At 52.0% G+C, this 117,026-nt stretch overlaps 8 protein-coding genes and 1 non-coding gene across 19 annotated transcripts; 4 read left to right on the top strand and 5 right to left on the bottom strand.

Moving 5' to 3' along the window:
* Positions 1 to 7,628: 7,628 nt before the first annotated feature.
* PRODH2 (proline dehydrogenase 2) lies at positions 7,629 to 18,526 on the bottom strand. Of its 3 annotated transcripts, XM_021700868.1 has the most exons (11): positions 18,466 to 18,526; positions 17,946 to 18,210; positions 17,674 to 17,870; positions 17,447 to 17,585; positions 17,277 to 17,363; positions 14,594 to 14,674; positions 14,361 to 14,516; positions 14,117 to 14,283; positions 10,178 to 10,288; positions 9,654 to 9,739; positions 7,629 to 8,725 (listed from the first exon to the last, which is right to left on the bottom strand). In XM_021700868.1, the coding sequence occupies exons 2-11, from the start codon at positions 18,120 to 18,122 to the stop codon at positions 8,556 to 8,558; spliced, it is 1,371 nt and encodes a 456-aa protein (XP_021556543.1). In that variant the 5' UTR covers positions 18,123 to 18,210; positions 18,466 to 18,526; the 3' UTR covers positions 7,629 to 8,555. The 3 variants fall into 3 exon arrangements, with proteins under 3 accessions (XP_021556543.1, XP_044778152.1, XP_044778153.1); XM_044922217.1 differs by lacking the exons at positions 9,654 to 9,739; positions 18,466 to 18,526 and having other exon boundaries at positions 8,701 to 8,725; positions 17,946 to 18,119; XM_044922218.1 differs by lacking the exons at positions 9,654 to 9,739; positions 14,361 to 14,516; positions 18,466 to 18,526 and having other exon boundaries at positions 8,701 to 8,725; positions 17,946 to 18,119.
* Positions 18,527 to 27,988: 9,462 nt separating this feature from the next.
* LOC123323343 lies at positions 27,989 to 28,092 on the bottom strand. Its single transcript, XR_006539345.1, has one exon. It is a non-coding gene; the product is annotated as a U6 spliceosomal RNA (small nuclear RNA).
* A 4,899-nt stretch (positions 28,093 to 32,991) lies between these two features.
* On the bottom strand, positions 32,992 to 51,017 carry NPHS1 (NPHS1 adhesion molecule, nephrin). The gene is made up of 29 exons (XM_021700794.1): positions 50,960 to 51,017; positions 50,635 to 50,850; positions 50,429 to 50,551; positions 50,114 to 50,242; positions 49,532 to 49,613; positions 49,055 to 49,158; positions 48,739 to 48,866; positions 48,469 to 48,640; positions 48,128 to 48,285; positions 47,768 to 47,912; positions 47,534 to 47,658; positions 46,142 to 46,328; positions 45,838 to 45,967; positions 45,496 to 45,668; positions 44,953 to 45,093; positions 44,731 to 44,871; positions 43,848 to 43,969; positions 42,691 to 42,862; positions 42,436 to 42,592; positions 42,189 to 42,340; positions 40,703 to 40,814; positions 40,438 to 40,619; positions 38,852 to 38,908; positions 36,363 to 36,482; positions 36,194 to 36,218; positions 36,012 to 36,087; positions 35,743 to 35,836; positions 35,531 to 35,646; positions 32,992 to 33,123 (listed from the first exon to the last, which is right to left on the bottom strand). The coding sequence occupies exons 1-29, from the start codon at positions 51,015 to 51,017 to the stop codon at positions 32,992 to 32,994; spliced, it is 3,729 nt and encodes a 1,242-aa protein (XP_021556469.1).
* Positions 51,018 to 54,623: 3,606 nt separating this feature from the next.
* Positions 54,624 to 61,981, top strand: KIRREL2 (kirre like nephrin family adhesion molecule 2). The gene is made up of 16 exons (XM_021700855.1): positions 54,624 to 54,675; positions 54,884 to 55,033; positions 55,598 to 55,747; positions 56,104 to 56,264; positions 56,642 to 56,792; positions 57,049 to 57,154; positions 57,276 to 57,424; positions 57,754 to 57,881; positions 57,973 to 58,105; positions 58,425 to 58,525; positions 58,674 to 58,893; positions 59,379 to 59,481; positions 59,770 to 59,878; positions 60,223 to 60,288; positions 61,406 to 61,444; positions 61,714 to 61,981. The coding sequence occupies exons 1-16, from the start codon at positions 54,624 to 54,626 to the stop codon at positions 61,783 to 61,785; spliced, it is 1,890 nt and encodes a 629-aa protein (XP_021556530.1). The 3' UTR covers positions 61,786 to 61,981.
* Positions 61,982 to 63,403: 1,422 nt separating this feature from the next.
* On the top strand, positions 63,404 to 71,912 carry APLP1 (amyloid beta precursor like protein 1). 6 transcript variants are annotated; one of them, XM_021700811.1, is made up of 18 exons: positions 63,404 to 63,647; positions 64,550 to 64,693; positions 65,450 to 65,582; positions 65,793 to 65,905; positions 66,134 to 66,267; positions 66,378 to 66,562; positions 67,025 to 67,155; positions 67,536 to 67,610; positions 68,428 to 68,586; positions 68,664 to 68,792; positions 69,640 to 69,739; positions 70,143 to 70,250; positions 70,514 to 70,537; positions 70,726 to 70,796; positions 71,009 to 71,071; positions 71,205 to 71,216; positions 71,311 to 71,348; positions 71,464 to 71,566. In XM_021700811.1, the coding sequence occupies exons 1-18, from the start codon at positions 63,501 to 63,503 to the stop codon at positions 71,477 to 71,479; spliced, it is 1,782 nt and encodes a 593-aa protein (XP_021556486.1). In that variant the 5' UTR covers positions 63,404 to 63,500; the 3' UTR covers positions 71,480 to 71,566. The 6 variants fall into 6 exon arrangements, with proteins under 6 accessions (XP_021556486.1, XP_021556481.1, XP_044777937.1 ...); XM_021700806.1 differs by having other exon boundaries at positions 71,205 to 71,348; positions 71,464 to 71,912; XM_044922002.1 differs by having other exon boundaries at positions 70,511 to 70,537; positions 71,205 to 71,348; positions 71,464 to 71,912.
* Positions 71,913 to 76,142: 4,230 nt separating this feature from the next.
* NFKBID (NFKB inhibitor delta) lies at positions 76,143 to 83,055 on the bottom strand. The gene is made up of 12 exons (XM_044911382.1): positions 82,767 to 83,055; positions 81,248 to 81,348; positions 80,992 to 81,052; positions 80,322 to 80,539; positions 79,893 to 80,038; positions 79,705 to 79,810; positions 79,441 to 79,587; positions 79,275 to 79,326; positions 79,032 to 79,180; positions 77,456 to 77,572; positions 76,952 to 77,116; positions 76,143 to 76,322 (listed from the first exon to the last, which is right to left on the bottom strand). The coding sequence occupies exons 1-12, from the start codon at positions 83,053 to 83,055 to the stop codon at positions 76,269 to 76,271; spliced, it is 1,605 nt and encodes a 534-aa protein (XP_044767317.1). The 3' UTR covers positions 76,143 to 76,268.
* A 1,156-nt stretch (positions 83,056 to 84,211) lies between these two features.
* On the top strand, positions 84,212 to 85,644 carry HCST (hematopoietic cell signal transducer). Its single transcript, XM_021700908.1, has 4 exons — positions 84,212 to 84,305; positions 84,641 to 84,664; positions 85,139 to 85,270; positions 85,499 to 85,644. Exons 1-4 carry the CDS (start codon positions 84,263 to 84,265, stop codon positions 85,537 to 85,539), a joined length of 240 nt encoding a protein of 79 aa, XP_021556583.1. The 5' UTR covers positions 84,212 to 84,262; the 3' UTR covers positions 85,540 to 85,644.
* Positions 85,645 to 85,784: 140 nt separating this feature from the next.
* Positions 85,785 to 88,719, bottom strand: LOC110590156 (transmembrane immune signaling adaptor TYROBP). 4 transcript variants are annotated; one of them, XM_021700896.1, is made up of 5 exons: positions 88,582 to 88,719; positions 88,168 to 88,194; positions 87,881 to 88,015; positions 87,664 to 87,710; positions 85,785 to 86,015 (listed from the first exon to the last, which is right to left on the bottom strand). In XM_021700896.1, exons 1-5 carry the CDS (start codon positions 88,640 to 88,642, stop codon positions 85,950 to 85,952), a joined length of 336 nt encoding a protein of 111 aa, XP_021556571.1. In that variant the 5' UTR covers positions 88,643 to 88,719; the 3' UTR covers positions 85,785 to 85,949. The 4 variants fall into 4 exon arrangements, with proteins under 4 accessions (XP_021556571.1, XP_021556572.1, XP_044767389.1 ...); XM_021700897.2 differs by having other exon boundaries at positions 87,664 to 87,707; positions 88,582 to 88,709; XM_044911454.1 differs by lacking the exon at positions 88,168 to 88,194 and having other exon boundaries at positions 88,582 to 88,709.
* Positions 88,720 to 110,116: 21,397 nt separating this feature from the next.
* Positions 110,117 to 115,504, top strand: LRFN3 (leucine rich repeat and fibronectin type III domain containing 3). Its single transcript, XM_021700816.1, has 3 exons — positions 110,117 to 110,187; positions 111,477 to 112,919; positions 114,963 to 115,504. The coding sequence occupies exons 2-3, from the start codon at positions 111,493 to 111,495 to the stop codon at positions 115,426 to 115,428; spliced, it is 1,893 nt and encodes a 630-aa protein (XP_021556491.1). The 5' UTR covers positions 110,117 to 110,187; positions 111,477 to 111,492; the 3' UTR covers positions 115,429 to 115,504.
* The last annotated feature ends 1,522 nt before the right edge of the window (positions 115,505 to 117,026 follow it).

Raw genomic sequence — 117,026 nt, 5'->3', positions numbered from 1 at the left:
GCAGGAGATAGGCTCGGGGTCCTCTGTTTCACCCACCCTCGTGGCCTTCCCTGCCAGCAGCCTCCAGGGTGTGAGAGGCCTCGCTGTGGGTCAGCAGGCAGGGGGTGGGCTCAGAGGGTGGGGGGTCCAGCAGGGCGGCCCTGTGTGTGCTGCTGCAGCCCCTGCAGGGCTGGCATCTTGGCTGAGTTCCTCTCCAACTGCTCCACAGAACCCTGGATCCCCAGCAGGGAGGCTGAGTCCTGAAGCCTGTTGTGCAGGGCAGGGCCCTGGGGGAAGTCGGGTTGGCCAGGGGGCACGGGTCAGTGAGAGGACAGTCGGGGGGGGTCCCTGGTCAAAGGAGAGGCAGCCAGGGAAACTGGGGTTGGTGACAACTGGGGTGAGGGGTCACAGTTTAACGAACGGACGGTCCGGTCGCGCAGGGCCCTGGGGGGATCCATACTGTCGAGCTGGGCTCCAGGCAGCGGTGCAGGCCGACCTGGTCTGCGGGGCTGGAGCCTGGGTAGAGGCTGGGGCCGGGACTCGGTCTGCTGCCTAGAGTCAAGCTGCTGCCGGAGTCCCAGGCTGTGGCCCTCTGGACTCTGCTGCGGCCTGTGACCTCGAGAGTCTTCAGGGCCTGCAGACACAATGGCAGGAGGTGGCATGGGCTCCCTTGGTCCTCCAGATCCCTGCTCTGGCTCCTGCCATCCCCACTCCTGTCCCTCCAGTGGCCCGCAGCTCCCTTGGTCCTCCATGTCCCTGCTCTGGCTCCTACCTGGCATGGGGAGGGGCCTAGGGACATCACAGGGGGCACAGGCCTGGGTGCAGACTTGGCTCTGGGAGCCACCTCACAGTACAGTGTCTCTGGGGGGACAGACCAGTTGGTTGGAATGGGGGGAGGAGAGCTGCGCTTAGCATTGGCTACGACCCCCTCCGTGCCCTCTAACCTGGTAGGAAACCCTGAGACACGGGGCACTGTGCACTCCAGTGCATCGGGGAGCTCACCTCAGGAGCTGGGTCCTGTGGAAAGGAGGCTGAGTGTGTGACATGGGTCCTGCCTAAGGCTCCATGGCTACCACCACCCGGCCAACCCGTCCCATACCTGGGCCATGGCCTCCCGCAGCAGGTATCGAGTGTTCTGCAGGCTGCCCCAGCGGTCGGCGGGCCCTAGGCCCAGCCCAGCCTGAACCAGGGCCTGGTAGGGGGCAGGCACCAGGGGATCCAGGGCCGGGCTCTCACCTGCCTCCAATTTAGCCTTCACCTCAGGCCCCTTTCTCCCAGCCCAGGGCAGCTCTCCTGTAAGGAAGCATGATTGGCGGACCCAACCCGAAGGGCGACCTCAGTGGGGCAGGGTGTAGGATCACTCACTGACCGGTGAACACCTCCTGGGCCAGGATGCAAAAGCTGTAGAGATCTGAGGTGGCAGCAGGCATGTCCCCGCAGATGAGCTCAAGTGGCAGCCATGGGTACAGTTCAGGAGGCGGGGGCAGCCCCGGGCCTGAGCCTCCCCAGGAGCAGCCCTGCTGTGGCCTATGGAGGCCGGGGAAGGGGGCGCTGGTGAGCCAGCGGCCACTGGGCAGGGATACAGGGGCAGCAGGGGAGGCGGGCACTCACCTGGGCTGCAGCCAGCGTCGGTGCAGGGGGCGGCCGTGCTCCAGGCTGCCCACCTTGGCCAGGCCTGGCCGCACCAGCTGCACCGCATGAGAGCTAAGGCCGCCATGAGCGCACCAGCGGGCCTGCAGGAACAGCAGGGCCTCCAGCACCTGCAGCAGCAGGTGGCCGGGCAGCAGGCCCGGCACAGTGCAGGGCCCTGCCGGCCTCGGCCCGCGTGGGTGCAGCACCACATGCAGGGAGCCCAGCCACACGGGTTCGAAGAGAAGGCACAGCCCCGACAGGTCGGCCGAGGGGCTCAGTGCCATCAGCAGCAACAGGTTGGGGTGGTGCAGGGTGCTGGGCAGGAGGAGAGCAGGCCACTCACAAGGAGGCCCCTACCTGCTTGGTGGGGGCTGCTCCTGGGCACAGATCAGCACGTGCCAGGGGTTGACGATCTGCACCAGCCGCCAGACAGAGGAGAAACTGAGACCTGGCTCACAGGGCCAGCATCCAATTCGTACCCCACCTGGGGTACCCCTCTCTACGCCAGCCACCCCTCTGTGGCCTGTAATACACAGCACACAGCCCTGGGACCCACTTTACAGCAGGGGGGGAGGGGTGGTCACTCCAGTAAGAGGGCTCCATGCCAGGTGCTGGCCCAGAGGTGAAGACCGTAACCGTGGCCACCGCCAAACTCCCTGGCCTCCTGTTTATGAGACACTTGAGTCCAGAGGGCAAGCGGGAGACTGGTCTGTGGGACTGGGCCAGCCTGGGGGCCAGGCTGGGGGTGGTGTACCTGCAGTGCTGAAGGTCAGCCAACAGCACATCTGGCTGAGTTCCGGGTGCCTTCAGCTGCCGAGCTGTCACGGGGTGGCCCCTCCACAGGAGGCTAGAGAACGGGGAGGGGGAAAGAGCACAGGTCTGAAATGGGGGGGGTCTTCCTATGAGGGAAGGAGGAGAGCTGGACACCTCCCAGACTCTGCTGGACAGCTAGGCAGGGGGTGTGGGAGGGGCTCTCTCTCACTTGGCCATGAGGGTGTGGGAGCTGCTCTCGTAGGTGCGGTCGGGCTCGCCCTGGGCTGGCAGCAGCTCCTTGGGGTCCGCGAGGGGTATGCCTGTTACCAGCCCCAGTGGCCACAGGCTGCTCAGCTGGGGATGGGGAGTGGGACTATGAGGCACAAAGCGGACAGGGGTGTTCCCTGCTCCCCCAACCTCTCCCGCTTACCTGGCCAAACCCCAAGGCTGGGATTTGGGAGGGTCTTCTGATGTGCTCCGGCCTCGGCACCCTGGATCAAAGGGAAGGCCAGGGGTAAGTCTAGGGCAGCTGGGGGTGGTGGGTGACTGGGCTTCAGGATGTGGGTAGTTACCTGTCCGCATGCACCAGCCGCGGCAAGGACAGAGAGCCACACGGGCTGTGTCTAGAGCTGGCCTGCAACTGGCCCAGGGATGCACTGGCTGCCAACTCACCGCCATGCACTAGTACTGATATGTGGGCTCGGCATAGCTCTAACAGCTCCAGCACCTGGACGGGGGACGTGTGCAGTGAGGCAGGTGGGGGTGCCGGCTCTATATGCCCCCACCCCACCTGGGCCACCGCTCACCTCCCAGCTCTGCTTGGCACCACCCTGCTCTGCCCAGTCCCGAGGCGTGCGACCCTGCTGGTCATGCAAACGCAGGTCACCCCCCGCCTGTAGGAGGTGCAGCATCACCAGGCTGCGGCCCGAGAAGGCGCCTGCATGCACAGGTGTGCTGCCATCGAGGCAGCGGCTGCATCGGAACAATGAGGACAGAAATGTATTAGGAAAGGGGCGGAATAGGGACAAGGGGTGGCAGGATGGGAGCACTGAGGGATGAGAGGAGTCACGGTGAACATGGGAGGTGGACATCGGGACAGGAGGGGTCACTTGGGGACACAGTGGGGTCTTTGAGAGGTGAGAGTCTCATTGTGAGCATGACAGTAACCAGGAGAATGGGAATAGTTCCTGGAGGACAAGGAGGGGTTAATGCAGAGAACAAGGCGGAAGCTCACTGGGCACGGAAGGGTCATCAGGATGGAAAGGTGTCATGAGGGAGTGGTCTCTGGGGAGGAAAGCCCTGGCTCTCAGGCTCTCTGGGGTTCTGACCCATACCCCTGGGAACGTGGGGGCACCGCCATCGGTCCACTCACTGGTTGGGGTTGGCGCCAAAGGTCAGCAAGAGCTGCACGGCAGAGCTGTGGCCCAGCAGGGCCGAGAGGAAGAGCCCCGTCTGCCCAGCAGAGTTCTCACCATCCACCTGGACAACTGAGGGGCAGCAAGGCTTAGGACTATCCCTGCCCTTTACTCCAGAGGCAGAGGTCCCGGGGGCTGCTATGCAACGCCTCAGCCAATTCCCAGTCCCCGCAGTCCCTCCTTGCCTGGGTGACCCTCAACTCCAGATTCTATCTGTATGTCCTGGAACCCCCACCCTCCAACCACTGGGGACTCTGCTCAGAATCTGTCTCAACACAGTGCTCACCATTAATAAGTCTACAGAGTTGCAACAAGGGGTGACGTCCACCTGCTATGCTGCCACCCATCTGCCACCCCAGAAGTGTCAAAATCACACAAAGGTACCCAGGGGCTGGGGGGAAGTGGACTTCTCAGGGACCTCAGCTGACAGGAGCCTTGTGCACTGTCCAAGGCAGGCAGCCTCCACCCAGCTCTACTTCAGTGTGTCTATACAGATCCCACGTGGCCAGCATCCAATTCTTCAAGAAAAGCAAACTCTTTGGATTTTATCAGGAAATCTCTCAGGTTTATTTTTGCATACTGCTTCTAAGAGCCGAATCCAAGTAGCAATCTCCTCTGCACCTCCACTTATGCCAATCTCTTCCCCCCTCCTCATTCTGCTCAGATCCCCTTCCTAACCCCTCCTCTCCATACCCATTATCCTGAATTCTTCTTCCTCTAGGCCCTGGCCTATCTCCCTACTGAGGGCAAATGCATGGTGTCTTTGTCCTTGCACTCCTATGTCTTAGGCAGACATGGCTAAAATCAATCATGTGCTTGGCCCAACCCAGCTTGGTCTCTGTCACAAAATCTCTCCAAATGTGGTCCTTTAGGAACATCTGAATATCACAATTACTGCATCCTATTTTATCCAGTGGCCCACTGTCTTTTGCAATGGCATCCTAAATGATTTTCTGCATTTGTCTTGCCCTGCAGAAGGATCTTCTTAAAACACAAATCACTGCATGATATAATCATTACAATGGTAATCATTTCATCTCATGTATAAATAATCTTATACAAGTTGTTCCAAAAGCAAAAAAAAAAAAAAAAAGAGAGAGAGAGAGAGAGGGCAAGGCTCTTTTTATGAGGCTAGTATGACCTTAATTCCAAAGCCTGGTAAGTTTCCAGAACCAAAAATGAAATATTCCAATTCCATTAATGATCATATATGCTAACCTCCTAAATAGACTAAAAGGGATTATCCAATTGATTTATTCCCAGAAATCAAGGACGATTCAACATAAGAAAATCAATCAACGTAGGAAAACACATTCATGGATTAAAGAACAAAAATCACATTTGGCTGAGTAGATACAGAAAAAGAACCTGATAAAATTCAAAACTTCCATAAGAGACTCTTAACAACAGAGAACAGAGGGTTGATGGAGGGAGGTGGGTGGGGGATGGGCTAAATGGGAGATGGGTATTAAGGAGGGCACTTGTTATGATGAGCACTGGGTGGTATATGTAAGTGATGAAAGACGAAATTAAATAAAAATAAAATTCAATACTTACTTATGACTGAGGGAGGCAAATACCTCAAAAAACTAAGAATAAACAGGAACTTCCTCACTTTATAAAAATTATATACCAAAACCCGAGAGCACCCACAATACTTAATGCAGAAATACAGATTAATTCCCTTTAATATCAAGAACAAGTTAAGAGATGTCCATTGACAACAAGGTTTGGGGGCTTGGGGGTTCTGGCCAACACCATACACGAGAAAAAAAAGAATTAAGAGTTGAAAGGGCTGAAACCAAACTGTCACCATCAGTGGGTAACAAAATGTAAAAGAATCAAAAACTACAACTATTAAATTCAGAAAGTGGCCAGAAACACAATCGACTTAGAAAAATCGATGAAAAATGGAAATTGTAAATTAGATGTTAATTTCCTGCCTACAACTCCAATGGCTTGAACAAAATGTAACAGAATTCACCCACTACTTCAGAGGCCCTTTCCGGTCTGGACCGAGCTGGTGCCTCTTAAGCTTCAGCCCGCTCCCTGAGTCCCCCTCCCCCACTGCTGCTACTTAACAGTTTGACTTCAAGGCCTTTGCAGTGGCTCTGTCACCCTGGGGTGGGGGTGTGGTTTGCATGACCGGCTCTTATAAAGCCACGCTTCTTGGTGTAGCTATTCATCTTCACCACTCTCTTAAATTCTCATGATAGATTTCATTCACAATGACCCAGAAGGTCGTCCCTAAATCCCCACCATAGACGACAGAGGCTGGCACACCATAGGCGCCTGGTACACAACTGTTGAGCGTGTAGAAGTCCCACCTTCTACACGGCCTCTTGAGCTGGTCCCCACAGGAAGCTGCAGGAGCTGAACCCTCACCTCTCCGCAGGAGCCGGGTGAGGCCCCAGCCTGGGCCCCCGGCCACAGCCAGGCGATGCAGTCGTCCCACCTGGGCTTCTGGATCCCTAACAGAGCCCAGCTCCACGGGGAAGCGAGAGCGCAGGGAGGGCATCTGTGGGCTCCGGCCTCGCTCAGATCCTGGGCAGGGATCACCTAGGGGTGTCTCATGAGGGAGGAGGAAGTAAACAGAGGACCTCTGGGGGTAATAAAAACAGCTGGCTGGGAGTCCTGGAGAGCCGAGTGAGAAAGGGAGGGGACTCAGGAGGAATCCTCTCTGGTGTTAGGTGTTTGAATGAGAAAAAGGGTGGGATCTGGGAGAGCTACAGCCCGGCAGGTCTGGGGTCTACGGGAGTCTGAGGGCAGGGCATTCTCTCTGGGGGAGGGGGTGTAAGGGCTCCAGGGATAGGATCTGAGCTGAGGAAAGGAGGCTAGTGGTTTAGGAAAAGGGTCTGGTGGAAGAGGGGCCTGAGGGTTGGCCTGAGAAGGGGTAGAGTCTCCAGGTTGGGCGACGGGGTGGAAGGGAGGAGGACAGTCAGGGCAGGGGCTGAGACAGGGTGTGAGGGTTGGGGACACGGACTGAGGTTCAGGGAAGCCTCTGGGTGCTGGGGTGGGGTCTGTGGGCTACTGGAGGAGACTGAGGAAGGAGGGGGTCTGAGGGCAGTGTCTGTGGGCTGGGAGCCGGAGTCCGATAAGGCGTAGGGTCTGCGGGCCACCAGGGGTGGGAAGGAGGGAGGAGTATGAGGGAAGGGGGCGGTCTGGGGGCGGGGTCTAGCCTGAGGGTCCAGTAAGCTCTAGGAAGATTCTGGGGCCTAGGCCCCAGCCCAGGGGGTCCTTGCACCTACCGTTGCGCTCCCACAGTGATCACCACGTGACTGCCACGTGACCCAGGCACGCACTCCGGCGTCTGAGCGGGAATCAGGGGCGCATGCGCATCAGTGGCTTGCGCTTGCGCAGTAGCTTCCCTCCTCTGAGAGGCGCTCTTACAGCCCTGAGGTGATGCAAAAGAAGAGCAAGCCATATCCACCCTAGAGGTACGTGTTATCCCCCTGTTACGCCTGCCCCAGGACTTGTTTGAGGTGGTGGGCCCTTCCTGATCCCTGTCCTTGGCTGTCTTCTTCCCACGCTTCTTACCACCACCACGGGCTGTCTCTTTTTCCTAACCCCAACCTCATCTCTTTGCCCCAAACCTGGGGCCCCACAGTGTCCTGGACACCTCGCCCTGGAAATCCTCTGAGACCCTCCCATCCACTGGGTCCCGTACTTGTAGTATCTCCCCAAAATTGCATTTCCTCCCAATCACCATCTCAGGGTACCCCCTCTTCAAGCCAGAGCCCTGGGCCTCGCCCTTCAGTGTCTCCCTCCCATCCAGCCTCTCAGCCCGAGGGCCCATCCACTCAGCCTCTAGATTGTCCTTCCCACCAGCCTCCTCCTCCATTTGTTATAGCCCTGCCATGCTCCAGCTACCTGCAGGGATTTCTTACTTCACCTTCCCTTGGGCTCCCAGCCTGTCTCCCCACTCTGGTACACTCACTGCATGGTAGCCAGGGGAGTCTTTACTAAAGCCAAACCTGACTCTGTTCCTCCCTTGCTTGATACTCTCCTGGCTCCCCAGGGCCCTTGGGACAGAGTCCAGGCCCTTAAATCTGGCATCAAAGATGGCATTGTCTGGCCTGCCTACCCTTCATCCCTGTCTTCCCACTCCCTAGTCTGTTGCAAACTTTTCTGTCTATGCGCACGCCCTTGCCTTTGAATGCCCTTCTCAGTATTCCTTTGGTTATCCTTATGAATTCCCTGGAAAGCCCTCTTGATCACCAGGTGTCTTGCCTTGATCCACCAGGCTGTCACTGTCTGAAGATAGGTCTGTCTACCCCTACTGGACTAAGCCCTGTGAGACAGGGCCTGCAGTTGTCTTTGTCACTGTTGAGTCCCCAGCATTGTTCATCTCAGAGGAGCCCAGAAGGAGCCTCAGTAAATGCTTATTAAATGAAAAAGTGATTTGCCTCTTCCCTCTGTCCCTCCCAGCCTCTTGGTTTCAGTGCCTCAGTGTCTGCTGTTCATCTGGGCATCCCCTGGAGTGAAGAAAGCTCCCACATGAGTCATTGACTGGCTGAGTAGAGCTGATCCCAGGCCCATTGCAGGATAGTCTGCCTCAGGGTTAGGGGGAGGCATCATTAGTCTTTGATCAATGCCCTTGCTGTGCTCTAGGGTCAGCTAGTGGTCTCTCTTGAGCTGCAGAGCCCCTAGCTTGGGCTCGCTGAGGTGGAGACTAGCCCTTCCCCAAGGAGGAGCTTCAGTGCAGGACAGCAGCCTGGGCCATAGCTCAGGATCTTTATTAACCACATGACCCCTGGGGATGCTAATGGGGTACCCTCAGGCCCCGCCCAGCACTCTCCGTCGAAGTTCTTGGCTGAGCAGCTTCTGTTCCCTGCGGGCACCCTGCAGCACGCTCCGGTTCTCCTGGGCCCTCCGGATCAGGTAGGGGATCACCTCCTCCAGGGAACCATAAGGGATGGACTTATACACAGCATAGCTGGCCTGCCCTGTGGGGAGAGTGTTGGCAGGGTGTGAACTCATGTTTGGGGAGAGGCCCCATCTGGAACAGAGACTTTCATGTCTGAGGACATGACAGACTAGGTGAGTTGGACAAAATTTCCCACTGAAAAAACATAAAATCCTGCAGTAAACATTTAGAAAAATCTTCCTAAAGTTATTAAAATACGGCCAAAAGAGTAAGGAATTTAGTAATCCAAGCATTAAGAGAAAGTGAGAACCCAAAGAGGGAAGGATGCAAGGAAGCACTTCCACCCTGAAGGCAAAATTTGATGACCTCACAGAGTTGAGGGGGTGCAGAATCGAGGCCCAGAGCCTGGCCAGGGTGAGTTGTAATGGAGCACTTCCTCAAATTAAGCTGCACCCTCAGTGTCAGAGTTAACCAGAAGTCCACCCACCCACCTTCCCCAACTCACAGGGAATGGTGGCCTTGACCATAAGTGGAGCAGAGAAGAAAACAGAAACCCATCTCTGAGAGATCGAGGCCATGGATTAGCCTCATATATTTGTAGCTCAGATTTGCATCATGGAGATGCCTCAGGAAACCTCAAGCTCTGAATTTAGCATAAAGTAATTCTGTACCCCTTAGTCCCTGGAAGAAGAAAACATAAATCTTCTGGTCTCGGACCCCGGGAAGCAACACAGTCAAGATGACAAAGCATGAAACAAGACACCATGATCAAGAACCAGCAAAAGCAACAAACAGCAGGCTCAAAGACAGGTGTGCAAGGCCTTCAGATACGGGAGCAACGGATCTATCTGGAAGAGTCTGGTGGCTGGGCCAGCTGCAGACTCTGGAGGGGAGCCTGGGCAGGAACTGGTTGGGAGTGGAAGGAGGGATTTGGCTGGGAGGGGATGAGGCCAAGGGCTGGGTGGGTCATGGTGGTGGAGTATGGGGAGAATGAGCCATTCACATACCCAGTGCCAAGGAGACGTGGTCGCACATCCCTAGAAGTTGTCCAAAACAGACAGGTCCGTCCAGAGGAATGCCCAGCTCCCACATGCTATAGAAAAGGCCACATCATCAGTCCAGACAGTGGCTGGACCCAGAGCTGACCATCAGCCATTATGCACTCATATGGCTGTTCCAGTTATTTAAAATTTTGAAGTACTTCCAAACTCAGCAATAAATAAACACTGCTCTCAGGTCCCTGAAAACTCCCCGGTGAGTCCCAGCTCCTTCCCTGGAACCCTCAGACCTCCCTGTGCCCCAGCAAGTAAGGAGCAATGTCTTGTTTAGCTGGGACCTACAGGGCCTACAGGTTTAGCGGGGGTTAAATATTTTGGATAGGCCCCCCTGAATCCCTGTGCACCTACTGGCCCCTCACCATCTCTCCCCCTGTTCCATATCCACCACCCTCTGCCTATCCCTGGCCTGTGAGCAAGGGAGAGGAAGGGAGGGGGCCTTCTTGTGGGTACCCATTTCTCATCCCTCTACGTACCGCTTGGTCGCCTGGTGAACAGATTCCTCATTGTGGGAAGCCACCATGAGATGGCACATGGGGCCACGGTGGGACACCTGGGTCAGCATCAGCTCCAGACAGCGGCTGTAACTTAAGGGAGATGTTCTGTTCAGCTTATGGCACCTGGTGATTAAGGTCAGGCCCCAGGGACTCGGGATTCCTGTCCTTGGGAGGTGGGGTGCTTAAGGGCGAGTACTCTGGAGTCAGACAGTACCCCCATTTCACCTGCACCAGGCACAAGGGATAGCCCTTCTCTGAGCCTGTTTCCTCTCTTTTAACGATGCAAGTTCACCTAACAGCACTGTTGAGGATGGAGTGAGATGAGGGTGTCATAAAGCCCCTGGCTCAATGGCCGTCTCACAGCAAAGGGCCACATTCCGTGCATGAGATGACATTTACCAAGGTCATTCACTGCAGCATTGGCCACGGAACATGAGGAGCAGTAATGCAGTTGTCTGTCGGTGGGGCCTGGCTCAAATGAATGACAGCACACATAGGATGGTGGGGCGCCAGGCACTAAAGAAGGGTGAGGACACTCTGGGGCACTGATGTGGAAAGGTAAACTGACTGGCAAATGCTTTCCCAGCTTGCTGCCGGCCAAGTGCCATCCTAAGGACGTCACTGGTTATTCTCCATTGCCCCCCAGATCTGTTCTCTGACCTTCTCTGCCCCTCAGGAAGCTGACTTTTATGTCCTATATCACCCATGGAGGAATGAGCAGGAGATCAGAAGAGGGAAGGAGAGGGAGCTTGGGGTATTTCGCCCCCAGCCCCCTCTCTGGCCCGTGTTGACTGTCTTGTGCATGGTGACACCTTCTTTAGGGTGGCCCCCCTTCCTCAGCTCTGGAACAGTGGTCGTAAGAGCTTCATGCTCTCAGGGGTTCCCCTAACCTTGCCCACACTCTATAGAGAGAGCATTTTACTGCATTTCCTTTAGTTAAACCCCTTTGCTTGGAATTCTCTTTCTTCCAGGGTTCTGCCTGACCCACATACATTCACTCAAGTCAGCTCCATGAGGTAGATGTCCTGGTTATCCCCGTTTTACAGAGGGGAAGACTGAAGCTTGTCCCCAGGTCACACAGCTAAAAGTGGCTGGGCTGGGATTTGAACCTAGGCTGTCTGATGCTCCAGAGCCTGGGTTTATTATCATTAGACTATTCTGCCTTTAAAATATGCAACTGAGTGGAAAAGCAAGGAGCAGTGTGTAAGCATGATGCCTTTTGCACATATACACACACAAATCTCTGTGTTCGCCTGTTTTTGGATAAAGGAGCTTAGGAAATGTGTAAGAAACTAACAAAAGTAGTCACCTGTGGAGAGCAAGGAGACTCCAAAATGAGAGGGGGATCTGGGTGGAAGTGAGATATGTCAGTGTATTCATTTCATATCATTTTTATTTTTTATTTTTTTAGAGAGAGTGAGCAAGTGGGGGAGAGAGGCAGAGGGAGAGAGAGAATCCCAAGCAGGCTCTACACCCAGCACAGAGCTCTACGCAGAGCTCGATCTCATGACCCTGAGTTCATGACCTGAGCTGAAAGTAAGAGTTGGACACTTAACCAACAGCCATCCAGGTACTGCATATCATTTTGATTTTCTTTTAAAGATTTATTTATTCATTTTTAGAAAGAGAGAGCATGCCCACAAGCAGGGGGAGGGGCAGAGGGAGAGAGAGAATCCCAAGCAGACTCTGCTCTGAGCACAGAGCCCAACTCAGGGATCGATCCCATGACCCTGAGGTCAGGACCTGAGCTGAAACCAAGAGTCAGATGCTCAACTGACTGAGCCACCCACATGCCCCTCATTTTGATTTTTAATCACATAAACTTAGTATTTATTCAGAATGTGTAATGTATGAATGCAAAATGGTGTAGCAGCTTTGGAAAATCATCTGACAATTCCTCAAAAAGTTAAACGAAGTTACTATATAACCCAGCATTTCCACTCGTAGAGAGTTGAGCTTTCAAGAGAATTGAAAATGCATATTTACAGAAGAATATGCACACGAATGTTCATAGCAGCCCTAGTCATAATAGCCAAAAGTGGAAGTGATCCAAATATCCATCAGCTGATGAGTGGTACATCCATACAGTGGAATATTATTTAGACGTAAGGGACTGAAGTACTGATTCATCTGACAACGTGGTTGAACCCTGAGAACATTATGCTAAGTGAAACAGGCCAGACACAAAAGGCCATACATTATATGACTCCGTTGATATGAAATGTCCAGAAGAGGCAAATCCATAGGACAGAAAATAGATTAGAGCCTGCTATAGGGCCTGAGGGGAGGCAAATGGGGAATGACTGCTAATGGACATGGTTTCTTTTGGGGGGTGATGGAATGTTCTGGAATTAGTGGTGATGGTTGCACAGCCTTGTGAATATACTAAAATCCACTGAATTGTACACTTTGAAATGGTGAATTTTATGGTATGTGAATTATATTGTAATAAAAAATAACGGTGCCAGTGATTAAGCCTGTGGGGCACAAACATATGTAGGAGCCCTCATGGGCCTTGGATGCAAGCCTAGCTTCTGGCTATGGTGTGGCCCATTGCCCTGTGAGCTTGGGTCAGTCCCTGTGGTTCTACAAACCTCTCCTGGATCCAGTGTGAAATGGAGGTAGATTTTTTTTTTAAAGATTTTATTTATTTATTTGACAGAGAGTGAGAGCAGGAACACAAGCAGGGGGAGTGGGAGAGGGAGAAGCAGGCTTCCCGCTGAGCAGGGAGCCGGATGCGGGGCTCAATCCCAGGAGCCTGGGATCATGACCTGAGCCAAAGGCAGATGTTTAATGACTGAGCCACCTAGGTGCCCCTGGAGGTAGATTTTTAAGCTCTATGGGGACAGGGCCTGGTTACCACCTTCTGTTGGGAGTGGGACCAGGGTCCAGCCCAGGTCCTGATCTAAATCAGGTGATCAGAAAATATGTGGTAAAGGAACAGTTTCCTTCTTCCCAGGGTCATGGGATGGGGGCCCAAGGAGCTCACCCATATTTTGCTCCCAGCACAGGGTGATTTGAGGTGGGTAAGAATGCAGGTTCTAGAGTCAGTCTGCTGGGTTCAGAACTTGGCTGTGCCACTTACTAACTATGTGACCTTGGGTAAGTGGTTCTACCTCTCTGTGCCTGGGTTCCTTCCTCTGTGAAATTGGGCAGGGGGTGATGATGATAGTACCTACTGCTTGGGGGTTGTTTATGTGTTCAGCAGATCTGTACTGAGCACCTACCTCATAGCAGGCACAATTCTAAGCACTGGATGCTCAACAATGAACAAATCAGAAACCCCTGCCCTCCTGGGCCCACGCTCTAGAGCGGGAGACAGACAGTGTGCAATTGAATACGAAAGTGTATAGAACCTCAGATGCTGTGTAAGTGCTGAAGAGGAAAAGTAAATTTAGGAAAAGAGTAGTGTGGGTGTTCTAGTTTTTGATAGGAAGGGCAAGGAAGGTCCCCTGAGGAGGTACCAACAAGGAGGTGAGGGATTGAGCCAAGCAGCTGTCTGGAGGGAGAACGTTCTAAGCAGTGGGAACAGGAAGTGCAAAGGCCCTGGGGATCATCAAGGAGGACTGTGTGGAGGAACAGAGTGGACGGAAGACCAGATTATGTGGAGATGGGGGGCTGCTGTAAGGATTTTGGGCTTATTAAGGGGCAGTGGGAGCGAAGGAAGGGTTTTGAAGAGGGACAGGATTTGACTTAGATATTAACAGGCTCCCTCTGGCTGCCTGTGGAGTACAGATTGGGGTGGTGGACAAAGGAGGGAGCAGGGAGCCCAAAGAGGAGGCAGGAAGTGATGATGTCCTGGACCAGGGAGAGGAAATGATATGTGGACATACACAGGATGCTTAGCATCATGGCCAGTGTGCCAGGATGAAAGGTTAGATGTTATTTATCTCCGAGGCCTGTCTGGCCCAGTCCTACCTCTGACTGGTAGCCTCATAGTCCGGCTGAGTGGGGTCTTCTGTCCCATGGTGCCGAGCCACCTCTCTCTCCTTGTCTAGATATGCCCCTCGTACCAACTTGACTCCGAAGGCCAGGCCAGCCCTGTCAGCGGCCTCCGCGGCCCGCCTCAGCCGCTCGTGTGTGTCCTGGCGGGGCACCCCGGCAGCTTCGGGTCAGGGCCCCCGGGACCCCAGCCCGCGGTCCCCCACAGTTCACCACACACCTTCAGATAGGCCTGGTAAGTGTTCCACACCCAGGGCCCGCCTTCCCCGGGGCCGTTCCAGCGCATGGCCAGGGCATCCACCAGCAGAGAGAGAGCCGGGTTCAGGAAGGTGTACTCAGCGTCCACCAGGAGCCTCACGTGCTGGGCTCGGGCATGCTGAGGGTGAGAGGGGCCGCGGTCAGGCCTCAGGGTTCCCAGCACGCGTGGTGGAGCCAGGCCACGGCAGGTGTTACCTTGACTACCCGGTGCAAGCGGCTCAGAGAGGCCCGGAGATGCTGGTTTTGCTCGGCATTGAGGTGGGAGACCTGGAGATCCTAGAGGAGCAGCGGGGGAGGCGAGAATGGCTCAGGTGACCGGATCCTTCCGGGGCCTGTGTCTCCTCTCCCCCACCACCCAGAAGGGAGAAAAGTTTAGAAATTTTTAGAAATAGGAAACGTAGCTGTATCACATAGATACTATTTTTTGAGGTGAATAAAATGGTTAAGAGCCCAGAATTTGGGTTTGAATCCAGACTCCACCACTTACTGTGTGGCCTTGGACAAGTCATATAACCTCTCTGGGCCTCAATTTTTGTCTTTTTTTTCAACGATTAGAGGATAATGGCATCTCCTTCATGGAGTTGCGGTGTGGACCTGTAAGACGTGCCTGGACATAAGAATGGGATGGAGCCAGCACATGATAAGCACTCAATATATGTTGTTATTATTTTTTTTTAATTTTTTAAAAGGTTTTATTTATTTATTTGACAGAGAGAGACACGGCGAGAGAGGGAACACAAGCAGGGGGAGTGGGAGAGGGAGAGGCAGGCCTTCTGCAGAGCAGGGAGCCCAATGTGGGGCTTGATCCCAGGACCCTGGGATCATGACCTGAGCCAAAGGCAGACGCTTCACGACTGAGCCACCCAGGTGCCCTGATATATGTTGTTGTTATAATAATAAGTGACTTCATATGCTATCTTATTTATATAATCTTCACAATGATCACGGTAGACAGTTACTCCGAGCTTCCTTGTCCAGTGAGGAGACTGAAGCTCAGTGAGTGAGGAGACTAGGAATTAATACATAGGAAGTGCATAGAAGAGTAGCCAGCTCATAGGAGGTGCCAGAATTGTCATCTGGTATTAGGTCTCTTAGGACCTCCATATCCTCATGTAAGGCCAGAGCGTCATTGCAACCCACGAGGCTCCACCCATCTGGCCCCTCTGCTCTCATCTCCTCAGCTCTCCCGAGCTCGAGCTCGCAGTCCTCCAGCCATGCTGGCCTCCCTGCTAGTCTTTCAGTATGCCTGGTACCTTTGTGCCTCCGGGCCTTTGCTCTGGCTGTTCCTTCTGCCTGGAACACTCTTCCCCTCGATGTCCACTTACTTCACTCTTACCTCTTCTCCAGGTGTTTTTCTCAATGTCACCTTCTCAATGAGGTTTTCCCTGGTTCACATTTGCAACTCACTTTTTGGGGCTTTCCCTTCTCCTTCGTCAGCCTTATTTGTCTCTACAATGCTTATTTATACTTGTTACTTAGTGGCTTTGGTTTTAGTCATTGAGTGTCTCTTGCCCCTCCCTGACTAGCAAGTGAGTGCCTCAAGGACTGGGAGTTTGTCTTGGTCATCATTTCGTACATCCCTGGGGGAGCACGGTGGAAATAATAATTGCCCCTAACTTATGTTCTTGTTATGGACATTCCAAAGGTGAATATGAGGGCCTGGCGACTCAAGGAGTCCAGCTGGGTTCAAAGAAGTTGGGGGGTTCAAGAAGGAGGAACAGGTGGGACTTAGTTCTACCAGATCCAACAGAGTCCAGATGGAGACACAGACCTAGGTCTGCTAGTGGAACGCCCCAGGATCAGGCTGTGGCAAACCCCCTCGGCTTAGTGGATAAAACTCTCCAGCAGGAGGGAAGAGCTGGGGTACCTGCCCAGTTATCTTGTCCTCAGTCAGAGAATTGTCTCCCTCTGGCTGGGGGCAGAGTCTTGGGAGAGTTCTGAGGAGTTAGTAGCTGGTGATACTCCCTACGTATGATGGCCACCCTCAGAGAGGGCCTACTTGGTGCCTGGTGCTATTTTGGGTACCTCACCAAATACCTAACTCACTCGATCTTCACTTCCCTGTGGGGTAGGGACTGAGACAGGGGATGGGAGGGCTGTCTCTGAGATGGGGACAGGAAGGGGGGCATGTTTGGGGAGACACTGAAGCCTGGTAGGTGTGAGGGGTCTGGAGGATGTCGAGGGGCTCAGGCGAAAGGCTGGGGATGGAGACAAACATGGGCCCCATGAGTACCCAGTGGGGAAACTGAGGCTGCAGGGTGGATAAGAAGCCCCCATTGAGGGGAGTAAGGAGTGAGGAGGTGGGAGCCAGGACCTAGACTTGGGGAAGCACCATATTGAAGAGACAGGCAGAGAAGAACCTAACAAGGATTGAGAATGAGCTGGCAGAGATGGAAAAGGAAAACCAGGTGTTTGTATTAGGGATGCCAACGGCAGGGAGGGTAGCAATAGTTTATGGAAATAAACAGAAATGAATGAGTGAATGAATGAATGACCAAACCAAAACCCCACTGGCCTAATCATAACTTCCAGTCAGCACACAACAGAGCTGAGTCGATTGACCAAATACTGATTACTCTTTTTGAGTTGGTAAAGAGCTACTGTCTCACTACGTCTTCTGAGAACTCCCAGCCCCCAGGCCCTCGCCTAGGACCCCCAGATGACCCATATATTCCATCCATTCCAGCCACACCCCAGGGCTAGAGCCACATTTATTTCTGGTTGTTCCAAGCCTGGGGAGTAGCAGTAGTTACATAGTTCGAACATCCTGCTTACAGGCAGGTGCCAGGCAGGTGCCTGCTACATCCAAGTACAGAGAGCTCTGCTCCCTCCCACTTCCTCACCGACCACCCATTGTCTACCAGCCTGAGACCCTTACCCGCCCAGAGTCCATGGCTTCAGCCAGCCTCTCGGGGCTCAGCTCCAAGGAAGCCCCTGGTTTTCTGATCCATGAGGTTAGCTCCTTCTGGAATGGGGTGGTGGGTGGAGTGGTGAGGGGGACCTGGTAGGCAGCCATACCCTCCCTCCCCCATCTTGCCCGTCCCTTACACAGAGCCGAGCACTGGTCAGCGCCGTCACCTTCAGCTGCATAAGGATGTTCCCAGTCGGGCCAGGGGTCTCCAGCAGGCCTCGTGACAGGTCCACACACCGAAGCATAGCACTGAAGTTCCCCTCATACCAGGCCTCACTGCCCAGCCAGCGGGCATTAGCTTCTGGAGCCCACCAGTCCCCTTCCTGCCAACCTCCCAGCCTCCCTGGGCCTGGCCCCTACTCACCCAGTCTTGACAGCTGAGTCTGGCTCCTCCTCAGTGGGTACTGCCAGCAGGGGCCGAAGGCCTAGGGTCTGGAGCTGTTGGACACAGCCCTTCACCTCCTCTGCTGTCTCACCAGCCACAAACTGCCCATAGATAGATGCTCGGAGAAGTGCGCCTGAGAGCCGGGAGCCCAGGAGTCGCTGAGACCAGGCCTGGAGCTGGAGTGACAGAGAGCAAGGGCTCAGAGCCCAGTCCGGGGATGCCCAAGGCCAGTCCCCAGGGTCCCTGCTCACCGCCAGGCCATGTGTGACCAGAGGGGGCCAGGCACACAGCCGCAGCACCAACAAAGCTCGTGTCAGTTCTCCTGTGCCTTTGAGGTGAAAAGCCCCACCATCAAAGCTCAAGGGCTGCCAGCCCCCAGCGGAGGGTCCAGCTTGGGAACAGAGCACACGACAGGTCCGCAGCATCATGAATCCCTAGACGCTTCTAGAGCAAGTTTAAAGGGGCTTTGGAGGCAGGAGGTCTACCAAATGCCCCTTGCCCGGCCAGGGGCAGTGACTGATTAACCAGGCAGTAGCCAGGGCAAGGCAAATCTTTTAGGATCATAGGCTCCTTGGGGGGCAGTTAATTATTAACTGATGGGGACAGAGTTCATAATAATGGGGACAGGAATGGAAACCCCCAAAAATAGCCCCCAACAACCCCCAGCAGAAGAGCTCACAATTGTTGTGTTAAGGGAAAGCATGGGCTCTGGAACAAGGATCTCCAGGTTCAAGGCCATTCGATTTTGTGATCTTGGGAAAGTTACTTAACCTCGCTTATTGCAATTACTACATTTTCAAATGGGAAAGATGGCAGTGTTACTGAATCAATTTGAAAATGCACATAACCTGTAACCCAGCTGTTCCAGGCTGAGCATACATCTTAGAGAACTGGGACGTGACCGTCGGGAAACATGTAGAGGGAGGAACATTCACAGCTGCACTGTTTGTCATGGCCACAAAGCACCCAAATTTCCATCAACCGCAGAACGGGTAGAGATATACTGTGGTCTACAATGGCATACTATATGGAATACTATATGGCAATGAAAACGGAACAGACTACTTATGTGTCCAACCCCATGGTTAAATCTCACGTGCATAGTAGTGAGTGAAAGAAGCAGACACTGAACAGGACACGCTGCATTATTCCATTCAATACACTTGAAAGCAGGGAAAATGAAACAGTAGTGTTAGGAATATGTACACGGTGGCTGACCCATACAGAAAAGACAAAAAAGGAAATGATTATCTCAAAAGTCAGAGGTGGTTACCTCGGGCGATGGGAGGGGCTGTAGCTGGGTAGGGGCTCCTGGGGGCATCCCTGTCCTTATTTCTTAACCTGATGATACAGTTGTTCACATTCTAAGTATTTTTTTTAAAGATTTTATTTATTTATTTGAGACAGAGAGAGAGAGAGCACAAGTGGGGGAGGCGCAGAGGGAGAAGCAGGCTCCCCACTGAGCAGGGAACCTGATGCAGGGGCTCGATCCCAGGACCCTGGGATTGTGACCTGAGCCGAAGGCAGACGCTTAACGACTGAGCCACCCAGGCGCCCCCTGCAGTCTTTTATCAGTACCCAATTCACAGAACATGTGACTAGAGTCAGACTGTAAATCCAGCAAAGCTTGAGCTAAAGTTTTAAGCTGTTTTTTTTTTTAATTCCATGCACAGTTCATATTTAAAAATTAAAACAATACAGAAGGGGGCAGAGTGAAAAATCAGTCTTTCTCCCACTCCTGAATTTCAGCCCCTCAATTTGGTCCCTGTAAGGCAGTGGGCTATCCTTGCAAAGACAGAAAATGCACCTATATATCTCTTTTATTTATTACATAATGAGAGGCTACTATTCATTCCTTTGCACACTGATTTTTTTTAACTGAATCTATTTTGAAAGATCATTCCCATCTCAGCACATATAGTTCTGTCTCAAATTTGAAAAGCTCTATGTTGTTTCTTCCTTTAATCTTTTTTTTTTAAAGATTTTATTTATTTATTTGACAGAGAGAGATAGCGAGAGCGGGAACGCAAGCAGAGGGGAGTGGGAGAGGGAGAGCAGGCTTCCCACTGAGCAGGGAGCCCAATGCGGGGCTCGATCCCAGGAACCTGGGATCATGACCCAAGCCGAAGGCAGACGCTTAATGACTGAGCCACCCAGGTGCCCCCTTCTTTAATCTTTGCTAGAATCCACCAGTAAAGCCATTTGGGCCAGTTGTCTTTGTGGGAAGTTTGCTTGCTTTTTTTTTTTTTTTAATTGTTTATTTATCTTATGGGAAGTTTTTTTAAATAATGAATTCAATTTCTTTAATAAATATAGGGCTCTTCCTGTGTTCTATTTCACAAGCTTTCATTCCTTGTGTTTTTCAAGGAATCGTCACTTCATCTAAATTGTCAAATCTGACTGCAGAATTTGTAGAGATAACCTCTTTTTCACTCTTGATATTGGTCATTTTTGTTCTCTTTTTCCTCTTCATCCATCTAGCTAGGGATTTTATCAGTCTCGTTTATCTTTTCAAACAGCCAATTTGGGCTCTGTTAATTTTATCTATGGTTCGCTGATCTGTCTCATTTTTACCGTTTGCAGATTGTTCTGTTGTATGGACTCTCATCATTGATGATTTCATTTTCTCTGACACTTAGCATAAAAATTTGCAAACACAGTTTAAAGAATGACCACAGACCACTTATACACCTTCCACCTAGATCCAACAACTTGCCATCTTTGCTTTTTCTCTCCTCTTTCCTTATCTCTTAATATAAACATGTGTCCCATATCATTTGAAAGTAAGTTATAGACCTTTTGGCATCTCAGCATGCATGTTTTAAGAGTAAGAACAGGAGTGCATGGGTGGCTCAGTCGGTTGAGCATCTGGCTTTTGATTTCAGCTCAGGTCATGATCTTGGGGTTTTGAGGTGAGTCCCGTATCGGGCTCCTTGCTCAGCAGGGAGTCTCCTTGAGATTGTCTCCCTCTCCCTCTGCCCCTTCCCCTACTCATTCTCTCTCTCTCTCACTCTCTCTCTAAAATAAATCTTAATAAAAAGAACATCCTCCTACATACCCACACCACCATTCTCACATCTAAGAAAATACCAATAATTCCTTAGTATCTACTATCACATTCATGTTCAGATTTCCCCAGTTGTCTCCAAAATGTGTTTATAGCTGTTATTATTATTTTTTAGACTAAAGTCAATCCATGTTCATGCTTTGCATTTGGTTGTTATGTCTCTTTAGTGTTTTGGGTATATTTTTGGTACAGTCCTCATGATATTTTTTAAAGATTTATTTATTTGAGACAGTGAGAGCGGGGGGAGGGGCAGAGGGAGAGAGAGAGAATCTCAAGCAGACTTCCTGCTGAGTGCAGAGCCCAACACAGGGCTGGATTTCATGACCCTGAGATCATGACCTGAGCCAAAACCAAGAGTTGGAGGTTCAACTGACTGAGCCGCGCCGGCGCCCCATGATTTTTTAAAAAAAAAAAAAACAATATTTACTTCCCGAAAAAGCCCAGGCCAGATGTCTTGTAGAATGCTCCACATGCTGTATTTGCCTGATTATACTCATGTGATGTCATCTAATGTGTTCCTTTATCCTATGTATTTACTGTAAATCCTGTGTTTTGGTCAAGAGCCATAATTTAGTAGACCAGCATCCTACTGCTGACCCTTTAGGTTGACTCCAGAGTCCCCAAGCCTGGTCTCTTAGCCACCATGTTATTAGGGCCTCCCAGGGTCCTCAACAACTCTGCCAGAGCAGCCTTGACCAGGAGGGTAGGAGACAGGTTGAAGGGCTAGGTTCAAAGCCTTCCCAGACCTGCCATTAGGGGATTAAGAGGACTAGAGTTCAGGGAAGAATAGGGAGAGGAGAGAAGCCAGAAACAAAATTGTCTTTTGGGACTAGATTATGAGGGACCTTAAATATTCATTATGAAGAGCTGATTTTACCTTGGGCACACTAGGGAGCCGTGGAAGATTCTAGCTGTGGAAGAGAAACTCACATTTAGGCTTTAAGACGATTCCCCTGAAAAAAAAAAATAAAGAAGATCCCTCTGCCTGCCCAGTGGGAGAGTAGATAAGAGAGAAGGTCTGGGTCTAGAAGCCAGGGAGGAGACTAAGGCAGGGATAGGGGCGCAAGGATGAGGTGGGGCCAGAGTGGAAGTAGAGGAGGGGAGAGATAAATAGGGCGCCGTGTGGATGTGATGGGAGACCCCCAAATCCTCATGGAAACCCCGAGTCCTAAGGGTGACAGTCACAGAGACTTTGATCAGATGTGGCATCTGAGGGACACTGTCTCCTCACTTTGACCCCCAAAAACTTTTCCATGAGAACCCCAGGTTCCAGGGAATCAAGCACGGAGACTCTAGCCAAGTGTGGGGATCAGAAATACCGGCTTCTGGCTCCCTTCCCAGATTTCCCCCTTGCAATCTCTAAATACGCCTTTCTCCTTGCCTGGTAGGAGGAAAGAGTAGTTTAATTTTTGTCTTGCTTTGTTTCCCAGGTATAATAGGCAGCACAACTTAGGTGCTGAATAACTATTGAATGAATTCATGAAACAAACCAGAGTATGTCTCATCCCTCTGGTGCCTTCAGACCAAAGAGTGGTCTCCCTGGACCAGCCTCAATGTATGAATCCTCCTGGGGGTTCCCATCCCAGGGATGCCCCTCTCTTGCTCCCCATGGTTCTGAAGAGAACGAAAAACTCCTTCAAATGGTCTTCAGGGCCATCACCAGTGTCTCAACATTGGCTGCACATTGAGATTACCTGGGGAGATTATTTTAATTTTATTTTTTAAATTATCATACCATAAAAATAACTTTTTTCTTTTTTTTTTTTAAAGATATTTTGTTTATTTATTTGACAGAGACACAGAGAGAGAGGGAACACAAGCAGGGGGAGTGGGAGAGGGGGAAGGGGGAAGCAGGCTTCCTGCAGAGCAGGAAGCCCGATGCGGGGCTCGATCCCAGGACCCTGGGATCATGACCCGAGCCAAAGGCAAACACTTAACGACTGAGCCACCCAGGCGCCCCGTAACTTTTTTCTTTTAGTGTGCAGTTCAATGTTAACACATGTATAAATTCATTTCACACACATGGCAATCAAGATAAGAACAGTTGCATCCTCCCAAAACTCTCCTTTTGCAGCCACACCCTCTCCCCACCCATAACTCCCTATGACCAGTGATTTTTTCTAACATCGCTGTGGTTTTGTGTTGTTGAGAATGTCAAATATATGCAGCCATACAGTATGTAATCTTTGAGACGGGCTTCTTTCACTTAGCATGATGTCTTTGAGATCACGTAAGTTTTTGCATTTATCAGTAGCTTGCTCCTTTTGACTGCTGTAGCATTCTGTTGTGTAAATAAATCTCAGCTTGTTTATCCATTAACCTGTTGTTTCCAGCATCTGGTGAGCTTTTAAAATTCCTCACGTTTGGGCTTCTACCCCCACAGAGTCTGATTTAATTGTTCACAGGCATTGGGAATGTCACCAGCTCCCCTGGTGATTAAATTCGCATCCCAGCTGAGAACGCTGGCCCCCCGCAGTCTGGCCTCTACACTCCTCTGCCTTAGCTCCTATATCTCCCCCAAGCCCACCCTCTTTTACTCCTTGCTGTCCCTTGAACACACCATGCTTCTTCCTGTTCGGGGCCTTTGCACTTGCTATTCCTTTTCCCTTAAAACTCTCCCCTTTCTGGGGTGCCTGGAGGGCTCAGTCAGTTAAGCATCTGACTCTTGATCTCAGCTCAGGTCTTGATCTCAGGGTTGTGAGTTCAAGCCCCGCATTGGGCTCTAGGCTAGGTGTGGAGCCTAGTTAAAAAACAAACAGGGGCACCTGGGTGGCTCAGTCGGTTGGGTGTCCGACTCTTGATTCTGGTTTAGGTCATGATCTTGAGATCGTGGGATTGGGCCCCACGTCAGGCTCTGCGCTCAGCGTGGAGTCTGCTGGAGATTCTCTCTCTCCCTCTCCCTCTGCTCCTCCCCCCTCCCCCCACCCCACTCATGCTCTCTCTCGCTCTCTAAAACAAACAAATAAATCTTTAAACAAACAACTCTTCCCTTTCTTATTTGCCTAACTCCTTATTTGCCTTAACTCCCACATGTCCTCAGGTCTCAGGATTTAAGGTGCGCCTTCAGTGAGGCCTACCGTCAGCAGCCCTTGCCGTGAGGGAATTTTAACCATTCCACACTTTACTTGTAGTTCCTGACATGTTCATCCTTATTTGAGCAAATACTTAGTTAATATCTCCCTTTTCACCAGACTGTGAGTGTCATGAGGGCAGGGGCCACATTTGTTTATGTCATTAATTTATCCCCAGTGATTAGCATGGGACTTAATTTTTGTTGAATGAATGAATGATGTAATGGATTTATTTGGCATTTGCTGGACACAGGACTTAGAGATTCCTTCTTGCGGCAGTACAAGTAAATTGTGGATAAGACTCTCTTCTTGAGTCACTGTGATCTTGCAAGGAGTAATAGAGTCCCCAAGAATTACCCCCTCAAGAAAATGATCTGGCAGAGGGAGAGCAGGGGACAGCTGAGAGGTAGAGCCGCCCTGAGAGTGGCTGCTGAGAACAGCATTTCTACTGTAATACTAAGTCTTGGGCTGTGGGAGAGATAGGGGGTCTGGACTTGGTACTTGCAAGTTAAGCCAAGACCCTGAGAGGGGCTGGGTAGACCCAGGTTAATTACGCCCCTTAAGTACCAGCAGAACCAGAAGCAAATCCTCTCTGGAGGAAGACTTCCCCAATTTAAGTGTGTAAGACTCCCAGTAACTAAGATCAAGTAGTAAGTTGACACTCAAAGGCATCACCAGGCACACAAGAAAATAAGCCACCAGGAGTGAGTCAGCAGAAGCAATTCTCCAGTTATCTACTGCTGCAAAATAAACTACCCCTAAACTTGGTAGTTTAACACAATAGCAGTAATTTATTTTGCTTGCAAATTAGCAATTTAGACAGGGCTCAGCCTCACTAGCCTGTTTCTGCTCCATGCAGTATGAGCAGGGACAACTCAGTTTGAGGTGGGAAGAGGCACTTTCTAGATGCTGTACTCACATATAAGACAACTTGGTACTGGCTGTTGGCTGGAGGCTCAGTCAAGGCGGTAGGCTGGGGGGCCTCAGTTCCTCTCCATAGAATGCTTGGTCTTTTTTTTTTTTTAAAGATTTTATTTATTTATTTCAGAGAGAGAGAGCACAATTTGTGGGGATAGGGAGAGGGAGAAGCAAACTCCCTGTTGAGCAGGGATTCCAACGCGGGGCTCGATCCCAGGACCCTGAAATCACGACCTGAGCTGAAGGCAGACTCTTAACCGACTGAGCCACCCAGGTGCCTTTAGTTATTTTTTTTAAAGACTTTATTATTTCAGAGAGAGAGAGGGAGAGATGCTTGGGCTTCTTTACAGCATGGTGGTCGAGTTCTTAGGGTGAGCATCCTAAGGGAACCAGGAAGAAGTTGTATTGCCTTTTATGACCTACTCTTGGAAGTCACACACTGTCATTTCTGCCATAGTCATAAACCTGCCCAGATCAAGGTGTGGCGGGGTGAGGTGGGGGGGAGGCACAGATCCTATCTTTCAGTGGATAGTGTCAAGTCACATTGTAAGAGGAACAAATCTTGTGGCCATCTTTGAAAAATACAGTCTGCCACAACAACAAAAGATTCTGGCCTATCCAAAGGGCAAAGCTAAGACTGGGGTAAAGTTAAGTTGAAAATGACAGTCTGGGGGTGCCTGGGTGGCTCAGTCAGTTGAGCGGCTGACTCTTGATTTTGGCTTGGGTCATGATCTTGGGGTCCTGGGATTGAGCCCCATGTTGGGCTCTGTGCTCAGTGGAGAGTCTGCTTCAAGATTCTCTCTCCCTCTGCACCCCCCACTCCTTCTCTCTCTCTCAAATATTTTTTTAAAAAGAAAGAAAATGACAGTCTGGATGGGGGGGAGACTAGGTGGAGGATCTTGCGTGCCTGGCAGAACAGAGAGAACACAGTGGGCTGCTCTATAGTAGCCATGGAAGGTTCTAGAATGAAGTTCCATGTGGTCCTGTGGGTGGAGACCCATTTTGTGATGGGATGGAAAGGGGCTTTTATATTAGCAAAGAGACATAGTTCTAAGTGGGAGAACAGCTATGGGATCAGAGTCCTCTCAGTTTTGATTGGGTCACCTGATGACCCCTAAGTCAATCACTGGGGTTGGAGAGTTAGATACTCGGAATGGCCGAATCTGAGTGGCCATTCGGGAGCCCCAAGTAGAGTGGACTACATCCAATGCACAAAGCCTACTTGAAGTGAGGGAATAGGTACTGCTGCTTCCCAAGAGTCAGCATGGGAAAGGGTGAATGGACACTGGGTGATAAAACAATTGGACTCAGGAGTTCTAATGGTTCCAGCAGAAAATACACAAAAAGAACTTAGAATAGGGATTGGCATGTGGAGACGGCTCATGAATGCTGTTTGTCTATTGTCCTTATTTCAACTATTTATTGGCTTCTGACCACTCGTAGGATAAAGTACAAACACCATAAGATGATCTTCATTGTTTATCCTGGTCCATCTCACCAGCCTCAATTCCCATCACTCCCTGCCTTACCAATTCTCCAGCAACAATTTTAGGAAAATCTCTCTCCCCCCAGTACTCTTGCGATTCTCTGTGTCTCAATGCCCTGCACACCTACTCAGCCTTTAATATCGGGGCTCGGGGGCCACTTAACATCAGAGGACACTCCCATTACCACCACCAAGTTTTTATCTCCAGCACAGACCTCTCCCCTGAGCTCCAGATCCCAATATACAAACCATTTATTTAGAATCTGGGCTAGAGGGTGCCTGGGTGGCTCAGTTGGTTAAGCGACTGCCTTCGGCTCAGGTCGTGATCCTGGAGTCCCAGGATCGAGTCCTGCATTGGGCTCCCTGCTCGGCAGGGAGTCTGCTTCTCCCTCTGACCCTCCCCTGTCTCATGCTCTCTCTCTCTATCTCATTCTCTCTCTCAAACAAATAAATAAAATCTTTAAAAAAAAAAAAAAATTAAAAAAAAAAATCTGGGCTAGATTTGTTCTTCTCAAACGGGGCGGTACCGCCCCCTAGTGGGAGTTTTGGAAACTTGCGCAATTGTTCTTAGTTGCCACACTGGAGGGCGCTACAGACTTTTACAGGGGAAGAACCAGGAATGCTAGACCCTCCGTCCGTGCCCTAAACAAATTGAAACCTTCCTTAAAGGCGTTTAAAAGGTTTATTAATGAGATATAATGTAAAATTTTAACGGTGTAAAACACACATAAAGAAATGTGCCCATATTACAAGTGTTCGGTATGATAAATTTGCAGGAAGTGACACCACCTGTGTAACTAGCACCCTGGTCAAAGAACGTTCTGATCCCTCTGGAAGCTCTCCTTGTATCACATTCAAGTCCTATTTCTCTCTGCCCTAAAGAAGACCACTCTTGGGGCGCCTGGGTGGCTCAGTTGGTTAAGCGACTGCCTTCGGCTCAGGTCATGATCCTGGAGTCCCTGGATCGAGTCCCGCATCGGGCTCCCTGCTCGGCAGGGAGTCTGCTTCTCCCTCTGACCCTCCCCCCTCTCATGTACTTGCTCTCTCTCATTCTCTCTCTCAAATAAATAAAATCTTAAAAAAAAAAAAAAGACCACTCTTGACTTCTTCTTCTTTTTTTTTTTAAAAGATTTTATTTATTTATTTGAGAGAGAGCATGAGAGGGGGGAGGGTCAGAGGGAGAGGCAGACTCCCTGCCCAGCAGGGAGCCAGATGCGGGACTCAATCCCGGAACTCCAGGATCATGACCTGAGCTGAAGGCAGTCGCTTAACCAACTGAGCCACCCAGGCGCACCCCTCACTCTTGACTTCTAATGCCACAAATTAGTTTTGCCTGGGATCAAGCCCCACATCAGGCTCCTTGCTCAGCAAGGGAGCCTGGCTTCCCCCTCTCCCTCTGCCTGTGTGCTCTTTCTCTTGCTCACTCTATCTCTCAAATAAATAAATAAAATCTTTTAAAATAAAAAAAGAATCTGGGCGCCTGGGTGGCTCAGTCGTTAAGCGTCTGCCTTCGGCTCCGGTCATGATCCCAGGGTCCTGGGATCGAGCCCCGCATCGGGCTCCCTGCTCCGCGGGAAGCCTGCTTCTCCCTCTCACACTCCCCTTGCTTGTGTTCCCTCTCTCGCTGCCTCTCTCTCTGTCAAATAAATAAATAAAATCTTTAAAAAAAAAATAAATAAATAAAAAATAAAAAAAGAATCTCCATTTTACTTTTTCATTAACTTATTTTTATTTTTTTATTTTTTTATTTTTTAAAATATGGAATACTTTTCAATTTGTGTGTCATCCGTGCACGGGGGCCATGCTATCTTCTCTGTATTGTTCCAATTTTAGTATATATGCTGTGAAGCAAACACTATTTTAATTTTCTTTTTTTTTTTTTTAAGATTTTTATTTATTTATTCATGAGAGACAGAGAGAGAGAGAGGCAGAGGGAGAAGCAGGCTCCCAAGGAGCAGAGAGCCCGACACGGGACTCGATCCCAGGACCCTGGGATCATGACCTGAGCCGAAGGCAGACGCTTAACCATCTGAGCCACCCAGGCGCCCTATTTTAATTTTCTTAAAAGTAGAAGAAATACTCTATTTTCTTTGAGTTTATTCTATAGTTCATTTTCTAGTTTTTTTCTTTTTAAAAATTTTTCCCCAAAACGAAACAGAATTTTCCCAACATTATTATTATTTTAAATTTTGTTAAGTTTTTAATTTTAATTCCAGTATAGTTAACATATAATGTTATATTAGTTTCAGGTGTACAATATAGTGATTCAACAATTCTGTACATTACTCAGTGCTCACCATGATAAGTGTGCTCTTGATCCCCTTCACCTATTTCATCCATACCCCACCCCTGGCTCCCCTCTGGTAACCATCAGTTTGTTCTCTATAGTTAAGAATCTGTTTCTTGGTTTGTCACTCTCTTTTTTTTCCCTTTTGTTCATTTGTTTTGTTTCTTACGTTCCACATACAAGTGAAATCATATGGTATTTAAAAAAAAGAAATCATATGGTATTTGTCTTTCTCTAACTGATTTATTTTGCTTAGCATTATATTCTCTAGCTCCATCCATGTTGTTGTAAATGGAAGATTTCACTCTTTTTTATGGCTGAATAATATTCTGTTGTGTGTTTATACCACATCTTCTTTATCCATCTATCTGTCAGCGGACATTTGGGTTGCTTCCATAATTTGGCTATTGTAAATAATGCTGCAATAAACATAGGGGTGCATGTATCCCTTTGAATTAGTGTTTTTGCATTTTGGGGGTAAATACTCAGTAGTGCAATTACTGGATCATAGGGTAGTTCCATTTTTAAATTTCGGAGGAACCGCCATACTGTTTTCCACAGTGGCTGCGCCAGTTTGCATTCTCACCAACAGTGCAAGAAGGTTCCTTTCTTTCCACATCCTTGCCAACACTTATTGTTTCTTGTGTTTTTTATTTTAGCCATTCTGAGAAGTGTGAGGTGATTCCTCATTGTCGTTTTGATTTGCATTTCCCTGATGATGAATGATGTTGAGCATCTTTTCGTGTGTTGGCCATCTGTATGTCTTCTTTGGAGAAATGTCATTTTCTAGTTTCTTAAGATAGTCACTTAGTTCATGACTCTGGAGCTTTCTTCCTTTCTAGTGTAAGTGTTAAAGGATAAAAATTTTCTCCAAAACACTTCTTTTGATGTATTCAACAGATTTTGATAGGTAGTCTCTTCATTTTTTTATCCAGTTCTCGATATTCTTTATTCCTCCTATGATTTCTTTTTCTTAATCCAACTTGGGCCAATTAGATTTGACCTGTCTGAAATTTGGAATAAAGGACTACATTTCAGAGTCAAGCAGCTGTGTGGTGTTGGGCTTCATGGTGCTTTAGAACGGGGGCAGCCAATTTCTCAACAAGCAATCATTATGGACAAGGAGGGAAACTAAATACCTACAAGGAGAGAATGGAGGAAATCTGCTGAGGGATACAGACAAAGGATGAATGCACCAGTGCAAGATGAAAAGAACTGGATAGATTTATACAACCCATGAGACCCAGCTGCACTTCCTACTTTTGACTTCTGTGACATTGTCATGCACCTTTACAATATATTTTTAAAATTTTAACCTAATTTCAGATATACAAATATATAGATTCAGATATAAGAATAGTACCAAGAATCCCAGTACACTTCACTCACATTCCCCAGCAGTCAACATTTTACCACATTTGTTTTATCCTTTTCTATCAGTGTGTATATACACTTTTTTCCCCTCAGCTGTTTGAGAGTAAACTGAAGAGACCACACCCTTTTACCCTAAATGCATAAGTGTACATTTCGTAAGAATAAGGCATTCTTTCACACAACCATTGTATAATAGAACTAACATTGATACAATATTGTTATCTAATCTACAATCCTTATCTAGTTTTGCCAATTGGCCCCATAATAGTCTTTATGGAAATTATGTGTTACCCTCAGTTCTGATGTCTCTTTAGTCTCCTTTAATCTGAAACAATTCCTCAGTGTTCTTTTTTTCTTTTTAAGATTTTTATTTATTTGAGAGAGAGAGTGAGAGAGATCACAAAAGGAGAGGGAGAGGGAGAAGCAGAGTCCCCGCTGAACAGGGAGCCCAGTCCCAGGACCCTGAGATCATGACCTGAGCCGAAGGCAGATGCTTAACCAACTGAGCCACCCAGGTGCCCCTCAGTGTTCTTTTTTTTTTTTTTTTCCAATCTTCTTCTGTGTTGCATGACCTTGGCATATATGAAGATTACAGGCCATTTATTTTATAGAATATCCTTCAATTCTTGGGGCATTTATCGTTTGGTTAGGGTGGCATCAATCATGTTTTCTCAACTATGAAATTATTATTTTCCGCTTAGTAACTAGTAAAACAAATGCTTTTTTAGCTCTACATAAGCTTGAGTGAGTTTCTGCCCCTTGCAAATTATCCATCTTTTGTATCCATTAACTAAAGACCCCCATTCAAACTGGCTTAAGAAAGAGGGTAATTTATGGTTGCAACTAACTAAAGCCACCATTCAGATTGGCCTAAGGGGAAAGGGGAATTTATGGTCCTGAAGCAGCTCTAACTTCAGGCACATCTGAATCCAGGAGCTTGCTGTAATCAGGAACTTGTCTCATTCATAGTTATTTATGTAAATTAAAAGGGACTAGATTCTGGGCAGACAGAAGCAATAGATATTTGCTACCTTGATTCAAACAGTGGCAAAGAGAAAATAGGAAGTGCACGAAGAGATCCAACCACAGGATGGAGTTCCTTTGGGGAGCCTTACCCAAGCTGTTCAAGTGGTACCCAGCAACCCAGATCCAAGAATATTAGCATATTCTCTTCCCTGGCCACAATGATTGGTTCAGGGATGGGCTTAAGACCCAAGCTGGGCTGAGGGAAAAACAGCCCCAGGACTTTCCAGAAGTACCGGCCAAAGAGGCACGGTGCCTGCTGAGCTTGTGGAGTGCCAGCCTAGAGCTGTAAGGGGTCATCTTTCTTAAATGAAGAGTCTACCTGAGGGTGAAACCAACACAGAGAAAAGCAGAGCCAAGAGACATAGAAAAATAGACCCTTCCTGGCTTTGTTCCAATACTGGATCCAGCAGTGCTTGAAGCCAGCATTCCCCTGACATTGTCAGCTAGAACAGCCAATAAATTCACTTTCCTGCTTAGCCAGTGTGGAAACAGAATGCTGTAGGTCTCTTCTTCGAAAAAGAAAAATACACAATTAGAAAAATTCTGCTTTTAGGAATCAAATCATCTTTTATTTATTTTTTTTTTTTTTAAGATTTTTTTTTTTTATTCATGAGAGACAGAGCGAGAGAGAAAGGCAGAGGGAGAAACAGGCTCCCAAGGAGCAGGGAGCCCGATGCGGGACTCGATCCCAGGACCCTGAGATCATGACCTGAGCCAAAGGCAGATGCTTAACCATCTGAGCCACCCAGGCGCCCAAATCATCTTTTATTTTTAATTTTTATTTTTTTAAGATTTTATTTATTTGACAGAGAGAGAAAGACAGCTAGAGAGGAAACACAAGCAGGGGGGGTGGGAGAGGGAGAAGCAGCCTCCTGGCTGAGCAGGGAGCCCGATGCGGGGCCCGATCCCGGGACACTGGGACCATGACCTGAGCCGAAGGCAGACGCCCAATGCCTGAGCCACCCAGGCACCCCTCAAATCATCTTTTAAATTAAAGGGGAATTGTTTGGACCCCAGTGCATTTGTGTATTCAAGTGCTGTAGTGTAAAAGCTTATTTTAGTCTGCACTGATAAAAAAAAATAATATGTTGATGAGCATTTGAACCTACAGTTTTGATAATATGAGTAATCAAGTAGAAGTGGAGGCCTAAATGAAGATTATACTTAGCTATACTCTGTTCTCCATGAAAATAGGCTGACTTCTCAGTTTTTCTGCGATTCAATATAAACAACAAGAATTCTCTTGCTGGGCTGCTTTATTATGGAGACTGTTTTACAAATCACCCTTACTGAGGTATAACTTATGTACCATAAAATGCACCCATCATAAGTGTACAGTTCAGTGAGCTTTGACAAATCTATACTCCCATGAAACCACTGCCACAATCATGATATAGAACATTTCCTTCACCCCCAAATAGTTCCTTTGTGCCCTTTTGCAGTCAATTCCCTTCTCATGGCCCCAGGCAACCATGCTCCATCCCCTTAGATTAGCTTTGCTTGCTTTAGAATTTCTATAAGTGAAATCATACAATATGTATTCTTTTGTGTCTGGCTGGTTTTATTGTCTTTTTGTTTTCTATAGTCTGTTTACGTTTACATGTGTGTCATAGTTTATACATCATATTTTAGATACCTGTGGAAAATAATAAAATAAGTAGGATATAACAGTGGTTCACAAATTCCACTTATTAGCCATTTCAGGTGTAGTTGAACTCAAAATGAACTATTTTTAATATGTCTTTTCCAACTTCTGAAAATTTTACTTTTTAAAAAGTATAAAGACCCTGGAAGAGGTTTTCATTATTGAGATGTCTTTTACAATTCACTGTTTCCCTTTGGAGAAGTTTAGTTTCTAAAGTCAGCTCCCAGAGCAGTCTTATTCATACAAGCCTTGTTGGCACCAGCTTGAATCATCTCCTGTCACTTACACACACCTCTCTTGAAAATAGTCCTGTCCCATTGTGTCTTATGGAGCTCACTTAACACGCTCAGCCCATGTTGGAATAAAAAGGGCCATTAGAATATTATGTCCTGCAGGTGTAGGAAAAGGGTGTTGAGAAGGCTCTCACACCAGATGTCCCCTCAGCTCAAAGGGTAGAAAATCAGGTTCCATAGGGTCCAAGTCTTCTGCCACCCGATCATAGATTCCTCTTGTATCCTCATATATCTCCTCAGGCCAGCAGGGGTCACAGGGGCCCTGACAAGCAAAAGTGGAGTTAGAACCATAGAAAGATGCCCTATGGGTCATCATTACAGCTCTAGGAGGGATACACACTCCTACTCAACTTCCCAGGAAAAAAATGTTTTAGTTTCTAATTATGGGGAAAAAAATCCAACATACACAAAGAGGAGAGCGATTATAATGAGCCTCCATCATGAACCTCCATGTACCCATCACCTAACTTCAACAATAGCAACCCTTAGTCGATCTTGATTTATCTATATCTCCATCTTTTCATCTCCTAACCTCACTAACTGGGTTATTTTTTTTTTTTTTTTTTAAAGATTTTATTTATTTATTTGAGAGAGAGAGAATGAGAGAGAGCACATGAGAGGGGGGAGGGTCAGAGGGAGAAGCAGACTCCCTGCCGAGCAGGGAGCCCGATGCGGGACTCGATCCCGGGACTCCAGGATCATGACCTGAGCCGAAGGCAGTCGCTTAACCAACCGAGCCACCCAGGCGCCCTAACTGGGTTATTTTTAAGCAAGTCTAAGATATCTCATGATTTCTGTCAGAAAAATAATTTAAATGTCAGAAATATGAAACTTTTAAAAGTGCATGATATAGAGAATTGGAGTGGAATGTGAGTCATGATTCTGTTAGCCTATAAATTTCTAAGTTTTCATCAAAATAGAAGACAAAAAAAAGACCATGTAGAGTGGTTGTTACCGGAGAAGTGCTTTCCCCTAGGATTGGGAGCAAATGGTGGTTTTAGCTCGGCAAACTTTAGAGCCGATTTGCCCATGGCCCAAATACAGCCTGCTGCTTGTTTTTGTACTGCCTGGGGCTAAGGATGATTTTACATATTTTAATTGATGGGAAAATATCAAAAGAAGAATATTTATGACATGTAAAAATTATATGAAGTTCAGGGGCACCTGGGTGGCTCAGTCGTTAAGCGTCTGCCTTCAGCTCAGGTCATGATCCCAGGGTCCTGGGATCGAGCCCTGCATCGGGCTCCCTGCTCAGTGGGAAGCCTGCTTCTCCCTCTCCCACTCCCCCGGCTTATGTTCCCTCTCTCACTGTGTCTCTCTCTGTCAAATAAATAAATAAAATATTAAAAAAAAATTATATGAAGTTCAAATTTCAGTGTCCAAAAATAAAGTTTTACTGGAACTTAGCCACACTTGTTCATTTATGTATTGTCTGTGGCTGCTTTTATACTACAGAGGCAGAGCTGAGTAGTTTTGAAAAGGACAGCAAGCCCAAAGTTTTTACTATCTGGACCTTTACAGAAAAAGTGTGCCAATTGCCTCTGTGCTTTAGAGGGTACATATAGTTCAGCACCACGGACAGCATTTTAATGAACATGATTTCCACGCTGGTGAGAACAGTGCCCCATCTGGGACAAAGTTACAGAGGGAAATCCTTGGCCCAGAGGTGCCAGAGCATTAGCCAAGGCCACACGGAAAGTCAAGGGTTCTGTGCCACCTCCCTTACAGGAGGTGGGGGTAGTTGATAGTCAAAAGGGTCTGCTGTTCTTGCCTGCCCAGTCACCATCTTCACTTCCCTCTGGGCTCTCTGTTCCTCTCTCACTCAGTCCAATGGGTGGCCCCTACTCTCTGATGCCACGGCTGGGCACCAGTCCAGACCTGTTCAGTTAGCATAGTTTTTCCCCTGCCTCGGTGGTTCAACAATAAGTATGTGACCAAAGCTAGACTAATGAAGTGTCAGCTCTGGGACTTTAGAGGTACTGGAAAAGAGACACTCTCTTTTTCTGAAGGTTACCAATCTAATAGGATACAAACCTGCATTTTCTGGGGACATCTCTAGGGAGGAAACTCTGGGTCCACCTGGGTGGGGCCTGAAGACTATTCTGTCCCTTGACTTTTCAATTAAGTGGGCCAAAAGTTTATTTCTCTATACCTCTCTGTTTAACCAGCATAGTGGAGAAGGCTAATTATCCAGTAGAATGCATAGCTTCCTTCTTCCATGGTAATAGAAGTATAGTGAAGCATATAGATGCCAAGCTGGACTATATTTCTCAGTCTCCTTCATAGTTAGGTGTGACCATGTGACTGTGTTCTCATCAGGGAATGAGTAGAGTGTACCATTTCTGGGCCTAGGCCATAATGCAGGGTTGTGCCTCCACCACACTCTCTTTTTCCCTCTCCCACCAGTTGAAACCCACAGTGAACTAGCCTATCTATGCAAACTTGAACAATGCACTAGAGGATGGCAGAGGAACACAATGGAAAGAACTTGAGTTCTGAAATAACCATCTGTAATAGGGTCACTCACCTCTGATTGCTATGTGAGAAAGAAATAGGATCGTAGCCAGGCCTTTGTGCTATGGCGTCAAGCTTACCCTAACTAACAAACAGTAGGAGGTGGGTTTCTGGCTCTAGCCAGGAAAAACTTCTGCTGATACAAATCTCCTCACCATCGGTACTTCATCGTAGAGGGGTCCCCAGGCTCCAGGTGGGGCATACAGTCTTTCCATCTCATCATACAGGTGTCCAGGAAAAGCCATATCCTCCTCTTCAAGATGTGTGAAACCTGGAGTTGGAGTGGAAGGAAGGGATGATCAGGGCACCTGTCCAGATGTCAGGGGTATCTATGAGCAGAGGGAGCTCTGATGTGGTCACGACTCACCTCCGGGATAAGACACCTCCTCCAGTGTTGGTGGCAGCTGGGGGCTGAAGTTCTTCATGGAGTGGTAATATGGTTCTACATCCGTTGTGCTAACCTGTCAACACCCCGCCCCCCCCCCAGCAAAAAAACAAAAACAAAAACAGATAAAATCTTTTCTATCCTCTGGCTCCATAGTTCCCAGAAAGGACAGTGATTAACCTGAAGTTAATGACAGAATTTTAGTCTGCCAGTTCCCTGTCAGCAGAGTTTCTGGGAGCACCCCCACTCACCGTGGAGCTTTGAGTGTCTCTGTCTCCAGTCCACTGGCTGTCCTCATACTCATTCTTGACTCGGTCCTCCTCCGACCTTCCAGGACAGAGGTAGGGAGGGCATCTTGGTGTTGACTCAGACACCTCTCATCCCCAAACCTCCTTCCTCAGAGCCTTTCTTACAGAAAAATATTTCCACTTACCCTGCTTCTGTCTTCTCTGTGATGCCTGAGGGAAGTAGGGAGAAAGGGATCAGAGACACCCCTTCTCTGACCAGACAGGCCCTAGGAGACTTTCAATATGGAGCAGCCCCAGGGCTCCCTGTCACCCTTGGGCCTCCATCCCCGCAGGGGAAGAATGGTCTCTCCTCACCTTTAGCAAGACGCCTCAGTCTCCGCTGCCAGAGGAATCCCCCAACACAGGAGATGTTAGAAAGCAGCAAAAGACCCCCAGCAGCAAACAGCACAGGCAGCAGGGGCAGCCCTGTGGGTTCTAGGGGAAGAAGGTACCCCTCAATGAACCCAAAACAACTGGCTCTAGGCCCAGAGCAGCATTCTCTGAGAAAGCCCATTTCTGACTAAGCATAGCCCCTCTTCCTAGGTCAGGGAAGCAGATGGGCAGGGATTTCCAGGTCCACTCCTTCTTGCCACCTCAGGGCAGGTGGCTCCTTTCTCAAGTCAAGCCACTAACAGTGGGTCCTACCTGAGCCCTGTGGTGTAGACTCAGGTGGTAGCTCCAGCTGGGCATTCAAGACCTCTTCCCATGTATTCAGCCTTGCCCACCAATCACAGACCCTGGTATTGGACCCTCCAGCCACACAAACCACTGGAGCTGTTTCCAGAATCACTGAGGCAGAGCCAAACCCCTAAGCCTTGGAAGACTCCCAGTGTCTGTCCTTAAATGTCCTTTCTGCTCAACTGATTTTCTTCTCAAATGACTTCCTCTTTTTTTTATTTTTAAGATTTTATTTATTTGACAGAGAGGTGAGAGAGCACAAGCAGGGTGAAGGGGCAGAGGGAGAGGGAGAAGCAGACTTCCCACCGAGAAGAATGCCCAGTGCGGGGCTCAATCCCAGGACTCCAGTATTATGACCCCAGCTGAAGGCAGACGCCCAACAGACTGAGCCACCCAGGCACCCCAAATGACTTCCTCTTCACACAAACTTCCATTCCAGGTAATATCGGAGTCCTCTGCTATATCTCTAAGGACAAGACTAAATCCCTCTAAGTAAACATCTGCTCAGCATCTATCTCCCCATCTTCTGCTAACAGCACTCATTTTCCTTTGAGGAAATAGCCACTCCCTCACTCTTAGGCTGTATGTTCCCACAGATCTCCATGGAGGACATGTGGACCTCCCTGGCCGATAAGAGCACCCATCCCTCTTTCCACAGTGACCAGTTCAGACCCATCCAGCATTTGACCCAAGGTAGACTTTTGCCAGAACATTTAGGACACTCCTCTGCTGGCTGCTGAGAAGTGGAACAAAGCTGGAGGTATGTGGAGGGGGGCAGGTACTTCTTTGCCCTCTTGATGAAAGAACCTGAGAAGGAAGCCATCAGAGATGAAGGCAAAGTTGAGAGAGAGAAATAGGTCCTTCGTGAAAATCATGAGCACCTATTGGAGTTTTCAACTTCACAAGCCAAGCAATTCTTTTTATTGCCCACAACAGCTGAATTTCTGTCACTTGCAACCTTCTTCTCAGGTTTTGAAGGGGGATTGTTAGCAAAATGGTCATAATTCCCCCCCTGTAACTACACTCTTGAGTAGTCCCCTTCCACACTGACTCGGAGTTGAGACATGTCACTTGCTTCAGCCCATGAGACAATATCAAGTGTGACAGAATCAGAAGCTCAAAAGTGCTTGGCTGGTCTTGCTGCTCTTGGGACTCCTGTGACCACCTCTGTGTGAACAAGTCAAGGAGAGGGAGAGACATGTGGCCCAGTTATCTCCATTGTCCCAACCAAAAACCAGATTGTCAGATATGTGAGGAGGAGCCCATCCTAGATCAACCAGTCCCGGGAGGGCCTCCAGCTGCCTGTAGCCTAGACCAGAACTGTTCAGCCACTCAGAATCAATAGAAACAATGGTTGTTGCTATAAGTGCCCATGTTTGAAGTGGTTTATTTTGCATCAAAAGCCAACTGATATGGGGGCACCTGGGTGGTGCAGTCAGTTAAGCATCTGACTCTTGGTTTCAGCTCAGGTGCTGATCTCAGGGTCGTGAGATCAAGCACCGTGTGGGGCTCCATGAGGGCCCATGTCCAGGCCTGTCTCAGCCCCGTGTGGGGTTCTGCCTTAGGCCCCCACCTCCAGCTCCACTTTAGTGGGGAATCTGCTTAAGAGTCTCTGATTCTAGGGGCGCCTGGGTGGCTCAGATGGTTAAGCGTCTGCCTTCGGCTCAGGTCATGATCCCAGGGTCCTGGGATCGAGTGCCGCATCGGGCTCCCTGCTAGGGGGGGAGCCTGCTTCTCCCTCTGCCTCTGCCTCTCTCTCTCTCTCTCTCTCTGACTCTCATGAATAAATAAATAAAACATTAAAAAAAAAAAAGAGTCTCTGATTCTCCCTCTCCCCCGCGCGCTCTCTCTGTCTCTAATATAAATAAATGAATCTTTAAAAAAAAAAAAAAGCCGACTGATACAGGCTCTGCACAGGGCATGGAATCAGCTAATTCTTTCAGAATTAAACGGAATTAGGCAGAGAGAAAATGTGTCACACCCAAGAAAGAGCAAGAGCTTAGGATGTGCATGGGGCAGAGCTAAGTCTTAAGGGGCTGTGGCCACAAAACAGAGGTGGTGGGGTTGGAAACCAGAAGGCTCTATTCTCAGGGGAGAGAGGGATATTCAAGGGATTAAAAACTTACCTGCAGGCTGCTCTGTGGGCAGCTGGTAGTCAGGTTCTCCAGAAGGCTGGTCTAGACCTGGGGGGTGGATATAGAGGTTGTGAATTAACACCAAGAATCTGGGTAAGCCTTAAATATTTTTGCGGTTTCCTATTAAGCTTTTCAACCCATTGTGAGGAACTGATTTATGGCTTCTCAGGAATATTTCAAATAGAGCTGCAAATTGCTGATAGTAATGGCAATACTATTAATAGCCATTCTAATGCCAGTAATAATAGTAATGATGATAATTATTATTGTTGTTGATGAGTGCTTTATGGTATGGAAGGTCCTTTTAACCCATATTATCAGTGTTGGAGCGTTAACCAAAAAAATGATGGGCGCTCAGAATGACTTAATAGAGGTATTAGTTCTAGAGCAAGCAAAGTGAGGTATAAAGTACTTTATGCTTTAGTACTTGGAAGACTAATGGGGGAAAGAAGAGGAGGAATGGGAGAAGTTCCTTACTTCCATAGGGAAGAAGGCTGCTCTGTCAGGAAGGGAGAGACGGAGCTTTAATGGGGCAAAGTAAATAGAAGTTGAGCAGGGGGCATTTCTCTAAATCAGTATTTACATAGCACTTCCTTTGTACAGATCCCTGTTCTAAGCACTTCAGGTAAATTAATTTAATCCTCACAACTGTCTGAGAGAGACCTTACTTTCAGTAACAGGCACAGAGATCTGAGATACCTTATTTTTAGACCCTGGGGCTCGAAAATGTTAAGTAACTTGCCCAAGGTCTCACGACTGGGAAGTGGCAGAGCTGGGACCTGAATCCAAGCTTGTCTAAATGAGGCTCTGTGTGATGAGCCGCTACACTACCGTGCCTGCCAGAGTCCAGCATTCTCAGTAGTCATATGAAGGAATTTGTCCCTTTCATCAAAGTTGCTGAATTTATTGGCATCAAGTTGCCCATATTATTCCCTAACTTCCCCTTAATGTCTGTAGGGTTAGTAGTAATGCCTCCTGTCATTCCTGATATGGATGTAGTTGTGTCTTCTCTCTTTTTTGCCTTGATTCGCTTTATAAAGGTTATTGATCTTTTCAAAGCAGCAGCTTTTGGTTTCATTGATTTTTCTCTATGGTTTTTCTGTTTTCTAGTTCATTGATTTTTGCTCTTTATTATTTCCTCCCTTCTGTTTACTTTGGGTTTAATTTGCTCTTCTTTTTCTAATTTCTTAAGATGTGGAAACTAAACATCAATCTGAAGCCTTTTTTAAAATCTAAATGAGTACTTAATATTGTAAATATCCCGCTCACACTGCTTTAGCTGCACCCCACAATTTCCATGTTTTCTTTCCATTCAATACAAACGTTTTTCTAATTTCCCTTGTGTCATTAATCACATTCAGACAGAATAGTGGCTAAAAACTGGTTCCTGGAGTTCATCTGCGTGAGTTCCAGTCTCATCTCTACCTCCTTCTAGCTGTGTGAACTTCAACAGTTTGCTTAGCCTCTCTGGTCTTCAGTTTCTTCATCTATGAAAAGGGAATAATATCTACTTCGCTCTATCACCCCATAAATCCCCTGAGGAGCTCTGCAACCTGCTCAAGATTGTCCCTTCCCACCTGGGGTAGTGATAGGGATCTGGGACCCCTTGTGAGTTAGTCCGCTGTCCCCCAGGGCATTGCTGGCCAGCAGCCAGACTCTGTATCGTGTAGAGGGCTGCAGCCCAGTCAGTGTGAAGGTGGTGGCTTCAGGTGGTAGGACATCCACGTAGAAGAACCCTGGTGTCCCCAGTGCCTCATATCTGCATGAGAGGGAGGGCAGTCATTCAGGGAGGTGCCCCAGCCCTGTTGGCTGCCATCCCTTCCTGCCCTGACAGGGACCCACCTGATTTGGAACCTCTGTGGCAAACCCCCATCAAAGCCAGGTTTCCATTCCAACCCCACGGAATACGGAGTCATGCTCACAACCTTTAATCCTGATGGGGGATCCGGGCGACCTTTGAGGAAAAGGATGAGGGGAGTAGTCAGAGGATACAGAAGGGTTCTAGAAGATTCCTTCCAGGTTTTTCTAAGAATGATTTTAAATATATAGTTGATTCTCGTGAGTAGTGGTGGTTATGTCCTATAACATTGCTATGAACACTGAATTACAGAACATCAAATCATTGCTTCTGGGGGAATGCAGTTAGATTCCTGTGAACCTCCTGTCACAACATTTTCATCAACCAATCAATACATGACCTTGTTTTTTCTGTTTCTGTTTCAAAACACCTTATTTAATGTATCTTATTGATTCATTAACATTGAACTCACAGCCAACAGTGTTATAGTTTGTGTTTGAATGAAGCTTATCCAACAGAAGTGTTTTCTCCCTATCCTTAGGAACTCCAGACAGCACGTCAGCACTATGGCTAGGGGCCACTTTAAATAACAAAATCACTAACAAAAAGCACAAAAGTGCAAAAAATATGGGACTAAATAGGCTGCAAAGAGGACATTTCCTTATAGTATGAAAGCTGAAACAAGAAAGCATAGTGTCACCTTGTTCTACCCCAACTGAGAATGTGCTCATTGGGTGACTCAATTTTTTTACCTGCTCTGTACACGTTCCTGAATGACCAAGAAAGCAGCATGAGTATTGATTTCGAGGTTACAAATAAATTTTAGCAAGTAGGCAAATTTGCAAATAGAGTTGGCAAATATGAGCATTGGCTGTGTATGACATATGTTCCTTGCATGGATTTTTTGGTGCCTATGTCACATTCATTCCTTGTTTCTTCTGGTTGCAGAGCCCTGAGTATCCTTTGGAAAACCATTCATCCACATTCTCAGGCCAGGTGCTTCTGATGGAAATGACTCCACTCCTTGTAGGAGAGATCTATGACCGAGCCAAGCCAACCAGGGTGTCGCCTTCCCTGACCACAAGTTTGGTTCAGAGGTGGGATGAGAGCTGAGTAGAGCCAATGAATCGTAAGTCTAGTACTTTCATACCACTGTTAGGAAGAGAAAAAATTCCATTTCCCCTGGGAAGTCTAACAGCCTCTATGAGGAGCCTTAGAATAAAGCCAACACAGAGAAAAGCAGACCTGAGAGTCAGAGAGTTCTTGATGACAGCTGAACCTGTCATCAGCAACTCCTGACTTTCTACTTTGCAATTACTTGGGCCAGTAATTCCCCCCCTTCTTTTCCTTGCTGTGGATTTCCCTGAAGATCCAGTCTCCATTAGGATTTTCAGGGCAGGCAGAAACTCCATCCCTGCTCATAAACACTTCTCAGGTTTTGGGAACACTGCCATTCTGGGCCAACCAGAGACTTGAGGATTGACCCAGAGAGCATCCTCCCAACACCCTCACAGCCCACTCCCACCATACTGATGCTGACGAGTTGAATGTTGGTGTGATCTGAGCCAAGGGGGTTGGTGGCTGTGCACGTGAAGAGGGCGTAATCCTGGGCTGCAGACACGTTGGCAATGGTCAGGAGACTGCTGTGGACCCCACCCTGGTGGTATGTGTGCTCTGTGTACCTGGGGAGGAGGTGTGGCAGGAATTCAGGAAAGGTAACTGGGGTTGGGGGACCAAAGTTGGGACTAGAGTGCTGCCTGGCTAGGCCTTGACTCACCTGGCATCCTGGAGATCCAGAGGGACTCCATTTTTAGTCCAAGTGAACACGATGTTGGGGACGCCTCGGGCACGACAGTGGAGGGTGGCAGAACTGGTGCTATCTCCAGCTGCAGCCACCTTAGTTAGGGGAGTGGGGTGCTCCACCTGGGGGGCAACTAAGAGGAGTTGTTGGTCAACATGAGGTATGTGGAAGGACATGAGAGATGTGAGTTTAGTGGCAGGCCTTAAAATCAGGAGTTTGGGTGTTACTCACATCTGACAACAAGTCGGACCAGTCCTCGGGCTGGAGGTGCCACTCCATTGTCCACAATGCACTGGTAAGCACCAGCCTGGGCCAGTTTGGCATGGTGAATTCGAAGACGCCCTGTGGCTCCCTTTGACATCTTCTCCATGTCATCCAGGCTCTGGTCCTCCTCCTCTTCTCCCTTGAGGCACAAGATACATGAGATGGGCCCCAAGTCTGGCCCCAGTCCCATTATCCCCCAAAGTGGGTCTCTCCTGTAGCTTTATTCTCCCAGACACAGTCACCCTCCACAGATCTAGCAAAGAAAAAATTCCCCCATCCATCTATCCATTCCCCGAGTCATCCATCCATCTATCCATGCATCCAATCATTTATTCTTGGGCCCATCCATTCATCTACCAATCCAGAAAACTATTCACCCATCCATTTATCCAGTCATTCATGCTCAGAACGATCTATCTACCCATCCACCTATCTTTTTAACCATCCATCTCTGCATCAGTTTATTCATTTATCTATCCATCTACCTCTCCTTCATCCATTTGTGCATTCACCCATTCATTCATCTTCCTTCTACCCATCCACCTATCTACCCTTCCATCTCTCCACCCATCTACCCCTTCTATTTACTCATACCTGCACATACCCATAAATACATGGAGCTGTTCATCAATTCATCCAACTACCTGTTCATCCATCTCTCCATCTCTCCATTGACCCGTGCACTCATCCATCCATCCATCTATCCATCCATTCATCCATCATTCTTCCACAGACATCTTTCCACTAATGGTGTATTTATTCATCCATCTACCCTCTAATCTAATCATTTATCTATTCATTTCTCTCATTCAACCATTTAGTCACTCATCTATTCATCATTTATCCATGTATTCACTTGTCTGTTTGTCCATCTGTTCTTTCATCCATTTATTCATCCATCCACCTACCTATCCATCCACCTGCCTGCCCACTCACTTGATTATGTATCCACTCATGCACCCATCCATCTTCCATTCAGCAGTTAGTTAGCTCTTGGAGGATGTCCCAACAAATATGTAGTTATATAAGATCATATAGCTGTGATCCCTCCTCCCAAGGAGCTCACAGTCAAGAAACCACATCCCCCAGCCCCTGCCTCCATTTACCAAAGGTCGGATCCTTACCAGCCTCTCCCAGTTGAACATCCCTGGAAGGATGGGATTGGCATCAACAGTGCAGACTATGTCCACAGAACCCCCAATATTCACTTCAGTTGGGTCCTGGAGAGCTCGGATAGTGGGAGCATCTGGGGGAGACAAGGGGTTGGGGAAGGCATTTGTGCCCATACAGATGATGATGGGAGAAGGCCGCAGGTGGGAGAGGTGTCTTAGAGGTAGGTGCTCAGGAAAGTTACAGGTATGAACAGGTATGATACATTCTGCCCTTTATGCAGAGCACATGGAGTAAAGTTCTCAGGGTTAGTGAGGCATTCCCCACCTCTACTGTATTGTGCCTCTGTGGTGACAAGAATAGGCCTGGTGGACTTCCAGGATTGTATGGAAGTGGATCTTCCACAGTGGGCTTGGCTTCCTACTTTTTTTTTTGAGAGAGAGAGGGAGCTCCTGTACACGTGCATGTGTGCAGAGGTAGAGGGAGAGAGAGAATCTTAAGCCGGCTCCACCCTAAGCACAGAGGAGCCAGGGCTCAATCTCAGGACCCTGAGATCATGATCTGAGCTGAAATCAAAAGTCAAGACGCTCCACCAACTGAGCCACCCAGGCGCCCCAAGGCTTCTTGATGAGAGTAACTCCCATGTAGGTGGCCCCCTGTCTGAGCAGATTCTATGTAGGGTCTCTCTAGTGGGCAGGGTTCCCAAAGTGGAAGTGACTCCATCACAGTGGAGGCTCCCAGAGTGGGAGGCTTTCAGGATGGGGGAACATCCCAGGGTGGGCGGAGCTTCCACAATAGGAGACTCCACAGTGGGCAAGATTCCCTGAGTGGGTGTGGTTACGGGGGGGCGGGGCTCCCAGAACTCCCTAGTTTCCTAGGGTGATGATGGGGGCTCACAGTGTACATCCAGCCGCACTAGAGTTTCAGCGGTGCCCTCTGAGTTCTGGCAATGCAGCTGATACAGGCCATCGTCAGCGCGGGTCACATTCCATAGCTGCAGGGCTCCACCAGACAGGATGCGATGCCGAGGGCCGCCAGCTGGGGGAGGTCAGGGTGAGGAGCCTGCCAGACCCTCGAGTCTGGGAGACCTGCACCCCTCTCTGTGACCACTCCACGCACCTGGGCTGAGGCGGTAGCCGCGGAAGGTCCAGTTGAATGCCTCCGGGGCAGGGTTGGCAGATACAGACACTGGCAGCAGTGCCTCACCCTGCTCCACGGCGGTCACCACAAGCACCTGCTCCCCTAGGAACTCTGGAGGGTCTGTGGAAGGGGCGCCACCCGGAGTCAAGACTGTTGTTAAGGTTGGGGTCTGGGAAGGATTTGAGATCAGGTACTGGTATAAGGGTTAAAGTTGGAGTCATGACTAGATTTAAGGTTGTGGACAAGGTAACAAGTTCAGAGCTGAGCTCAGCAATTAGGTTCAGGATAGAGGTTAGGATCTAGTTTAGGAAAAGGGTAAAGGCCAGAGGCAGGTTAAAAGATGGAGAGAGGGTTCAGGAGGGTTCACAGTCAGGGGTTAGAATAGAGGGAGGATAGGAGTTGGTGTAGAGCCAGGGGTCAAGGATAAAGTTTCAAGCTTTAGAATGGATATAAAGGACAGTGTCAAGGTGAAGACCTAGGTAGTATAGGGTCAGGAGGGAATCCCAGCGGGGTTCCACATACACAGCACATTGAGGCGGTAGAAGGCGCTCATGGTTTCCCGGAGCTCAGGGCTGTGGGCTCGGCAGGTCACTTGGTGGCCATGGTCTCGGGATGACATTCTCAGAAGGACGCTCCTGGCTGCTGCAGAGCCTTTGAATGGGGCACTACGGGGTGGTGTGGCCACGCTTTCCAGCCTGTGGCCCACGCAGGGGTGGTAGGGTCAGTTCAGGGCTAGCTCAGGGATGGAACCAGAGCCAGAGGGGTACTAGGTACAGGGCAGGACACCAGGAGTGGGGGTGGGGGGCTCAAATTGTAAGGGGCGTGACCAGAACCAGAGAGTGGAGGGGCCACTGGCACTCTCACCTCTCCCCCTCCTTGTCCCACGACAAGTTGACAGGAGGGTTGCTGCTAACGCTGATGCAAGTCAAGTTTAATGCATCCCCTGGGCGCAGAGCCGTCGCGTTGGCCAGGATCGTCACGTTTGTTGGGGGAACTTCAAGAACGGGTCAGAAGAGCGAGGCTCAGAACCTACTTCCGCTTTGCCTAGACCCCAGGCTCTGCCACACGCCTCCTGGCTCTCCATATCCACTGTCCCCCAGCCTGGCTCTGACTTAGTTCCCCACCGCCACCAAGCCCTGCCCCAGGCCCTGGCCGAGTGCGCCCTCACACTGCACCACAAGCTGCGTGGATGCGCTGAGCTGACCCGCCTTGCACGTGAACTTGGCCTGGTTGTCTGATGGACCCATGATCAGTACAAGCTCTCGGGAGAACGTGCTCCCTGACTTCTCCAGACTTCCCAGCTGCACCCGCCGCGGCTCCTGGGGTGGCCGCGGTTCCGTTACCATCCGGGAGTCCTGAGGGCAAAGACTGACTGGGGGGGACCATGTAGCCCTGCCATTTCCCCCCCACCCCTGAAACAGCCCATGGGGTTGGCTGCCGCCAGCACAGATAAAGCCTTCATGTGATGAGGAAAAAGGGTCCTCCTTACCCTGGCACCCAGCTAAGTTAGAGGAATGAGGACTGGAATCGAGCACTCCCACCCAGAGTCTCTCCCGCCTACCTGGGGCCGCAGAGCCCCACAGTTTTGCCGTGGGATCTGGCCTCCAGTCCCACGCCCCACCCCTCCGCCCCACCTCCTCGGCTCTCTGGAGGCCAGCAATGGTTGGTGCCCCCTGCTGACCCTCAGCCCCACTCCTCAAAATCCATTCCAGCTACACTTAGCAAACAACACATGTCAGGAAAGTCCCATGGAATCCCCAAGCCTTTCCCAGAATTTCTTCATTTTTTCCTATCCTTAGTTCTTTTTCTTAAAATTCCCACTTTCCCCAAAGATTTCCTTTGATCGTTCCCTTAATTCCATTGTCTTTCCACAGATTTCTGAATCCTCCCCCAATATTCTCTTATTACACTAGACTTTTACTAGAATCCTTTCTTTGCCCAAATTCTTGGCATTTTCCCAGAATTCCATCCAATTAAATTTCATTCCTATAATTCCTAGTCTTTCCCCCAGAATTTTCACTAGCCCCCCAACTCCCCAGGATTTTCTCAGAATTCTGTCAGAATTTCTTTTAATTTTAATGGAATTTCACTTTCTTACCTCCAAATCCTATGAACGCAATTTAATATTAATAGATTTTCAAATGTTCTGTGGAATAACTAGTCTCTCCCCCAAATTTCTAACCTTTGCCCATCATTGTCCTTGCACATGAAATTCTTAGTCTTTCCGTAAAATCCCTGCCATTTCATCTGAATCCCTAAGATTTCACCAGAATATCCTTTACTTTAAATGAAACTAATTGCCTTTTCTCTAGAATTCCCTGTTCTCATCTAGAATTCCTTCTTTTCCTAGAATTCTCACTGTTTTCCCAGAATTTTCCTAGGATTCCATTTCATCCTCATGGTATTTGTGTCTTTTCCAATTCCCTACCAAAACTCAAACTTTCCAGTATTTTTCAAGAAATTCACGTTTTTCCAACATTTCCCAAGACTCTGGAGGAGAGAAAGGGCTCCATCTCCCCCCATTTCTGGCCACCCCCATAAGCCCTTGTTTGGCACCAACCTTGAGCCAGGTAAGAGAGGGGTCTGGGTTGCCCCCAATGGCCAAACACAGGAGCCTCACTTGAGTCCCAGCCCGGAGCCGTTTTCCCTCTGGGGGGCCCTCTATCCACAACTTCTGGGCAGGATCTGTGAGGAAAGCCAGGAAGAGTGGCTTTTCTCTCTGGGCTGGGCCTGAGGGTGCGGGTGGGGAGTCTCAAAGGGATGGGACACCCCTGGGCAAAGGGTGGGGGCTCACATTTCACATTCAGGGTGAGTGACTTCTTGAAAGTCTCCTTGGCAAAGGCCTCACTGAAGGCCTCACATGTGAGAGTCAGACCATTGTCCTCTCGCCGGACCAGGAACGTCAGGTTGGACAAGGAGACGTGGCCACCGTGCAGGCCCTGCCAAGGAGCAAGCTTTAGACTTGGCAACGAGAGCACTCCCGTCCCCGGTACCCGATGTCTGGGTTCCCCCCAGACCCTAGCAGGGACGTGGAAAGCATCTCCACCCCCTCCTCTGTGAGGCCCAGGCCGCCAGGCCGGTCCTCTCCCAGATCCAGGAGTCATGCCCCCGGCTCCCTCCTCCCTCAGACCCAGGAGCCTGGCCACTGCCTCACATCCATGACCATCTCTTCTGTAGGCACCAGCTGCCGCCAACCCAGCCACCATCGTAACAGGACCCGTGGGCGACTGGACTTGGTGATGCAGGAGAGTGTAACGTTCTTGTTCTCAGGCTGGGATGCAGATCCCAAGATGGTAATGGCGCTGGGGGGAACTGCAGGGACGACGGACAGAGGAATGACACAAAACTAGGCTGGATGCATCACAGACCGGCCCCGACAAGGGACTGGGGACAGATGACAAGGTCTTTGGCATCAGACAGGCACGATTTGGGGGCACAAACAGATGGTTCTCTGGGGCACGGACTGACAGATGGGCAGCTAGCGTCAGGACTCACAGGTGACCTGCAGCGTGACCCCGCGTTCCTGGATCCCTGTAGATACGCTGTTGTGGGCCTCACAGCTGAGCCTCGCCCCATGGTCTTCCGGTCGCACAATCATCACTAGCGTGCTTCGGGCCACTGCCTCAGCATGCTCTGTGCCCCACGCTGTGGACATGGACTGGCCATTCTGGAGACAGAGCCAGAGCCAGAGCTGGGCCGGCTCAGGGCCAGCTCCCCTCCACCCGCCGCTTCCCCTTCCACCCCCATGCCGGGCTCTGCCCTCACCTTCAGCCACTGCAGTGTGGCTGGCGGATTCCCCCCTCGGGCCACACACAGCAGCTCCAAGCTCTGTCCTGCCCGCACATGCCCCTCGTCCAGGCCTGGCCACTCAATGACAGGGGGTCCTGGGGGGACTGGGAAGCAGCAGTCGCTCAGTGGGCCTGGGGAGCCCATCCATTCTTCCCAGGCCCCACAACCTGCCTCTGAACCCCCATGTTTCTCCTTGAGAACCTGAACCTTCCATAATCCCTGAACTCCCCCAGGACCCCCAGTTCCTGCTTCCCATCTCCCATGCCCACATCTGACTCAGTTCCCCACTTACACAGAACATTCATGGTGACTGAGACCCGGATGGGAGTGTCCAAGGCTGGGCTGGACCCCTCACAGACCAGGAGCTGCCCATTATCTGAGCTCTGGGGTGTCACCCTGGGGTGGAAGTTGGGGTTCTAGAGTCAGAGTCATCATCTGAAATTTGGGGAGTCAGGGTGAAGAGGTGGGGATCCCAGGTTCCCACATCTGGTCTTCTAAGTCTCTCTGCTGATATCTTCTAGGATCTAGATTTCCATGGAAGAGATCTGGGGGGAGGTCAGCAGTGAAAATTGGGATCCCAGAGGCCCACACCAGGCCAAAATCCTTGTACTTGATACTGTGGAACTAGGGTTCCCATGAAGATGTTTTGGAGGGTCGGGGAGAAGAATTAGGTCCCAGATGTTCATGCCTGATTCTAGTCTCCATGCTTAGAGTTTTCACAGAGAAATTTGGGGGTCAGGCTGAGGGGAGGGCATCCCAAATTTCATACCTGGCTGTGGCCTCTGTGGTGAAGAGTTTCTCCTGGGACCCCGCATTTACATTAGCAGAGATGTCAGAAATTGTTTGTCCACCTTGAGGCAACAAGAGGGCTAGAGGGATGCCAGGTTCCCCACAAGGCAGATCCTGGGGAGAATGGCCTGGAAATCCTCAGGGTGGACATGGTGCCCCCTCCCTCCTGGTTCTGGAGGAAAAGCTCCAGCTCGGTTCCTCCACACATTCAGGCCTCCCTGAATCCTGGAGGTCATGGGCCTCACCCTTGCCCTTACCACCTCACTGGGTTGTGTCACCCACCACCATAACCCAGCTTCTTGCTTCTGTACCAAAGATGACACCCATATCTCCATCTGGAGCCTCAACCTTTTCCCTGAGTCCCAGACTGGCAGTCCTGCCATCACTTTGGTGCCTTTCCCTGGATGTTTCCTCCCATTCACAGGGTCTCACACTGGCTTCAACATCTCCCCAAGTCTGTTCCTGCATCCCCCTCACTCAGGAATGTCCTATCTTCTGGGACCTCTAGGAGGACACACCCCCTCCCCACTCCAGGGGCTCCTGCCAGTTCATCCACACTCACTCTGGAAGAAGGTGATGTCAGGTGCTGGCTTTGCATCCCCAGATACACAGCTGACCACATACTCTTGCCCAGCTACCCACGTGACTGTGCTCCCTGCTTCGGGGGTCAGCTGAAGCACCTTGGGGGGCACTGGTGAGAAAAGTTCTGGGGTGAGCTGCCACCACTGAGAAAAATATGAGGATTTGGGTTTGGCATCTTGTTGCTCATCAGATGTGCAATCCCGGGCCTGAGACTGGGGGCTTGGAATCCCGGGCCCTGGGGTAGGAGAGGGCTGGAAATCTGGACTCCTGTGTCCTGGGGGTCTCTCACCCATACCCAGGATGGAGAGGATCACTCTGGGAGACACAAGCTCAGGGCCTGTCTCTGAGCGGCCGACCTGGCACTCATACTCTGCATCGTCACTCAGGTCACACGCTTCAATATGCAGGTGGAATTCACCTGCAGGCGAGACCAGGGGTCCCAGGTCAGGACCCCAGGCAGCCCCTGCTCGTGGTTCAGCGTCTTAGGTCCCGATCCCTTACCTCTAGTAGGGTCCCCTTCCAGGCGGTACCTCGGGAAGCTGGAGATCCTAGGATCTGGGCCCAGGAGTAGCCCATCCTTGGCCCATTGGACCACACTGCCAGGGGCGCTGACCCCACACTGCAGCTCAGCAGTGGCCCCCTCCACCACCGTCAAGTTTTCAGGCAGAGCCCAGAAGCCTCGCGGGGCTGAGGCAGGGAGCGGCAACTGGGCCAGGCCTGGGGACACAGGGGTGTCAGCAGGAGAGGGCAGAGGGTCTGTCTGGAGAACATGAATGGGAAATGAGGGCCGCTTGGTGCTGGGTCACAAGGCCAGGATCCCACTCACCTGCTGTCAGCAGCCCCATGAGGAGCAGGGGAGCCCTGATGGGGGTCCTCAGAGCCATCCTGGGTCCTCTGCCTGTGACTCCCGCAGTGTCCACTGCCTGCCTCCTCTCTCTGTTTCCGTCTTTCCCTGGGTCCCTCTCCCTATGTCTCTGGCTTTTCTTATTGTCTCTCTTCGTCCATTTGTCTCCTTCTCTTTCTCTGTTTTCCTCTCTTCCCATGAGTCAGTCTCTGTCTCTCTCACCTTTCCTCCTCTTCAGTCTCACCCTTCTTCTTTCCTGCCACCCCCAACCCTGCTCTCCTCTCACTATTCACAGCCCCTCAGGGAGGACAGCTGCTCAGAGTCCAGCAGGCTCCAGGAGCCCAGGAGAGCAGTGAGGCTGATGTGGTCAGTGGCAGAGAACCAGTCCGATGCCGTCCTCACATTGCTGCCTCCCCCGGGTGCCCTCCCGAGTCTCCAGCTTCAGGCCTCTGCCCAGCAGGCTCCTCCCGGCCCAGCCAGAGCATGAAATCCCCTGTCAGCACATGCCAGGAACATTCCACGGTGCCTCCCCAGGCCCCATGACCCCAAGGGCCTGGCTTGGGCCGGGGATAAGGGGCAGCCGGTCAGACCCAGGTGGAGAGCTGGACCCAGCGTGGGGTTAGGACTCCCCAGCTCTTCCCTGCCGTGGCACGTGACCTTGGCAAGTCTCTGCCTTCCCAGAGTAGACATCTCCTCATTGCCATCAGGGGTCTCTGCTGGAGAGTGTGCAAGAGTGTGTTTGGGAGACTGCAAAAGTGTAGATATCTGTGTGCATATGTGTGTGTGAAGGCATGATCATGCGTGTGAGCATGGGGAAGGTGAGAGTGAAATGTGATCTGTCAAAGTATACGCAAGAGTACGTGTGTGTGAAAGAGTGTCTAAGGTATGTAAGTGTGCGGGGCTGTCCGAGTGGGTGGAGTGAAAGGCAGGTCCAAGACCACCTGCACTAAATGGCTACAGGAGTGAACCCAGCTTGGGAACCCTGTGGCCATGTGAGTTCTAGTTCATGAAGCTTCCCTCTGTCTCTCTCTCTCTCCCACTCCCTCCCTCCATTAGGTGGTTACATCTCAGGCAACCATTACCTATGTCACTGTCTATGCCTCTACGTGTCTCTGCTTTTCTGCCTTTCTGTCTTTGTTCTCCTCTCTATCCCTCACTCCCCATGCTCTCTCTCACACACCAGACGACCAATAAGTATTTGTTCTCAGGATGCCTAGGTGGCTCAGTCGGTTAAGCGTCTGCCTTCAGCTCAGGTCATGATCCCAGGGTCCTGGGATCGAGTTCCGCGTCGGGGTCCTTGCTTGGCAGGGAGTCTGCTTCTCCCTCTGCTGCTCCCCCTGCTTGTGTGCTTGCTCTCTCTCTCACTGACAAATAAATAAAAATCTTTTAAAAATATTTGTTCTCGGTCAACATTTGACTACACCTCTTTCTTTTGTTTCTCCATCGCTGAGCCCTCCCGGTTGTCACATCTTTGAATTTTATAACCCTGTGCTGCTTGGCCTGCCCTCCCCACCCCAGCGTGCACACATACAAACACATGGTATAAGCTTCTTCTGCCTGCTTATCTCCTGCAGGAATTGGAACTGCCCGTTTCCTCCCCCCGCCCCCACCCCCACTCCCTTCTCTGGTCCTCCTCCAGGAACAAGATGAGGCATCTGGCCTGAACCCCCACAGCTCCATCCTTGATATTCCCTCTAGTCTTTCTTCTTCCCTCCCATTACTGACTCCCCACCCTCCCGCACATTCCCTCTCCCAACTGCCCCCCACACCTCCTGGGGAATGGTCTGGATGCAGAGCTGGAGGTTCTGTCAATAGGGGCTCTCACCAGATGGTGTCCCTCAGGGCCGGGGTGTAGAGCTGTCAGTTGCTGGGACCTTTAATTAGGACAAACCTTCCACCCTCCACCTTGGCTGTTTTCCTTCTCTGGATGCTCCTGGGACCTCCCACTCTCCATTTTTCCATGCCTACGGCCCAAGAGAGCCAGGAAGGGGAAGCAAAGTCAGGTGTCTGGAAAAACAGCCTTACTAGGTGACTTCCTCCCCAAGACTCAGGAGTCCTGGCTCCAAGCTCATCCTCTGTCAAAATCCAGGCGCTGGATTCCCCAAACAGAAGCCGGCTCAGGCCCCCAGACCTAGAAGTCTGGGTCCCGAGGACCCACCGCTCTCAGACTCAGGAGTCCAGGCCTGCTGCTGCTTCTCCCCAAGGACCCAGGAGTTCAGGCCTCCAACCCTTCCCCCCACCACACACGGGACTTAGGGCAGATGTTCACTGTCTGTGATTTACAAATCCTCCTGGGCCCGTGTGGGGGTGGGAGAGATTGGTGGTTAATCCACTGACTCTTAAGACTTAAAACCAGATTTTCTGACCCCCTTTCATCCTCTCCCAACTGCACCATGCTGCAGGCAGGGGACCTAGTTGAGTCCCCAACTCCCCCAGAAACTCGCAGTTGAGGCCATTAGCTTCTCAGTCAACAGAGGTCTGAATACCCGGTCTCAGAATCCGGAGTCCAAGCCTCTGCCATTTGGAGACGCAAGAATCTGAGCTCAGGAACAACAGAGAACCTGAGTGTGGACCCCCAGTCCCTGCAGGCTCAGGAACGTCAGACCGCGAGTCCCAGGCCCCCAGGCCCCACTCGGTGGGCTCAGGGTCCCGCCCACCTGCCCCGCCAGCTGCGCAGCGCACGGGCCCGCCTGCAGCGTGGGAACGCCCCAGCTGGGCGGCATGCAGCCGTCAGGACAAGCTGCGCGGTTCCCAGCCTCCCCGCCTGGTCCAGCTCGGGCACCGCCGCCGCCCCCCAGCCGTCGCCCGGCAACCACAGTCGCGTGGGATGAGGGGCTGAGCCTGGACTGCGGGGTCTCGGGAAAGGAGGGGCTGGGGCCTGGATTCCTGGATCCTTGGACGTGCTATGGTTTGCAGCGGTCACAAGGCAGGCAGAGGGATATTTTGAGCTGGGGTTTTGAGACGAGAAGAACTGAATCCCCTCCTCTTCTCAGGGGTCCCAGTTGCCCCCAGGCACCCGGTGTCCTCTTCCTGACCCGCAGGCCCAGGGGAGCCCTGGGCCCCGCCTCTCCAAGCCGCGGAAACTAGCGAAGCCCCAGGGGCTGCCATTTATAGCTCCGTTTCCACTCGGCGAGTTCCCTCCAGGACCCAGGCTGAGCAAGTTTCTTCCACTCTCTCCCCGGCCATGCCCCCAACAAGCCTGGCAGGGTGCAGGTGTCCAACCCAGCCGGTTCGCCCTCCTTCGACCCAGGTGTTCCGGCTCCCAGACCCCAACTTGGCTGGGGCGCCCGCCCGCGGGAGACCCCGCCCTGCGGTGCCCCCATTCATCCACGTCTCGGCCGCGGGAGTTACTCAATGGGAAGGGGCGGGTCTCCCCAGGGGGCGGGGCGAGTGGGATCAGGCCCTCCCCGGTCTCTCAGAGACCGAGGGCGCGGAAACCGCTTGTGTTTCTGAGTGTTGGAGCCTGCGGCTGAGCAGACTTGGGGAACTCCAGGCCAGAAACGGGGTGGCTCCTAGCCTGGGGCGAAGACCCGGGCGCGAAAGGAGCCCCGACCAGGGTGGTGAGAGGTGTGCCGTTGAGGACGGGCTTAGCAAGGAAGCCAGTGCAACAGCAAGTCTACGGGATCTTGGGGGACACACATTCAGAATGCTGGTTCCCACTCTCCTCGTCCTCCTCTTCTGCCTCCGAGGGCATGCAGGTACCTCGAGGGGTGGGGAAATTGGGGGGAGGATTGTTTGCCAGCTGCCTCTTTATTGGGGTAGATGGAACGGGGCGGGGGGAGGTGTGTGCTCAGACTCCTAAGTCTGCAGGGGGAGAACTCTGGGAGGCTGGACTCCTGGGTCCTGAATGAAGGAGCTAAGCTCATTGCTAAACTCAACCCTGCTCCCCTCCCCCGATCCTCCTAGGTCTATTGCCCCATTTCCTGCAACAACCAGATGACCTTGTGGCACTGCTGGGGGATGAGGCCCGGCTGCCCTGTGCCCTGGGTGAATACTGGGGGCTGGTTCAGTGGACTAAGGATGGACTGGCTCTAGGGGGTGAAAGGGACCTGCCAGGTGAGACTGTTCTCTCTACTCAGGAGGGGTTGGCTCCAGGTGGGGGTGCTGGGCTTGGTCTGTCATCTGAAGTTTCTATTTTGATGTTTTCAAATTTGGGAAATTGTTGGGCTCAGATGAACATCTGGGAGAACTAAAGTCTTAGCTTCTTCTTTGGGGAGTAGGGGATTTTTATTTGCATTATAAAATATTACATAAATGCAGAAACGCACCTAAAACATAAAGGGAAGATTTGCCAAATAGTTCTAAAGTAGACACTCATGTAACTACTACTCACGTCCATTGTCAGCTCCCCAGAAGCCTTTTCTACTCCATTCTCCTATCATAGCCCTCTGCTCACCCCAGAGGTAGTATCTAATCTGACTTCTATGGCAATTGTTCTCTTGCTTTTTTCTGACTTTTTCACCCACCCCCAGTTTGCCATGACTCTGGATTGGGAGGGGGTTAGAATCTCTCTGGCCCAGCACCCACTTTTGGGTGTCTTTCTGGTGTGGGATGTCTGGGGAGGGAGGCTGGGGCCAGGAACTCAGAACCATGGTGTGACCGCCTCTTCCTTAACTGCAGGGTGGTCCCGGTACTGGATATCAGGGAATGCAGCCAGTGGCCAGCACGATCTTTACATTAGGCCCGTGGAGCTAGAGGATCAAGCTTCATATGAATGTCAGGCTACACAAGCAGGCCTCCGCTCTCGACCAGCCCAACTGCTTGTGTTGGGTGAGGACCCAGCTCACTTGTCCCTGGGAAGCCCAGGGGACAGCCAGTGCTAGCTGAGTATCAGAGTCCAGGGAGCCCAGAGGGGTGGTCAGTTAGGGCTGGGAAGATTGGGGTTTTGAGGGCGCCTGGGTGGCTCAGTCATTAAGCGTCTGCCTTCGGCTCAGGTCATGATCCCAGGGTCCTGGGATCGAGTCCCGCATCGGGCTCCCTGCTAGGCGGGGAGCCTGCTTCTCCCTCTGCCTCTGCCTCTCTGTCTCTCTGACTCTCATGAATAAATAAATAAAACATTAAAAAAAAAAAAAAGATTGGGGTTTTGGGGCCCAGGATCCAGCTCTGACCCCCAATCCACCCCACAGTGCCCCCAGAAGCCCCCCAGGTGCTGGGTGGCCCCTTTGTGTCTCTGGTGGCTGGTGTTCCTGCGAATCTGACCTGTCGGAGCCGTGGGGATGCCCGCCCCACCCCTGAGCTGCTGTGGTTCCGAGATGGGATCCGGCTGGATGGGACCACCTTCCACCAGGTCAGGTCCAAATCCCTCTTCAGCCCTTGCCCATTCAGGGAAATTTGGGGCCCACTCAGATCATAGGCTTATCCAGAGAGAGGGGCATGGGAGGGAAGAGGTTCAAGTATTGGGACCCTTGGTATGTGATTAAGGGTAAGAACTCCAGAGCCAGACTACCTAGGTTCAAATCCTGGCTCAGCCACTTGCTAGTTGATTGGTCTTAAGTTCAAGTAGCTTAACCCCTCTGTCCCTCAGTTTCCTTATCTGTGCAATAGGGACAATTATAGTCACTTCATAGGGTAATTGTGAAGATTAAATAAAGTGCTTAGAAGTGACACGTAGTAAACACTATATAAGGGGTAGATGAAATCAGTATTATTATTCATAACCTCCAGACCCTGCTGAAGGAAGGAACCACTGGATCAGTGGAGAGCATCTTATCCTTGACTCCTTCCAGTCATGATGATGGAGCCACCTTGGTCTGTCGGGCCCGGAGCCAAGCCCTGCCGTCGGGGAAGGATACAGCTATCACACTGAGCTTGCAGTGTGAGTGCAGTTAGTGGCCCTTAAGCCAGCTGCCCTGGGGAAAAGAGGGACCTGGGGCTAGACTCCAGGGTATGAGGAAGGAGGAGGTTGTGGACCTGGGGCCCTGGGGGAATTGGGAACTGGAGTCCTGGGCTCCTAGCTCAAAAGGAAGAGGAGCCTGGGGACCCAGCCCGTGAGAGGCTGGGCATTGGACTCAGGTGCTCCGTGGAGGTGTTCCAGGTCCTTGCCCACCGCTGACCATGACCCACCTCCACAGACCCCCCTGTGGTGACTCTGTCTGCAGAACCACAGACTGTGCTGGAGGGAGAGAAGGTCACTTTTCTGTGCCAGGCCACAGCCCAACCTCCTGTCACTGGCTATAGGTGAGGACGAAGGTCACCTCTCCTCAGCCCAGAGCACGGGTTTGGGGAGGACTGCGATTGGGACATGAGTGGGTGTGCCTGGGGAGCAGGGACAACACGAACAGCCCCACTCCCTCCGCAGGTGGGCAAAGGGAGGCTCCCCGGTGCTCGGGGCCCGCGGGCCAATGTTGGAGGTCGTGGCAGACTCCTCATTCCTGACTGAGCCGGTGTCCTGCGAGGTCAGCAACGCTGTGGGTAGCGCCAACCGCAGCACCGCGCTGGACGTGCAGTGTGAGCCGGGGTGGGGCCAAAGTGGGGCCGACGGTAAAGGGCCAGGGGCTAGAGTGGGGCGTGGCTGCGACGGGCCTCGGGAGGAGGTGGAGCCGGAATAGGATGTAGGCGGGGATTGGCTGTGCTGCGTCAGTGCCAAGGAGGAGCAGGGGCGGGGCGCGGGCGGGGCGCGGGCGGGGCCCGGGCGTGTGAGCCGGGACCGTGAGCCGAGTGGCTGTGGACTGGCAGCCTATACTCGGGCCCTTGGGGCTGTCGTTTCTGAGTGGCTGATCCCGGGTCAGAAGTTGCATCCCTCCCCGGCCATGCGACGCCTCCTCTCTCCCCTCCAGTCGGGCCAATTCTGCAGGCAAGGCCAGAGCCCATGTCAGTAGACGTAGGGGAAGACGCTTCCTTCAGCTGTGCCTGGCGCGGGAACCCGCTCCCACGGGTAACTTGGACCCGCAGCGGGGACGCGCAGGTGAGACACGATCTGGGGCCTGTGGCCGCGGCTGGCTGTGGACGGGGCTTCCCCTCAAGGTCCTGCCCCTGACGCCCCTACCCCATCCCAGGTGCTGAGCTCCGGGCCCACGCTGCGTCTTCCGTCGGTGGGGCCCGAGGATGCAGGCGACTACCTGTGCAGAGCTGAGCCGGGGCTCTCAGGCCTGGGCGGCGGCGCTGCGGAGGCTAGGTTGACTGTGAACGGTGAGAAAGTGGCGCTTCCTAGAAGACAGAAGCGCAGAAGCGAAGAAGGGCAGAGCCTGGGACGGGGAGCGGGCAGAGCGGGCGAGCGCTAAACGGGAGTGGGCGTGGCCTTGAAAAGGCGAGCTTGGTGGACCGCGGGGCCTGGGGTGGGAGCCGGACCTAATGAAGGCGAGCCTCTGAGAGGTTCTGAGTTTGTTGAGGGGCGTGGCCTGCTTGACTGGCGTTAGCGGAGAGGGCCAAGACCTGGCCCCGGTTTATTGAGAATTGGAGTTTCCGAGGGCAGGGCCTCTATCTGACTGGTCCACAATCTCCAAACCAGCTCCCCCAGTTGTGACTGCCCTGCATTCTGCGCCCGCCTTCTTGAGGGGCCCCGCCCGCCTCCAATGTCTAGTCTTCGCAACCCCAGCCCCAGATGCCGTGGTAAGGAAATGTCCCCGCTGTCATGACCGGCCCAGCCGTGATCCCTGACCTCCCAACCGGACCTCCAAAACTGCTATGACCGACACCCTGCCCGCCCTTCCCTCCCCTTCCAATGTCCTTAATGACTTCCCTTTTTTTGTGCCCCCAGGTCTGGTCTTGGGATGGGGGCTTTCTCACAGCGGGGTCTCAGGGTCGGTTCTTGGTGGAGACGTTCCCAGCCCCAGAGGGCCGCCAGGAACAGGGCCCAGCCCTGATCTCTGTGCTACACATCTCGGGGACCCAGGAATCCGACTTTAGCCGAGGTTTCAACTGCAGTGCCAGGAACCGGTTGGGTGAGGGAGGCACCCAGGTCAGCCTGGGCCGAAGAGGTGAGATCCTGGGCCTAAAGACTCCAAATCTGAGGATCCCAAACCCCCAAAACGCCACAATCTCTAAACCAAGGACCTCCAAATGCAGACAGCCTCGAACCTTGAAAGCCTCAAAACTACAAGTCCTTTGAATCCTGACACCCCCAAATTAAATTCCTTTAAATATGGAATTCTAAACTGAGAGACCCCTCACACTTAGGTACCTCAAAGAAGGGAAGCTCCAAATATGGGGAATTGCAAAGTTAAAAAATGCTCTAAATCTAGGACTCCCTAAAGCCAGAGAGTTTAAATTTGTGGAACCCCAAATTCAAGAGCCCTTAAACCTGAAGGACCCCGAGCTAGGGACTACAAACCTGGGTATCCCCAAACTTGGTGACCTTTTGAACCCAGAGACTCCACCCCAAGCAAGCCCTGAATCCTGGTTCCCCAGTTCCTCCTGGGCCTCACACTTAGCCTCCTCAGAACACCCCCTCTCCTCCCCACAGACTTGCTGCCCACTGTGCGGATTGCGGCTGGAGTGGCTGCTGCAGCCATGACTCTTCTTATGGTCATCATTGGGGTGACCCTCTGCTGCTGGCGCCATGGCAAGGGTCAGTGACTGAGCCCCACCTCAGAACCTTCCCCCAACCCTCCCCTCCCCACCGGCTGACCTGGCCTTGACCTGGCCCCAGTCCCACCTCTCTGGTCTTGGCTCACCTTCAGGCCCTGATTCCTCCCTCAAGCCCTATGTCCATCTTCTCAGGGTCCCGTTCCTTACCCGCCCAGGTTCTCATTTCCCAGCCTCCTGACCCAACCCAGTCCTCCTTCTTCCTGCTCGTTGGTATCCACAAACTGTGACCCTGCCCCATCCCTTATCTCTGCTGCCCCACTGTCCCTGGCCTCAGCCTCTTTCTCCAAGCAAAAGAACCTGGTGCGAATCCCAGGCAGCAGAGATGTCTCCAGTTCTCGGGGACCCGAGGAGGAGACAGGCAGCGGCGAGGACCGGGTAGGATGCCAGGGTGCCCAGACCCAACTCTACCTCTAGAACAATTAGTAACCCAGTCCCAAATGTTCTCCCAGTCCCAGCTGGGCCCCCCAACTCAAAGAGGGTCTGAGTCCCAACAAATGACCCCAGGCTCAAAGGTCCCCCAAGTCCAAATATGCCCCTGACCCAGTTATTCCCTAGACAGATATGTCCCCAGGGCCCTTTGTCTTGAGTCCAGACCCCAGCTCCAGGTGCTCTTGGTCCCTCCTGCCCCGCCTCCACTGTCCAACTGAGGGTTGTCAGGGTCTGGCACTGGGCCAGGAGGATCCTCTGAACACTCCCTCTCACTAAGCACCCTACCCCAGGGCCCCATTGTGCACACGGACCACAGTGACCTCGTTCTGGATGAGGAGGGGGCTCTGGAGACCAAGGTGAGTGTTGGGAAGGGAGGGGTTCCCTTCACTGAGTCTCCAGCTCTCTCCCTGCTTGGTCCCCTCCTTTTTCACTCTGTTGACCCCAGACCTGGGACTTGGCCCCCTTCACCCTTTCTTCCTGCCTCCTGGCCACTTCACTCACCGCTGATTATGCCCACAAATCTGTCCAGCCTTGGCTTCACCCTTGAGCTTTCCCATCACAGTCCCACCTCAGGCCTCCTGGATGCCTCTGCCAGGGCCCTTCTACCTACCAGGTCCCACATTGGCCTCACATTTCCCCAAACCTGCCCCTCCTTTGGAGTCCCCTCTTTTGAGCTCCACTGATCTCAGTCCCCAATCCAGAGCCCTTCTGTGTCTCCTCTGTATGTAGCACATGCCACTCTATTGGCCTAAAACACCGCTTTCCTTCCCATACCTACCTAATTCTGTCCTTCATTCCTCTGGTGTCGGCTCAAACATTTCTTGTTCTAGAAAGCCCATGCTTCCCTCCTCACAGCCCTGGTCATACTGTGTTCTGCCTGTCACAACTGGGACCACTCTGTCCTGGCTTCCTCTCCTCACCCTGAAACCCTGCTTCTGCTTCCCCATCGAGCCTTATCACTCTGCCTGTCCTTTCCCCATCACTATGCTGACCCCTCTGGACTCTGGGGATTTGCCATGTCCTCTTTGGCCTGGGATCTCCATGAAGGCAGGGGACCCCAGTCTCTCCCCATCATAGTCACCTCCAGCAACAGCATAAAGCATGACACAGAATCAAAGCCTTGGGGCTGGTGGACAGATGAATGAATGTCTTGGTCTCAATGTCTCTGTTCCCCGCTGCATCTCCTTCCACACGACCAGGCCTTAGCAGGCCTATATCCTTCTGTTGTTGCCTTTCTCTGCCCATCTCCTTCTGTCTCTTTGTCTCTTGTCACTGTTTTTCTGTCCCACTTTGTCTTCCTATCAGTCTATATGTCTATCTCTGTCTCTGGGTCTCAGCTTGCTCCGATTTCTAAGCCTTTTAGTCTCTCTCTAGGTCATGCTTTAAGTGTGTCTCTCCATTAGGGATCCTCACCTCCCCCTGCCCCCCCCTTATATCCTCATATAACTTAACAAATCCCATTTGTCCCCTCAGGATCCAACCAATGGTTACTACAAGGTCCGAGGAGTCAGTGTGAGCCTGAGCCTTGGTGAAGGCCCTGGAGGAGGCCTCTTCCTGCCGCCCCCCTCCCCCCTTGGACCTCCAGGGACCCCTACCTTCTATGACTTTAACCCACACCTAGGCATGGTCCCCCCCTGCAGACTGTATAGAGCTCGGGCAGGTTATCTCACCACACCCCACCCTCGAGCTTTTACCAGCTACAGCAAACCTACATCCACTGGACCCCCAGATCTGGCCCCCAGGACTCCACCCTTCCCATATGCTGCCTTCCCCATACCCAGCCACCCGCGTCTCCAGACTCATGTATGACACCTCTCCAAATGAAGAGTCCTGGAATCTTCGACTTGCCATAATGGATTGTGCTGATTTCTGAGGAATCAGAACAAGTTGGTGACCTTCCTCCTCCAAAACTGAACATTGATGGGAGAGAAAGATCATTACAGTTATCTGGATCACTGGTGTACAGTGAGGTCAGCCAAAGGGGTTGCCCCAAGTGGGAGCAAGATGGCCATTTGACCAATTATTCCCCTGTGTAAAAGGGATTCAAGATGGCAGATGGGCTCTTTGTTGAGGGATGGGGACAGGGGGTGATAGGAGTTAGGGGCAGGGATGGAAATTATTTCCAGACATTGAAAGAAGAGATTTCAAAATGATCACCTGTACTAAGAAGACAGGCAACATAGGACAGATTTATAGGGAAGCCAGACCAGGTCCTGTCCTGGTTCTCCCTGAGGGGCACTTTTCTTGGCCAATGGAAGTACAGCCAGATGGCTGTTTACTCTCTGGGAACCCAAGATGGCCACTATCCTGATTCCTTCCAACTTCCTTCGAGGCCCTGGAAGAATTGAATCCAAGGAGTGAGGATAGGGTGAGAAATGTCATGAGGAGAGGGGAGTAGAGTGGGGAGGGTGGGGGTGGGGATCTGGAGATGAGAATATTTATGTTTAATAATAAAAAAAAAAGTTGAGAAGTGAATGTGTCTTGGGCATTCTCCTAGCATTATCACCCTCCACAAGGAAGGGGTCCATTAAATCTGCCCCAAGTTCCTTCCTCTACCCTAGGCAATGAAGTGGCTCTGGAACAAAACCATGAGGCACCTCCCAGCCCTTTGCTACCCATTTAGCACTCCAGGCTCTTTTGATATACATCTACACAAACATGCATGCACAGATGCACATGCATGACAGGGCTGCTCCAGTTGGCTTGGGGAAGACAGAATTCTGGTTATTTGAGGAGACAAAGCAGTGAGCCCTGAAGAGGAGGGGAGGGAGAAGCTAGAGGGGCTAGAGAGAATAGAAGTGCTGTGGTCCTTAAAGCGAGGATGGGTTGAGTCCTGTGGTGCTGGGCACCTGACTCAGGTCATCCTTAAAGAAAGGGCCTGGAGGCTTTGGTTTATGAATCCTTGAGACAGGAATTAAAGGTCCAGACACCTGGGATCCTTGGAAAGCAGAGCGGAAGGCCAAGACTCCTGAGTCTTAGGGAGAAAGGGCAGGGGCTTGGTCTCTGGTCCTGAAAATGAAGGTGCCTGCAGCCCGGACTCCTGAATCTGAGGGAGAAGGGGACTGGGTCTCAGCAGCTGTGTCCTTGATTAGGGAAATTTCGGGGGCCTGTATTCCTGGGACCTCAAGAGAGGAATTTGCTGAGGGGAGAGGTCTCCAATGCCGGCATGCCTGGAAGAGAAGGCTGATTTGTGAGTGTATGGGTGGGAGGGAAGAGAAAGCTGGGGGTGAGGGTCCTGAGGAAGGGCTCAAAACGGCGGAGCCTATGACCCAGACTCCTGGCTAGGCCCTCGCACGGGGTGGGACTCCCGGAACCTCTAGGAGGCGGGGTCCTGGCGCTGGCTCCCACCCGGGGGTTCCCGAGCTGCTCCAGTCTGCGCAGAGCTGCCACGCTATTGTCCTGGCTAGGAAGGCGGGGCCGGCGTGGGGCGGGGCTGGCGGCGCCGGCGCAGCCCGGGGGCGGCGGGAGGAGGAGGCGGCGGCGGCGGCCTTGGCGCTGGGAGCTCCTGTCACCGCTGGGGCCGGGCCGGGCGGGAGTGCAGGGGACGTGAGGGAGCGAGGGCCGGGACATGGGGCCCACCAGCCCCGCCGCTCGCGGTCCGGGCCGCCACCGGGGCCCGCCACCGCTGCCGCTGTTGCTGCCGCTGTTGCTGCTCCTTCTGCGCGCGCAGCTCGCCGTCGGGAGCCTGGCCGGTGGGAGCCCCGGCGCGGCCGAGGTGAGGCCCGGCCGGGTCCTGGGGGATGGGGGAAGGGGCGGGACCGGGCCTTGGATCGGGATGCGGACAAGTCCAGGGCAGAAAGCGCAGTCTTTCTAGCTAAGTGGCCGGCCCCCATACGCCCCTAACGGCACTAGGCATTCATGAACCCAGGAGTTCTGGTCCCAGCTCCCCCATCTTGTCCTCCCAGCCGCCGCCCGCCCCTAGCTTAGGAACTGACTGTTCCAGAGCCCCTGGTCCCAAAAGTCTAGCCCCCTCAGACCCTCTTGACCTAGGTGACTCAGCCCCAACCCCTTCCCACCTGAACACGGGACCCACCAGACAGTAAGACACCTGAATCCAAGAATGTTGGCCCCTTGCATCCTCTGGACCCATTTGAGGGCCCCCGCAGCCTCCCAGAACCCAGGAGTCTAGGTCTTCAGTCACCGACCCCCGACCCAGGATGCAGCTCTCCAGCCCTCAAAGGATTGATGTCCAGGCCTGCAGGGCCCTGAAGCCAGGCCTTGTCGTCTTTGCACTGGAGAATGGGACCCTGAGCTAGGGAGGAGGGAGGAGGGGCCAGAACGTCTGGGTTCTGGCCTCCTCCCCCGCGATTCAGTTTTAACCCCTTCGGGCTCCAGTGCGGCTGCGCCGGGGTGGGGGCGGAGCCTGTCTCCACGGCAACAAGGCAGCGAGACTCCCGGGGGACCCGGGTCGCCATAGCAACGGGAGAGCTGGGGCGCCCCCGCCCTGTGGGAGCTGTTTCCCGGGGAACAGAACCTCTTACGAGGCGGGTGCGCGATGCTTTGTGGAGGGGGCTGGTGCTGGGGGTCTGAACCTCTGGGTCCTAAGGAGCAAAGGTCCGGGGGACCCACGTGCCAGCGTCCCGGGGCCCTCGCTGACCCCTCCGACCCGACCCTCAGGCCCCGGGGTCGGCCCAGGTTGCTGGACTATGCGGGCACCTAACCCTTCACCGGGACCTGCGCACCGGCCGCTGGGAACCAGACCCGCAGCGCTCGCGACGCTGTCTCCGGGACCCGCAACGCGTGCTGGAATACTGCAGACAGGTGGGCGGGACCTACTGGGAGGCGCGTGGTTAGCGGGAAAGTCGTTCCGAGACTGGGCCGCGTCGCCCAAAAGAAGCTGGTGGTACAAAAGGCATGGTCCAGGGAGAATGAGGGATCTAAGTAGGCGGGGGAAGCTAGGGGGCGTGGCCAAGAAAGAGGAGAATTTAGGATAGGGCAGGACCTGTTTTTGAGAAACTAGGTCAAGAAAAGAGAACTGTGCAAAGAGGGCCAGCAAGGACGGTAGCCAGTGAGGAGACAGAGTTTAGCAATCTGTGGTGGGCTCCTTAAAGAGTAGTGTATCGTGGGCGTGGCCAGGGGAGAGGCGGGGCTAAGAAAAAAGACCTTTTGGACCTGCAAGATAGGAAAAGGGCTGGAGCCCAATGAGAGTAGAAAGCTAGGAGGCATGGCTACGAAAAGGCAGTTCTAATACAAAAAGAAGGGATGCTTCCTGAGAAGCCAAACCGAGGAAGAGGTGAGGCTTAAAGGAGGGCCAGACCTATTGGGGAAGGGGACAGAGGTGACCCGGAGAGAGGCGGGTTTACGGGATTAAGTTTCTGGGTGGTTGGCGGGGCTTCTGAGGGAGAGCTACTGGGGTCGTGGCCAGGGGGCCTGCTGGCTTAGATATGTAAGACCGATTCTACGGAGAAGCAGAGCCCAGGGAGATCATTAGAGCCTTGAAAAGGGACATGGCCGGTGGAGAAGCACGGCTGGCAGGGGCGAGGCTGTGAGTTGATCGCCCCTACCCGGTGCCCCCAGATGTACCCGGAGCTGCAGATTGCGCGTGTGGAACAGGCGACACAGGCCATCCCCATGGAGCGCTGGTGTGGGGGTGCCCGGAGTGGCCGCTGTGCCCACCCCCACCACCAGGTTGTGCCTTTCCGCTGCCTGCGTGAGTCACAGGCTGGGGGCGGGGGGAATTAGAAGTGGGGGGTCTCCCAGGGGTGAGATTCTGGGCCCTGGGCTCAGGTTCACATTAGGGATCTGGATGTCTGGTGCCAGAGTGGGGCAGAGAAACCTCTGAGGATAAAATGCCTGGATTCTGAGGAGGGCGGAGCTAGTGTCTGGGGGAAGGTCTCACTCTGGTGCCCCCATTCCTCAGCGGGTGAATTCGTGAGCGAGGCCCTGCTGGTGCCTGAAGGCTGCCGGTTCTTGCATCAGGAGCGCATGGACCAGTGCGAGAGTTCAACCTGGAGGCATCAGGAGGCACAGGAGGTCAGAACCCTGGCCCATCCATCCTCACCCCCCAGAACCCAGGAGTCCAGTCCCCTAACACCCCGTCCCCTCCAGAACCTGAGTCTGGGCCTCAGCCCCCTTTTCCCACTGGGACAGAATCAGGAATCCAGGCTCCAGCCCCATCAACCCCCAAGACCTAGGCATCCAGGCTCCCCTCTACCCTCTCCTAACTCACAATCCTGGCACCTGGGCCTACTCTTTCCACAGGCCTGCAGCTCCCAGGGCCTCATCCTGCATGGCTCCGGCATGCTTTTGCCCTGTGGCACAGATCGGTTCCGAGGTGTGGAGTATGTGTGCTGCCCCCCTCCAGTGACCCCCGATCCATCTGGGACAGCAGTTGGGTGAGTGGGAGGGAACCCTCCATGCCCATCCCAAGTCTCCTGAGGCAGGAAATGGGAAGCCTGGGGGCACGGGTTAGATTCTCATTGCCTTGAGTCTTCTGTTCCCTCAGTGACCCCTCCACCCGGTCCTGGCCCCTAGGGGGCAGAGTAGAAGGGCGTGAGGATGAGGAAGAAGAGGAATCCTTCCTACAGCCAGTAGACGATTACTTCGTGGAGCCCCCACGGGCTGAAGAGGAAGAAGAGGAGGAAAGAATTCTACCATCAAGCTCCCACAGCCCTGTAGGGGTCAGCAAAGGTGAGACGGTCTCTGGACCCTTAGTTCCCTCTACCCTGGAGGGAGGATGATTTGAGGGAGCCTTGGTGTAGAGGCATCTTTAGGAGGGACGTGTTGGGGAGAGACCCAGCTGGGGGGAATGGAAGGGATGGGAGTAACTTGGGATAAAGAAGAGGTGGAAGGGCTGTCCTGTGAAGAATGCAAAGGGTGAGGGTGTTTTGGGGGTACCTGGAGGTGGAGGAGCCATCTGGTTGTTCCTAATGGTTATTTGGGAAAAGCCTGAAGGATGGTGTAATGGATTCCTAAGCTTTGCAAGAACAGGCCCGGCTCAGAGCTAGATCTCTCATGATGCCCCACAGCAGCTATGGTTATGTGGACACATCGTGGCCTCCAGTGTGCTCTAGGACATGTAGTTCTCCAGGAAGGGAAGGTGACCTGGAGATGGGCTTCACGCTGATTCCCTGATTCCTGGCCTTGTTGCAGTGACCACCACCCCAAGGCCCACAGATGGTGTGGATGTGTACTTCGGCATGCCTGGAGAAATCAGCGAGCATGAGGGGTTCCTGCGGGCCAAGATGGACCTGGAGGAACGTAGGATGCGCCAGATTAATGAGGTGATGATCCTGGGAGCCCCAGGATTTCCCACAACACAGAACTCCCTAAATCAACACAGAATTTCCTCAGGCGCACATTGAGGCTGCCTCCAAAGACTCCCCAAGCCCCCAACAACCCCTAGCCCTCAACACCACCTCTAAGATGATCAGGGATCCTTGACCCACCTAGAATCCCACTGAGATGCCACCAAGATTCTATGGAAACTCTGGTACATTGTATTCTTCTACTTTAAATTCCTTCGGAGCCTTAACCTCTCATGAACCCAAGAGCCAGTGGGACCTAAGGGATCTGGAGCCTCCAAAGTCTTGAAGAGGGTTTGGGGGACTCACTGGGTAGAGCAGGGTAGATTCCATGATCCTGAAGCTCCCCTTGACCCTAGGTGATGCGTGAATGGGCCATGGCAGACAACCAGTCCAAGAACCTGCCGAAGGCTGACAGACAGGCCCTGAATGAGGTAGGACACCCTCCAGCGGGTCTTACTCATGGAATCCACTACCTGGAACACACCTGGTCTCAGCCTGGTTCAGGCCTCGCTCAGTTCTACCCCTTCCGAGTTATCTTGGTCTCTCCTGGCCCCACCCCTCCATTTGGCCCCACGTCTCTAGGCCTAGGTCTGACCTGACATTTCTCTCCTCCTCAGACTGGCCATGTTTTGCCTCGTCTTAACCTGATCCTTGCCTCTGAGGGCCGGCTCTGTGGTCCTCTCCCCAGCTGAGCGCCTGCAGGTGCAGCCGGGGCCTCTGAGGCCCTGTCCCCTGAGTCTGGTCCCACCCCTCTAATCTCACTTTTACTCAGTCCCTCCTCAGTAGGGCCAGCCCCGTGACTCACCAGTCACCTCTAGGCCTCGCTCAGGTTAGCCCCATTCCCTGACCCTCACTCAGCTCCTCTCCGTCCTATTCCAGCACCGACCATCTCCAGTTGGCCCCGCCCAGGCCTAGAGCCTTCCCTGGCCTATAATACTTGGAAAGTTATTTCCCCTGATCACGAGCCAGCTCAGTTCCTAGATTGGCCCCACCCAGTACAGTTTCCCCCCTCAGATCGGCTCCCAGTTGGCCTGGTCCTGCCTGCACTCTGCCTGGCCCTGTAGCCCAGCTTCCAGTCAAGTGTCCTGTGATCTAGTCCCACCCTAGGGTTGATTCTACCTATGCCAGGACCCATGGCACCACCCCCTCCACCACCTGGCCCTAGAGCCCCGTCTTTCCAGACTGCCTTTGGCCCGGACTCTCACCCATCTTCACCTTTGCGGGCCCTGTGCTCCCCTCCCTCACCAGCACTTCCAGTCCATTCTGCAGACCCTGGAGGAGCAGGTGTCTGGTGAGCGACAGCGCCTGGTGGAGACCCACGCCACCCGAGTCATCGCCCTTATCAACGACCAGCGCCGGGCTGCCCTGGAAGGTTTCCTGGCGGCACTGCAGGGGGACCCGCCTCAGGTGTGGGAGCTGTGGGGGCAGAGGGCAAAGGGTGCAGAGATCTGGGGCAGGCCCGGCAGCCTTCGTCCCTTCCACAGGCCGAGCGCATCCTGCCGGCCCTGCGGCGTTACCTGCGCGCTGAGCAGAAGGAGCAAAGGCATGCGCTGAGGCATTACCAGCATGTGGCCGCTGTGGACCCCGAGAAGGCCCAGCAGATGCGCTTCCAGGTGCTCAGGCCCCGTCCTCCCTCCGACCCCAGTGTCTGGGACCCCATCCCTCAGACACTCTTCCCGTCCCTTGGACCCCCTTCCTGTCCCTGGCAGTCCCCCACCCCTGTGCCTTGGGACCCTTTCCAGCCCCTTGGATCCCCACTCCCTGACCCTGGAACGCTGCCCTCACCCCCACACCCCTCGCCCCCACCCCTGTGCCTCTGACCCCCTTCTTGTCCCTTGGTTTCCTACGTCCTTTCCCAGAATCCCACTCCTGGGCCTCGCACCCTGTTCCTGTCCTTCCACTCTCCTTTCTCCCTCACCCCACTTGTTCACCATGCAGCCCTTGTTCTGTGCCCTCACATCCCCATTCCTATTTCCTGGGTGTTCTCTTCCTGTCCCAAACTTGCCCTTGAACCACATCATTTCCATAGGACCCTCTAATCCCACTTCCTTCTGTGTAACCCCTGAAACTTCACTTTCTATTCCTCAGACCCTACTTTCTGCTTCTCCTACTCTCTCACATCCACTTCCTGTCTTCTATGCCATATTCCTTGTATCCTGTACTTACATTGTCTCTGGCGCACTTTTCCTAGTGGACTACTCCTTTCCCTTCTGCCTTACTTCCTTTTCCAAGCCCCTCACTTCCTGTCTGCTGTACATCTTTTCCTTTTCTTTTTATTCTGCTTCTCCTCCTCCAGTTTTCTTCCTCCTGTGGCCCAATTCCTGGACTTTGGACCCTACTTCCTGTCCATAGTATATGTTACTTTTCCTTGGACCCTGTTGACCTTCCTGCTTCACCCTGCCTCAGTTTCCCCATCTTTCCCTACTGCCCGTTTCATCCTTCATGCTCACTCCCACACAGGTGCAGACCCACCTTCAAGTCATTGAAGAAAGGATGAATCAGAGCCTGGGGCTGCTTGACCAGAACCCCCGCCTGGCTCAGGAGCTGTGGCCCCAGATCCGTGAGTGCCTGTGACCCCTGGTTCCCATTCTAGGGCTTCTTAAGGCAGGCGCCCACCTTCTATTGGTTGAAGTAAGTGACAAACCCAGTCCAGATTCAAAGGAAGAGCCCCCCACGAGAGAACGAACACCAGAAAGTGTGACCTACTGCAGCCCCCAGATCTGCTGTGACTTCCTACTGGATATCCCATACCTGACCCTGCTCTTTAAAGAAGCCATTCTCTTGAGACTTCAGCCTCCATTCTCCTTGCCAGGGGTGTCTCCATCTAGCTCCCCACGTTCCCAGATCACACCTGTGGCTATGCCCAATCACTCTATTGCTAGGGTACTGTTTATTCCCCCAGTTTTGTTTTGAGGCATCCCTGTGCTCATGATCTTGACCCCCTTTCTGCATGTTCCCCTCAGAGGAGCTCCTCCACTCTGAGCACCTGGGTCCCAATGAGTTGGAAGCCCCCGCCCCAGGGGGCAGCAGTGAGGACAAGGGTGGGCTGCAGCCTCTGGATTCCAAGGATGGTGAGTTATCCCCAATATAGATAACCCCAGACTTTGGGGGACAGGTACCCAACCTCCACTCTAATCCCCTAAAGTCTGGGGGTATCTGAGCCACCACAGTGAGTGGGAGACTATAGGAACGGATGTCTAAGGTTGTGGAGGCCTCCGTAGGATCCTTGATCCTCCTGCCTTGGCCCCTGGGAGGGTGTGTCTCCACCCTTTCCTCGATGATGCCCTCCTTTCTTCACTGTTCCGCCTGTCTTGCCTCCTCTGGCTGCCAGCAGACACTCCCATGGCCCTTCCCAAAGGTGAGTATCTCCCAGAATAGACCCCAGCCACCAAATCCCGCTAGTCCCTGAGCCCAGAATGGGAAAGGGTCCATACATTGGGAACTCCAGACCTGCTGGGGTAGAGTCCGGTGCGCCTTCTGACCGCCTCCTCAGGCAGGGGTAGCACCATTCTCGACTCTCAGGAATAAGATAGGACTTGGGGTTAGGGTCTGCAGAACAAGATGCTGCATCCTCTGGGAAAGAGAAGATGTCCCCCCTGGAGCAGTATGAGCGAAAGGTAAGTCAGACCTGTGGGTGCCTGAGGGTGGATGGGAGAGGGGTCCTGGACTCCAGGGTCTGAAGGAGGAGGGTGTTAGGGGTTTGGATTCCTTGGCCTGAGGGAAGAAGGGATTGAGGACATGGACTTTGGGGTCCTAGGGGAGAAGAAGGCTGGGGGATGCCCTCTTGGGGCCCAGACTCCTGAGTCCCTTACACCTGCTGCTTCCGCAGGTGAATGTGTCTGTTCCAAGGGGTTTTCCTTTCCACTCTTCGGAGATTCAGAGAGATGAGCTGGTAAGAGGAGGACTGTTCTGGGTACCTAGGGGGAGAGGTCAGAAGTCAGTGGCTAGGCTGTGTGACTCCCAAAGCCACACAGGGCCTTGGTGAGCCTCAAAGATGGCCCCTGCCCCATGTCCTCTCCACGCAGGCACCAGCAGGGACAGGTGTGTCCCGAGAGGCCGTGTCTGGTCTGCTGATCATGGGAGCAGGTGGGGGCTCCCTGATCGTCCTCTCCCTGCTGCTCTTGCGCAGGAAGAAGCCCTATGGGGCTATCAGCCATGGAGTGGTGGAGGTGAGAGACACAGACACATGGGATGGGGGAGGCATTCCAAAGCCTGGACGCAGAGGAACTCTGAGATCTGCGGTCAGGTCCCTATGCCCCTCTGCTCCTCCTGGCCCTCCTGCAGGTGGACCCTATGCTGACCCTGGAGGAGCAACAGCTTCGGGAACTGCAGCGTCATGGCTATGAGAACCCCACCTACCGCTTCCTGGAGGAACGACCCTGAACCAGCCCCCTTCACCTCCTTTGGCTGAGCCCAGACCTTCCCTCTTCCTGGAGCCCCAGAACCCCAACTCCCAGCCCGGGGGAGGGTCTCAAAAATGTTCATTTCACACTCTTTGTGAGGGGGCTGGAAATTCTTATTTCCCCTTTCGAATTCCAAATTCCATTCCCAAGAAATCCCCAGGTATTCCCAGCTACCTCCCTGCTTGGGACTTTCTCACCTTAATTTATTTTGTTAAGTTAATTTATTGTTCCTTAAGGTGACCACTAGCTTGGTCCCAGTGTCTGTTGTTCCCTAGAAGTCACCCTCCCATGTGCTCTCCACTAACAACCCAATAAAATCCTTTTCCCCACCATGCCATCCTGCGTCTCTGTGGGGGAATCAGGGTGTAATCACAGCCCTGGACGCTGGTGTGGATCCCTGCCCAGGCCTCCTTCACCTCTTCAAACAGTATGATCTGGGGGGAGCCTGTAGGAAGGGCTGGGGTTGGCGTGCAGGGGGCGGGGCCCAAAGGCTGGCTAGGCTCCCCCGCCCACTCAGGAGCTTTCCGTGGTGCTGAACGCTTTGTTACTTCCAGACCTCTATTTGCTGAATCCCAGGACAGACTCTGAGGAAGCTGTGTTCTGGCAGTTTCTCCTGCCTTCTATTCACCCTCACACCCAATCACACACAGCATCCACCCCCAACCTGCGATCCCAAGGAGGGACTGAGAATCTTGAACCCCTCTTCCCATTCACAAGTTTTCATCCCTTCTTTGGGAGGCAATAGGAATCCCCCCTGAGGCATGGAAATTCCAGTTATGTGTCCCAGAGAGGGGAATGTGATGTCTGCAATGCCTATTGGAACTTAAACCTTCATACACCCCAGCTTGTGATGTTGGGGTTAATCCTCTGCATATGCTGTTCCCTGCCCCAAGAGGGTTGTTATGGAGATTAAAAGGGTTAGTATTTGTGGAGATGTTAGAACTGTGCCTGTTACTTCACAAGTATTTGTTAAATAAATTTTAAAACAGTATGGCAGCAGGGGGACCTGGGTGGCTCAGTCAGTTAAGCATTTGTCTTCGGCTCGAGTCTTGATCCCGGGGTCCTGGGAACAAGCCCCGCATCGGGCTCCCTGTTCAGCGGGGAAGTCTGCCTCTCCCTCTCCATCTACCTCTCTCCCCCGCTCATGCTCTCTCTCGTGCTCTCTCTCTCAAATAAATAAAATCTAAAAACAAACAAACAAAAACAGTATGGCAGCAAATACTCATAAAGCACTCACTCTATGCCAGGCACTGCTCCCAGAGCTTTTTACAGAGTGACACACTTAATTACTTCTATCCCATGAAGCAAGTACTATGACTATTCCTGTTTATAGGTTAAGAAATGGAGATAAGAAGTTACATCACATGCCCTTGGTCACCACCTAGGAATGGCCAGAGTTAGGGATTCAGCCCGGGCAACCTGGGTCCAGCATCCATACTCTTATTATTTTGCTAACCTGCTGTCTAGTAATTCGAGGCTGTCCCATATGCTGTTCAGGGTGTGCACTGCAAAATTCCAAGTGATAGAAAGTGATAGCATTCATTTTCTAGACACTGTAGATTTGCATTTTTACCACAACTTCCCAGCAGGTGGCAGTAATGTGTCACACTCTAAGGTCAGCTTAGTACACAATTTTCTGACAGATGGCTTAGGGAGGAAGCACCTAGAATTAGATTTTCTCCCAAAGAGCCTATGAGCTCAGAGTGTCTCATCATAATATATACATGTAAATACAAGTCATGTATATTAAATATAGACGTGGTAGACATTGGGAGGAAGATGTTTACATGATGCAAGTTGGATACAATCATTGGAGAACCCAGTTTCCAACATCATTCTGATACTGGTTATACCTTTAGTTGTATTGTACTGTACTTAGCAGAAATCTATGACTAGTATGACAGGGGAAAATGCTGCCTTTGAGTTTTCACAGTCAAGGGTGATCAACAGGCTAACGATGAGTAAGGAGCTCCAAGCTGGTGGAACAGGAAGTGAAAGGCCATTTTGCTCACTATGCTCAGTGTGTGATTCCTTAATACTGTTTACATATTGATGGCAATACTTAGGGTAATTAATTTTAAAACATTTATTACTGAAATTCCAGCAGGGGATTGCCATTGTTCATTTGATGCTCTTGTGCCCCTAAACTGCTCTTCTTTTCCCATTGAAAACAATTTATTAATTTGTCTTTTAATAATAGTTTTTAAAAGACATTTTATCATTCTGTCATTTAAATATGTGTGTGCATGTGTTTGTTGATGCATGATGGGATATAAATCTTATATGTCAGTCGACTCTAAGATGCCATCAATGATAAGAAATATCCCTATGGGGGCGCCCGGGTGGCTCAGTCTTTTGAGCATCCAACTCTTGGTTTTGGCTCCGGACTGATCATGAGTACTGGGATTGAGCTCCACGTTGGGCTCCAAGCTCAGCACGGAGTCTGCTTGTCCCTCTCCCTCCCCCTCTGCCCCACCCCCCACTCACACACTCTCTAAGATGATAGATGATAGATAGAGAGATGATAGATAGATGATAGATAGATAGATAAAATACCTTTATGTACCACAAAGGAAAAAATACAGAAATTAAACTATGCCACACAATGACTGTAAGAGGAATTCCAGTTAAGTTCTTAGAATCTATGGAGTAATATTCCCATGAATTCTTCATGGGTCACCTGCCACCATGTGCATACACAGAAGAGCAATGTGTGCTGGTACAGGGCTGCTCATGTGGAAGACTAACACAGGAAGCTCCTGAAACTCCACCTCCCAATATTCAAGCCCTGGTGTAGTGCCCCCTCCCCAAATTCTGGGCTTGGCCATGTGAATAACTTTGACCAGTGTGATGTCAACAAGCATGATGCAAGCTAGGACTTGTTCTCTTAGAACACTTCCTCTTGGGGCGCCTGGGTGGCTCAGATGGTTGGGCACCTGCCTTCGGCTCGGGTATGGATCTCAGGGTCCTGGGATCGAGCCCCACATCGGGCTCCCTGCTTGGTGGGGGAGCCTGCTTCTCCCTCTCCCTCTACTGTTCCCCCTGCTTCTGCTCTCTCACTCTGTCAAACAAATTAAAAAAAAAAAATCTTTAAAAAAAAAGAACACTTCCTCTTGGAACCACCCCGGGAAGAGATCCACCCACCTTCCTGGAGAGACCACATGGAGAAAGAGATGCTTGGCCCACTCCCAGTGGTTCCAGCCATCCCAGCTGAGCTATCAGACATGGGAGTGAAGTTGTCCGGCCCCATCAGGCCTCTAGCTGACTGCAGCCACATGAGTGACCAAAGCAGGACTGTCCAGTTGAGCCCAGCCCAGACTGTAGGATCATGAGCAAATAGAGATGGTTGTTTCAAGCCTTAACTTTTGGGGTGGAGACACGGGCACATGCCCCAAAGTGTGGTTTGTTGTCCTTGAGAGGCTCTGAGCAGTGGGGGGCTAAGATGAGTCAGAGGGCTTTCGGCGGGGCTCTTTTGGTGACAAGATTGGGATGGAGTCCAAAGCAGAGGCTGTGGGGCAGTTACGAGAAGGGGGCATTGTGAAGGTCTTAGCTTGGGTCTCCCCAGAAGCAGGATTTGAGGACAATCTATTGGTAGGGGAGGCGGGACAGGACACAGCAAAGGGAAAGCAGTCAGGAAAGGGTATGTCATCAAGCCAGAGCTAGCGTGGGGAACAGGAGCGTAATTCTGTTGGGGAGCTCTGGGAGCCTGTGTAGAACACACACTTCCACATTATCCTCATAGAGAGGTGAGGGATCTGGAGTCTTTCTGTACCATCTCCTTTCAGTCTCTGCTTTGAGGGCTGTTAGATAGGAAGTGGCATAAACTCATTGGCAGTTAAGGCTACCAGGCTCATACCCAGGGTAGAGTGGGCACCAGTGGTCTCGCGGGTCCCCAGGCCCATGGGAACACTGCCTGCCACAGGCAGGCAGACCACCAGGTGCTGACAGGGTAAAGGTGACACGATGCAGACTTGGCACCCCCAGTCTGCTACACACCCCACCCCACACAGTCATCCGAACATGCCTCCTCAGCCAAGCACCACGGCCGCTCCCCTGCACCAACACCCCCAGAGACTGAGACAATGACAGTGCAGTCCAAACTGAGTTTAATAAGGAGTTTCAGATAGGGGAGGGATTCACCGGAAATGCGGAGATCTGAGTTCTGAATTAGAAAGCATAGGACCTAGGGGACTCCAATCTAGGAGAGTCCTTCCTATGTCTCAGGGGTAAGGACCTGAATGGTGTGGGTCCTGCGGAGGTTTGGGGGGTCATCTTAGGAGCTCTACTGGATGACACTGGGAGCTATTCTGGGGGTACCCCAAGTACTGTGTAGGGAAATCCCATCTGGGGTTCTAGGTGAGTTGAACTAGAGTTGAGTAGGGAAGGGGTCCCAAAAGATCCCAATGGAGAAAGGGTTAGGGGTCTAGGGTGTTTCACAGAAACAATCAAGGGGCCTCGATTTCACAGAAATCATCAAGAGGGCTCCTTGTGGGTGGGGGAGGGGTATTACGCCACCCCAAATATTGGGGATTGTTTACCCCCAGCAGCCATGTTGGGGTTTTAATGTAAGACCCCAATGGCAGGACATTCCACATACATTATCATGGATTTGCAACATTAGCATACGCTGGCTGTCCCACAGGACGGTGGGGACTGGAAAATCAGTCCAGGTTCTGGGTTTGAGTCCTAAGAGGACAAGCCTGGGGGTGCCACACGGCTCCTCTTCAATAGCTGCCGGAGCTGCAGACAAGACAGGGGAAGAGAAGTTAAGGAGGCTGGAAAGAGAGGTCAGGGCCACAAACCCTGTGAAGTTGGAGGGGAAGGTGGAGAAGCAGAGTAGGATCAATTGGGTTTGCAGGTCAGAGGTTCAGAGTCAAGATTTGGGGTTAGGGATGATGGTTCACACACTGAGAAAAGGTTCAGGAGCCAGAAGGGATGAAGGGGGAAGGTGTTGCTGGTTGGGGATTCCTACTTTGGGGTTAACATTGAGCACTAGGAGTCGAACGGTAGGGGCAAGGGGTCAGAGGTCACATTTAGGGGTCAGAAGTCCCACTTTGAGAGGTCAGAACTCAGGGCTGGGGCAGGGGCTTGGAGGCCATACTTGGGAATCCAAGGTCACACCTTGAGGTCAGGATTCAGGGTTAGAAGTAGAGGTCAGGGTTGAAGTAGAGGTCAGGAGGAGTCACCAATACCAGGTCAAAAATAAAACACTGGGGTCAGAGGTCACATTTTCAAGTCAGGTTTGGATAGGGATCAAGGTCACCTTCTGAAATTAAAAGTCACCCTCTAAAGTCATAAATGGGTAGGGTCAGGGGTTCACCCCGTTAGGTCAGAGGCCACTCTGCAGTCAGGGTGGGCTCCATGCTCACCCCCTCAGGGCCCGGCCCAGGCCGCAGCAGGTGGACAGGCTGCTCATTCTCCAGGTTTCGCAGTGTTGGATCTGCCCCAGCTGCCAGCAGGCGCCGCACGATAGCCTCCTGGGGGGGCCCAGGGGGCAGGGCGGCCGCCATGTGGAGGGCTGTGTTCCCATGGGCCTGGGGACAGTGAAGGGAAGACTGCTAAGGATTTGGACTCAGCTGGCCTGGGCCCTCAACGCTTCAGAGTCTGCCACAACCACGTCCCACACTCCCGCCTTCACAGCCACATCCCGCGTGCCCCTACTCACATCCCAGAATCCCCTCTACAATCACATTCCACACACCCCTCGGTCTATGTCCTATACATTCCTACAATCTACAGCCACATCCTATACGGTCCCCACCTTTGTTCCCTACATTGTCCCTGCCATAGCCACAGCCCACAGGCCTCCCAACACCCCCCCGCCCTTCTCCATCACATCTCACACACTCGTACATTCTAACCTAGGCCCCCACCTTCATGTTGACAAAGGCCCGCAAGTCTCCCTGGGGCAGCTCAAGCAGCAGCTGAACCAGGGTAGGATTGGCGGCCTGCACAGCCAGATGCAGAACTGTCTTATTGCTCTTGATCTCCTGTAGAGAAAGAAACAGTGGAGGTCAGGCCAGTCCTCACACCCAGAGCCCCTCCCACAAAACCCAAGAGCCTTTAGACACCTTGTCTCTCCTTTGCAAGCACCCAGGGGTGCCTTACACAGTTATCTATGTTGTGCACTATACAAGAGTACCACCTTTAAGGGGGAGCCATTCACATCATACACATCACAGGACTGTATGTTTATTTTGACAATTTTCTAGCCCGAGTGTCTTTGAGAAAAACATTCTTATCTAATCCTCCAAAAGAGTTCTGGGCTAGCAGCTGCCCTGGCCACCCAACACTCTATTAAGCACAGTAAAATGTATCCACATCCCACATGCACTGTACTTTATCTGTAAGGATGGGACTTGAGCAGCATTAATCAGGGGACTCACTAAGCCCAGATGCGCTTCCATACTGAGTTGTTCTCTTCATATTTTGGAGGAAATAAAAAGACATTTTCCACAATAAAGCTTTATTATGTGCCTTTCAAGAGTTTGGAATGATAATGGACATTAAAAATATGATGTGCTTATACAAGGCAAAACAACCTAGTTGGCTCACCAGATAAATAATGAAGAGGAGACAAGGAGATAGAGCAGGAAGCTCTAGGTTAAGAACGACTTTAAAAGTCTTATAATGGCAACATGTGGGCTTTATTTGGATCCGAGTTTTTTTTTAATGAAAAAACAATATATATCGCTTTAGAGTCAATCAGAAATTTGAACACAGCCAGGATATTTGATATTATGAGATTAATTTTTTTTTAAGGTGAAATGATGGTATTAAGGTTAAAAGAGTTCTTAACTTTAAAGACACAAATTTTTGTGGCTAAAAATACATGCTTAGGTTTGCTTTAAAATACTATAGGAAGGTCGAGGAATGGATGGGGCAGGACTGGGTACAAGTTGCTGATTATTGATGTTGGGGACAGGGAGGTCACTATATTATTTTCTGTATTTTATCTGTGTTCAAAATTCTTTAACTAAAAAACAAAACAAAACAATAAGTGGATGCTTAATTCTCTCAGCCAGCCCGTGAAGGAGCTACTACCAGAGGGAGGAGGAGAACGTAACCGTGAAGGTGTGGGGTCTGGCATGAGGCCACCTTATTCTAATCCCCTCTCTGACTCTTACAAGCTGTAAGATTCTTGATTCCTGTGCCTCAGTTTCTCTATCAGTAAAGCAGGAAAAGTAATAACAGTGCACATGTCAAAGGGGGTTGGTGAGGATTCGATTAGCTAATCCGTGACACTCAGTGCTTGATGAATGGTAAGTGCTTGATAAATATAAGCTAAGATCAGTAATCTTATTCTCTGGGGCACAGAAAAATGAAGCCATGTACTCAAGTTCACATGGCTGGCAAGGGGAAAATCAGCGTTTGTTTGGAGCCCCTGGACATCCACGTGACCCATCCCACACACCCTTCTAGGGGCCGGCTGCCCACTGCTCCACTCACCTGGCTGGTGTGATCAGCACCCATGTGCAGCAACATCTGGACACAAGCCAGCCTGTCTCGGGCCTGGGTGCTCAGCACCCGGGGACATAGGTCAGGTGGGTGCATAGCAATGTTGAGGGCCAGGATGGCTGTGTGGAGAGGGGTGAGGCCTGCAGGATGGAGATGGTGAGGGCTCTGCATCCAGAGTGCTCACCCCACCCCAGCCACACCTGCCATACCCACCCTGCCCACCACCCAACTTACCCTCGAAGTCTCTGGCTTCTAGGTCAACCTGAACCCCCGAGTTAATCACAGCCTGAGGAGGAGAAGGCACAGTGCTGGATTAGAGTCTCCCCAGGCCTCCTAGCCCTGGAAGCCAGGATCTGAGGAACCAGTCCATCCCATTACCCCACCGGCCAGCTGGCCGTACCGAGAGGACTCCTGGAAGCCCATAGGTAGCAGCCACATGCAAGACAGAACGTCCCTGATGATCAGTGGCATTGGGCTCTGCTCCGAGGTTCAGTAGATCCTCCACAATCAGGGGCTGGTTGGCGGCAGCAGCCACCAGGAGAGGGGTCTGCAGGGGATAAGAAGGTCAGTCTGGGCCCCCAGGCTCGTCCCCTCTGAAAGCCAACAACCCAGGCCCCCAGACCTTTTCCCTTCAAAGCCAGGAGTCCAGGCCCCTGGCCCTCACCTTGCCCTTATGCTCACGGATGTCTAGATGTTTGTACACTTGGAGCATCTCAGCTGCGGCATATGCTGCCCAGCGCAGCCCCCGAGCCGCGAACAGATGCAGGAGCCTGAGGACAGGTAGGGGACAAGCAGTGAGCACAGCACCCCAGCGAAGCCAGGAACAGGCAGACTGCAATCCCCTATACTCACGTGTCTCCCTCCTCGTCCTGGGCCAGCAGCTGTTGTGGCCCCAAAGCCAGCATGTGAGCACGGGCTGTGTCCAGGGATGGTCCAGTGGCCATAGGGGGTAACTGTGGGGGTCCTAGGGGGAGTCCGGAACCTCTCCAGGATCCTGCCTGTGGCAGGGAAGGTTCTGCATAAAGCCGGGTATCCAGGGAGTCCTGAAGGATACATGTGGTGGGCAGAGCCAGTCAGCTGAGAATTCCCTCTTCCTAACATACACACGTACACAGACAGAGTGCCAGGTAGAGTGGCTGGGTGACCCCTCTGTACCAAGTAACCTTGGACCTTGGAGCCTCAGCTTTGCCCATCTGAAGAATGGGATCTTAATCTAGCATGAGGGCAACTGGGAATTTTAGGGGCCCTTCAGCATCCTCCTGTTCCCAGTCTGTATCTCACCTCCATCCCCACAGAAAATGAACACTGCCGCCCTGGGTCGGAGGGCGGGTAGAAGTCAGGAGTCGGGAAGCCTTCAGCAGCAGAAGCAGGGTAAGAGTAGGGGCTGTCTGTGTAGGCAGCATGCGTGTTGGGGTCCCAGTCTGGAAAGCCTGTGGTGGGAGCCAGGCTGCCAAGTCCAGAACCCACAGTCTCTTGGTGTACTGGGAAGCGAGAATGGCCTGTGTGTGAGAGGAGGAGCAGGGGCAGGCCTGGTTACCAGAGTTGGGGAAGTCACGACCAAGGCTGGAGGACGGGTGTGAGGGCCTGGAATCTCCCAAGGTACTGACAGCTAGTATTTGTGGGACACCAAAGGGCTGGGACTCAGAAGCCAGGACACCAAGGGGTTGAAAGCTTGGACTTCTGGTGGCTGGACCCTAGGGACACTGAGGGTGGAGGGCCTAGACCCAGGGAGCAGCAAAAGGCTGGGAGCCTGGGCCCCTGGAACACCCAAGGACTGTGTATATAGACCCGTGGGCTCCAGAGAATCTGGGAGCTCAAACTGCTACCGGGTCCAAGCAAGAAAGAGGGTCTGACTCCTAAGTTCCCCAAAGTTCTAAGATTTGGAATGTTTGAGTCCCTGAAGAAAGCTGGGGCTGCAAGCTGAGGGAACCAGATGAGTTTCCAGACTTACCAGCCTCACTCTCATTCACAGATGAGGTCAGGGACTGGGCCAGGGGAGGCGGAAACTGTCCCTGTAGGGGGATAAACAAAAAAAGGAACAAGGGGGAATTTATCTGACGGATCCCTCAGCATCCAATCCCCACCCACAGAGCATCTAAGTCAGGACTACACCTCTCATCTGCTCCGAGGGCCCGCAAGCCACCAAGTCTCTGCCCAACAGGACATAGCCTCACGAGTTATAGTTTGCGGGGCTTCATGGACCTTACCGGTACCCCACCAGCCTCCGGCTGCTGCTGACGGCGCCTCTGTTCTTCCAGGAGCTTCTTCACGGTCTGTGATGGGCAGTGGCTGCGTTCACTCCGGCTCACTACGCGGCGGGGGAGGCGGGGGGAAGCAATCAGAGGTCCTTAAGTCACCCAACTTCGCGGGGGAGTGGATTCAGGCACCCTCCCTCGCCCTCTTGCGCGGAAAAACTGGCACACTGACGCCGCCTGAGAACTCCAAAGCCAATCTTAGCTTTCAGGTGCAGCTTCCGCCTCCGCCGTTTCCTTCCCTTTGCTCCGCACTTTCCCCTCTGACCCAACTTTCCACCAGCGTCGTGGAAACTGAGGAAGGGGGAGGAGGGCGCTCCTCTGCGGCACCTCCCCCCCTCAACTTCCGAGAAAAATCCCAGCCCCCAGATCTCCCAGTCCCCAGGCCTGGGGCGGGGGGGCGGGGGTCGCTGGGAATCACTCCCTGGAGATGCACATCCAGGTTCCCAACATCTCTCTGCCCTAGAAGCTTACCTGACACACTTTCCTCGGGAAACCAGGCGTCCGAGTCCCCAGCCCCTCTCCCCAAGGAACCACGAATCAAGAGCCCCCGAGCTCACCGGGGCTCCAGAAGTCCAGACCCCATCCCCCCTTCAGACCTAAGAGTCCAGGCCCCATTCTGCGGGACTCCGAGAGCCTAGTCCCCCTTTTCCCAGGACCCAGGAGTCCGGGCCCTCAGCTTCGCCCTCCCTTGCACCTGGCAGTCCCAGTTTCCAGAAGCTGGTCCGCACCACCCCGGAAATCGGACCCTCAACCCTCACCCTTCTGAGCCCTGGTTCCGGCGGAGGAAGGGTTAAGCGGAGGAGGGAGGGCGAACTCGGAAACAGCCCAGACACGACGTGCTGACGTCACGGCGCTCACGCAAGGGAATCTTCCATCCACCCCTTCCTCTCCCGGCGGCGCGCCGCAGGTGTCCCGCTTAGAGGCGGGGCGCGCGGCCAGGCGTGGAGCTCTCGGAATCCCCGCACGTGGGGAATTCCTGCTCAGCCCGGGGACCTGGGGTGGGTGGGGACTCGGGAATTCCCGGGGCCCGGGCAGGGTCAAGGCCAGCGTGGACCCCTGCGGCCGGGCGCCGGACCTGACCCACACCCGCTCGTGGCTGATTTTTAAACAACCACGCCCCCAGGACTCCATCTCCCCCTGTCTAGAGCAAGGAGTCGGGGCCGCCAGCCCCTTCCTCCCGCAGGACCCAGGGGTCGGAGCTCCCAGCCCTTTCACCCCCGGACCCAGGATTCTGAATCCCCGGTCCCTTACCCTCCCCCCACCCCAGGACCCAGGAGCCCAGAATCCCAGCCGCTCCCCCATCACCACCCAGAAGTCCTGGCCCCCTGCCCCCTCCAAACACCGAGTACGCTCACTCTCAGCACCCAGGCTTGATGCTCCAGCCCCGTCCCTCAGGTTCGCAAGAGCCGGCCTCCAGCCCTCGCTCTCTCAAGAGGCCGAGAGTGCCTCACCTCCCCAGCCCCTCCATTACCTCGCGGATTCCGTGGCGCGGATTGCGGGCCCCCAGGGCCGCGGCCTCGGCGCTGCGCCAGCCTCGCTCTTCCCCCGCGAAGCCGCCGCCGGGTCCCCGATCTAGGGTCGGTGCCCCGCGAGTTTTTAAACTGGGGTTCTGGCCCCGCCCAGTCAAGGGCAGGGCCCCGCCCACAGGCCCGGGAGTCCCCGGGTCGCGCTTGAACAAGCCCAGTCTCCGAATGGGCGGGGCTGACATTGAGGGCCAGACTCCTGAGCCTCCCTGGAAAGAGGGAGCTGGTGGACCCCATCTTTGGTCTGAGGGAGAAGCGGCTGGGGTTAGACACCTGAAGGAGGAGGGCACTAGGGACCTGGACTTCTGGGTCTCTGTCCAAGGGGTTGCCGGAGTCTTTGATTTCTGGGGCCTGGGCTGGGAGGGGACAGTATTACTGAGTCCTGGGGTAAGAGGATGCTGGGGTTCAGGACTTCCTGGTCCCAAGGGAGGGAAGGCTGTAGGTAAGAGTGACATTGGTGGACTCAAATTTTTTCTCCCTCTTCGCCACATCACCTTCTTTTTCAGAGGTCAGTTCTCGTGTATTCATTCGTCATTAAAAATAATTTATTACTGCAAGGGAGGTACTTTGCTGGGTGCTGTGGTATAGCTGTGAGCTAAGAGGACAGGAACTCCCAGCCCTCGAGCCAACTGACATTCCCAGGGGAGGCTCATTCTCAGTTCCCACGTCGGTGGCCATGTTAATCATTTCTCCCAGGCCTTCAAGACTTCTGCTCTCCTGGCTCTCCTCCCTCACATGTTGTTCCTTCCCAGTTTCCCCGGCTGTTTCCACCTCTTCACCCATTCTTGGGGGCCAGGGGCACTCCTCTGTCTGAACTCACTTCCTTGGTGATCTCATCCAGTCCCGTGGCTTTAAATACCATCCATAAGCCATTAACCCGAAAATTTACATCTCCAGACCAGAGACTTATCCCTGAATTCACAGATGCAGCTGTGGTCATCCAGTTCTGCAGGGAGATCTATCAGGCATTTCCAACTCAGTGTCCCCAGACCTTGGCACTTTCCCCCTAAACCTGCTCCCCTCCTTCTCCATCTCTGTCAAAAGATACTCAGTCTTTTCAGTTGGTTAGTCCAGAAGCTTTGTTCATCCTGAATCCCTCTCTCTCATACACACCCATACCTAGTGGATCAGCAAGTTTTGTTGGTTCTACCTCCAAAATCTCTTCAGAATCTCCTCAATGCCCACAACCTGGTCCATCTGTCACCTCCCACCTGGGACAATCATAGCAGCCTCCCTGGTCTCTGACCCTACCCCCAGTTCATCCCCAAAGGCAGTCACAGGGACCCACCACTTCTCCCCCTCCCACACCCTCACACAGGAAGCAGGTGACCTTGCCACCAGCAGGGCGACATCCGCTATTGCTCCTTCTTTACTCCCCCACTGTTCCTCAGGACTTCTCTGGACCAAAGCCTTTTGCCAGACCGCTTCTTGCCCCCAGCCCCCCATGGCCCCTTCAGGTGTCATGCTGCTCCTGCTTTTGCTCCCAGGTAAAGCCAGTGGTTATGGGGGGCGGCAGGCAGAGTCCTTATGAGAGGGGTGGCTTGGGTGGCCTCTGAAGGGAGGAGTGCTAAGGGCACGTCCTCCCAGGACCCCTTCCTTCCTGGAGATCTGTTCTGGCTTGAGAGCCTGGTTCTTTGGGGAGAGAAGCTCAGTCTGGGGTAGCTGCCTATCAATCTCTGCTTCTCACTGCTGGGTCTGTCTCTACTTCTACTTCTGATTTTCTATCTCTCTGGCCTCTTTCTCATTTGCTCTCTCCGGAATGGAGGTTACTTCTCAGGACAGCACCTCTCCCTGCTAATCCACTTTCCCTCTCTTTTCACAGTGGCTGCAGCTGGGGTGACCCCAGGTGAGAAATCAGCACCCCTTCCCTTTTGCCGTGGTACTGCTTCTATCCCTGAAGTGTGGCCTGAGGGTCCTGGAACACTCCCGGTGGCTCTCTAGGTCGCCAGCTCACCTCTCAGCCCCAAATCAGAGCCCCCAGGGGAACTGCAGTCCTCTCTGGGTCCCCAGATCACTGCCTCATCACCAAATTGAAGCCCCAGGGACTCGGCCACCCCCCAGCCTTCTTTGGGAGTACCCACTATGCCCAAAGAACCACATATATCTCTCTATGCTGGGACGCCCCCGCCCCCGCCCGCCCCCCGCCCCGGGCTTCTCTCCAGACCCCCACCTCCCTTTTCATCCCCCAAGTCAACCTCAGGGAATCTCAGACACTCCTGCCTCCCCCCAGGGACTTCCTCGGGCCCCATAGGCCCCGAGTGCAGCCCTCAGGGTTTGGGACCTCCCTCAAGCGCCTTCTTGTCTCTGCCGCACTCTCCAGGTTCCTGTTCCGGATGTGGGCCCCTCTCTCTGCCAATCCTGGCAGGGCTCATGGCTGCCGACGTGGTGGTGTCGTTGCTCATCGTTGCCGTGGTGTTTGTGTGTGCCTGCCCACGCCACAGGCCCCCCCTAGGTGAGGGCAGAGACAGGGTGGGGCCCGGAGGGAGAGGTGTCCCTAGAGAGGGCGTCCCCAAGGGAGGGGCCCCCCAGGGAAGCCCTGGAGGAGATGCTGGGGAAACCCTGGAGGCCGTGCAGGGGGGAACTCCGGAGGAAACCCCTGAGGCAGGGGGTCCCCAGGAAGGTGGAGATGTGGGTGGGTGGTAGGTGGTCAGGCCTCATGCTTTCTCTCCCCCACCCCCAGAAGATGACAAAGTCTACATCAACATGCTGGGCAGGGGCTGACCCCCTTGTGAGACCTTTGACTTCTGACCCTCTCATCCCACATTGTGTGCGGCCGCACAGGAAACGCACTCCCCACTTTGGGGTGGAATAAAGCAATTAAACTACCTCTGGTTCTGATTCTTCCTCAAAGAACCCCAAGGTCCCCAAACCTCCCTCCCATTTAGCTGTTTCTGGGTCCATGATCCCCCAGAACCCCACATATCCCTGCCCCCTCAGCCGAGAGATCTGGAATAACTCAACAGTGTTTTTGTGTGCCATGTTTATTTGGGAACAGTAGTGGAAAGAAGTCTGACCCCTCAGGGAGGGCACTCTGTGGATCTGTGTCTTGGTGGGAGTAGGAATAGGGTGCTAGGGAGGCATCAGGAATGACCGGATCCAGGCATCAGGTTGCTGACTGCTGTGGTTTGGGCTCATTTGTAATAAGGCCTCTGTGTTTTGAGGTCACTATAGACATCTGACCTCTGACCTTGAAGCTCCTAATGGGAGGGACAGGGTGGGAACCATTAGTGGGTGAGGTCCACTGAATAAACTTATAACAAAATTCAGCCTTCTCCCAGTGGCCTATAAGGCTCCTAGCAGCTTCTTCAACCTTGCAGCCATGGAAAAGATCTGGATCTTAATCAAGTGCATTTAGTGTTTCCCTGTCTCCTCTGCCTCATCATTTCGCCCCAGCCTCAGGGCCTTTGCATAAGCTGTTCTCTCCGCCTGGAACACGGGTTTCCTAGATATTCCCAGGGATGGTTCCTTCTCCCCCTTCAAGTCTCAGCTCATGTCACTTCCTCAGAGAAGCATTTCTTGATTTTGCCATCTAACTTCTCCCCACCAGACACACACTCCAGTCACGGTCACACCAGTTTTATTTCCCCGTGATACCTCCCCAAATTTTCTGATCTCTTAATTTGCTTCAAGTCCATCTCCCCAACTGGGATGTAAACTCTCTTGCTATGTAGGTGCTCAACAAATTCCACTGAAGGATGAATAAATTAGAATATTGCTTTGCCCTAAAATTTCACTACCCCCGGTAACTGAAAATTCCCTCATTCTTCTGGACCTCACAAAGCCAAACTCGAGATGCTTACACTTTACAAAGAGACTTTTTATCCACAAGTGAGGCAAAGCAAACCTGGCTGCAGATAAGTAAGAGACTTCACAGAACAAGGCTTACAATTTTGGGGGGTGGGGTCTATGGCCTCAAGAGGCCCTCAGACTGAATCCCTGAAATCATAAGCAAATGTCTGGGTGTGCACCTTTATGGGAAGGGGTCTGTTTGGCTTCCATTAGATTCTCACAGGAGCCCATGACCCCCTAAAGGGCACTGATAGAGAGGCAAGCAATGGAAAGATGCCTCTATCTGAGTGGTGGCTCTTTTTTTTAGAGAGAGAGCGCGCGCATGCGCACGTGGAGGGGGAATCATTTTTCGTTTTAGATTTATTTATTTGAGAGAGAGAGAGAACGAGTGGGAGTGGAAGGGCAGAGGGAGAGGGAGAGAGAGAATCCCAAGCAGACCCCCACTGAGCACGAAGCCAGACAGGGCTTGATCCCACAACCCTGAGATCATGACCTGAGCCAAAATCAAGAGTCAGATGCTTAACTGACTGAGCCACCCAGGCGCCCCTGCATGGTGGTTAAGAAGGGTTTCAAGATACCTGTGCCAACCCTAGATTATATGCACAATTTTATAAATTTTTATGTGGATTTTTCTGAGGAGTCTCTAGCTTTCATCAGCTTCTCAAAGGGATATAGGATCTTCCAAAAAATTCTAAAACTCCTCTCTTCGGAGTTACCAAATAAGGGCTGAATTATGTCCTCTGCCCTTCTGAGAGCTTCTCCCAGAAACCATCCTGTCCTGAACAATTCCGTGCCTGCCTTCTCACTATGGCCTACGTTTGCTCTTGCGAAGGTAAAGCCCTCCCTATGTTTTCTCACACATTTTAAGCTGAGCATAAGGTCATGATTGATCATTGAAGGCAGCTTTGGACAGATGCCCCATGAGTCTTTGAGGGTTTGAAATGTTGCTGAGAAAGTGGCTTTAGGGTCTAGGTTCTAGAAGGACTGGGGAAATGTTTAGGACAGACACCCACAGGGTAAGAGTGAGATGTGAGGAAGAGAAGCTGGTTTTCTCACCTGATAAGGCGATTCTGTCTCAGTGATGCGTGGTTTCCTGGTCACTGCTGGGGGATGGGGAGTAGCGCAGAGTGCAGAGATAGTTAAGGTGGTGAATTGGGACCATTTTGCTGCTGCAAAATCAGCCCCTCCATCATTGTCCCTTTGGATGGTTGTGACTTGGGAGCTTACCCCTCCCTCAGAGGGTCCCAGGCTATCCCCTGCCAGCCTCACTCACCCTCCACAGCCCCTCGCCCCCGAGGGAACAGCCGGCCCAAGGAGTACACAGCCAAGGCGATGAGGAAGGTCAGCACCAGGTCCCCCAGCACGATCCCCGCCAGCACCCCAGGACTTACCACAGAGCAGTTGCATCCTGAGAATGTGGCACAGGGGTTGGGGGTGGTCAGTGGGAGATGGGAACTGGCAGGAGGTGTCAGCAGGGGAAGGTGTGGAGAGACTGGGGAACAGACAGAGATGGGGAGGTCTTTAGGAGGTAGAGAGGGGAACTTCAGAGTCCAGGCCTACCGTTCTGTGCCTGGACAGGGCTGAAACCTGAGGAGAGAAAAAGAAGGTAAATTGAGGCATGGGGCTGTGATTGGAGGGTGGGCACAGAAGCTGGGGAGGGTGGGTCCTGATAGCTAGGAGATTAAGAGTGGAAAGCGATGTCTGGTGGGACCTGTGGGCCAGCATCAAGGTCACTGGACTAAGTTACTTCTACCCCAACTTGTCCTGTTGCAACATCCGTAGAGTCCCCTCCCCCTGCTGTTACCAGCGGCCACATCTTGGGGTCTCAGGCTCTGGGAGACAGCCATAAGTTTTGGGGAACTGGGGATCTGCTTTCCCCCACCTCCCTTTTGGTTCTCTTTCTACCCCGCTCCCTGCTCTGCCCCAAGCTGAGCCCAGGGACTCAGGAGGCAGCTGTAGAAGCCCCCAACTCACCACCCACAGTCAGAAGGAGAGGCAGGAACAGGAGCCTGTTGGAAGGTCCAAGGACCCCCATGACGCAGGCGACACTGCTGGATACCGGAGTCCAAGGGCTGGTGGGATGTGGTGTAGCGTCCAACCAAGTGAAGGAGGAAGTCTGAGGTGGGTGGTGGCAGGAGGGAGGAGGGGACAATACAGGAGGAGGGACGGAGACAGATAATGCCAGGAAGAATTAGACCAAGACGCCCTGGGGGCCATGCTGTGGCCCCTAACCACTGGACATAAGAGGAAAAAGGGTACATGTGCCCATCCACCCCCGATCAGGGGTCAGCCCTCAGTGTACCAGGAAGAGTCAGTGGCTATTACTGAAGCGAGTTTTGCCTCTTCCTGGCTGGGCAAACTTAAACAAGTCATTCAACCTCTCTGGGCCTCAGTTTCCTTATCTGTAAAATGAGGAGTAAAATAGCGCCTATTTTGTAGGGGTTTGGGGAGCAAATGGATTAATGTCTCTAGAACAGGGTCCGACACTCGTCAGCTTTTTATAAGCACCAGCTATAATTATCTGATCATCAGAACTTTGTGATGTTTATAGGATATTAAAAGAGAGCCATCAGGATATGGGCACTAATGAGCAGCAGGCGTTCGGTCCTAAGGTGTTAACTCTTTTAACCCCCACAACACCCATCGGAGGTAGATGCTCTCGTCATCCCCATTGTACAGAAAGGTACAGACACTCGTGCAAAGTCACACAGCAAATAAAGCTGAGAGGGAAACACAGGACCCAAGGACAGATATTTGACCCTTAGAGAGAAAGAAAAAAGAACCAAGATGAAAGATAGGGAAGGAGAAAGGGGCGGCGAGGCCGAGAAAAAAGAGAGAGGGATAGACAGTGACACAGATATGCACAGCACAGACACAGGACTGGGGGTTTGGGGTGAGGCGAGTGGGGGACGACATGCTGACCACTGGGCTGGGCTGAGGAAGTAGCTGGAAGTGAGGACGGAGGGAAGGCACCCAGGAGGAGACAGGGACTTCTAGTCCCCCCGACCAGAGCATGAGCTGGGGCTCCTTAGGAGGAACCTGAGGTTAGGGCCTGGGGGGATGGGCCCACAGCAGGAAGCCCCCTTCCCCCATCCAGGCGTCACACCCCACAGCTCCCTGGGCCTGGTCTCAGGAGAGAAAAGGGGAAACTGGATGCCGGTCATGGGACAGACACTGAGTGGCCCTTCGTGGTGGGGGGATTTGGAAGCCAGAGGAGGGTCAGGGCTCAGTCGGGGGTAGCACTGGCTACCAACAGCCGCCATCACCCAGGCCTGGCCCAGTCCAGTTGCTAAAGAACCACCGCCGCCACTCCCCCTCCCCCCCCCCAACCAGGCCTGCAGTGAGCGCAGAGAGAACAGGCTCCGGAGGGCCTCCAGGTGGCTGAAGCTGAGTGAGCCACGGGGCAGTCAGAGAGCAGAGGAAGCTCTGAGCCTGGAGGGTCTTGATCTGACTCTGGTGCTGGTGCTCGTGGGCTCCCTCAGGCCGGGCTGGGGGCGCACACTGTGGCGGCAGGGCTTCTGGGGTCCAGTTTTATTGTGTTTGTAACATCTGCCTGGCACGCTGTAGCTGCTCAGTGAATCTTTTTTTTTTTAAGATTTTATTTATTTATTTGACAGAGAGAGACACAGCGAGAAAGGGAACACAAGCAGGGAGAGTGGGAGAGGGAGAAGCAGGCTTCCCGCTGAGCAGGGAGCCCGATGCGGGGCTCGATCCCAGGACCCTGGGACCACGACTCGAGCCGAAGGCAGACGCCTAAAGACTGAGCCACCCAGGCGCCCCTGCTCAGTGAATCTTAATCACCATCCTCCTCATTACAGTTATTGTTATTAGTACTGCAAGTCTCCAGTTCTGGGCTCGCCTTGATAAACATCTTCCCTGAACCCCTCAGACTCAGGCCCCCGGTCTGATCCTCCTGACTCCAGCCAGGCCCGAGCTGTCCCCAGAATTCGGTCTCATAGCCAGCACACTCATGCACCGACCAATCAAGCAGCTGTGGCCATAGGGCCCTGTCTGAGTCCTGGAGCCCCCCTTTTAGTGGCTGAGATGTGGGGAAGTCCAAGGTATCCCAAGGGAACAGACTGGGGTGGTGGCAGATATCTGTGGGAGGTGGGGTAGGGGCTCTTTACCAACCAAAAATGAAGTATTTAAATATTTTAGCAACTGGTATGACTGTGCTGGTAGAGACCCCAGACTGCTGGCCTGGGCTGGTCGGCCTGGGCTCTCCATGGGGGGATGGGTCATTGGGTGAAAGAAGGCTGAGATGGAGGGCACCCAACTGACTGGGAGCCACCCCACACCCAGGGCCAGACTCCAGGAAGTAGGGCTGCTTCACCTCCCATGAGATCTGTAAAGTGTCTCAATCTCTCCTGGCAAGCAGCCCAAGAGTTGGGCAAGACCCAAGGCTGACCTCGCCAGAAAGCAGGCAATGTGTTGAGCCCGTGACAGGCTTGTCTCTGTGGAAGCTACAGCCCCTCCCTACTCCCCCTGCTTCTACTTTTGCCCCCTACAGCCCATCCTCCCCACAGTGGCCAGAAGAAGCTTTTGGAAAAGTCAGAGAGCCAATTTTGTAAGTGGCCAAAAAACGTGAACAGATAACGTCACAAAAGAAGAGACACGAATGGCCAATAAGCATGTGCAAAAGCGTTCAACATCATTAGTCATTAGGGAAATACGAAATAAAACCACAATGAAATACCACTACACACCCACTGGAATGACTAAAATTAAAAAGACTGACCCTCTCAAGTGTCAGCAGAGATGTGGAGCAATTGGAAATCTCACGCTGCTAGTGGAAATGAAGAATAGAACCACCACTTTGGAAAAGAGTTTGGTAGTTTCTTATAAAGGTAAATATTCACCTATGCAGAGATCCAGCAATTCCACAGAAGCAGGCATCTACCCAAGAGAAATAAAAGCATATATTTACATAAAGACCTGCCCATCTTTCTGTCCTCCCCTCCTATCCCTCTTTCCCTCGCTTCCCCTACTCCAACTACACTGGCCTTCTTGTTGTTTCTTGTTTAAGTCAAGTTCATTCTCACCCCAGGGCCTTTGCACCTGCTGTTCCCCTTGCCTATGATGCTTTTCTCAAAGTTTGTGTAGAGCTGGCCCCTTCTCACCCTCCAGATCTCAGCTCAAATGTCATACCCTCACAGAGGCCTCCCCTGACCACCACTGCTCAAGTCACCTCCCACCACCAATTTCATTTTCTTCCTGTATTTATCATACCTGAAATTCTCTGAAATTGTGTGTTCTCATTTTTACTGTCTGCTACTTCCTCTAGAATGGAGAACAGGAACCTTCCTGCCTCGTTCACTGTTATATCCCCAGCACATATAGTAGATGCTCAGTAAATACTCTTTCAATATTGCACTAAATGGCCACCAGTAACAGGTTGGTTGAAACATGGCTCTTGATCTCTGCAGAGGCCTAAGGGTATCCCAGACATGCCCACTATTTCTTTTTTTTTTTTTTAAGATTTTATTTATTTATTTGACAGAGAGAGAGAGACAGCGAGAGAGGGAACACAAGCAGGGGGAGCAGGCTTCCTGCTGAGCAGGGAGCCCGATGTGGGGCTTGATCCCAGGACCCTGGGATCATGACCTGAGCCAAAGGCAGATGCTTAACCGACTGAGCCACCCAGGTGCCCCCATGCCCACTATTTCTTCTTCAATTAGTCACTTGGCAGATAAGAATGCTAGTGTCCTCCAATATCCTCCTGCTCCTTCTTCCACGAAATTTTTAGCAGGGCATCTGCCCATCAAACTAAAGACTGTATTTTCTGGCCTCATTTGCATGTAGAGTAGCCATAGAACTTTGTTCTGGCTGATGGGCAGTGTGGGAAGTAAATGAGCAATTTAGAGGTCTCAGCCTTTGTGGAGGGATGCACTCTACTCCTCTTCTTGATTTTCTCACTTGCTGGAATTTGAATGTGGGAATCTTGGAACAAGTGGATGAGGACAACATCATCAAAATGAAAGAACGAGAAGACAGAAGAAGCCTCAGTGCGCATCATCTTGGAGGAGCCACACCAACCCTAGACTGTTAGGTGACAGAGAAACATCTGCCTTGTTTCAAGACACTCATGGTAGGTAGTCTCCAAATTGGGGGTTTGGTCACCAAGAATTTCTTCCTCCCTATATGCATCCCTTTCAACAGGAGGCAGAGAGTCCATTTTTCCTGCTCTTGCATCTGAGCTGACCTTGAGACTTGCTTTGACAAAGAACGTGGTGGAAGGGATGTTTAGAACTGTGCCAGTTCTGAGCATAGGTCTTAAGAAGCCTTATAGCTTCTGGTTTTACTCTCTTGAAATCTAGCTGCCATGCTGTAAGGAAGTCCAAGCTCCCTTCCTGGAGAGTGAGGCCATACAAAGAGGCCCTAGAGGATAAGATAGCATGTGGGAAAAGGCCATGTGGAGAAAAACCAAGGCACCCCAGCCAATAGCAAGTGCCAAGGCCCCAGGCAGGTCAAAGAAGTCATCTGGATCTTTCATGCCATGCCAGCCACCAGCCAAATGCAGCCACTTGAATGACCCCAGGTAACACCATGTGGAGCAGAAGAACCATCCAGTCAGGTCAAAGAATGGCGAGAAATAATAAATGGTTGTTGTTTTAAGCCACTACGTTTTTGGATAGTCTGTTACAAAGCAACAGACAATGACAGATTGATTTTTTTTTAATTTTTAAAAAGATTTTATTTATTTATTTGAGAGAGAGAAAGCACAAGCAGGCGGAGGGGGAGAGGCAGGGGGAGAAACAGATTCCCCGCTGAGCAAGGAGCCCGATGCAGGGCTCAATCCCAGGACCCCGAGATCATGACCTGAGCTGAAATCAAGAGTCAGTCATTTAACCGACTGAGCCACCCAGCACCCCAAAGCAATAGACAATGGAAACAGCATTGTTATTTTGGGGACTTTGTTACTACAGCCAAATCTATATTCTACTGGACATAGTTTCAAATGCCCGGCTTGAACTAGCTGAGATTAGAGGATGAAGTTTGTGAAGATTTGGAGGTTAGTGCACATGTACTCTAAGGGAAAGCTGAGCGACTGACCATCAGAGGAAAGGGGATGATGGAACTTTGGACAGATCGAGACTGACTCGGAGACTCTCCATCGCTTGCTTTCGCTTCTCTCTGGACCAGCTTTGTTCAGCCCTCTCTGTTCATTGTGGTACTGCAGAGTTTCTGCCATCAATAGCTCACTCTTGCTGAGTCCATGATTTAAAAAAGAAAAGAGGGACGCCTGAGTGGTTCAGTCTGTTAAGTGTCTGACTCAGCTCAGGTCATGGTCTTGGGGTCCTGGGTTGGAGCCCTGGGACAGGTTCAGCTCCCCGCTCAGTGGGGAGTCTGCTTCCCCCTTCCCTCTGCCCCCCTACCCTCTGCTCGTGCTCTCTCTCTCTTGCTCTCTCAAATAAATAAATAAATACAATCTTTAAAAAAATAAAAAGAAAAGAATCCTGGGAAAGGGCTAAGTTTGGCTATGAATTCCCTGCCCCTCTCCCCACAAACCATGTGGCTGGGGTGGGAGACAAAGTCTGTAAGAAAATGGCAGGATCCATAAGAACTCTGGTTTGGAGAAAGACGGAGGAACAGTCCCTAAGCAGCGTCCCTAAGCAGGGGATGCCATTGGCACCTCAACCATAGTCCCTCAGCATGTGCCATTTCTGGGCACGCCACCTGCTTTACAGCTGCCTGCACTTTGACTGTCTTAGGGCTTTTTCTGCAAGTAGGAGCTACCTATACCCACCTCCTGACTCTAGTCATTAAACCACTTGACCCAGATGTAGCAGTCACGGTTCTTTGTTGCATACAGTAGAAGCCACTGACTAGTTTAAACAGCAAAGCGGATGTGTTCAAGGATGTTAGGGAGACCACCGAATCTCTAGGAGGGCCAGAGATCAGTCCTGGGTCTACACAAGTCCTAATACCACCCAGGATTCTCAGCCGCTATTCACACTGGGGAATTGATTTTCCAGGTTGCCTCCTCCTTCTTCTCACTCTTTCAGATAAAATTCTGATGTGAATACCAAAATATTTCCAGATAAAATATGATGCTACATAACCACACAGGGGAGGAGAATGAGTGGGAAAGGATGGGCCCTAGTTGGATGGCTGCCAGGGGTAGATAGACTGTTGAGGGCTCCTCATACTCTTTTGTCTTTCATTTTTTCAAAATTTTCTAAATTAAAAATTTATTGAGGGCCACATGGGTGGCTCAGTCGGTTAATCATCTGCCTTTGGCTCAGGTCATGATTCCAGGGTCCTGGGCTCCCTGCTCGGCAGGGTGTCTGCTTCTCTCTCTCACTCTCCCTCTGTGTTCTCTCTCAAATAAATAATAAATAAAGTCTTTAAAAAAAGGGGGGGTGCGCCTGGGTGGTTCATTAAGTTGAATGTCTGCCTTCAGCTCAGGACATGATCTTGGGGTCCTGGGATCGAGCCCCCATGCCCGCCAGGGCTCTCTGCTCAGCGGAGAGTCTGCTTCTCTCTCTCCCTCTTCCTCTGTGCTCTCTCTCTCTCAAATAAATAAATAAAAATTGAAAAAAAAAGAATTCTCTATTTTTCTTGTGGTGAAGTTTACATGGGTGTATGCACTTGTCAAAACTCATAAAACAATACACTAAAAAGGATGTATTTTAGTCTATATAATTCTACCTGAATAAAAAATTGTTTTAAAGAGATGAAAATTACCAAAGGAACTGGTAAAGAGGTTCCACAATGTCTGTATTTCCTACCAGTGGCAATGTTGACAACTAAACAGCTGTTTCCCACTTTGACTTGTGGGAAAATGCTAGCAAATGCTGACTTGCAAGGTGAGCGAAGCAGGATGCCAGAGATCAGCAAACATTGTTTTCTCCCCTTCTATTAAAATAGAATTTGTAATTGGGCATCTGGTCTCCCAGCCAAGGCTATGTTTCTCAGCCTCTTTGGAGCCAGGTAAGGGCTTGTAGCTGTCTTCTGGCCAATGGAATGTGGGAAGAACCAACTTCCAAGTTGCGTCCCTAAAGGCAAAGATGTGGCCTCCCTTTCTCTGTTCTTCCTCTTGGCAGGAATGTGACCCCGACGCTGGGGGTGGACAGACATCCTGGACCACCACAACTGACTTTTTATTTGTGAAATGAAGGCCTTTAAAATATAACTAAAACAATGTTCCATAGATTTATCAATTGTGGTTCATCTACATCATAAATGCAGTCATTATAAATGAATTAGAATTCTTCAAGCTTATTTGAAGGGATTTTAACCGAGAAAAGTAAGGTAGAAAGAAGTGAATATAACATGATGTCAAACAGTGACCAAAAGAATCCCTTGTAAATATGTGTATATATGTTTGCATATTGAGAGGTGGTGGAGAAAGCTGTGGAAGGAGACACCTCAGGCTGCCACCATTGGTAATATTGGTGACCTGGGTCAGGATAGGAAATCGGGGAGAGTAAGAGCAAAACAGGGTTGCAAGTGAAAGAAATAGATGATAACAATAATGTGTATAACAAGATGCCTTTTATATCAAATTATACGTGTAAAATTATGTATATCTGCGCAGCAAAAACTGAATGACATTCAAGAGAATATCAACAGTGGTATCTCCGGGTGGTGAGATTTAGGTTGCTTATATTTTCTTTATTTTTAAAATTTGTGTTTTTACAGTGAGTATTTTTAACTTATATAATCATTAAAAAATAAAAATAATTTCAGAAAACACAACAAATACATAAAGGCAAATTTTCAGGGGGAAAAAATACAGGACTTCTGCTGCCAATAATGGTGGTCTAAGAAATCAGAAAGCACCCTCTCACTGAAGAACAAATGAAAATGCAGGGGGAAATACATGGGGAAAGTTACTATAAGTAGCAAAGCACTAGTAAGAGGGTAAGGAAATAGCACCCCAAACCCAAAATAAAACAAGAGGGGAACCCAGAATTCAAATGCCTTCAGAACAAATGCCTTCATGTTGTTCTAAAGGCATTTTCCAATCCAGAAGACAGTTTGGGACTAGAGAGGCAAAAGTAAAGGCCCAGGTCCACCCTGACCGGAGAGTCTAAATGTCAGCTCTTCTTTTTAAGCTGGGATCTGAATGCCGTCACACTCAAGGTAGGAGCGAGCTCGAAGTCACTTAGCCTTCATGTGAACGAACAGCTTCTCCTTGTACCCGCTAAGTCAGGTAAACCTAGGTCTTGTCCTGGGTTAATGCCCCTCTGTAGTAACATACAACCATACTAGGTCTTCAGATTCTTCCGACAAGTCTAAGACAGCATGAACAAGAATGAGCAGAATCAACAGATACGACAATGTACACACAAATACTTCAGATTTCTGACCATATCATATATGCAAATTTTCGTCCTGCCCCTTTTTGTAAATTATTTGTATGAACCTGGAACGAGCAGCTATATTCCCTTTGTTCATCTGTGACCTGACCTTACTGTTAGACCTCTGCTCTTTGCCCTGGAAAGTGACTAAGGAGACAACCCTCACACTACAGAGGGCAAAATAAATTAGACACCAAAGCTAAGATTTCATTTCTCAGTTCACCTATGCTAGGAAAGAGCTGTGGGGTGAGTCTCCGTTTCTCCTTTCTTCCTCCCACTGCCTGGAATGTGGATGTGGTGGGAACCATCTTGGACCACGCAGGCCAGGGCACCCCCAAGGGATGGCAAAGCCATAGGTTAAAGCAGTCTGGATCTCTGATACCATGAAGCCCTGGACTGTCTATACTTGGTCTACTGGTGAGAGAGAAAGTTCTACTTTGCTTAAGCCACTGTTATATGAGGTTCTGTTATGGGGCTCATATCTTACTAACCTATGTCCTATCTAAGTGCTCGTTATACATGAGCAATTTCTCATGTTTCTAAAATCCCCTTAGAAATATCAGTCTTGGGGCGCCTGGGTGGCTCAGTCGGTTAAGCATCTGCCTTCGGCTCAGGTCATGATCCCAGGGTCCCGGGATTGAGTCCTGCACCGGGCTCCCTGCTCAGTGGGGAGCCTGCTTCACCCCCTGCCTGCAGCTCCCCCTGCTTCTGCTCTCTCTCTCTCTCTGAAAGATAAATAAAATCTTAAAAAAAAAAAAAAGAAATACAAGTTTGAAGTTATTGAATTTTTATTCACTCATACTCGTATTGATTTACCCAACACATATTTGTGCAGGTCCCTGGATGGGTGATAGATATGTAATGATGAACAAAACTGCCCTCATAGAGCTTACATCCTAAGTGGAGGGAGAAGGCAATAAACAAGAAAACTAAATAAATAAAACTTTTCTATTTTCGGAGATACCACGTTCCAAAATGTGTGGCAGAGACTGGCTAATTTGTCACTAAAATGGCTTCCCTTTGCTCCTTTGCACACAGCTGGACCACATTTCCCATCATTCCTTGCAGTCAGGTATGTGAGCCAACAGCAGGAGAGCAAATGTGTTGTGTTGGACCTCCAGGTGTGACCTAAAAACCTCCCACTTGTGGCCCTCACCTTTTTCAACATCCACTGATAGAGAGGACTGGGGACAGGGAGGGGCAAGCCAACTAAAGTCACCCAGAGCCACTAGATGGAAGGAGCCTGAGTCCCTGGGTGACTCAGGGGCAGATCCACCCTACTGACTGCATTACAGTATGGTGTGAAGGAAATAAAGATTGAATTAAGCCACTGAAATTTGGGGGTTCTTTGGTTAACAGTAGCTAGTAATTTACCTTACCTAATACACTCCATGAAGCAAAGATTCTGGAAGACTACAAAAATGATTCCAATTTTTCACCTCTCTGTCTCCCTGCCTTTTGCCATCTGACTTCCCAGCAACTTCCTTCAAAGGGTGGAGTCTATTCCTCTCCCCCACCCCCCGTCCTTGAATCTGAGCAGGTGTTGGGAATAGATGCGGTCAACAGAATGTGGAAGAAGGGAATGGTGTGACGGTTGCCAACCATAGCTAACTCCCTGACCAAATAAATTCAGGAAAAAAAAAAATGTCCTGGATCTTTTGGGACACACGCGCTGGGAGAAGCCAGCCACCATGGAAGATCACCATGCTGGAGTGGCCAGGTGTATTTGCTTTGATCGACAGCCCACTGACCTTTCATCTGACAGTCAGCAACACTGCCAGCTACGTGAGAGAGCCACCTTGGCCACCGAGGCCAGTCGAGTTTTTAAATGACTCCAGCCCCACCCCGCATCTGACTTCAACTGAAGGCAGCCCAGCCCAGCCCCACTGAGCCCTTCTTGAATAACTGATCCATACAGTCAGAGGAAAAAGAAAATGGTTTAAGCTGCTTAATTTTCAGATAATTTGTTATGCAGCAAAAGATAATTGAAACACTGGGGTTGCAAAGTCTACCCTGACCCTCATCCTACAGCAGCCAGACATGTAAGCCAGTGAGCGGGGCCTGGTGTGGGACAACAGGGCACGGTGGGGACCCTGATTTACCAGGGAACCCATGCTGTGCTGCTCTAGGCTGTATTTGCCCCCAGATCTGTCCCTCATCCTCCCCTTTCTGCCTGCATCCCAGCCTCAGTTCCCAGTCTCCCCATTTATCTGGATTTATCTGGGGTTCTGCCAGTGGGAAGCAGTGGCAGGAGCCTGGAGAGTGGGAGCAAGAGGCCATGACAAGTCATCCCTCTCCCCGTCGTTGTGCCGCCTCGAAGCTCTAGCCAGCTTGACAATCCCACTGGGTTTCCAGCTTTTTTTAGGTGACTTTGTCTCGGGGATCTGCTGATACCACCTCCTCCCTTTGTTGCTCCAGCCTGGGGTGACAGTGCTGCTAATTTCTGATTGCTTCACTGGCTCCTGCTTGGCCCCCCAGCTCCTCCACCTGGTGCATAACCACCTCCATGTGTCAACGTCCCTCTCTTCTAATATCTGTATCTGCACCAGGCCCTCACAGGGATTGCATCTGTAGCCCTACTGTGCTCAGCAGAAAAGTGGGCTCCATGTTGTCAGATACCCCAACATGGCAGAAGCCAGAAATCAAGAGTGTCATGGGGGTGTTCCGATTTTTCAAACGCTGTGGATGCCAGTGGTCCTCTTACTTCAGAGTAGGTAGAAGCCGCAGGAGAGACTGAGGAGGAGAACTTACTAGGTCAGTGAACAGACCTTTATTGAGCACCGACTGTGTGCAGGTACTGTGTGAGGAGCTGGGGACAAAGTGGTAAGAGAGGTGAGTCCCTGCCCTGTAGGCTTACCTCATAGTAGGGGAGACAGACAAACGAATGAAGGAGAGGAAGAACAGCGTGTGGAACACACCATGCAGAAGGAAAGGTGGGTGATATTGTGTGAATGTGGGTGTGGGGGAGTCAGGCTTTAGTTGGGATGACACAACGGCAGCATCGAGATGGGGCATCTGAGCTGAGAGACCTCAAGGACAAGAGAGCCAGGCCTACAAAGATCTGGGAGAACCCTGTTCCCAGAAGAGGGAGTGGCCGTCAGTCACAAAGTCCTGGAGCCAGGAGGAAAGAGCTGGAAGTGTGTGAGAAACAGCGAGAAGGGATGGCTGGGGCAGAAGGAGTGAAAGGCAAGTTGAAGGACTATGTGGGGTTGGGGAGACTGCCATGGCCACAGGAAGGAGCTTGGATTTTACTGTTTAAGCGCAATGAGAAGCTGTTGGAAGGTTTTAAGAAGGGAAGTAATATGATCTGGTTTATGTTTTTGAAAGACACCTCCCCCCAAAGGTATAGTATGAGGACGCCAAGTAGGACACAAGATTAGAGGCTAGGAAACCAGTCTGTAAGCAATTGCGGTAGTCTGTAGCAATTAAGGTGGTGCTGAATGGGGCTCGGGCCGGGGTGTTAACAGTATAGCAGTGAGAAGTGGGCAGGTTTGGGGGAGCTGTGTCACAGAAACCAGAAGGGGAGTTTTCAGACGGGACTGGTCTGGAGGACTTGTTAAAACGCAGACTGCTGGGTCCTGTCCCCAGAGATTACAGTTCCGTGGGTCTAGGGCAACAGAGAATTTGCATTTCTAACAAGTTGTCATATGATATTACTCTTGTTGCTGCAGACCCAGAGATCACACTTTGAAAACCACTAAGTCTAAAACAATGCTTTCTAATAGAAATATAATGCAAGCCACGTGTGTTATTTAAAAATTTCTAGGGGCACCTAGCTGGCTCAGTCGGACGAGCACACGACTCTTGATCGCGGGGTCATGAGTTCGAGCCCCATGTTGGGTGTAGAGATTACTTAAATACATTTTAAAATAAAATAAAATTTTCTAGTAGCCACGGCTAAAAAGACAAAAAGGTGAAAGTATGTTAATAAAATATTTCAGTCATATATGTTATTATTAATATACCCCAAATACTATCATTTCAACAAGTTACCCATGTTTTTAAAATTTTTTAAAGATTTATTTATTTATTTGAGAGAGAGAAAGAATGAACAGGAGGAGCAGAGGGAGAAGAAGAGAGAACCTGAAGCAGACTCCAGGCTCAGCATGGAACCCTGCAAGGCTCCGTCTCACCACCCAGAGATCACGACCTGAGCCAAAACCAAAAGTCAGACGCTTAACCGACTGTGCCACCAGGCGCCCCTACATGTTACTAATGTTTTAAAAATTCTTGAGATATTTTACATTCTTTCTTTCTTTCTCTTTTGCAACAAGTCTTTGAAATCCCAGTGTGTATTTATACTTATAGCACATCTTAATTAGGACTAATTAAACCTTCAACACCCTGTGTGGCTAGTGCCTACCACACTGGACAGCACAGGATAGGCCTGTTATTGTAGGACCAGTGTTAAGGACAGAGAATTGCCTCTTGAGTTTAGCTACAGGGAAGAGCTTTAGCAACACAGAAGTATCGGGGTTTTTTGTGAAACAGAGAGAGAGATGGAGGCGAGGGCATGTAGACACTTCTCTCCTGAAGTTTGGCTGTGTTACTGTAATGGATGGATAAGGCTGACAACACTTACACCCATCATTGGATATTAACAACACAAACACAAAAGAAACATCCAACATTATTATGTGCCTCCTGATTGAAGAACTCACCATCACCCATGAAGTATACTTACCCCTAAATTAAACCTGAAATTGACCCAGACTCTAGATCTACCATTTTGCAGGACATACAGGACACAGAAGGAACTAGCCAAGTCAGACTATGAGATGAATGAGAGGGAGGGTGAACTGCGCTAGAATAAAAGACTTAAACAGCTGCCAACAAAACGCAACGCATATATCCTGTTTGCAGTCTGATATGAACCAGTCAACAGTTAAGACATTTATAAGACGATCAGGGAAATTTGGAGACAAGTTGGGTATTAAATAAAATTAAGAAAGTATTTGTTGTTAAGTGTGATGAAGGTTTGTGGGTTTTTTTTTTTTTTAAAGAAACTTGTATTTTAGAGATACATATAAAAGTATTTGTGGATGAAATCATATGATGTCTGGGATTTGCTTTAAACTAATTCTGCAGGGAGGGAGGCAGAAAAAATATAACAAGATTGGCCATATGTTGATAATTGTTGAAGAAAGGTGATGGGTGCCTGGGGGATCATTACACTATTCTGTTTTTATGCATGGTTGAACATTACCATAATAAGGTGGAGTTTTTTGTTGTTTTGTTTTGTTTTGTTTTGTTTTTTAAAGGGGGTAGAGGGGTAGCTGTGAAGGAAAAGAGAGAAAAGGGATTTTTCTTCTTTTAAGACTAAAGCGCCATGAACAGGCTCGAGAACTGACAAGGGATAGTGGAGATTCAGGAGAGCCGCAGGCGGCTGAGCTGGATCCAGAGTAGTATACACCGCGTGTGTGTCTCGCTGGTTCTTAAGGAACTGGCAGCCCCCACCCCCACCCCATTCCCCCCCCGCTGTCTCAAAGCGGCTGTGACTCCTGGGACAGAACAGAGGCTCCTACCCACCCGCTAAGGTCCATCTGGCTTGACCAACCGCCCGCGCCTGCGCACCATCCTCCCCCCCCCCGCCCCGCCAGGGCCGCAGGCTCAGTTCCGACACCCCACAATCCCCCGCGCCTCTCTGGAGGCGCACTCCCTGAGGGGGCGAGGCCTCAGCCACCATATTTGAGCAAGGCGGGGCAGGGGTGTCGCATAGCCTTCTGGGAAATGCAGTTTGCTTGCTAGGCTAGACCCACCGCTTAACCCACGCACGAGACTACGTGCCCCACAATACACCGCGCGCGCAGCGGCTGAGCGGTGTGTTGCTGCCCCCACGTGGCAGATGAGAGGTTATGTCTAAACCGGGGACTAGTGCTGAGAGGGGCACGAGCTGGGACCGGACTGGGGGACGTTGAGGGTTGCCCTGGGAACCTCTGGGAGGCCTTTCCAGAGGGGAGGGCCCCGGACCTGGACCAAGGAAGAGTGGTGGTGGTGAAGAAGTTGGAGGTAGGGCCCACTATGAAGATTAAATGAAATTATTATTGTTATCATTACAGCTAGTACTTACAGAGTAAGTGCTTACGTGTGAGGCACTGCTCCCAGCTTTTTACATGAACTATCTCATTTAATCCTCTCAACAACCAGTTGAGGTACTATCAGCCCCCGCTTTACAAGAATGAAGTTGAGGCCCAAAGAAGGGAATAATTTGCCCAAAGTCAATTCAGCTCGTCAGTGGCAGAGCTGGGATATGAACCTAGGCTGTCAGGATTCCCTGTCAGTGCTTTTCTTCACTAAGACTGTAACACCCTCTGATCACTCTGTTAAATTAGCCCAAGATTGTAATTAGCACATGAATCAACTCAAAATGGTCATTAGGATGTGGATTTCTGAGTTGGTGATTATGTGTTTCTGCCCAAGTTTGTGATTTAGCCCTGCTCCAGGACAGAGTTTACAATCAGCATAGATTTATAATTAGCACATGAATCAGAACGGGTTTATGTTCACAGAGATCAGATTTCTGATTAGCACTTGAATCAACAGTCATTTGTGTTAGAAGCTGGAATCATTAGTTTCTGATTAGCACACAGATCTGTGCACACAGGGATTATATTTACACCTAGAAAGCCCTACCCGCTTCTGGGCCAGGTGACCTCCTCCTTAAAAGTTGCCCTCATCCCTTCACTGAACCTCCCCACCCCCAACCCCATCATCATGCACCGGCAGGTAGCCTTGGTGATTTCCTTGTCCCTCCTCTCTCCCCCATCTTGTTCATAACGGAATATCACAGCGACAACCACAGTTCAGACATTACCTGTTCTCTTTCTGCCTTATGAGGAGACAAAATTCCAAAGCCTGGACTGTACCTGATTGACAGGTGTGTTCCCAGCATCGGGCCTAGCACATAGTGAGGGCTCAATAAATGCTTGGGAAAAGAATGTTGGATGCTCACCATCATCTTTATGCATCGACCTAAAGATCAATCAAATCAAGCCAGATTCACTTTGCCCTCAAAAGAGTAAAATTTGTGGTCACCCAGCCCAAAGGCAGGGGCCCAGGGTAGGTGGGTGGGTGGGTGGTCAGGGTGGGGCCGAGACGTCTCCCTGCAGCAGGATTTGGTATCTTGGATGGAAGGAGATCCCACCTCCTCTTCCTGCTGCCTCCCCCGAGGTTGCAGATCTGGTGGTGGTTGATGTTGGGTCCATTATAATCCATACACTCTGCATAATTGTGACTGGGAGGAAGCTGCCCAACCTGGAAATAAGTTCTCAACCCTCCTTGCATCCGGGGTGGCCACGTGACTAGTTCTTTCCAATATAATATGGGCAGAAGGGAGGTTTATCAAAGGTCACTTCTGGGCCAAGTTTCTTAAGAAGCCAGTAAACCTTCTCCACCCTGTTTCCTCCCATTTGCCAGGTGGAAGCAGATAATTCTGAGCCCCAGGAAATAATGGAGGCATAAAATTAACAAGTCTGCTGTGTGACTCACCAGATGGAGGACAGCTGCCAACCAAGCAGGACACCTGTGGCAAGAAATCAACTATTGTATGAAGTCACTGAAATCAAGAGAGTTCTTTGTTACAGTAGCTGACATTATATGCACTGATACTCTGACCCTTCCTCTCTGGTCCCCTGATAGCAGTAAACCTTGGGCACCCCCCTGTCATTCGGTGAAATGAGCCTCTAATCCCCAGTTGTGATGTTCAGGCTTTCACATAGCACTTTCATACAGTGGCCCAAAGGCTCTATGTTTACTAATTAAAAGTTATCAGTATATTCCCCTCCATTCTTTGCACAAATGTAAACTTTCCCCCGTGTTCTTATGGAAGTTCTCCTCCAGGTTGACAGTTGGGAGTCGTTAAAGCAGAATCCTGATCATTGCATTAGGTCTTCTACCATAGTTAAGCAGAGCCTCATGCACAGGATCTTGTGGTTGCCCTGTAGAAGTCAGTGCTTGCCAGAAATCCAGTCTGATTTAGGGTGGTTAGTGTATATGTTTGGGAGGGTGGGAGGATGTACTCATCTTCCTGCCCATCTCTTTTGACCCATCCATATGGGAATGTACCTTCAGACCTAACCTTTAAAGTGAGTTCCTTGGGGCGCCTGGGTGGCTCAGTTGGTTAAGCATCTGCCTTCGGCTCAGGTCATGATCTCAGGGTCCTGGGATCGAGCCCCGCATCGGGCTCCCTGCTCAGCGGGAAGCCTGCTTCTCCCTCTCCCGCTCCCCCTGCTTGGGCTCTCTTTCTCTCTCTGTCAAATAAATAAATAAAATCTTTTTTTTTTTAAAGATTTTAATTATTTGAGAGAGAGAGAATGAGAGAGAGAGAACACATGAGAGGGGATAGGGTCAGAGGACGAAGCAGACCCCCCGCCGAGCAGGGAGCCCGATGCGGGACTCGATCCCGGGACTCCAGGATCATGACCTGAGCCGAAGGCAGTTGCTTAACCAACTGAGCCACCCAGGCACCCAATAAATAAAATCTTAAAAAAATAAAACAAAAAAATAAAGTGACTCCTTAGTCCCCAGTACCAATTCATGTGCTAATTACAAAGCTGAGCTAATTCCAGTGAACCCCCGCTGGCTGGACTTGGGTTGGTGGGTACTAGTTGAGGATAAAGGGACACCACCTCCATCCATCATTACTCAAACAACCCCCAACTTGAAAGGGGCCTAAGTTTATAAAGTCTTTTTTTGACAGACAGACTGATTTCGTTGATTTGAATGCCCATGTGCACATGTGTGTGCGTACCCATCCCTTGTAGGTGTTCGATATGGCTTTCTGAATATGTTTCTTGTGTATATGTGGGGGAATGTGGCTCACACATGCATGCAAGAGGGAATCTGGGCAGAGTGTGTTTCCACACATATGATCTCTCACATGTCTGAGTGTGAGTCTGTGTGTGTGTATGCCGGAGCTGTGTGACTAGGTGTGCACTTGTGTATGTCCGCTGTATTTGAACATGAAGCCAGGTGTATACGTGTTCCATGCACCTGCTGTGTCTGTGTTCTGGTGAGCCTCAGAGTCCGTGATGTGCATGTATGAACATGGATGTGTCCCCCGTGTGTATTTGTATATTCAGGCAGATTCTGTGTGTATACGAGCAATCCCCTTCCCCCCAAGGCCCCCTCAGCTCTCAGGCAGTTTAACCTCATTCTTCCTGCTGTGGCTCTTTCCGCTGCTTTTGTCCCCTTCTCCAGATGTTGTAATTAAGTAAATGTGGCAATTAAGCAGAACCCCCCAAACCACCATCCCACCAGGATCCCCTTGCAGGAGCTAATGAGGGATTACAGCACATGCAGACACATGCACGGTATTATTCAGGCACCACAGGGACCCCCCAGACTGCACATGCTATAGCATAAGGGCACACAAACAACACAGAGAGTCCCTTTGCTCACCTGCTTTGTTTGTACTCATCCTTCAGTTCTCAGCATAAAGGTCCCCTCCTCCAGGAAGCCTCCCTCACTGGGGGCGGGGGCGCCTAAAGGGTTGGACTCTGCCTCTGGGACCCCACACCCCTCTGCTTCCTCCATCAGAGCCCTGACCACTCTGGCCTGTGCTTTGCTGTCAAAGCCCTTAATTACTTTGCCCAGTGCGTCCCCTGTCACACCCTGGCCACTGTGGCCGGGCCTCTGTCATGACAGTCCCAGTCTCTGCAGCCCAAGCTTCTCCCAGCCCAGCCCTGATCACTCTGGGCTGTCTAGAGAGGTGTCTTTTTTGCTTTTGAAATTTGAGCTCAGTGAAAGCAGGACCTGACACTGCCTTGGTGACACTTCTGCTGCAGTCATTTAGCACACAACCATGGCCAGACAGCCACAGTAAATGTCGAACTAGCATCTTTGCCTCTGCCCCTCTCTGTTTCCGAGCCCCACTTTATGTCTCTAAATATGTCGGTTTCTCTGGCACACACTTAGAATGCTAAATCCCCTCAATCCCCCAGCTTTCAGCACAGCTGTAGTGGACAGTTCCATGTAAGTCAAGTGCTGTAGTGGACAGTTCCATGGAAGTCGCAGATGTTCCTGGTTTAGCCCAGTGGTTCTCAAAGTGTGGTCCCTGGACCCGCAGCATTAGCATCCCCTGCGAACTCGTTAGAAATGCAAATGTTTGGGCCTCACCTAGAAGTACTGAATCAGAAACTCTGGGACTGGGGCCTAGAGATCTATTGTTAAGGTTATCCCAACATAACTAAAGTGTGAGGACAACTGGTTTACCTCATGCAAGGCATCCCTCTCTGCTTTTCTGCCTCAGATCTCAGATGGCTGTCAGTACCACCCTCTCCCCCCACCAAAGAGATGACCATCACCCAAAGGGGTAAGAACTAGTGTATAAATGCAGGGGCAGGGGGAAGAAATTTTGCAGGGGGGAAGAAAGGGGAGGAACCATAATTCTGATGTGTTCTACAAGTTCCTTAATGTTCCCCAGCTGAACTGAGCCCCAGTTGCCCAGAGGGGTAATCTGCTCTTCACCTGCACCCTCTAATTAACTTTCTTCCTCCTCTGCCTCTTTCTCCCCCAATCGCTTGCCCATTACCTGGGGTCACCCCCAAATCAGCCAGTTCCACTGAATTCTAATGCCACTCTGCTCTTGGACTGTCTCCAGGTATTTCTGTCTATCTGCCCCCTTCCACCACTTCTGTAGTGTCTCTGAGACTTCTGCATCCTTTTTCTGAGTGTCTGAGTAACCGGTATCCAGTATGCTGGGCCAGGAGCACTGATGAACTTTGCTAATGATCTGGAAAAGCAGGCCTTAGAGCTGAGTTAATTTTTGCTGCAATTTTTCAATACACATGTGTGGAAGGAGCCAAAAGTCTGTTCAGGAATCTTCAGCAGAGATAGGGATGCAGGGTGATGTGCATCCATGTTCCTACCCCCAGGTGGCTTTACTCCTCTACTCAGAAGGGAGGGTGGCGTCCCTGGGGGTGGTATGTGACCATTCAGGTTCCCCCAGGGTTAGGGCTATGACCAAAGGCCAAGACTGTGTTCCCTTCAGACCAGGGGTCCCAAAGATCAGGTCCCGCATATTGCTATAACCAAGTTCCCAGGGCAGGCTTGTAAAACCACTACCCACATCCCTCTTCCTGCGATACCATGTGCCAGGAGACATGTGGAACGCCCCACCCTCCCCTCCACTACCCTCTTACAATGGTCAGGACAGGCAGCCCCCACTCCTGGTGAGTCATGTGTTAGTACAATTCTAGCAGAGTCCTCTGTGGGGCAATGGGCCAGAGTCAGGGAGAGGGAAAGGCAGTGGACACACTTCTCTGCGTCAACCTGTCCAGCTCCCTGCCTCTGTCCCATTTCCTATCGTGTCCAGTCCTCTGCCTCTGTCCCATTTCCTATCTTTTCCATCCTTTATGGGTTATCTGTCCAGTGTTTCTTGAGGTCTAGCTGTAATTCCAGAGGGCACACGGTCTGGGAGCCAAGTTTCCCCCTTGCAGCCAGGGCAAGGAGACTTGGGAAGGAGCAGAGTCTCCTCTCTGGCCTGAAATATCAGGCCTGTTGCTGGGCAGGGTCCATGTAAGGAAACCCCACCTAGGGAAGGACATCCCAGGGAGATGGTGCTAAGACAAAGGAGAGGAGACAGGCTTGGGGGCCCGAGACTCTGCGATGGAAGGCCATATTCAAAGCTGTGAATAGGAACTGGAAACACACACAAATACACATACCCATCCTCATAGCTGAGTTGCCCCCATGCAGTCTCTGCCATCCCCACCCCCGGCCCACCCGTGTCTCTGTCTCTTTGACTTTCTCTGTGTCTCTGTCATTGTCTATCTCTGTCATGTCCTTGTCCATTTCTCTCTGGGTCTCCCACTGTCTCTGTGTATTTTCATCTCTCCTTGAATATGTGTTTTTCTATCTGCCTCTCTCATTCTACTTCTGTCTCTCCATCTAAACCTGCCCATCTTTTTGTCTCTGTCTCTCCCAATCTGTGTGTCTCTTTGTCTCAGTCTCTGTGTCTCTCTCTATGTCTCTCTGTATCCACGGATTTTTTCTCACTCCCAAGCAACGCCAGGGCGACTCCAAAGGAGATGGGGCCGGACGCGCGCCTTTGAGAGAGGGGGGGCTGCCTACACCTTTAAGCGCGGGCACGCGCGGGGCCTGCGCCTTTAAGCGCGGGCGCGCGCGCGGCCCTGGGTTCCCTGCGAGGAGGCCGCGGGAGCGCCCGGACCCAGCCCGCCTGCCCGGCCCCCGCCCGGCCCCCGCCCCGGCCCCGGCGGGGGAGGGGTCTCTGAGCGCGGCCCCTCCCCCCTGCGCCCCGACCTGCGCTGCGGTGTCTCCACCCCAGAGTGTCCCAGTCTGTCCGTCTGTCCTCGCCCAGGCCTCGCCCCACCCCGGCTCCCGGGGCTGCCTTGCCGCCCCCCTCCCCCGACCGCATCCCCCACATCCCTCCGGGCCAGTCCCCGCCGCAGCCGGGACCACGCCGGGACCACGCCGCCCCAAACCCAGGGCCCGCACCCCGACATCGGTGGCCTGCACCCCAAGATTGGATCCAGAGATCTGGAAACCTGAGCCTGAGACCCTTATCTGGGGCTGGGACCCCAAGACCTGGAGCCTGAACACCTAGTATCTGGGGCTGGAATCTCAACATCAGTCTCTGGAACCCCAAGACTTGGAATATGGACCCCCAAATTTGGAGCCCGAACCTCAAGATTTCGCATCTAAAGCCCCAAATCTGGAACTGAACTCTGAACGCTGTGCCTGGGACCTTGAAATCTGGGACCAGATTCTCATATCTATACTCTGGAACCCACTATTTGGGACCCAAACCCTGAGATTTAGGCCTCAAATTCCAAGATCTGAACCCCGGCATTCCAAGGGGCCTAAACCTGAGTTTGAGCCTGAAGTCCTTGCTGCAAACCCGAATGCTGAAATTGAGAGCTAGAGACCTCCAAATCTTGATTCGGCACCCCAATATCTGAACCCAGCACCCCAGTATCGGATCCCAGGACTGGGCTTGAGACTCAGACCCTAAACTCTCCATTTAGCTGTTTAGCATCCCAAGACCAGAACTAGGAGACACTGGCTCTGACCAACCCAAACTGGAGCCTGGGTCTCTAAAATTGGCCCCTAGAGGCCTTATATTTAGAGATCTAGGACCCTAAGTATCAAGGTCTAGAGACTCCATGGCCACAGATCTGGGCTGAGATACAGCACAGTCCCTCTACGAGACCTTGGGGACAGAGAAAGCATGACCAGGCCCCCCCTCCAGAGCCCTGACCCCTGACCCCTTGGAGCCTGAGGACTCTGCTCCCTGGGGCGGCTTCCAGCTCAGGTAAGGCTCTTGGGGGACCCCCATGGTGGGGAGGGACCTGGGAGGAACTTTGTGCCTGGGGGTGGAGGTAAGTGAGGACTAGGTCCCCCTGGGCACCCTTGGGGTTTTCCCAGGAAACAAATATCCGCCCCCCTCCTCCAGGGGTTTGCCTCTAGCTCCCGCTGTGCCTCAGATACTCTCTGGGTATTTATTTGCCCAGCACTGCCCCTCTCTGACCTCCTCTTCCCCAGTTTATGGCACCTCCAGGTCTCTGATCTCGCACTCTGTTCTCCAGTTTCTTCCCACCATCTGTCTCATCTGACCGTCTCCAGACGCCTCTCCTGGCCACCGCTCCCCTCACTGACCATCTCCGCTCACCACTCCTCGCTCTAATCATCTTTGACACTTCCATCCACCGCTGCTCTCTCAGGCCACCTCTGTCTGCTGCTTCACTCAAGTGACCACCTTTGGCATCTCTGTCCACCGTGCCTCTCTCGAATCATCTTTCACCAGCTCTCTTGCTCTTGTCCACCCCTGACTCTGAGCCTTGGCTGTCTCTGACCATCTTTTGCCATTGTTTTCGCCCTCCTCCTGCCGCCTGTCCCAACTGCCAGTCTGCGACCCTTACTGACCACCTCTTCTCTCTGTCTCTCTTGAGCACTGGAGTTCTCCCATCATCTCTAGTATCTCTGGCTGCCTTTCCTCTCTCTGATGACCTCTCCCCGCACCCACCATCCTACCCTGCTGTCCTCATCTCCAGCTGTCTCCTCTCTCTGACTACCTCTCTGGCTCTTGACCATTTTGGACCATCTTTGACCATGTCTCCTAGATCTGAGCACCCCTGACCACGTCCCTTCCTTTGCCACCTCTCGTCTTCTTGGCCATCTCTAACCATCTCCCTTCTCTGGTCATGTTTGACTACTTCTAATCATTCCCACCACCTTGACTGTCTCTTCTCTCTGGCCGTCTTTGACCATGTCTTTGACCATGTTTCAAGCCCTCTGGCTTCCCTCTACCCACTCTGATCAACCCTCCCGTTCTCTCTCTCTGACCATCTCTAATTACCTCCCTCTCCTGGGACTGTCTTTGTTCATGTCTGCTCCCTCTGACACATCCCTCTGAGTCTTTGACCAGCTCCTCTGGCTTTTGATCGTCTGACCACTCTCACTCCTCTGGCTGACCATCTTTGACCCAATATTTTGCTCCCAGCCCCCTGAGACCTTCTCTCCCGGTCCTGAACCACCCTGATGCCCTCTGGCACACCCCCTTCTGGCCTCAGCCTGCCCTAATGCCTCTCTTCTTCCCTGTAGGCCGCCCCTGCCCGCAATGGCCGTCCTCCCTCTGCTCCTCTGCCTGCTGCCGCTGGCCCCTGCCTCGTCTCCGGCGCAGCCAGCCACTCCCAGCCCGTGTCCCCGCCGCTGCCGCTGCCAGACACAGTCCCTGCCCCTCAGCGTGCTCTGCCCGGGGGCAGGCCTCCTGTTCGTGCCCCCCTCGCTGGACCGCCGGGCAGCCGAGCTGCGCCTGGCGGACAACTTCATCGCGGCCGTGCGCCGCCGCGACCTGGCCAACATGACCGGCCTGCTGCATCTGAGCCTGTCGCGTAACACCATCCGCCATGTGGCAGCCGGCGCCTTTGCTGACCTGCGCGCCCTGCGGGCCCTGCACCTGGACGGAAACCGGCTGACCTCGCTGGGCGAGGGTCAGCTGCGCGGCCTGGTCAACTTGCGCCACCTCATCCTGAGCAACAACCAGCTGGCGGCCCTGGCGGCCGGCGCCCTGGACGACTGCGCAGAGACACTCGAGGATCTCGACCTGTCCTACAACAACCTGGAGCAGCTGCCCTGGGAGGCCTTGGGCCGCCTGGGCAACGTCAATACGTTGGGCCTCGACCACAACCTGCTGGCCTCCGTGCCTGCTGGTGCCTTTTCCCGCCTGCACAAGTTGGCACGGCTGGACATGACCTCCAATCGCCTGACCACCATCCCGCCCGACCCGCTCTTCTCCCGCCTGCCGCTGCTGGCCAGGCCCCGCGGCTCCCCTGCCTCCGCCCTGGTGCTGGCCTTCGGCGGCAACCCCCTGCACTGCAACTGCGAGCTGGTGTGGCTGCGGCGGCTGGCCCGGGAGGACGACCTGGAGGCCTGCGCCTCCCCACCCGCTCTGGGCGGCCGCTACTTCTGGGCCGTGGGCGAGGAGGAATTTGTGTGCGAGCCCCCCGTGGTGACTCACCGCTCGCCGCCCCTGGCGGTGCCTGCAGGCCGGCCAGCTGCCCTGCGCTGCCGGGCAGTGGGGGACCCCGAGCCTCGCGTGCGTTGGGTGTCACCCCAGGGCCGGCTGGTGGGCAATTCGAGCCGTGCTCGTGCCTTCCCTAACGGGACGTTGGAGCTGCTGGTCACCGAGCCGGGCGATGGTGGCATTTTCACCTGCATTGCGGCCAATGCGGCTGGTGAGGCCACCGCGGCTGTTGAGCTGACCGTGGGTCCCCCCCCACCTCCCCAGCTAGCCAACAGCACCAGCTGTGACCCCCCGCGGGACGGGGATCCTGATGCCCTCACCCCGCCCTCTGCTGCCTCCGCCTCTGCCTCCGCCTCCGCCAAGGCAGCTGACACTGGGCCCCCTACCGACCGTGGTGTCCAGGTGACTGAGCATGGCGCCACAGCTGCTCTTGTCCAGTGGCCAGATCAGCGGCCTATCCCAGGCATCCGCATGTACCAGATCCAGTACAACAGCTCAGCCGACGACATCCTCGTCTACAGGTGCAGGGCCCAGGCAGTGGGCAGAGTGGGTGGCAGACTGAGGTGGAGGGAGGGCTGGAGCTACATCTGTTGACACCCCAGGCTGCAGCGCAGCTGAGAAATGAGGCTGAAATGGTTACAAAGGAAATCAGATGGCAAAGGTAAAAGAAATCAGGCAGAGAAGGCAAAAGAAATCTGGCAGTAGTGATAAAAAGAAATAAGGCAGCAAAAGTCAATAGTAACAGATATAAAAAAGAAATCAGGCAGCAAGAGTAGAAAGTAATCAGGCCAGAAGAATAGAAAGTTAATCGGGGCGGGGAGGGGAGGAGCAAGGTTGGAGGAGTACAAACAAACGGAATATAAAGGTGGAGAGGAACCAGGTGTTTCCAGAGGACAGGACTAGATATAAGCCAAGTTGCAAGAAGAAAAGGAGATCAAACAGGAAGGTACAGAGTTCATGGGGAAAATGAAATGAGGGAGGAGGCAAAACAGAGATCAGGCTTTGGGCCTGTGCAGTGTGAACTGTTTCAGATGTTTAGAGTTCTAATACGGTGACATCTCAATTTGTGATTTTCTAAATCAAATTCAACCTAGTTCATGCTCCACCTGCTGGGTGAACAGGAACATTCGCTTTGCCCACTGTTGGGGATCCCCTTCTCTATTTAATTGTTGCAAGCGATAGAAGAAAATCTGGGGCTTCTACACTCCAAGAGGTGGATCAGGACATCTTCCGCTCCCGAGCTGGAGAGCATTTGGAACATCTGCTGTGGCCGGCCACATGTGGTCAGGAGTGGTGGCCCCGACCTAGAGGCTGCTGACACTTCTCACCCGAGTCTAACCTTGCATGGGTGGCTGCGGATGGTTCCCTCTTCTCACAGCCAGGCTGGGCCAAGGGTGCGGTCCCCGAGGCCCGGCTGCAGAGAGTCAGGCCTCCCAACGCCTGGAGTGTGCACCTTATAAACCTAGTACCTGGGTCCCTTTCCTTCCCCAGGGGCCCACATCTCAAGAGGTCATCAATTGATTTCCTTTTCAGTCCTGGAAATCTAGCGAGCTTATTCTGTTCCCTTTCTCAGATGGCCGTAGTCCCTGGAAGGGGAGTCGGCTCCATGGAGGGCCCACACCCAGAAATCCCACAAATCCTGCCCACCTTGCCTGGCAGGGGATGAGACAAATCCTCTCCTAGATAGTCACCCTCTCAGAGACAATCACTGGGTTCCCTGTAACTCCCACATTAAAGCAGTTTAGGAATAAAACAGATTATAAAACAAGTTAAATCTCCAACAGGGTGCTCTGCCGCAAAAGGAAATAGAGTAGAACTGGGTGCTAAGGATAAAAGGAAATGGGAAAGGTAAGGATAAAAAACAGGCAACAGAGATAAAAAGGGAATCGAGAGCCGGAGCTGGAAGAAATAAGGCAACAGGGAGAAAAAGAAATCAGCTGTGATGGCTGAGGCACATCAGTTTCACGAGAACAGAGACCGGCTCACTGGAAAGCGCGCTGTAGATACAATAATGATAATAAGGCAATGGGGCTAGGGGGACATTCACTGGCAGGTTAGAAGGAAATCAGGCAGCAGTATGGGGGAATCAGGCAGGCAGATGAGAGAATTCTAGCTGTACGCTGGAGGAGCGTGGGGCAGCTGGAAAAGGGAAATCAGGCCCCAACTGGAGGAGAGGCAGGGAGGGGAACCTGGGGAGTTGGGCAAGGGTTGGAGCTGGGGTTGGAGGGAAAGTTGCACTGCAGGGTAGCTGGGCCCTGAGGCCATGGTGAAGAGCCCAAACAGAGGAGCAGTGAGCAGCCTGCCCAGGAGGGAATCTGGGCACTGGGGCTAGAGGGGGATTAAACTGGGGGATTTGAGTGGCAGGCGCCAGCAACCTAAGACGATCCATGGGTTATCAGTCAGGAGGCTGGCCCGGTATTAGACCAAAGGGAATTTGAGCCGCGGTGGGAAGGGACTTGGGCTAACAGCGGGCTGGGGGGAAATCGGACCGGAGGGTTGGGGCACAGTGCAGGGTGGGTGCTGGGCAGCCAGAGACCTGACCCCCCACCTGCCTGTCCCTCCAGGATGATCCCCGCCGACAGCCGCTCTTTCTTGTTGTCGGACCTGGCGTCGGGCCGCACCTACGATCTGTGCGTGCTGGCAGTGTACGAGGACGGCGCCACAGGGCTGACGGCCACGCGGCCCGTGGGCTGCGCCCGCTTCTCCACCGAGCCGGCGCTGCGGCCCTGCGGGGCCCCGCACGCACCCTTCCTGGGTGGCACCATGATCATCGCCCTTGGTGGAGTCATCGTGGCCTCGGTACTGGTCTTCATCTTCGTGCTGCTTATGCGCTACAAGGTGCACGGCGGCCAGCCCCCCGGCAAGGCCAAGGCACCCGCACCCGTCAGCAGCGTTTGTTCGCAGACCAACGGCGCCCTGGGCCCCACACCGGCCCCGCCCGCCCCTGAGCCCGCGGCGCCCAGGGCCCACACCGTGGTCCAGCTGGACTGTGAGCCCTGGAGGCCCAGCCACGAACCCATGGGACCCTAGCCTCTCGCCCACCTCTACGGCCGTTCTGGCCCCAGGGGTGGGAGGACCCAGGCACCCCATGGGACCTGGCCTCAGACTCACCAAATTGCTCACGGTTTTTAAAACTCTGATGGGGAGGGTGTCGGGGGCACCGGGGCACAACAAGAAAGTCCTATTTTTCTAAGCTTGGGCCTAGGCCCTTGCCCTTGTCTCTGTCTGTGGGGGTTGGGGGGGATCATGCAGGGGTCTGGAGTTGGGAATGCCTCCTCTGGGGAGAGACCCCCACCCCAGTCCATTCTGTCTGAGGTTCCTGGATGAGACTGAGGACGGTCATCCATTCAGTCGACAGAATTCCGTGAGCATGCCCCCTGAGTGTGCCCTGTGCTGGGTGATGCTGCCATGACCCAGAACGGCCCCAATCCCTGCTCAGAGAGCAATAGTTCAGAGTTAGCAGAGATGTGGTGATGAGGGAAGCCTAAGATATTGCGGGAGCCCAGGAAAGGTGCCTGACTCAGCCTAGGGTGTGGTCAGGGAGGCTTCCTGGAGGAAAGATGAGATCTGAGCATGACATCAGAAGGAGATAATTGGGCAAAGAGCAAAGGGAGAGCTGTCCCAGGCAGAGGGCCCAGCACAAGCAAGGACTTAGGAAATGCCAGACACTGGGGGTACTGTGGTAGAGGTAAGGCAGGAGGGGTGAGCAGGGTCCAGGACCTCCAGGCTGAGGAACTCAGCTCTGGTCTGATAGTACTCGGGAGCCATGGAGGATTCTATGCAAGGGAGGGACAGGGTCAGGAATGAGCTTTAGGGAGCTCTTTCTAGCTGTCATGAAGAGGATGGACCAGAGGGGAAGACTGAAGCTGGGAGCCTGGGGGAAGCCAAGGCAGGGACCCAGGTGGCGAAGGACAAGACTGGACCGGGCAGGGCTGGGGGAAAGGAGTAGGGGGTAGGTGAGAGAGGAAGCTGAATGGACAGATTGTGGAGCTGAAGGGCTGTGGGGGAGGGAAGCGTCCAGGGTGAGGCCCAGGGCTCTGGCCAAGGGAGGGGACAGTGGAGCCACCTGATACAGAATCAGGAAGAAGGTACAGGTTTGGGGAATATGCTGAGGCCAATGGGGGGACTTGGTGAATGTGGGAGACCCCAGAAGACTTTTCAAGGGGGTGGTGGCCAGGAGGTCTCAGGACCCTGGTCTGAGGCTGGAGCTGGGGACTGAAAAGAAGGCTATGTCAGCAGAGATGGAGAATGAGGCCACTGGGGTGATGAGACAGCCTCTGGGACTTTCCATATTTAAGGGACAGGCAAAGAAAAACCTAACAAAGACTAAATAGGAACAGCAGATGGAGGGACAGAGTGAAGCAAACCAGGCAAGTCAGACCCAAGTGACTATTGTGTTTAATGATATCAGGCCATGGTGACCTCAGTGAGAGCGGTGTTAGGGGATTGGTTGGGCAGGTGCCAGATTCAGCTGATTTGAGAGTAGGAGTAAAAAGTGTAGTTAGGGAGCGTAAACCCTGTGATTCTGTGGACCTCGGAACTGGTTCAGGTTGATCTGGACCTATCAGCCCTGTGTCTCTGCAAGGCTGGTCCTCATTCTGTCTTGGACTGCCTTGGGCCCCCCTCAA

Source organism: Neomonachus schauinslandi, chromosome 16 (genome assembly GCF_002201575.2).
Source record: "Neomonachus schauinslandi chromosome 16, ASM220157v2, whole genome shotgun sequence".
Classification (NCBI taxonomy): domain Eukaryota; kingdom Metazoa; phylum Chordata; class Mammalia; order Carnivora; family Phocidae; genus Neomonachus; species Neomonachus schauinslandi.
The sequence above is the reverse complement of the archived record's forward strand: the minus strand, read 5'-3'. Positions and strand labels throughout refer to the sequence as shown.

Coding starts and splice junctions, on each gene's coding strand:
- KIRREL2 (XM_021700855.1), top strand. CDS start 54,624: ATGCTGGTTCCCACTCTCCTCGTCCTCCTCTTCTGCCTCCGAGGGCAT. Junction 55,748..56,103: donor AGCCCAACTGCTTGTGTTGG/GTGAGGACCCAG, acceptor TCCACCCCACAG/TGCCCCCAGAAGCCCCCCAG. Junction 60,289..61,405: donor AGGGGGCTCTGGAGACCAAG/GTGAGTGTTGGG, acceptor TTGTCCCCTCAG/GATCCAACCAATGGTTACTA.
- PRODH2 (XM_021700868.1), bottom strand. CDS start 18,122: ATGATGCTGCGGACCTGTCGTGTGCTCTGTTCCCAAGCTGGACCCTCC. Junction 17,364..17,446: donor TGACCAGTGCTCGGCTCTGT/GTAAGGGACGGG, acceptor ACCCCATTCCAG/AAGGAGCTAACCTCATGGAT. Junction 14,675..17,276: donor AAGCCATGGACTCTGGGCGG/GTAAGGGTCTCA, acceptor CTGCTCCTCTAG/GATCTCCAGGTCTCCCACCT.
- NPHS1 (XM_021700794.1), bottom strand. CDS start 51,017: ATGGCTCTGAGGACCCCCATCAGGGCTCCCCTGCTCCTCATGGGGCTG. Junction 36,483..38,851: donor GCCCACAGAGCAGCCTGCAG/GTAAGTTTTTAA, acceptor TTCTTCCCCTAG/AACCCACAGGGCTGCCCCTG. Junction 33,124..35,530: donor TCTACGATGAAGTACCGATG/GTGAGGAGATTT, acceptor TTTGCTTGTCAG/GGCCCCTGTGACCCCTGCTG.
- APLP1 (XM_044922002.1), top strand. CDS start 63,501: ATGGGGCCCACCAGCCCCGCCGCTCGCGGTCCGGGCCGCCACCGGGGC. Junction 63,648..64,549: donor GGAGCCCCGGCGCGGCCGAG/GTGAGGCCCGGC, acceptor CCCGACCCTCAG/GCCCCGGGGTCGGCCCAGGT. Junction 65,583..65,792: donor TGTGCCTTTCCGCTGCCTGC/GTGAGTCACAGG, acceptor CCCATTCCTCAG/CGGGTGAATTCGTGAGCGAG.
- NFKBID (XM_044911382.1), bottom strand. CDS start 83,055: ATGGGGTCCACCAGCTCCCTCTTTCCAGGGAGGCTCAGGAGTCTGGCC. Junction 80,540..80,991: donor TGTGAATGAGAGTGAGGCTG/GTAAGTCTGGAA, acceptor TCTCACACACAG/GCCATTCTCGCTTCCCAGTA. Junction 77,573..79,031: donor GTGCTGATCACACCAGCCAG/GTGAGTGGAGCA, acceptor CTTTCTCTACAG/GAGATCAAGAGCAATAAGAC.
- LRFN3 (XM_021700816.1), top strand. CDS start 111,493: ATGGCCGTCCTCCCTCTGCTCCTCTGCCTGCTGCCGCTGGCCCCTGCC. Junction 112,920..114,962: donor GACGACATCCTCGTCTACAG/GTGCAGGGCCCA, acceptor CTGTCCCTCCAG/GATGATCCCCGCCGACAGCC.
- HCST (XM_021700908.1), top strand. CDS start 84,263: ATGGCCCCTTCAGGTGTCATGCTGCTCCTGCTTTTGCTCCCAG. Junction 84,665..85,138: donor TGCAGCTGGGGTGACCCCAG/GTGAGAAATCAG, acceptor CGCACTCTCCAG/GTTCCTGTTCCGGATGTGGG. Junction 85,271..85,498: donor ACGCCACAGGCCCCCCCTAG/GTGAGGGCAGAG, acceptor CCCCACCCCCAG/AAGATGACAAAGTCTACATC.
- LOC110590156 (XM_021700896.1), bottom strand. CDS start 88,642: ATGGGGGTCCTTGGACCTTCCAACAGGCTCCTGTTCCTGCCTCTCCTT. Junction 87,711..87,880: donor GGGGCGAGGGGCTGTGGAGG/GTGAGTGAGGCT, acceptor CCCATCCCCCAG/CAGTGACCAGGAAACCACGC. Junction 86,016..87,663: donor AGACAGAATCGCCTTATCAG/GTGAGAAAACCA, acceptor CCCTCCCATTAG/GAGCTTCAAGGTCAGAGGTC.